The following is a 144,179-nucleotide window of genomic DNA, read 5'->3' as shown; positions in this document are numbered from 1 at the left end:
GCTGAGGTCACTCTTACAGGAAAGGGAATTCAAATGCCAGTCAGGATTGCTCCAAACCATGAGACATCCTAGTCAGCAGCAAAGGCCACCTGGCATGAGGGCCAACATTGACTGCCTACTGAACTAGCCCACTTTCACCAAAAGGTACTCTTTGTCCTTGGCCAACTCTCACACAATTCAAGCCCTCATTCTAATATATTTTCAAGGGATTATAATGTTAATTATATATAAGAGGCTTCACAAATTATTTAAATGTGAGTATGACATAGACTAAGCTGGGACATTTTCTCAGATTGGGTTCAACTTGGTGGAACAGAAACTTCATGAAGAGTGTTTTGCCCAGATAGGTGTTATTTTCCTTAGATTAAAAAGAAGTCTGTAGGTTGGCCTCCCAGAGCTGCTACAATGGCTCTTTGGTGTCATCAGGGTTCCCAGACCCTTCTGTCATTCTGCTATTTCATCTTCAGCATACAGTTTTCACCCATATACCTCTTGCCCCATGTTTGCAGAATAATTGCCCCATGTCCAGCTTCATATCTGCACTCCAGAAGAAATAAAGAAGATAAAAAGGGAATGTCCATCAACCAATGAATGGGTAAAGAAGATGTGGTATATGTATCTGCAATGGAATATTACTCAGCAATCAAAAAGAATGAAATCTTGCCATTTGCAATGAAGTGGGAAGAACTAGAGAGTATTAGGCCAAGCGAAATAAGTCAGCCAGAGAAAGACAAAGGCATATGATTTCACTCATATGGAGAATTTAAGGGAAAAAAAAGATCATAGAGGCAAAAAAGAAAGAGGTAAACCAAGAAACAGACTCTGAACTATAGAAAACAAATCAACGATTACCAGAGGGGAAGAGGTAGAGAGATGGTTTAAATAGATGATGGGGATTAAGGAGGGCATGTGTTATGAGGAGTACCTGGTGTTGTATGCAAGGGTGGAATGATGATATTATAAATCTGAAAATAATATTACATTGTATGTAACTAAACTGGAATTTAAACAAAAACTTTAAAAAAATGAGTAACCCTTTTCAAGAATGCAAGAACTTTCCCAGGATGTCAATCAGATTTTAGCTGAAGTCTTATTGGCCAAACATTTGATATGTGGATACTCTAGCTGCAGTGAACTCCAGGAAGTTATAGTTTATGTGGGTATATTGCCTAACAAATAAAATAGAGTTTCTGTTACTAAGAAACAAGACAACAATACATTTGAGTAAGTAACTAAGACAGTCTATGAGAGATCCATTCATTCATTTACTGAGGGTGGAGATATAATTGCAAATGAAAACAGAAATGACCTGTCTTCAAGATGCTTATATCTCCTGGGGGAAAACTAAGCACATTAATGAATACACTATAATACACTGAAATAAGTGCCTCAGAGAAAGAATATGATCTCATAAGTGTATATAAAAAAGCAACCTCATCTGGAATGGAGCACTAAAGAATATTTCTTGGAAGAACAAATAAGTTGAAATCGAAAAGACTAGTAAATGGGGTATCTGGTGGCTCAGTTGGTTAAGATACTGCCTTCTGCTCAGGTCATGGTTCTGGAGTCCTGGGATTGAGCCCCTGTTCGGTGGGGAGCCTGCTTCTCCCTCTCCCACTCCCCCTGCTTGCACTCTCTCCCTCTCTTTGTGTCAACTAAATGAATAAAATCATAAAAATATAATATAATATGATAATATAATATAATATAAATAATAAAGTTTAAGTATACAACATAGTATATAGGGTGTATGTATATGTATATGGAGAGAACTTTGAAAAAATTCTGTGCAATTTTTTGAAAATTTTCTGTTAACTGTGAAAAAATTCTTACATAGAAGAAAGAGAATGACAAATCTGAGAAACTGAATATAAATTTATATGGCTACAGGTCAGATGAGGAAGAGACGGTGATATGAGAAGGTTCTAGAGAAGCACTGTAAAGTTCTATAGGGAAAACTATCTAGGGACTTAAAACAGGATGATGAAATTACCATATTCACACTGTGAAAGATCACTCTACTTGTGGTAGGAAGGGTCAGTGGAATGAGCCAGTGACTGACAGTTAGCAGTTATAGGGGTCCAGGTGAGAGAAATGACAACGTGGATAGGGTGTTGGCCAGGGAGACAGATAGAAATTACAAAGAGCTTTATAGGATATCAGGAGGCAAGATGAACAGGATGTGTTGATAAATTACAAAGGAAACTTAAAAAAAAAATACCACCAATATCATAGAAGATTAAAATCCATGGAACAAAAGGAGATTTATTTTTGTTTTGTTTTGTTTTTTGGTTTTTGGTTTTTTTTGTTTTTTAAATTTTTTTAAATTTATTTTCGGCGTAACACTATTCATTGTTTTTGCACCACACCCAGTGCTCCATGCAATCCGTGCCCTCTCCAATACCCACCACCTGGTTCCCCCAACCTCCCACCCCCCGCCCCTTCAAAACCCTCAGATTGTTTTTCAGAGTCCATAGTCTCTCAATTTATTTTTAAAAGAAGGAGAAAAAGATTCTGAAAACAAGAAAGAACTCTTGAGATTTAAAAATGCGGAGATGACAGACATTAAAACATTTAAAGAAAGTGTACAAGATAAATTTGAGAAAATCTTTAAGAAATTTTTTTTTGAAAGATTTTATTTATTCATTTTACAGACAGAGATCACAAGTAGGCAGAGAGGCAGGCAGAGAGAGAGGAGGAAGCAGGCTCCCTGGTGAGCAGAGAGCCTGACGTGGGACTCGATCCCAGGACCCTGGGACCATGACCTGAGCCGAAGGCAGCAGCTTTAACCCACTGAGCCACCCAGGCGCCCCAGAAAATCTTTAAGAAATTAAAGCAAAAAGATAGAGATGGAAAGTAGGAGAGAAAAGGAAAAAAAAAAAAAGATTGTGATAGTTAACTAACTTACCTGAGCCACAGGATACCAGGACATTTGGTTAAACATTATTCTGGGTGTGTCTGTGAGCGTCTTTCTGGATGAAATTAACATTTGAATCTGTAGAATGTGTAAAACCTGGTTGCCCTCCCAGCCAATTAAGCACCTGAATGGGATGAGAAGGCTGAGTCAAAGGGAACTCCTCCTGTATTACTACCTTGAGCTGGGACAGTGGTATTTTCTTGCCTTGGGATTCCAAAAGAAACATTGGATCTTCTTGGGTCTGGATCCTTCTGGTTTTCAGACTAGAACTTCCACCATCTGCTTTCCTGGTTCTCAGTCCTTTGGACTCAGACTGGAATTACATCATCAGCTCTTCTGGATCTCCAGTGTGCCAACTGAAGTTCTTGAGACTTCTCAGCCTCCATAGTCACTTAAACCAAATCTTTGAACTAATATATATGTTATATAGTTATAAAACATATGTATATATACATATAGCAAACATATATATGCATATATATGTGTGTATGTATGTATATGCATATACATACACATAGGTATATTTTTTTGTTCTGTTTCTCTGGAGAATGCTGACTAATACAGAGGCCATAATTATATTACCTGAATAACAAGAGTTCCATACAGAGTGAATATAGAAAAAATAGAGAAGAAAATTGTCAAAGAAATAATGTAAGAAAAATTCCCAGTAACTAAACATGAGTTCCTAAATTTAAAGAACCAGAAAGTGCCCAACAAAATGAATGAAAGCAGAACCACACTAAGATCTCTTGGGAAAATGCAAAACACCAAGGAATAAAGGAAGATCTTAAAGCTTCCAGAAAGAAGGGAAAAAAGAAAAAGATAAGAAAAAATGGCCACAGCCAAAGTATCAGGGATCAGAATGATGCCATACTGGTCAGAAGTCACAGCAAAAACTAGAAGGTATCAAATTCTTGCTTTATAAATTCTGAAGGAATGGGTAGTGCTTTGTAGTACAACTTGACATTTAAAGAAGACAGAAGAATTGCTTTAAGAAAATATTTTTAAACAAACAAATTGAAACAATTATATCTTTATCAAAATTAGGAACATGGATGTCATAGATGTCCTCAGTAAGAGTTTTTCACCACTGCTGGGGCTAAAACCCAGTAAGAATAAATTGAGGAGTGAATGGGGTGAAGAAATGTAACCCATTATTATAGACAAGGGAGAGTTAGCTAATTAACTAATTAGTATGGGGAAATTCCAAGCATGTTTCCTGTCAATAGAAACAATCCACTCAAGAAGGACAGTTGTAGAAGTTATTGATAGCATATAGATAGAGTGGCCTTGATGGGGTCAAAGGATAGTCCCATCTAACATAGAAGGGAAGAAACAGAGCTTGGAGCACACCTTGGTGGATTTCAGTTTGGGCAACACATTAAAGAAGTTCTATCAGAGTAAAGAAGGTTTGAAAGTGGGGAATATGACCTGGGTGATGTATGGAATAGCTGAATCACTGTATTATAAACCTGAAACTAATATAACACCTTTATGTTAACTAACTAGAATTAAAATAAAAGCCTAAAAAAAAGAGGGGCACATGAGGATCAAGAAGCCATGATTCACAGAGCAGATGAGCATCTTCCCAAGACCTCTGCTTCACTCTTGAACTTGATCTATTACCAGAAAGCTGTAAGTCTTTCACACTGACTTTTTGTGAGAGGGTTTAAAGCCAGGGCTTCCCCTTAATAGAGGGGAAAGAACAATTTAAAGAAGAGGGTCTTAACTCTGTTTGGGTTCATAAGAGAAAATTTGAGCATATGCAACAAACTTTGATGGGGAGCTTTTTCTGGGCAAGAACCATGTCTTGAATTTTTGTGTATTGAGCACTGTTCCCATGAAAGAAAAGTATATGCAAAAGGACCTCCACAAGTGGAAGGATCTGTAAGACTGAAGAGAAAGGCTGACAAGCCCAACCTGACAAGAAATGGTTTACTAAGGAGGCTTATGACAGAAGCCTGTCTTGGGTCTCCTCAGGATTCCTAGATCTCCCGCAACCCCACCTCCTGAAAGACCTAACTTAGAGGCTGAAGGCACTTTCTTGCTGACAGACCACCCAGGCAGAGAAGTTTGGGAATAGATGGGAGTCCTAGTCCTAGCTCCAGCACAAATCAAGCACATTGTGCCTTGAGGGTATACTTACAGGTGTGGTTAAACAAAAAGAAAAAAGGGGGAAGGGAGCTGTTCTCAAGAAAGCTTCAGGTCACAGAACAGTCATCATGGAAGACTGTCCAAGGTGACATTAGTATGGTTCACACAGGCACCTAACATTCTGAAACATAGTCACTGCTCAATAAATTTATCTTACCTTGAATGATAAGAAAATGAATGATTTTCATTAGATTTCATTTGATGAATAGTTTCTTTTGTCTACCTTTTGACAAAGTCCTAGGACCTTCCTTACTTGGGTAAATGACAATTTGGCCAGATATTGCTAAAAGCAATAGGTAAATGGAGAGTTAGAGATAAATACTTCTACGAATTTAAGACAGACAGTTCCAGGATTCAGGGTCTATAAAGAGAGATTCCTCATCCATACCAAACATGTGCCAGACACATTAACCATGTTGCTGAATGTCCCAAGGTCACAACTGCTTATGTTTAGTCCAGTTCATTTGGTTTCCAGTTAAACAGGGTAAAAATATTTATTATACTGGGTAAAGATTTATGAAGCAAAAATAATTCGGGGTTTTTAGGCAACAGAAAAGACTAACGGTACAAATATTTAAATAGATACTTTGTTTTTTGAAAAATCACCTTTATCTTGATTTAGAATGCACCATTGATTATTCTATTGACTTGCTCCTATGTTGAAATTAATGTGTATTTCCTGACCACTAAGTCTTGGGTCTTGAGGCTACTAGTAGATATACCTTTTGAAATATATATTGTAGTATTCCAAACTAAAGTCCCTTTTAAAATATTTATTTATTTATTTTAGAGAGAGAGAGAGAGAGAGTGCGAGCATGAGTGGGGGGGCAGAGAGAAAGGGTGAGAATCTCCAGCAGACTCTGGCCTGAGTGCAGAGCCTGAGGCAGGGCTCAATCTCAAGACCCTGAGATCAGGCCCTGAGCTGAAACCAAGATTCAGATGCTCAACCAACTGCACCACCCAAGAGCCTCCAAACTGATGTCCTTTTAAAAATTTATTCCAAACATCCAAAGAATTCTATTTACTTTATCACTTGTGATCTAATTTTCTACAATAAATTGTGTCCAACATCTGAGCTGAAATGAGTCAGTGTTTAGATTCCTTGGTCACAAAAGGAAGTGAAGGATATTTCAAAAGTTGTAAGTAAAATTAAGAAGGTGATAAGTGGGACATGGTGGTGTGAGAGGGAGGACTGAGGGATAGGAAAAACAGTACTCAGATCCCTTCAAGGTCTACCATATGATTGGGGAGAAGATGCCCAGGGGTGGTCACAAAAACCCAGTAGACATGTCATATCTGATGTAAAATTCTCATAGGATATTTCACTTGGGAATGATATGGTGGAAGGAGAGGAAAACTGCAATTCCAAGGCAGGATGTTGACATCAGAGTGAGGCTGGTGTTGGAAGAATATGATGTGGGGGGTGAAGCCGAAACGGGAGGGCCAGCATATGGGAACATGACTGTCCAATTACTGACTTTGGGGACTATTCCTCAGAATGTAAGATGGGTGGTCACAATAAACCCAAGCTAAAGAGACTCCAGAGACATGGAAAGGAAGGAGAGAACCTGGTGAGCCTGAACCCCACTCAGTCACATTGGTCCCCTGGTATTAATTACTCTCAAAGGAGCATGTCTGCAAGAGTGGTACTAGTTTCACACTTGTCATGTTTGTGAGGAGTGGGGGTGAGTCTCTGAATAAGATTCTTTCCTAAGCTTCTGAGCTTTCATGTTCTTTGCTTTATTTTTTGCCAGCCTAGGACTGAAGATGTCTTGAAGATGACTGTATTGCTACAGAAAAGTGACTCTGTGAAGAGGAATTCACTGATCTCAGCCAAACCAAGAAGGCAATTAATTTATACCATAAAACGGACAGCCAGAGAATGCAAGAAGTGGCACTGTTCTGCTCAGAAGCTCCTTGCAAGTGTAAACAAAACCCTTGGTTGTTGCTGGTGACTGGCTGTTTTTCAGAATCTGACCAAGTTTTAGAATGGAAACAATCAAGCAGTGATGTCAATGTCCCCATGGGGTCTAAACATCTTTTCTTGCCTTATTTTCACCCATCACATGGCTCTATCTATATAATAGCAATTATACACATGATTCCTGAGAAAATAAGTGAGACAAAGTTCAAAGACTTGGCAACCTGATGGATAAAAAATAGATTAAATATTTAGTGTATGTGTGGCTCTCTACTCTCTACTATGCTGCAAAAGCCCATACTTTGATGGAGATTTCCCATAAATAACCCTCACTTTATGGTTCCTTGGCCTCACAAAGTCCTCCAGAGCCACCAACATACTCATCAAACTCTGTAAGTTCCCAGAGTTCCCTCCCTGGACTTGCTGTCCTGACAGTAGAGTCTATGTTACAGAAGCCAGAGGCTGTAGCTAATTTTCATATGTCATTAGAAAGAAGATTAAAAAAAAAATAGTGTTTGACCTTCGAGTAGAAAGTTACACACACAAACATAAAAAAGATGACAATAATGGAAATACTTTAAAGTGGTGGTATCCTAGCAACTAATAACCAAGAAGGGCAAATTGCAGCTGAATTTAGTTGATGTTCAAAGATGGCTAATTTTTCCTTTTTTGATAGTCGTACTCTTCAGTATGATAGCTTTTTGTAGACACCCACATGCAGCTTCTAGAAGCAGGAAATATGTTTAGACACATCAGCAGACACATAGCGATATATCCTTACAGAGCAAACCCAATTTGTCATAGGGTGCCCAGACATCTCAGTTTGCCTGGGTCAGTCCCATTTCATATCTGTTGTCCCAGCTGAGTTGATAAATAATGTGGTCACTCTCCTTAGTCATCATATCACATTGATTTTCTTCAAGGTCCTCAAACCTCTATGTTCTGGATATGGTTATCACAGGAGGAAGACAATATGAGTTGACCATGATAGCTGTCTCAAACACCTGACCACTAGAGTATCACTTTAGTGGATTATACAAAACAGATTCCAGGTTATTATCAGGGAAAATGTATACATTTATATATCAGGAAAAATAAAAAAAACATTTTATTAAAAATAAAATATATATTTTATTATATGTATATATAGAGAGAGAGATATCAGTAAGACTTGGTCCAAAAGGAAAAGGGCTATTTCAGTAGGTAGTGAGTGTAGGTAGTAAGTGTCTCACTTCTGAAAGCATTCAAGCAGAAGGCCTGAAGATCATCAGTGAGGAATTCCACTGAGGGGCTCTCTGCAGCCGTTGAGGGTTTGGGTTGGATCACTGGCTACCAAACTATTAAAGATACTTAAGAATCCATCAGGGAGCTCAAATAATTAGGCCTCACCTTTAGAGACTCTGCCTCATTGGGCTGGTATGGGGTCCAGGAATATGCATTCTTCCCATGATAATTACAAAAATATTCAAAAATGTGAAAAAAACATAGGGAAGTTAAGATGGCCTGCAATCTCACCTACCATCAACATTCAGTGACCACCCTCACATATAAATAGTTTTACATAAACTAAATCATACCAGGAAAATAGTTTTACTACCTTTGATACTATTTGTAGGGTTTTTTCCCCTCTTACTTTTCCTTATTCCTCTTGAGTGTAATCAGTGTTATAAACCTGATATATATACTTAAAATCTATCCTCATGTCCATGTAACCATTTATAAAAGAACATATGCTGTGCATATGCATATAAATAATAATTTTGTCTTGATTTTTCAAAATGGGATTCTATGATACCCACTTCTTGACTTCTTGCTTTTTCCCACTTAATGAATGAAAAACTACCAAATCAACAGGCACTGATTTCATTCATTCTATTTAATGTCTTGAATACGTCCCATGGTATGAACATCCCGCAAGTTATTTATTTATTCTCCTGTTTTTGAGCATTCACTTTGTAATTCTTTAATCCTGCAATTAATATCTTTGTACTAATATTTTTAATATCTGCTTTAGTTTCTATGAAATAGATTCCCAAGGTTGGTATTACTGGGTGAAAGATTTCATGTGCTTTTACTCTTAGTAGGCATTTCCAGGTTGCTGTCCTATCCACCAGCAAACGTATAAAATGGACCCAATAGAATGGGTTCCCACTCTTTTTCACATTTGCCAGTTTGGTAGGTGAGAAATGGTGTTTTATTGTTACTCTATTTTTCACTTTTCTGACATGCAATGAAGTTGAGCATCTTTTCATGTTTATTGGTCTTCAAATTTGCTATTTGGAAAGACCCTGTTCATATTCTTTGCTCACTTTTGGGTTGTTTGTAAGAGTTCTTTGTATATTATAGACATAAATCCTTTATCTGCCATATGTGTTGAAAATATTTTTCTCAGTTTATAGCTTGTATTTTAGCTTTGTTTATGGTTTCTTTTGCACCATTTAAAATGTATTTATATTTAACTATGTTTATCTTCTTTGCTCTTTTAGTCATGACTCAACAGTGAGTCTTGTCACTGTGATGGAGAACCATTAGTCTAAGAGATCTCCAAGTTTCCTTCATGCTCTTAATTTTATGACTGTAAGTCTGAGACACCACAAAGAGCTTTTCTATCTCCCAAATTCAATGCCATGGAGTGAGATTTGCCATTAGATTTTAAGGCCCATAACAAGAAAGTCTAATGAGAAGAAATGTAACTCAAGAATAAGCAGAATATCTACAAAACTTTAATATAACTTCAAGAAAACTAGTCAAGTGTCATATTATCAGAATCCTATAGGAGAGTTTTCTTAAGAGAAGAAAAAACAGCTACTACTGACCATTAAGTTAGCCCCGCCTTGTTGGGGATATTCTTGACCAGGAGCTCCTTCATTCCAGCACTTTTTTCAGGCTTGCTAGGGTCACGTTGGCAACAAAAAACTTTTCTTTTCTTTTTTTTGGGGGGGGTGGGTGGGGGCTCATAACGCCCAATACCCAGCATGGATGGTGTTTACTATCAAAAGGAAAGTCTGATGTGAATGAAAACCAGCAAATGGAATCTTAGCTCTGGATTTTTTTTTTTTTTTTTTTTCTTGAAGAAGCCTCGAAAGTCTTACTTGCCAGATTTTCATCTTTGGCGGAAAACATGCAAGGCTTAATTGATTCCTGCAGAATCTCTTAAACCGATGAAAGGGATATGTCTCAGAGAAACTTACTTGTTGGCTGTTTTACATGCATGTGCACGCACACACATAGAGACACATCACTGTCCTGAGACATTACAGCCAGGCTCCCGAGCGCGCTGATTTCCTAAACCAAGTATGAGTCATCAGTTTTCCAGACCCCTGTCCCTCAGGATAATTGAGACAACAGTTGGCCACCTCCTTAGCTATCTATTTAACCCATCCTTAAAGTGATCTGTTTACTTTAACAAGTGCAATGAAATATAAAAGTAGGACCCTTCTGCTAAAGTTATTTAGTGATTTGCTTTGGGAACCTGGTCTCTCTCTCTCTGTCTTGGTCTCTGTCTCTGTCTCGGTCCACTTATATAGAATGGCTATGGGAACCTGTATAGGGTAAAGGCATTCTAAGCACTACCTCAATGTCTATGTCTAGTTTATGTAATTTTACCTAGGGCTGACTCCATGTATTTAAACCTATGTGCCCTACAAATGGGCAGCGAATACTCACTGTGTTTGTCCAAGAGACTATGCTAGGTGCCCCAATTTCAGAGTTCCTACATATAAAAGGATTTTCACCCAACTTGAAATAGCCCAAATCTCTGCCTTCCTGGCCCTCACAGGGAAGCAGCTAAGTGTTGCCTTAGAAATTCACAGACCCAGGCAGATGTTAAGACCACGTGCAGGCTCCCAGCCCCAGTTCGGTTTGCAGTACCCAGCAGTCATCTTCCATGATCACTTACCTCTGTCATTCCAAATCACCCTTCCCAAGTGTCCAAGCCCTGTCCTCCAACATCTCAGACATGGGAGCCCTCCATGTTGTGACCCCCCCACAAATAGACACCCTCCAATTTAACTTTTTCTGTGTTGCCTCAAGGAAGGAAACACCCCACCTCTCAACCAAAACTCTGCCCTCTATCTGTTCTGTGGACTTCCCTTCTCCTCTGCTGCTTTAACCTATTAATTATTGTACTATCTTTCTCTGCCTTAGATCTTGTATCTGGCCAGTCCTGTCAGTCCTTTCCCATCAGCTAATAAACAAAGGCTGGTCTCTTCTAAGTGTGAAAAGTGCACTTGGTCTTTCTCTTACAGGCATTCTCTGTTTTTCTTGAAAGAACAGATTGCTATCTCCCTTTTATGTCCCCACTAACAGCCCTCCCCCATTTATTTCTGTCTTTTGCAAAGTAATTTGTGTTTACTAAAGAACTTCTGTCACATCAGAAGGATATTTTCCTGGTTCTTATCTTACTCGACGTCTCCACAACAACAGGTCCACCACTTCATTCATGAGATGTTTTCCTGTTTGGGGTCTGGGACCTCTTTCTCTGTCCTTTGGTTCCCTCGAAAGCTCTCTTAACTTTGTTTTTTAGGGTCATGCATGGCCTCTTCTTTCCTTCAATTCCTTAGCATGTAACATCTCATACAATTTTACCTTTGGTCTTGAATCTTCATAGGTTCTCTCTGGGTAACTTAATTCATTATATAAGCTTTCAACTGTTACCTATGTCCAGTTGGTTTCCAAATGTATACTACTTAACAGACATAGGATACTTCAAAATTTCCCATCCTGAAAGGAAGTTATCATCTCTCTCCTGCCAAATCTACTCCTCCTTATGTTTTTCCCACTTGATAACTGGTGGTGTACATTTCTCAGGTATCTTGGGAGGCATCCTAAACACCTCTGGCTTTCTTAGCCTCCACCCTTCCATGAACTGTATTCTCCGCACTGACCTCTGTTTGGTCACTATCTCCACATTTGCTCTACTGCTGCCGCTCTGGCTAAAATGGAGTTGTCTATTGCTGACTCTTGCAATACCTTCTGTAAATGACCACCAGATATATCCATGATCAATTTCTTCCACACATGCTCTACCTGCTTGATCGGATGATCATCCGAAAATAGAAATTTTATCATGTGACCTAGCTGCTTAAATCCCTTCAGGAGGACCCTGATCCCACAGGATCTTCCTTCAGAGTATTGGCCTTGAGACAATATGCCACACCCTGTCACTCGCTGTCTTGTCCCTTATGCTTCAGCCCATGAAGATCCGCTGGTACTTCCAACCTTTCAAAGTCTTTTTCCCCTTTGTGACATTGTGATATTCTAAATTCTTGAATATCCTTTAAATTTCTCTTTGGTAGAGAGATTGGAAAAATGCATATGCATATGCAAATGAATATTTATTTATGCTAAGTAGATTCATTTTTCCTTAAAGGCATTGTTGTTTGTCTTTCCATAGGTAAAAAGGGGCTTTCTGGACCTCTGGACCCTCTATAGTCTGACGTGACTAGGGATAACTGACAGTATCATCAAAGCAGCTTTTTAAGGAAGGTTGAAGGAGATGTACAAGATGGTGAGTTATAGTGAGTCATTTAGAGTAGTTCTAAATATTGATCATCCAGTAAACTCATACCTCTTCTCCTACTCCCTGTGTCACCCTCTCTCCCCTTTCGGTTTCTCTCTTTCTCCATGCTTCCTCCTATAACCACCCAGTCTTAGTTGGAAGATGTACTAGGTTTGTAAGTAAATTTAGCTGTTTCACATTTTCCAAATAAACTTCAGAGATTTTTTTCCTGTATTGTCATGAAAAGAAGCCCTTTAAAAATAGTTTGTTCACTTGCACAATATCCCCATCTTCAGCCAATGACTATGTACCTTCCCTGCCTCTGCTGAATTTTCTTCTCTTCATTGCCCACTCAGCCACCCCCATTACACACCTCCTCACCCATCCTCCCAACACATGAAAAGAAAGATATTCATCTCTTAACAATAAGATCAATGATTTGCAAGGCTGTGAGGTCCTCCGCGAATGCAGGGTAAATGAAAGATGCCAGTGACAACTTGGGGGCTGATATTCCCATCAGCTCTCCATGAAGATGAGCCAAGGGAAATCTTATAGGATGGAGGGATGGGCTCAAGCATGGCTTAGAGTCAGTACAAACACCAGTAAAAAGGACAAAGTTTTTTGGCTTTTCTAAGAAGGCAAATAAGCTATAAGAAAAGCTAGAAAAGCTCTGCAACTCATGTGCCTTTTTTATAAATAACAAAAGAGCTAGTGAATGTGGTGTGCCTCTAATGTGTCAGGTAATGTTCCACACTACATACACTATAAGATTTAACACTTTAGCTATCAAAAAAAGGTAATATCTGACTAAGAAAGAAGTTGGAAGTGAGTGCTAGAATCCTCCAATGGGTTCCCAACATTTCTGAGATAAAAGCCAAATTCTCGTCTCCTACTCTCCCCACCAGATTCACTTAATTTTGACCCTAGTGAGTCATTGACACATGTACTTGCCACATACCTCTGGGTCCTAACACATACTTTTCCAATGCCTGGAATATTCCACTGATTCACATTTGTCCTACAAGATAAAGCAGTAGTCCTTTATGTTGAACTAGCCCTAACCCTAATCCTAACCTTGATTGATTGTCAAGGTGAACTTCAGTCCTATTTCCCTTTGAATTTATTTTATTCCTAGCTGCATTATAGCAATGGCCACATTGTATGTTACTCATTTGATTGCCTTCAAATCTTCCTTGCCAAGCCAGATACTCATTAAGTCTAGGAATGTGTCTCTTTACCTAGTAGGCAAGTGTCCAATAAATATTTATTGAGAGAATGGACAAACAAGTGAATAAACAGATGTTTCTGGGGGTAGAGGGAAGCCTTCCTCCCTTCTTGCACACTGTTCTTCGCATTCCTGTATCATACAGTGAATGTTCCATTGTGGTCTTGTCCTTGTGAGGGGTTTTCAGCTGGACCTGCCCTGAGCAAACCAGGGGTGTCATGACCACCTTGGCATTAAGCTTGCTGTTGACACATAGGGTTGTGGCAGCGTGCTCCAAAAGCAAGTGGTAGCAGGACTGACTTATGCCTTCTTAATGGGAAGCTGCTGAAGGTCAAAAGCTTCGCTAGTGCAAACACGTCCCTAAATCCCAAACTCAGCTCTATTTCTCTGGCTGGAGAGAGTGAAGTCCAGTGGATCCCAAGTGGAAAATGAAAATATATTTGCCTATTTACAGAATATATTTATTCTGCCTATTTACAGAAAATTCTGAAAGATGGGGGGGTCCCCAATTCTAACTTTCATGGGGAAACTGACTGGAAAATTTAAGAGTAAATTTTACTAAAAAGACATTCTGTGGCTGCCAGAAACACCAGAAAACAGAATAGACTCAAAAACAGGAGAGTAAGAAAGGACGGTTGGATACCGGGACGAGATCAGGCCACTGAGCCAGTCCAGGACTGAATCAGTCCTCTAACACAGGAAGCTCCAGCTTCCATTGTCCTCGGCCCTGACAGTTGACCCCAGGCACTTCTGCTCCTGGAAATTAGAAGTGGCTGCAGCCACCATAAGGATTTCTACCCTGTTACTTCCTCATCCAGTCAGTAGCTCCAGATGCAAAATACCAGAGGTGAGTCCAATTTGCATACCCATATCCTAATTGCAAGGTGGAGTGAGAAAGGGTCATGTTGCCTTTGCAGTTTTTATAGTGGATGGTGAGTTCAGCTTCATCAAACAGAGAATGATGACAAATATCCACAAAACACCCCAAGCCTGTCTTCACATGTTAATGGTTTCATGAAAGAAGTAGGGTTATTTTCTGCTTACAGTTCTTAATGTCTCCTCACATCATAAAAATAAGAAAACCACACCATTAAAGAAAAATCAAGAAGTCTTTCATTGAGCATGTGTTTCTGTGAAGCACAAGGATGGGTTAGGTTCACTCTTATCTATTGCAAACTTATCAAATATGGAAATTAAATGTTTGTACAAAAGATTGAGAAATAAGTTGTAAGTGCCACTTGAGTGGAACAGCTCAGAGCAATGAGCCATCTTCCTGACCTGAGATGGTCAGAAAAGATATCACAAGAGGAAGTAATAATACGGAGCTGGATTTCGAGTCTTGTTCCGCTCTTTTCCTGTATTTATCCTCCTTATTTCGTAACTTTCAGGTCTTCATTAATGTCAACCACCATGCTTGGAGTATCCTTTTCTCTCTTCTCTACTTATCTGAATTCCAATGTATTTTTAAAGCTCAACTCCAGAAAAAAGTGTATGTGTGTACATGTTTTGTGCACGTGTTAGGAAACAGACATGGGAAGAGATCTGTACAAAATAAAGGGATCTCAGTTGCAGGGGAAGAATTCTGTTTCTTTGTCTACACTTGGAAACAGGTAATGGCCGAACCACTTTGAAATCTGAGCCACTTTGAACTGTTACCCAAACCACCATCCTATATCTACAATGACTTACTGTGTCTTTCCAACTGGATTTCTTTAAACTTATGATGCCATAGTCATCATTTTCTCTGCCCTACAACTTTCTGTTAATAGAAGCTCCTGTCCTCAGCTTTGAAGACTTTAAATTAGCCTTGATTTATTCTTCCCCTGGGACCAGTAAGTGATCGTATTCTGCTTTCTTCACAAGACCTTAGGTCCTGCACTTCTCTTTCCCTCTCTGTTGTACCTTCACTGTTCACACTGATTTCAGTGGCTTCCTTGACCCTAGCCTCCCTTTTCTGGTAAGTGCTCCACAGGATTTCACAGGTTAACCTTCCCTAAATATTTATTTCAAAGCTTGTTCTTCTGCTTAAGGAATCTATTGGCTTGCTATTTCCTGCTTAATTAGACTAAATTCCTTTGCCATGTTTCTAGAAATTCTTTGTTGTTGAAGCACGCAAACTCTTCAATGTCATGTCCTAGAACTCTCCAAATGCAGATTCTGATAGCATTCTGATAAACTCACCATGCTCTTGATTAATTTTCATTTTAGGATTAAAAGTACTTAAAGACAAAATATCCAGCTTATGTCTCATTTCCACTCATCTAAGCCACTCTGTTCTCCAAGCCTTTTCACAACACACTTTCTCCATTTGGGATACTTTCCCATCTCTGGGCACTCTGAATTATAACCATCCTGAAATGCTCTGCATCAGGACCTATTCTTTAATCAACCCCTTTTCTGAATGTCTATGATACTGACAATTTATACTGCAATGATTTAACATTTAAATATTGCTCTATTTTATCGATCTGGTCATTGACTCAAAAGTGTTATTCTTTTTTTTTTTTTAAGATTTTATTTATTTGAGAGAGAGAGAGAGAGAGAGCATGAAAGGGGCGAAAGGCAGAGGGAGAAGCTGGGTCCCTTATGAGCAGAGGGCCTGATGTGGGACTCGATCCTGGGACTCCAGGATCATGACCTGAGCTGAAGGCAGTTGCTTAACCAACTGAGCCACCCAGGTGCCCCTCAAAAGTGTTATTCGTGGCTCCTTACCTAGAGTTTATGCTGCTTGAGTTTAGAAATCATGCCTTCTATCTGAATATTACTTCCAGTGCTCAGTTTAGCCCTGGCTGAGAACATTATGGATGATCAGTAAATATTTACTGATTGATTCCAGATCGTATACAAAGCTCAGTTTTTCTCATGGGTGTCTTAGTTCTAAAATATAAAACAATTCACCCTTTTAGTGATCATAACATGACTGCAGCATTCTTGAATACAATCTTACACATGCCTGGCTTTTGCATTTAACATTTTTAAAAAGCCACCTTTCAGATCAGAGAAAGGAACAGCCTTCTGATCTCAGCAACTTCAAACTCTGGGTCCTGCAATTCAAGGAGTGCTAATTCCTGGCTCTCTGACAATTCCATCAACTTGGCCATTACTCAAAATATCTTCAGTCATGAACTCATTCCTGATACACAGGCAGTCACATCACAGAATGTTTAAAGTACCCAGATGCCCCCAGCATTCCAAATATCTGTTCTGGAATGTCTCTCAGAGACTCCATCTTATAATTGCTCTAACCCTTTAGCTGGAGCAGACCTGTCAACAAATACGGATTTGATTCAGCCAGCCAAATTTCATGCTGCTTATGTCACTCACACACCCAACTGGGTCCCTCTCTCAGAAATTGTCTGTTTCTAAGAAAATGCACATCTTTCCTCAAATACTCTTTTTGTATCCCCTGGAAATTGAGAAGGCTTTCTTTGACTCAGTGTGACTCTGCTGGTCTCTGGGTTCCTCAGAGACCAGGAAGTTGGAAACTACAGAGTGAGTAATTTTGGTCCAAGTTTACCTTCTTCTCTGAATGACTATAGAACAACTGGGATGGTAGCAAATGATGAAATGGATAAGTGATCATGGGTATTTGTAGCGGACTCTTTCCTTGTCAAAGCGAATTTTCATATTTTTCTTTTTCAAAGAATTATATTGTATGAGAAAAATCTGTGTAGAATCTCAGAATCACACTTCATACAGTTATTTATTTCTATAGAATTTTAAAAGTTGGTTCAAGGCTAAAGTTTTTTATTTTCTCTTAGTTTTCTATCAGAGGGATTAGTTGTTTTCACTAGTTATCTCCAAGTTAGGCATCCCTAACTTTTTGGTGATAGCTATTGAAATTATTTGAATTGTGTCTAGGAAAAAAAAAATAGTCAACTGATACCATTTCTTAGCAGTTCCATGACAGTTACCAAGAGAAAACTTACGTGATTTTACACTCCACTGATCAGACTATATTAGGTATATAGAGAGGCCATGGTTCCACTGGACTCAGCACTGTCAGATCTATGATTCTGATCCATTAATCCAAAGAATAGGCACAAAAAAGAGCAAGATGGCAAAATTGTTGGACGATTGAATGAGGCACAAGAAGGGACCTCTTAAGGGAAGAGATGGAAAATGGCCAAAAGTAACTTTCTGTCAAAGATGATTTTAAGTCTTCCATAGGGAAAAGGGAATAGACATTCTCCATGTGGATGTAGAGCTAGCCAATATTGGAATAGACTATGTGAGCCAGAGAGCTTTCCATCACCGAAGAGATTCAAGGGGACAATGAATCAGTCTCCACAAACAACACTGGAAAGGATTCCAGGGCTGGCTCTGTGGTAGGCTAAGTGGCCACCAGGTTACATTCAATCAAATTCCTCTTCAGAGGTAGGATTTTGCAAATCTGTGAGTAGCTGAAAAAAGTTAATTCTTCTCATGGGAAGTAGCCTTTACAAATACTGCCTTTACTTTGAACTCTGGGTAACAGAACTGCTAGTTCTGCAGGCAGTCTTCTCCAAAAGAAAAAACCTGATTTCAGGAAAGCAGCATAGAAAAACAAGGAGAGGAGAGTCATTTTAGCCAAGATCTAGCTGAGCTGGACTGGCCAGAATAGGAAAAACAAACTTTTCAGTAAATCAGTGAAGCATCCTTTTTCCTTATGTATTAGAGTAATGGTGATTTCATTTCCTGGCCCATTATATATTTTCATGATATTTCAAAAAGGCACAACTGGTTCTGCTTCTACATGAAGTTCCTGTTCCATTCGGGTATCAGGTAAATGAGAGCCTCCTAGACCAATGCTTTCCATGGCATGAAGAGTCTTCCAGACACTTTGCATGCATTTTAAAATTTAATCAGGAGCCCTCAGAGGTTGGTTTATTTTGTTTGTTTATAACAGATAGGAAAACGAAGGCAAGACAATTATTGATTACAATAATCCAATGCATCCACATTAAAAGAAGCTATATTTAAAGATTAAAAAATTGTATTTTTTACATTGATATAGTTACATTAACAAGTAATATGGAACAGGCATCTCAAGTCTTTCTCTACGCTTTTTCTACTCTCAAGTTCCTGGGTAATACAAATGAAATAACATTTTAGTGATTTGTTTTCGTAGGCTTGGCTACTATGGCATATGTCTGAGACACTGGAGTCAGAGGGTCAAAGAGTTCAAGTGACATCCCATAATTCTGTGTGGCAGGCTAAGACTCTACCCCCATGTCTACTACTGTCCTGCCCCAATATTTCCAACTGCCGTATTGACTTTCAGGACAACTCTGTCCATAGGCTGTGATGCAGAGTGATGACAAATGGAGGCATCCCTTGGCATAGCTGAACATGCTGCTAAAGTTAGGGTCATTTTCCTCATCATGAGATGGTTTCTGGAGGTGCTGAAACCAGTCAGTATCCAATGTATAAGTGTACCTTTGCATGTGTTAGAAGTTCTGTTACTTCCATCCACCAGGGAGGAGTGCCATGCTGGCTTTTGGTATTTCATTGGTAGAGAGACGATAGAATTTATTGTCCAGATCATCATACGTTTGAAAATGTTAAAATAACAGATGGAGGGCTGCCTGGGTGGCTCAGTGGGTTAAGCCTCTGCCTTCAGCTCAGGTCATGATCTCAGGGTCCTGGGATCGAGTCCCACATCAGGCTCTCTGCTAGGCAGGGAGCCTGCTTCCTCCTCTCTCTCTCTCTCTATTTGTGATCTCTCTCTCTGTCAAATAAATAAAATCTAAAAAAAAAAAAATAACAGATGGAAACACCGAGCCATCTCAGGTATTTGGGAATGTATATTTACCATATCCACTGGCTTTGGAATATCCTCATGCTGTTGGGGTCATTTTTTTATTCAGAGCTTTGCTCAGATATAACCATAGAAGAGCTGCTTGCTAGCCCAACAGCCAATTTTGATTATCCAGATTTATTAAAAAAAAAAAAAAAGATTGCTCTTTTTCCATCTAGGTAATTTCCTTTAAAATATTCTGTTTCTATAGTAATTATTCACATTTCCTTTTGAGTTTAATAGATGCTGTTGATGTATTGACTTATCAGGGTTCCACATCTTTTTCTATTGCAAATGATCTTTCATATTTGGGGGAAATCTGTGTGTTGTTAAAAAAAAAAATTGTATCTGCTTTCAGTGTGCAGGCAGTTTCTCAGATTCTCAACTTGATCCAGCTCCCATGGTTTGATTTTCTTAAAGCGTTGTCATTCTCCTCCCACTCTAACCCCATTATCAGATTCTGGGTTTCACTTTAGACATCATAGCATGGCAATGTAGTGAATATGAAAATAAAGTATGGGGAGAAATAATTGTGAGAACAGTAGCAGTGTGATGGATGCTGGCGTGCAGGTAGGAGGAGAGGAGAGGGCAGTGGGTACCAGGGTAGCAGACACCCTTGGCTACCTCATAGCACCCATCCCCCCTTCATCCTTCTAACCCTGTGCCCACTTCAATTTAAATGAATTAAAAATGAAATGAAATGGAAGACTTAATCCCCCAGTTTACATTTCAACTACTCAATAGCCATATTGGCTATGGCTACCTTTTTTTTTTTTGGTGTGGACATAGAACATTTCCTTTAGGGTCAAAAGTTCCACTGGATGGAACTGTTCTGATTGAACCTTGTTTGCTCAATAGCTCCCTTTTCCCTCACTGACCACGTTATTACCGCTGTATATATCTGATTGTCCCGAGGTGGTTAGGAATCTATGTCAGCCCAATTATACTAAAGACAAAGACTTACTTCTGTTTGAGGTAATGATTTTCCTCCCTCCAGATGGGCGGGGATAGGAAAGAATTTTGTCCCTGTTCCTGCTGGTGATCAGCTTGTGACCAGGAGGAAAGCTAGCCTAAGGACAAAGCTGACACATGGAAGAGGGTGAGCAAGAGAGAGGCAGGAATGAAGTCAGATCACTGATTACACGAGGCCAGGAGCCAGCCGTACCTCTGGACTTCTCCCTCCTTCAGTGAGATGGTAATACTTTTGTTGCTTAAGTCCATTTGAAACCAGGTCTCCCTTACTTGCAACTCAAAGCCCTTTAATCCATCTAGATCCTTGTCCTGTCTCTGTCACAAAATCATCACAGGGCCTTGAGTGACTCCTGCAACGTCTCTGGGCCTTGATGTCTACAGGTTCCCTTAATAAGATCATTAAAACCTTAAAGACCTGCTCAAGATAAGCTTCAGCAACAGGAAGCTGTGACAGCAATATTACTCACCAGAAGTCCTTAATGGCCCTGGTAGAGTGGAGTTCTGGCTACAGAGGCATGACCAAACCATGCTACTAGATGTGGACATTTGGGGCCCACTCACTTGTCCATATGGATGCTGAATACATCTTGCTTTAGGGAGTGTTCATTTAAATGCTGGTAATTCACCATCTCCTGGGGTCTCTCTGAGATGTGTGTTTCATTAACACATTTCAATGTAATGCTTTTGAATATACTCCCTTCCAGTGTGTCCTACTTCCCTTCTTCTGTTACCACATCAAATATATATACACTCTCACTCTTGACTCTCCTCTCCAACAAGCGGAGTAATCTGGCACTTCTAAAACTATGTTTCTACTTTCCCACCTTACTCCCAATGTGTTCATCCTCTGGGGCACATAACCCAATTTATTACCCATTGGTCATCAAAGCCAAGTGCCTGGAAATTATCTTTTATTCCTCTGTCCTACTCATCCCTACACTCAATGGGTGGTTAGTATTGTCCAGTTTACTTCCCAAATCTCTCTTGAGTCCTTTAACTGCCTCTAGCCTCTCTGCTGTTATTTTGGTTCTTCAGGGTTACTACATCACCTCTTAAAAGATCTCCCAACCAAACATGCAGATCCCCCACACTATAACATATCTTCTAAGACCTGCATCTGATCTTATTATTCCTTAGCTCAGACCCTTTAACAACTTCCGCTGCCTACGTGATCCATTCTAAACTTTCAGCCTCCCCCCAGCCCGTCTCAGCTCCCCTTCCTGCACTGACAGCCTTCTTTCCCACCATCCTGGCCACTCGTAGTGCTATAGGCATGTGTGGTCTTTCATCATCCTGCTTCTGTACATGCTATTCAGTCTGCCTGAAATCCCCTTCCTGTCCTGTCCATTAAGAGCCCGCTCTTCAAGGCTTCCTTCACCTTTCCCAGGCAAGTCCATCACACCCTTGCTGTGATCCCAGCTCATTCCATGTGTGACCTTGCCCATCGTCCCCCTATTAGGACAGCACTCCACAAAGCCAAAGCTCATGTTTTATAATCCTACACTGCTCCCCCCAATTTAAAACTACAACCAGTCCCCATCCGTTTTCCCTTGTCTAATGGTACTTAGCACCTTCTCCCATCCTATGTAATTTTCTCCTATTTCATGTTTGGTGTCTATGGTTTGTCCTCTTCACAAGGATAAGGATCTTTGTTTATTTCACTCACTGGTATATCCTAGAGCCTGGAACAGTGCCCGCCTCATAGTAAGTGCTCAATAAACATCTGTTGAATAAATGAACACACTTTTGTGTCTCTGGAACATGGCATAGTTACTGGAAAATACCAAATTCTCAAATAAATATCTGATGCCATCCAGTTATTATAACATTCACAATAATATTAGCTAATACTGAGCTCTTGCCATTTGTTAAGTGATTTATACACATCATCTCGTTACATCCTCACAACAAGTCTACAGGTAGGAAATAAGAATTATAGTTAGCTGATAGGGGAGCCTGGATGGCTCAGTGGGTTAAACCTCTGCCTTCAGCTCAGGTCATGATCTCAGGGTCCTGGGATCAAGCCCCACATCGGGCTCTGTGCTCAGCAGGAAGCCTGCTTCCCGCCCCGCCTCTGCCTGCCTCCCTGCCTACTTGTGATCTCACTCTCTCTGTGTCAAATAAATAAATAAAAATAGTAAAAAAATAAAAAAATAAAAATAAAAATAAAATATGGCCCACATACCTTTAATAGAATATAAAATGAATTAAATATGTTTTCTACTAATACATCGTGAGGTTTCCTTTTTTTTTTTTTATCTTAGTCAATGTTCTTCAAAAATTCCATCTTTGTTGGAGGCTCAGTGGGTCATCTTAAAGATGTACCATTCTTTATTTAACCATCCTCTCTGTGTTGGACTTTGAAGCTGTTTCAAATTTTTCTATTATAAATAATGTTTCAATGACTATCTTTGTGTATAAATTCTGCTGTGTTAATTCTTATTTTTTTATTTTTTTTGTTTTTTATTTATTTGACAGAGAGAGAGATCAGAGGTAGGCAGAGAGGCAGGCAGAGAGAGAGAGGAGGAAGTAGGCTCCCTGCTGAGCAGAGAGCCGGATGCGGGACTTGATCCCAGGACCCCGAGATCATGACCTGAGCCGAAGGCAGAGACTTAACCCACTGAGCCACCCAGGCACCTCTGCTGTGTTAATTCTTAAGAGAGATTTCCAGGAAAAAGAAAAAATGACTGAGTCTAAGGGTAACTGTTTTTAAGATCTGTATTGCATATTGCCAAAATGTTTTCCATAAAGTTTACACTAATCTAAATTCCTGCCAACTGGTATGAGAATGATCATTGTAAGACCCTCTTGCTAGCACTGAATAGTATCATTAAAAAAAAATCTAGATAATTTTATAGGGGAAAACTCATTGGAGCTTTATTTGCATGTTTGTCATGAAGGATGCATTTGAAGTTGTTGCCTGTTCATAAAAACTTTGCATTGTTTGGTATATTGTTTGTTCATGTCCTTTCCTCAATTTTACCAGATTTTGTATAAACACCTTATTTATTAAAGATATCTTTGTGTAAAGTGAAATATCAGCTCTGGCCATGTTTGCTGCCAGTTTTTCCTCAGTTTGCATTTAATGTTTAACTGTGTTTATGGATATTTTTGCCATAAAATGGTTTTAATCTCATGTAGTTAAACATATTGATTTCCTACGTTTTTGTATGTTTTAAAGCATATAAATCCCTGCCCCTTTCCAAGATCAGAATTTGGATTTTTCAAGAATATTGAGTAGTCGTAAGAGCTGGTGAGTTACAGTGAATCATTTTGGAGTACTTTCCAAATTACTGATCATCTAAAAGTCAAACTCATATTTTTCCATAATTGTACTTTGAATGTATTTATCTATTTTGAGGTCATCAAAAGCAGATTTCATGCATCTCTTAGCCCTCCCTGGAACTGGTGAAGAACCCTCCTGCCTCCCCACCACCACTTTCCCTTTCAGTTTTCAAGATGTTGGGTGGGGAGTGGCCTCTGAGGCTCTGGCTTCCATCCCACCAGATCCTTTAAGCCCTTTTTTAAAAACACACGTCACAATGTCACAGACTCTTGAGATCTGGAGCTCTCTGCTGATTGGACTCTCTCATTCCCAGTGTTATCGGAACAAAAAGGTCTAATTAGATGGCAGCGCTCACAGAGAAACCCCTGCTTATCAGCTGTTAAATTCTGCACAGGCTGTGTCAGAGCCGCAAAAACGGAGCTGACATTCCCTGCGGGATCTCTGAATGGCCTGCCAGTCCCTAGATGGGCCAGCCACGCTGCAGCTCAGTGAGAATGGGCTTCTATGGGAAGTTCTCAGATCAGGCCAGTTCGTTCAGTGGGATTGTGAGTGTGCATGGGACTGTGATTATCTAAACGTGCGCGCGCACGCACACACACACACACACACACACACACACACATCCAGACAAATGGGAAGCGTGGGGGGATACATGGAGAAAAATGACATATTAAAAGGCAGATCTTAGGCTCAAAACAACGTGGTTACAGCATGGAAAGCCAGCTGCTCATTTGAAACATCGACCCCTCTCTGCCTCTTTGAAATAGGGATGAATGGGGCTCAAATTTCACAAGAGGGGGTGATGTTAGAGCCCAGGAGTCAACATTTCTGTAAGTTGCCATCCATGGCTTTAAGGTCATAAATGTGCTTGCCTACAGTACCTTGGACGAGACAATGCCTGATGTTGGAGGAGCCCGGGCAGTGCAGAAGCATTCAGATCTCTGCCTATACCTTCCTTTCGTGCTCTCCTTGGTGAGCATTTAGTTTCCAAGTCCAGAAGAGTCCTCATCTATTAAAAGAAGGTAATAGCCACATCTATGAAGATGACTTTAAATCAGTAAAGTGTCTCCCATTTATTAAATATGAGTTGATCGGTCCTTCATAAATATGAGCTTCCCTAATTTCATAGCCCTTTATGAAGTCTGGGTCTTCTGTTTTGTTTTTGGTCTTATCGTGCAGTTGTCTCTAGCAAATGGAGAGGTGACAAAAGCTTTGGAAATCTTGTCTAGTTGGGTTCCTCTAAGAGACGGGAGCTAAACCCCATGGTGGCATGTGGCCAACTTCACCTTCTGATCAAGGGCAGAGCTGCTGTTAGCGGTCAGGGTTTGGGCTTTGTGCAATCTGAGTTTGGAGCCCACTCCCCAACACACTGGTTTACAATCTCTTAAACAGATGGATAAAAGTCCTCCCTTGAGAGCCATAGAAAATGGTGTGTTCCCTTTGAGATTAATAGGAAAAATTTGTTGCTAGACTTCTGGTGAACACTTTTGCACCAGGAAAGCCTTCTTTCCAAAAAGGGTCCTTAAGTTTACAAGGTGAGCATGGCAAAGGAGAAATCCAAGAGCCTTGAAGTCTTAACCTGGCACTTCTTCCTGAAACCCTGAGCTCCCAAGGGCCTTCTAGTGTCTGTAGGCTCAGAGCACACATGATGTGTGCCAAAGGAATGAAGAAAGAATCAAGGTATGGAGGAAGGGAGCGGGGCTAAAGAGGGATGAGTATCCGGAGGAGAAGAGGAAGGAGGCTGGGGAGGGTCTGCTTTCCCAAAGGGGAAGTATAATGTCAAGAACATGACCTAAAGCTAGAGTAGTGACTAAACAGACTATGTTCTGTAGTAAAGCCTCTTGAACATCCCTTAAAAATAATATTTACGGGGCACCTGGATGGCTTAGTGGGTAAAGCATCTCCCTTTGGCTCAGGTCATGATCCCAGGGTCCTAGGATCAGGGTCCGGTGTTGGGCTCCCTGCTCAGTGGAGAGAGTCTGCTTCTCCTTCTCTCTCTGCCTATCTCTCCCACTTGTGCTTTCTCTCTCACTTGCTCTCTAATTAAATAAATAAAATCTTTAAAAACAATGATAATAATATTTACAGTCACCTGAGTGGTCTAGTTGGTTGAGCATCTGCGTTTGCCTCAGGTCATGATCCCAGAGTCCCAGGATCTAGTCCAGTGCTGGCCTCCCTGCTTGGCGGGGAGGCTGATTCTCCCTCTGTCCTCACCCTGCTCCTGTGCGCACGCTCTCTCCCTCTCTCTCTCTCTCTCTCTCACTTTCTTTCTCTCAAATAAATAAATAAAATATTTTTAAAAAAATAATGTTTACCCCAGGGCCTGAGTTTCTCGGTCTCAGAAGAAGAAGGAAAGAAACAAGTATGACAGCTAGACTGAAGGACAGAGACATCTCTTATAATAAGAGCTATTTGAACCCAGCAAGTTCAAGACCAATTCTTCCCCTCTCCCCAACCAAACTTATCATTCTTAGTACATTTCCTTTCTCAGTAAATGATTATTTCAATATATCATCACTCTTCTCTATTGAGGTTCTTCAGTTGGTCTATATTCCTTTAAATCTTCCCCGAGTCCTCGCGCACTTGCATTCCCAGGGCTCCTCGACTACGTAGAAGGGGCTGAAAAGCTTCTCTGAAGACAGTGCTCCCACAGGGGCAGCCCCCACCAAGCACAGTCACAGCAGGACACTCTGGGGGTCACTAGACCTTTCTAGAACTTCTCTATGGGAACTTTCTAGAACTTATCTCCAAAGGTAAGGCCAGTCGGTCACCCCACTGAATGATCTAGCAAAGTGATTGCTTTTGAAAGCCTGCTTCTCCCATCCACCTCCTGGGGAATTCTTCAGCAGGACACTGGGGAGCATGGCAAAGACTGGATTAGCTCTCCATCTCAGATTGGCCTTTGAATTACTGGCTTCACAGTCTCTGACAGTTAAGCCCTCTCACAGGGCTTAACTTTCCTGAAATCTCCTGTGCTGATCTACAAAACAGTGGGAAGGGGGTGTTCATTGGCTTCCCCTCAGGGAGTGGACTCTGGATGTTATCTGAAGCCAGACCAGCAAGACCCATCTCCCAGAGCCTGGCTCACCCAGTCACTGGGGAATGGCTAGCTCCTGCCACCCATCCCTTGGGAGCCATGCAAATCTCTCCCTCCCAGAAACTGCCTGCTGCCCCACAGCCACGCTTCCTGGCATCCCAGTTTGAGGGGATGCTCCCCCTTCCATTTGCTTCTTCCCACCCGACCTCATGCCCCTGAGATGAGTCACAACCTCTCATGCTTCATGGAGAGCCCAGAGATTTTGGAGTGGACTCCAATGCCTGTGACCTAGAAAGGCAGCCTGCCAGTGGCCCTGGCCCTCCTTTCCACCTCTGTGACTCTTCCACCATGTGTATTCTTTCTCACTGATGCCACTTTAACCCAAACCAAGACATTTCCTTGGAGGATTTTTGTGACAATCTTGGCTTCCACCCCCACACTTTTTTCTTTTTTTTCAGTTATTGTCAAAATTGTGCAAGATAGAGTGGGCCACCCTGCTCTCTCCATTGTATTGTTTTTAACTATGGCATGATTTGAGGGTGGACCAATTTAAGAAAATTATTCCTTTTTCTACCCCAAAGCCTCTGAAACAGTAATGTAAACAAGGGGTTTTATTTATATACAAAAATAACAATGTCAAAAGAACAAAGGACAGTATAGAAAAGCTGAGAACACTGCATTTAGAACAATTTGTATACAGGAAACATGACGCAAATATTATTTTTGCTCTAGCAAAAAAATTAACCCTACACCTACTTTTTGGTGGTAATAGATAATTAAGTTTCCGGATAAGGTTGTTTCAACTAATTTTTACTTTTTCTCGTTATGATTTCTAACACTCCATACTTGAGCCTGGGCCTGGGTGTCTGTTCTTAATTACTCTTTACATCCCAGACATTTCAAACGAGCAGGATCAAGAGTGTTTGGCTGGACGACCCAACTTAGTATCTAGAAAAATACTAGGCTAAAATCATGTTATAACAACTTAAGGAAAAACCAACAGGTTCCACCATCACGTCTCATTGTATTGGCTTTGCAATATTTAGAGCAGACCTGAGGTCAAACCCCAAATTTTTCATTCCGCAGCTGTGGACCCTAGGAAGGATGTTCATATCTCTGAGTTTTGGTTTCCTCAACAAAACAGAGTGTAGCAATACCTACCCTGAAGAGTTTTTTGAGAATTAAATAACATAATGTATACAAAGCATTTATCTTAGACCTTAGCACACAACAAGCATAAAATTACTAGTAGCTATTATTTCTAAGTCTGACTAGTGTAATGTTGTCCAGAACTTTCCATGAAGACCTTGCTCAATAAGATAATGGGTATAATTTATCCAATTCTGATGAGCATCTTTTCATGTGGTAATACTCATCGCCAGCTCCAACGGGTTTACTCAGTTTGTCTTTGAATATGGAATGCATATTCTACAAAAGAGAATGAGGCTCTCTTTACCTTTACTTATATGTATGCGCCCACGAAACTCTGGGCTCTGTTAACATGGATGGCTGATGGCCATCCTGATGGCTCCTTCTTATTAGAGCATTCTGCCATCTTCCTCACTCACTCCTGGGTCACCTGCCACAGGGAAAGCCAGTTTTCTCATGCCTACCTGCACCTCTAATTTGCATCTAAAGCATTGTGAATGTCACCCTTTTGCAGTTTTACAGCGATGTTCCGTTCTAGGTGATTCTATCACACACCCTGTCTCAGAGGTTGGCCTGGTTAACTAGATTAGTCTGAGCAGACCACAGTGGGAGCCTGCATTAGGCAGATCCTGAAGGTACATCATGGATGCTGGAAGGAAGTCCCTTCTAGAGACAGAAGAGAGTATCTAATGGGGATGGCTAGAGGAGGTGGGCAGTGAATAGTCCCATCAGGTCTAATGGAGATAAGAGTGTCCTCACAAGTGGGGTGGCCTTGCAGGTGGGGGCAAACGTAGGATCAAGAGTCCAGGAAGAGGTGATACTCAGAAAATAGGCTGCCTTGGGATGTTCCATGATGGGCGATGGGGACATGGGCAGGTCTCTACTCTTAAGAAAAGCTCTGACCAGGACTGCTGTACTTTCCACTCAGGAAGGATGAAGATCATCACCAGGACACTAGTCAGAGATGGCCCCAGCAGAGAGCATAAGGAAGATATTTACTGCCAAGACTCGGAAAGCAGGTGGTAACCGGGGCTCAAGATCAAGGCAAAAGGCCAGATATCAATACAGAAACTACACGTGAGAAGTAGGCTTCGTTTCCTGAAATCTATTTTGCTGAGGTTAGTGTTTTGTCTTAAAGATATGAATGATGTCTAGCTTCCGGGTTGAAGATTCTGTCTAAGAAGAGGAAGATGGCAGAGTGGGAGGAAAGCAGGACCTGAAAAGTAGAAATGGAAACTCTGGGCACCCAGCCGGGCTATATTGGTATATAACTAACTCAACTAACACAGTAAAATCAATATCAATATAATTATTAAAGAATGAATGCCTCTGTGTGTTCTGTCTCTCCAAATATATGAAGGTATTGATTAGGTCAACTGTAGTCTACATTCCCTTTCTTCCCATCTGCTTCATGCAGGGCAATTAAGCCAAAAAGCCTGTTTCAGCTGGGAATTGTGTTCTGCCTACTCTACATCCCAAAAGTTATTTTATCATGCTAAAGGTCAGTGGTAAGGTCAAAAGCAGAACACCTGTCCACGCTGCAAGGGAACATCTTGTTTAGCGACTGCTAGGAATCGCACCTTGAGAAACCTCCACCCCTAGGAGTTGACACAGCTCCCTGGTGTGCCCCAGCTACCCGGAAGGATAGCAAAGTTCCCTGGCATCAGACGGCCCACCAACACAGAGCCTTTAAGATGTGCAGAAACCCTCAGGCCTCCTACAAGGAATAGGCTCTTTCTACTAAGGGCATTTCTGCCTGGCATTGTTTCATGGCCTTTTTTTTTTTCTGGCCACATTATGAAATTTAACCCATTTTGCTTGTGGAATCTTTCACAGAGGATGAAAAGACCATGAATGCAACCACCAACTGTGATAATTAAATCCTTCCCTATGAAGGATTTGTTGTCTCACACATTTTGCTGACCACAAGACCTTTTTGACAAATGGGTAGAGAAAACCTCTTCTGGGTGAGTGGCGGGTGGAACAATGCCTCCTACCATAGATGGCACATCTGTGTGCTCCTTTTTGGGGTGTTTTGATGGTCTCCTCTGAGATCGGGGAGAGAAGAAAACAGAATGAGGTCTTTTAGAGCTAACTGCTGGTGCATCAGGGTGAATTCCATTTCAAAACATATACAGATGACAGAGCTGAGGGCTCGCTGGCCTCCAATTTTGCACTTTTTCAGAAGAACTGAATGTCATACAGAAAAAGAAAGAGGAGAAAAGAAGCAACAGCAGAAGAAACCAAGAACTGATGGGAAATGAGATAAGTCTTGCATTTATGACAAGTCAATTGAATAAGACAGGCACAATTACTAAGTTGTGATCAGCAAAAAGGTCTTTGGAAAGTTCCAGCAAAACTGTTATGTGAAAGAAAGCAACTAACACGATTCAGCTAAACATGCCCACGTGAACTATAATTGGGCAATAAACGGAGTCACACAACATGCTATTATGCTCAGTTTATAAGACACAGTCTCCACAAAAAGTAGCACAAATTACCATGATTTCTATTCTACCAGGCCCTTGGGTGGGTAAGTTATGAGCAGAGCTTAATATATAGCACTACTAAGCAAAGCATTGAAAAAGACTGATTGAATTGTACTCAGTGCTCCCAGGTTTGGGAGAATTCTTTCCTTTAAGAGAAAATGAATGGGTATGGCTAGTTCTTTTGCCTGGAGCTGGAAAATAGGACATTATTTGGAGATTTTACCAACCCTTTGGTCCCCAGTCCTCATGCATCTGCCTTCTGCCGTCAGTCCCAGACCACAAGCTTTTAATTTTCCCTGAAGATTAAACCAATATTTACTAGTAAGCCTGCATTTATCCTAAAGACTCTTTACTGGAAACTATTGGTTTCAAGTAAATGTTAGATCTTGTTTAAGAACAGTTGTCCCTCCTTGGAGAGGCAGGCAGGAGGAAAAGCACACTGGCTCTCTGATAGGAGAACAGAGAAGAAAACTTTCTTCCACTCTATGCCATGGAGCAGACCTTTCCAGTGTGTTCTTTGATCATTCGTTTCTGGGGATTTCTCTCTCATTCACTATCCAATCCAGTAATTTCGAAACTTTGGCAAAGGATCAATTCTGGTGAAGGTCTTCAGGAGGGTTAGACAAAGATGGAGGGAGTTCAATAAGAGATTAAAAAGAAACCTAGCTCCAATATAGATTTGCTAATAAATAAGGGATTTCATAGAAAGCATTCTCAGTACCAAAAGGTATATTGTCCCTGTGCTTGCCTTCCTATTGCTTATCACTGGAGAAAACAGACATTCTTTATGTGTTTACAACCAGCATGCTTCAATTCCAATAACAGAAATAGTGCAGAATATTCTCATAAATTCATAATGAGTTTTTAGCTCTTATTCAGTCTGAAATTTTGATAATTAGTGGAGTCTTTCACTGAGAGAATCCAAATAATTTCAAAAGGGTCAAGACATAGTTCACCCAACAATAGCTCTACGGCTGTCCAAACGAGCCCATGTGAACTCATTAAGGTCCTCCTAGCATTTCTCAGAAGAGCTGGAGCATGTTAGCTAAAATCCAAGCAAGCGGGCATGCAAGTGGCTTACCTAAATTTTTCTCAGAACTGAGGGAGACAAACTGTAGTCTTCTTTCAGTTGCCGTGTTCAACGCCAAATTTATCTTTCCTCCAAGGTAGCTGCAAATCAATCCCTTGGAACAAGGAAGCGTGGGGAAGAGTCTACTCTCTTTCCCCTGATGTCTTGGTGGAGGTCTAAAACGAGCTGGCTTTAGAGATAAACCAGGGGGCAGAAAGAAGCCCAGGTTGAAGTATTCTTGATTGGAAGGTGGCTTTACTAAGGAAATAGGGTCCACTCCATACTTCAAAAGAAAGGCCTGACTTAGGGCAATGGGAGAGCCCTGAACATCCTTCTATATGCCTCACTACCTATTTTTTGGGGGAAGACACAACTGAACATGAAATTGCAGAGTTCACTGTCCACTGTGACATGGTCCTTCCCAGGCAGGTTTAATGCTTCTAGACTATGGGGTGGGATTAGCAAGAAGCAATTGCCATTTGACCATGGGACCCCATTCCTTTCAGGCATAAGGGGGAGAAGAGGCCTGGTAGACCATGTAGCCAGGTCTGGGAGAGTTCACACCACTGAGGTCTAGACCTCACTCTGAACCAGAGTGGTGTATCTTTACCTTTGAAATAAGGGATTGGATATGTGATATTCAGATCATGTCATTGTGTGTTGTTTTGTTTTGTGTATTTTAGGGGCTAGATCTTTTCTCAAAATAAGATTTTAGGAGGATCCATGGGAAGCAAAACAGATAAAAACAACGTAGGTCAGGATGAAATTAGGAGAAAGACCAAGAGTCCAATCTATTGTAATGGTTTCAGCGTTGCTTAGACTTTCACAGAAACATAAACCCAGGACCAAGTTGATCTTCAAAGACCATTTACACTCTGTACTTTGTTTTCCTAACTTTATTGCCCTCTAAATTGCCGTGCCATGAATTGCCTCTCTGGGTTTATATCCTCATGAGCAAAATAGAGTTGCATGGGCCAGTAGGAATAAATGATAAAACTAAGTATGGAGATTGGAAGAATCCTTCCAATCCTGAGACTGCCACTTAACGAGTGTGTGACCTGGAGAAAGTCACTTACTGTTCTCAGTCTGAATTTATTCATTCTACAGTTTGAACTGTCAAGGTAGCAAAAATGGTTGTCTCTCACTATCAACACTCCCACTCCCACTCCCACTCCCACTCACTAAACTCAGCAACCAAATAAATTTGGAGATATATGTGTAATGTAAAATTTCCTTGGAATTTTTGATCCATTCATTTTAATTTTTTATCTCAAATAATTATCACTATTGTCTCAAGTAATTTGTGAAATGGCTTACTAAAGAAAAAGATGTGCAAGTGCTTCATAAGTCAAATTCTACCCAAACACTAATGATGTTGTATGCCATTCATTGAAGGAAGATTATATTTAGTTGTAACCTCCACTATAGGGCAAACTCTAGGTTATTCTGTGGGCATCTCTGTTGGCACAGAGGTCAATTTCTGTTACAAATCCATGCGGGCTTATCAAATAGCCTGTCTCCCAAGTATCAGTAATTTTTTTTTAAATGACCTATCCCAATACCTATGACTCTTCACAGAAATTGACTTTAACTTCAGAAAACAGTTCATGAAAGTCAATTGTCTGCTATCAAACATTAATTAATTACCAAGCAAAAACAGAAGCCTTGTAGCTAACCCAGAGAAGAATAAAACCAGGCTCTTTATAGTAAAGGAGCTTAAATTACAGTTGAGAAGTGATATCAATGTAGCATGAATGGTGAGGTACCATGATGAGAGGCCAGCACCAGCTGCTATGCCTGGAATGTCTGGAGAACCATCTCTCCACTTAACAAACCTTACCCTTGACCTCAGGTGTGTCCACACATAGCCGAGAATTAGCCATCGAGTTGGCTCGCCGTTCACAAGTGGACTGTTATGCGGCAGGCTCAACAAGAAGCAGGCTTAGTTCTTGGGTCTTGGTGCTTACAGCCTAGCAGGGAAGAATGATCTTCCCTGAGGCACCAGGGCCACTGTAAAGAATTACCACATTTAGTGGCTTAAAACAACAGAAAGGTCTTCTCTCACTGTTTTGGAGCCAGAAGTCCAAAAATCAAGAGGTTCACAAGCCTGTAGTCTCCCTGAAAACTCCAGAGAAGAATCTTTCCCTGCTTCTTCCAGCTTCTGGTGGTCCTGGGGATCCTTGGGTTGGGGAGGCATTAACTCCAATCTCTGCCTCTGTCTTAACATGACCTTCATCTCTATGGCTGTGGCTCAAATCTTCCTCTGCCTTTCTCTTATAAGGACACCTGTTATTGGATTTAGGGGAACCCCAATTTCATGTTAAAAATCTCATTTTTAACATAAGCACATCTGCCAAGACTCTTGTTACAAATAAGCTCACCTTGGCAGGATTAGGACACGGTCATAATTTTCTGGAGACAACCATCAACCCATAACATCTGTCTTGAAAGAAATAACTACAGATGTGATAGGATGGGACGTGGAAGCATCTCAGAAGGTGGCTGGCCTTGACGGTGATCAAAGGAGGCTCTCCTAAGGTCGTGTCAGTTAAGGGCTCCGGGATGGCAGGGGAGGAGGTGTGGTGAAGAGCACTCCAGGTTTAGGGAGGAGATGGGCTCAGGCTGGAGGAGGGAGAAAGGAACTGAGAAGAAACCAGAATGAATGGAGCAGAAAGAGCAGAGCAGTAGATACTGAGATTTTCCTAAAAGCAATGTGAGTTCAAGGAAACATTTTAATAAGGGAAGTGAAAATTATCATTTGTGCTTTAAAGCATCCTTCCGGCTGCAGTGTGGGGAGAATGGTCTGGCAGGAGGAAAGAGAAGGTTTGGGGAGATGCATTGCAGATGACTGTAGTATTCCAGGGAAGCCATCTCAGGGGCTAAGATTACTGTGGAATCAAGGGAAAGAGATTTTATGTAGCTTTTTTGATAGCTACAGAGGAAATAAAATGGTCAAGATTCTATCCTATGGAATTTGGGGGGTTGAGGGAAAGAAAAAGCTCAAGAATGGCAACCAAGTTTCTAATTTATAAGGTATTAACACTTGCCCATGCAGGAAACATGAGGGGAGTGGTCATTTATTTCTCTTTGGGGCCAGGGAGGAGAACATCTAGTTTTTTCTTTTACAATGAAGAAATGGCGGCGCTCTGAGGTCATATGATTTAACCAGTGTAAACAGAACGGAGGAGCAGGGCCCAGACAAGAACTGAGAGCTTCTAACCCCTAACTCATTTCTTTCCCTGTGCATGGACCTGCCTTCCCTCCCTTTTCTTACCCAAATCCACTCCCTTCTTTGCTTTTGTTTTGAGTTTCAAGGATTTCTCTACATACATAAAGCAGTGTTCATTCTGTATGATGTATTTGTTATACTCAGGATTTCAATCTTCTCTTAGAATGTCAAATTTTCTTTTCCTGCCACCTGTGCTCAGAAAGATTTCTACCTCAGCACAAGACTGAACATGGGGATCTATAGGAGCAATTTCATATTATTATGACAAAACGGAACTGAGCTGAGCATGCGCTACAGATATCTTTTCTTCCAGAATATTCTTCCACTCAGTTGTTTCTATGTCTCATGTCCTCTCTCATATCTGCTTTTCCAGCTCTACCTCTTTCTCACCCATCTCTTCAACTCATTTTAAGGATTGCTGTGTGGTCATTTACGAAACCTCACTTGGTATTTTATGGATTCTTCTCATGAAATAAAAACATTAGAAGAGAGAGAATTGTCCTTACTTATAACAAGGGCAATAATAACATATGCTTGATCCTTAAAACATGTGGGGCTTTGGGTCCATTAAGCCTCATGTTTGGCTTTGATTCTTATCCAATGGAAACTGATCTGTTTCTATTTATTCTCTCCTGATAGCGCCCATCATTATCTCATCCTGAAGTGACAAAATTTCTGAAAAGTATTGTCAGTCTACATTCTTTTTTCAGGGGTCTGCAGTAGTCCTCACACTCCAAGGAGATTTAGGACAAAATGTGTGTCTATCCTCCAAGATTGAATCGTAAATAATATTCTACTTGCAAATCCTAATGGATTAGGAAACACGGTAAATTGAGGAAGTATTACTTTACCTTCGGAAAAAGGTTTTATTACTTAGATAATGATTGTCAGCATGCTTTAAAATCATCCACCTTGTTATTTAGTTGCATTTGGTGTGATGCTTTATTTTAAGAGGGCTCTGCTAAGAATAAGGTAGTAATTCTGTCCAGAACACCAAGACTTATAATTTTGTAAATTCCAGAAACCACTGGTATATAAAAATAGATGCCTTGTATTTGCATTCATATCTTGATGGCCTTTATAACATTAGTAATTCAGTTTCTTGGTTGCCATTATATAATACAGACAGGGGTAAGATGACCTCGGACAGTTTTTAAACCAAATTGTTTGGATTGCCAGATCATCACCAAAAACACAGGAAGATTTGAAAATTATGTAGGACCTTGCAAAGCTGTGGCGTATGATCTCTGCCTTTGCTTGCCTATACAGTCAGAGAGCATTACTGATACATAAACCAGACGTAGGACTGATGTAGGCTGTAAATTTCTCCAGCTCCATTCAGCTGGAGCAGTGGGAGAGAACATCAGGATGAAGGAAAGCAAATTACTGTTCAACTCGCACGTTTGAAATAAGCCCACTTATGCCAACATTATTCCCTCCTACATGAAACAAAACAAACAAACAAAAAGTCTTGAAAGAATAAAGTAGAATCTTCTGTTTTGGTTTATTATAGAAATAGCAGAATTCCTGCAAGCTACATATGGCAAAGGATAAAGGTGATCTTTGGAGTCATTATACAGAGTAGTATCAAAGATTATAACTAGAAGTATTTTTTTTTTTTTTAACCTAATGCCAATTATAGCTGTGTCTTCATGGATTACCTAATCACTGAACTAGAGTTAAAAGTTGCTACAGCTAGCTACCTCAAATAGGACCACCTCTCCTCAATGGCACCAGTTGTCTCCTGACCCTGCAGTTTCTTTGATTCTTTACATTTTTATGATACTTTGTCAAATTTCCTTTTGTACTATTATTTGGATTCATTGATTTATGTAGTGTCCACTGTGCCCAAGGTGTCTTAGTTGCTGCAAGAGAAACCGAAATCATTAAGACACCATGCTGGTCCTTGAGAAATTTACGATCCAAAAGAGAAACTGCCATGCGAACACAAGTGTACTAAGGGCAGAAAGCTGAAAAATACAAATGTCGTGTGGTTCACAGAAAGTTCCTGTGTTGCAGACAGCTGGGAAATCTTTATGGACAAATTAAGACTTGAAGTGGATTTAAAAGGGTTTGTGTAAGTGGACATTGTGGGAGAGAAATGGGAATTCCATGCTCAGGAAACGTCCTGAGGCAAAGGCATGGCTGCGTGGAGATCTGGGACATGAATGCAGCAGAGGTAGTGGTCAAACTTCGGTGCAGCAGAGGAAAAGGGCAGGAGACTCATGGCCTCTGAAAATGTTGCCCTGGGATCATACATTGTAGGTGTGTTCTGGAGCAGAGCAGGGCTGTGATGAGCAGCAGTGTCAATCAAGGGAGAAGCACTAAGGATGAATTAGAGCGTTGTCTAGACAGAACCATGGAGGATAAAGCTAGCAAAGAGGACTCATGAGCCTGAAGGAAAGGTAGCCAAGCAATTTTCATCTATGGCCTCAGAGCAAAGAAGAGGGAAGTTACTTTGGATAGGGCTCTGAGATTCTGAGCCTCTGTAGCTAAGTGGGTCTTGTTTCCATCAGCAAAAGAAGGGAAATCTGAGGTGGAGACATGTTTGGATGTTAGCAGTGATGTGCCCTGTTGTAAGCATGAATTTTGAAGCACTGGTGATATTCTCAGGCGGGAATGTTCAAGAAGCAGTTGGAAATATGGGAAAGAAGAGCTGGATGGACATCAGGATGAAGAGAGACATTTGGGGTAAGTGTTTAGGCATTGGGATTAATGTATTTTGGCTGCAGCCAAGAGAATATGGAATGAAAGAAGACCAGTAAAAGAACCATGGGGAATACCTACATTAGTTATGAGTCAAAGAAAGGGAGCTGGCAAAAGAGGTCAAAGGGGAGGGAGAGCAGAAGAGACAGGAGAAGCAGAGGCTGAGACATCCCAGGGACCAAGGGCCATAGGAGGAGTGAGCAGTCAGAGAGTGACGTGCTGCAGACAGAGGAGGCTTCTCTCCTGCTGCTCCCTCCCCGCACCCCCCTACCCTGTCCCCCCAGTCTTGAGATCCTTCTTATTCCCATGGTGTGGAGAGGACTGCAGAAACCCTCTGCTTCTCTGACTCCAGTCTGTACATCTTCAGCCCACCCTGACTACCACTTCCTAATTAATTTTCTAAAACCCTGTTTTCATCTTGTCATCCCATGGCTGAAAACACAGCAGTAGCTCCCTCTTGCCTATGGAAATTCCGTAAGTTAAGCCTAATATTCAGCCTCAATTACTCAGGCCCCATTAATTAACACCATCTTATCTGCCTGGCTTTCTCTTTTATTCCTCTCCAATACATTTCGTTAGAGCCAAGCCAGGGCTCATGCTGTCACCACACAAGACTACCATGCCTCCATTTTTTTCCCGACTTCTCTGCTTTCAATTCCCATTTCTCTCCTCTGTGCCAAGAGAGTAGGCCAACATGGAAATTGAAATAAAACCTCTCTGTTTCACTCTCTTCTGTTATAGTTTAGAACTTATTTTAGCCTTATACTGGGAATAGTTTGACATTTCGGTCTCCCATGAAGAGCTGGTCTAACACGTTGATAATCACCTAAGATATGATCGCAGGTACTGTCATCGCAAAACACCAACCTCACCATCAGCCATGCCACTTGTTTAGATTCATTCTTTTAGGTCACGAAGGCTTGTCTGCTATGCCACCCAGTATGGTAGTTATTACCTATCACAGAAAGTTTTCCTCCAATGCTCTATGGGACAGTGCTGTTTTTCTGTGTTCCAAAGTTCCCTGTAGAATGCAAAAGCCCTTGTAAGAAGTTAAGCTTCATTAACTACCCCTTGAAGGGAATCAGGAAGAACCTGTGAAAAAGAGACCCAAAATAAGAGTGAAAAATGGAGAGGTAGAGAGTGGAGAGGGGCAGCTAGAAAGAAGTGGCAGAAGGGACCTGAAGACCAACATTACATCTTTGCAATTGCACCTTCCACTGTCCTGGAGCCCTTTTGCTACAAGAGAAGGTATCTATTTTGCAAACTTGAAGTGTTCATTTTTGTCTTTCACCTTCCACCACCACCACCACCATCATTGCTCTTGGGGAGCAATGTATATCCTGACTTTCTTAGAAAAAATGACTTTCATATCTCCACTGGGATCTGCATAAGCCCACAGGCCCATCCACAGGGGAAATTCAGGACTAAGATGGGATAGAAGGAAGGATGGTTCCTGGACACATAGATTGCAAGCTGTGACCAGCACTTGGCTCCCACACATGGTGCACGTAGATAGCAGTGAAGCCTCCGTGAGGGACATTTGTCAAAAGATACAGCTCCCATTACAGGTTCCCTAATGTCTGGAACTCAAAGTGGTTACTGTCTTATTAGCACCAGAAATTAACTGGCCAGTAAGCCTTGACTTAGTCCTCTGCAGGGGTCAGGCTTAGGTGTGCTGAGATAAGGAAAAGCTATGACGGAGATTTAAACATACACTCTCTGAATGGCTCCATTTCATTCATCCTCCCCTCTATTTCATTCATTCTACAACATCCTGCATGGAAGTCATGGGGGGATAAAACAGCACTGAAAATAGTTTTGTAAGTATTTGGTCCCCTGCTCAGTCCTGACATTAAGACAGGTCAACAAATGGCTCTGAATCATGCCAGTGGGCCCAGATCTCAGTTCAAAATGTGCAAAAAGATCTGAAAAGCCTGGAAAGGCAAAAAAAAAAAAAAAAAAAAGAAAGAAAGAAAAAAAAAAAAAGAAACAGTAGCTTCTGGAAGGGCACCTGCCCAGAGCTTTTCCCCACAGCCTATGTAGTCTAGTTTAAGAGGACCAACTCAAGCAGGTTCCTAGACCAGTGGCTCTCAAAGTGTGGGTCCCACACCAGCAGCATCAGCATCACCTGGGTACTTAGAAGTGCAAATTCTCAGCGCACCTCCCTCCTCCCACCACCCGCCAGGCTTCCTGAAGGAGCAACTTGGGAGGTCAACCATCTACGTTGTAAGCAGCCCTCCGGGTCATCCTGATGTGCACTCAGCTTTGGGACCTCTGAATAGACAGTGAAATTTGGCCTCCTGCCTTTTCCTCTCTCTCTCCCTTTCTACCTTCAGCCACCACCTTCCAAGTCCCGGAGACTAAAGCTGCCACACCACGAATGGGAGTAGCAAGGGCAAAATAGAAAAGGTTCTTAGATTTGTCAGAGAATCAAGAAATATTACTAACTGAAAAAGGAGAAAACAACTGAAAAAGCAGCCCTCCCCAGCAGTCAGTGGCTTCTAGTTTTATGCTTGTTCACACTACAGGGCAAATGGGTCCTGCTCTGGGGGCAGGACCTTGGACTCAAACTCAGCTCTGCCTCCTACTAGTTGTGTGACACCAAGCAAGGCGTTTAACTTCTCTCTGTGTATTTCCTCATCTGTGACACAAGGAAAAAAAAATACATCACCTCATGGGTCACCATAAGGATTAAACGTCTAAATAGATGTAAAGATTTTTGAACAGTGCCTGACACAAAAGCACACTGAATAGTTAATACTAAGATCTAAAGACCACCGCCATTTGTAATCAGGCGACGTCCTTAACTTCAACTTTATCCACTCAACAAACCTTTGTTTAGAAATGTAAGATTGTGAAATGGCTGGGTTAAATTGGTAAAGAAAGAAAGAAAGGAAGAAAGAGAGGAAGAAAGAAAGAAAGAAAGAAAGAAAGAAAGAAAGAAAGAAAGAACGAACAAATCTGGGAGGCTCAGGTGGTTAAGCATCTGCCTTCAGCTTGGGTCATGATCCCAGAGTCCTAGGATCAAGCCCCGAGTCAGGCTCCCTGCTTGGCCGGAAGTCTGCTTCTCCCTCTCCCTCTGTTGCTCCCCCTACTTGTGCTTGAACTCTGTCAAGTAAGTAAAATCTTAAAAGAATTTTAAAAAATAAAAATAAAGAACCTGAGCATTCCTGGTATGTAAGACCCTTCTTAGAAACGAAGGCCCCTCCCTCTGTCCTGTCTCCCAGGATTCTCTCCAGAGAGCAGAGTCACACCCTCCCCAGAAGACACACAAAGCGAAACAGAAATCTCAGGGGTGGGGAGATCCAAGTGGTCCCTGCCTGCAAAGGACCCCACAGGGCTCCCTGGTTTCCAACAGTTTGACTCAAGAAACCCCACAGGGGCGGGCTGAAGGCAGAAACAGGAGGAGGCCTTCAGAAGGGAGCCACTGCCCCTTTATCTGGACAATGCAGGCTACAGAGGCTGTAATCTGAGTGGGGTGGGGGCAGGAGCTGGGCCACAGAATCAAAGGGCTCAGACCCAGCAAGGCCAGTTCCCTTCAGCGTCATCTTACTGCGTGGCTCCCTGGGGTCCAACCAGAGGAATCAGATGGAAGGAAAAGAGCAAACGGAGACAGATTTTTGGAGACTTTGATTTCTAATCAATGGTTCCAAAGACTACTTGACTGCTACTCCGATATGTTCCTAACAGCCGGAATTCTCTTAAAAATGCAACGTCCTCGGGCGCCTGGGTGGCTCAGTGGGTTAAAGCCTCTGCCTTCGGCTCAGATCATGATCCCAGGGTCCTGGAATCGAGTCCTGCATCGGGCTTTCTGCTCAGCGGGGAGCCTGCTTCTCCATCTCTCTCTGCCTGCCTCTCTGCCTACTCGTGATCTCTGTCTGTCAAATAAATAAATAAAATCTTTAAAAAAAAAAAAAAAATGCAACGCCCTAATCTCTCTGGAGCTTTCTTCTTGGGCCTCCTGTTCTTCTCGATAGCATCGAGGGGTCTTCGGCCTGGCACAGGGGCTTCAGGACACAATCCCATTTTAGACCAACTTACCAGCAAATGCTGTTGGTTTCTTCTCTCTAAAGATATTCATGGGAGAAATATCTCATTTTGTTCTTTCTTGGATCTCCTACCTCTCGGGATAGAGTCTCTTTCAAACCTTTTTGGAAGACATCCTAGTTACATGAGAACAAATCGTTTAACCTGGAAGACAGAGTTTGTGAATTGGCTACAAATGTTAATTCTGCCTTCACAGAAGTTGGGAGCAAACTGTGTGCGTACCCTCTGGCTGGCAAACGCGCCATTAATATTTCATTTGGGATTTTTCTCTATCAGGTTTTCTTTGTGTGGATACCAAACTACACTTTTTCAGCTAAACCACTTCAATACATAGAAAGGAAGTGAGCTCCCCTTTTTCCAATCCCCTACTAAATATACATTTTTATAGCCTGTCTAATTTCATTCATTGTGTTATGGTTCTGGCAGAGATATTAGTGTCTGGAAAAATAAATTATTGAAAAACCAGTCTGAGAGTGAGTGAATGCAACATCAAAACCACCCATAAAATATGTCACTGTATTGCACAGTTTAAACTGTTTGCTCAGAATTTTATATGCCGAATAACTTAATTTCCCCCTCACTTCTATACATTGATGGGTGGCGATCGGCTAAACTCAATACCTCAGTTCTGAAAATTAATGTCATGAGGACTCTCGGCCTGTTAGAAGTCTCTAGAGCACCACTGAGATGGTCTAGTTGTTCCCACAAACATGGGAACACCTCAGAAGTGTGTGGTCATACTATCCCTACTATCCCCACATTGAAACTATCCTCTCATTATTAAGTCTTTTTTCTTTCTTTTTTTTCTTTTTTTTTTTTTAAGATTTTACTTATTTATTTGAGAGACAGAGAGCACAAACAAGGGCAGAGGCAGAGGGAGAAGTCAGCTCCCCACTGAGCAGGTAGCCCCATGTGGGGCTTGATTGCAAAACCCCCAGATCATGACCTGAGCCAAAGGCAGACCCTTAACTGACTGAGCCACTCAGGCTCCCCTCATTATTACCTTATATGTGCCTCTTCCTCAGGTCATTTACAAGGCAGGTGAGTTTTACTGCCTCAGTTTCTCCACAAGGCACCGATTTCTGATCTTACCCAATAGACCCTTATCTTCTCTCTCTGGAATTGTTCTCCCCACAGCTAGTTTTGAGCCTCTCTTGACCATTCATTCCATCAACCACAAACCAACCTTGATCCTGTGAAAGGAAATCTGACCATGTCCTTCCCCTCCTCAGAACCACGCCTTAGCCTTCAAGACAGTCTGAGCCTGTAAGCCTGCAGAATGAGGGGCTTCTCCTGGGTGCCCCTTGCCTTTGCTGTCTCATCTCTCACCACTTCCTGCCTTATATTCTAAAAATCAGCCATATTGCCACCAGCCCGTAACTGGGCCATTCTCTCCTTTGAGTCATTCAGCATGTTCTACTTCCTACCTGGAAGAATCCTCTCCGCACCTGCCTTCTCCTTCCATTGACTAACTCTTTTCTGGTCTCTTATTTTATTTTATTTAAATTCAATTAATTAATACAGTGTATTACTAGTTCCAGAGGTAGAATTCAGTGATTCCTCAGTGTGCCTTCCTTGGGGGGATGGAGTAACTGGGTGATGAGCATTGAGCAGTTGACTAACTCTAGCGTTGTGACTCCAGTAGGACATCCTTCGATTCAAGCAGAGGTGCGAGCCCCCGCCACGGACAGCACCCGGCCTCACGCACCCTACCGCTCTTCCCACTAGACTGTGTCTTCCAGCTGACCTCCTGCTCTCTCCAGCTGGACCATGAGTTCTGTGTAAGCTGGGGCACATTCTTGGTGTTGTATCCCTACCCCAACTCCCCCCAAGGGCCTTTTAGAACTGGTTACACATCAGAACAAGTGCTTGGTATGGATGGCATTGTTCGAGATTTTTCCATCTACTATCCTCACGTTGCTGCCTTTGCCTTGTGGCTCCAGAACAGTCTGATTGCACCTGGCCTCCAGGGTGCTCAAGCAGAGGGAAGCACCGAACTAGAGTGAACTTTATCTCCATTTGCCACCCCCGCAACAACAACAGCTAGTATTCTGTAGAACCCTTCCTACAGCCCCCTTGCATTTTCAAATGGGCCCCAGCTAGGAGGATATATTTTGAGGTGGTGGGAGGCAGAGTTCAGATGTATTCCTCAAACTTTCAAACAAGTTTCAACCTTCCCACAAAACAGTGATGGGGGGAAATGGGTTAAATAATATTTTTTGAATTAATTCATTTTCTAAGGCACCACGGTAGCCTTCTGAGGGGTGGTTTATGCTTGTCTTTGGGTAACATGTGCCATATCTCAATTCTAATGATAAATGTGTATTTCAAACTCTTTCAAATGCCTTGGATCTTTCTAAGAACATAGAATAAAACAGAAAAAGGCAGGGTGCCTGGGTGGCTCAGTGGGTTAAAGCCTCTGCCTTCAGCTCAGGTCATGATCTCAGGGTCCTGGGATCTAGCCCTGCCTCAAGCTCTCTGCTCAGTGGGGAGCCTGCTTCCTCCTCTCTCTCTCTGCCTGCCTCTCTGCCTGCTTGTGATCTCTTTCTGTGTCAAATAAATTAAAAAACAAAAACAAAAACAAAACAAACAAACAAAAAAAAACCAGAAAAAGGGGTATAGTGTCAGAGGATATTGACCAAATCCTCAGAACTGTCTGAACACACGGGTCCTCTCATTTACCTTTGAGGCAGAGCCTATGAGACTTTTGGTTTTATGTTTTGTGTATGTGAGTTTTGTTGTTAGTATCAATGTAGAGGATTTTCCCTTTGTTTTAGCTTCCCTGACGCCACCACCTTTGTCCTAGGAAAGTCACCCCACCCCCATAGGCTGCAATTGAGGAAAAATCTTTTAAAACAATTATCAAGATTGGCTGCCCACTGTGATCAAATTCATTAGATAGTAGCTAAACTCTACATTTCACTTGGCACACAATGTTTTACTCTTTTTTTCTCTCTCTCTCTTTCTTTCTCCAGTATTCACATGGAAATAATGCCATAGTTGTCTAGGGGTAAATTTGAGGTGCTCTCTGAGGACCTGGCATATTTCGGTAAGCACAGGCCGAGAGATGGGAAAACAGAGGACAGTAACTCCTTTTAAAAAAAAAAAAATCTTTTTTTTTTTTTTTAAACCAATAAGACCATTAGTGATTATCCAAAGGAATGCTCTTAAGGAAAACTTGGAAATACTGAAAAAGTGTGTAAAGACTATTCCTTTTAAAAAATAAATACACACATAATACTATACTCTGTGTACTCTAAAATTAGGGTCATAGCGAGGAAACACCTTTGTATTTTAAATAACATATGATAGAGAGTAATTTCTGATAGTATTGAATATTATTTTAGCACAGTGTATAGTGATTAAGGTGTTGGATCAGAATTCATTGGATATTCATGCAAAACCCCCAGTGCTGAGTCTTGCACCTGAATCAGAAACTCAGAAAGAGGGGGGGGTCTGCCAAAGAGGTGAGTATTTTCAAAGACCATCTTGGGTAATTTTGAGGTATTACCCATTTTCTCAGTTTAAGAACTGTTAGAAGTCATGGCTAGCATGGTGTAGTAGTCCACAAATTATCAGTGTGGAGAATTTAACCAGTTGCCTATTGCCAGACAGTTGGAGTGTGGATTTATATGGTCCCAAGACTTAAGCACTTTTAAAGATATAGATATACCGTATCCCAGAAGGTGGTAATAAGTTAAACATGATCTGAGAATGCTCACCTCATTAACTCCTTTAGACTTTTAAAATATGAATATCTTTGTCAATCCAATAGATAAATAGATAAATACTGTTTTTTTTTTCTATACTTTTCAGTTTATCTTGCCATGTCCTCATGAAGGTTGTATGACTTCCATGTGCTTACTGGCCACTGATAGTGCGTAGCCTCCCATTCTATTGAATTTGTCCCCGTTCTTATCAATTTATGAGACCTCTTCATTTGTTAAAGGTATTAACAGTCCTTTTCCTCATATTTATGTGACATGTATTGTTCTTTTTTTACCTTTATTTTTGTCAGCTTGTTTTGATGTGAACAAACATAGGTTCTGTGCAATCGAAATGACATGACTCTCTTACTAGTTCTTCCTTATAAACACCTTCTCTTCCAAGAGTCAGTTAAATACTCCTTTTATTTAGTTTTTTTCTTGTTTCTTCTATAGATTAATTCTATAATCCATCTGGGATCTATTTTCATGTATTGCTTGAAGAGAATTTGTTTCTTTCTTTCCCAAAAGGTTTATCAACTTTTTCCGGAAGCACTTTAATAAATAATTCATTTTACCCCCTCTAATTTAAAATGCCACAATGACCATAACAGGCTGTTTGGCTACGGAAGAGTCCTTTTTAATCGTTTTCCTCCTCTGTTCATTGTAACTTCATGCTACATATTAGTACTAAAAAAATGTACCTCTTCCCTCATTAGTTTTGTTACTCAAAATTTTGAGTAATTCAAAATTAGAGTTATTACTCAGCTCTAATCACGTTTTCAAGTTTCAGATATATTTTGATTCCAATTTCAGTTGGAACGGCATCCAGTTTTTTAGAAATTGAAAGAGAAATTATATTTTTCTATAACCAGTATTGCTATGAAGGAAAATATTGTATGTTTTCATTTATTCCAATCATGTTGTTGCTTCTAAGTAGAGTTTTTAGTTTTCCTCTCATAGGTACTAACTCACTTTCTTAATTTTGTTGACATATGGTTTATATTTTACCTGATATCTTTGATTTTATTTTATTCCATAAAATTTTGAACTGGGGAATAGAAAACAATTTGGTTTGTACGTTTATTTGCAGCTCACCACCTTTCTAAATCATCACTCATACTTTCCAGTTAACTTACTTATGTTTTATAGGTTTCAAACTACATCCCCTATAAATAACATCAATATATTTACTCCTTCCCAAACTTTGTACTTCTTATGACTTGTTTTTACTTTTTGTTTTTGACTGAGTATCCCTTTTATTTTTTTTTATTTTTATTTTTTTAAGATTTTTTATTTATTTATTTGACAGAGAGAGAGATCACAAGTAGACGGAGAGGCAGGCAGAGAGAGAGAGAGAGGGAAGCAGGCTTCTTGCTGAGCAGAGAGCCCGATGTGGGACTCGATCCCAGGACCCTGAGATCATGACCTGAGCCGAAGGCAGCGGCTCAACCCACTGAGCCACCCAGGTGCCCCTGAGTATCCCTTTTATAAAAGTCATAAGTAATAATGGTGATCCTGGCACTGCACTGATTTTGCACCTTTATTTTGAGCTGTTTTTAGACTTACAGAAAAGTCGAAAAACAGGTAAAGAATTTCCATATATCCCTCTCCCAGCCTCTGTCAATGTTCGCATATTCTGTAACCACAGTACCAGGAAGCTAACATTGGCACAACAACATTAACTGAAGACCCTATTCAAATTTCACCAGGTGTTTTTTGTTGTTGTTGTTCATTTTTTTTTTTTTTAATTGATGCCTTTGTTGTTGCTGTTCCTCGCTGTTATTCAGGATCCTACATTGCATGAGTCTCGGGCAGTCCACAGGAGTTTCTCAATCTTTCTTTGTCTTTCTTGACAGTGACACCACTGGAGAGCATGGATCAGTTATTTTGCTGAGCGTGTTCACATGACCGGGATTATGCACGTTGGGTAGGAGTACCAGAGCCGTGATGCAGTGACCTTCTCCATGCGTCACACCGTGTCGCATCGCATTGCAGGGCTCGCGGGGATTAAGGTGGTTTCTACCAGGTTTTCTCCACTGTTTCTCTGGCTCACAAACAACTCAGGGGAGGTACAGGAGCCTGCACACTCTGTTTTCCTCAAACTTCCACCCATTGGTTTTAGCCCCCATTGGTAAATCTGGGCTAGGAATATTTTTATTAGAAATGGATTTTGAACTTTTCCAAATGCCTTTTCAAGACTGATCTGGATAATCATAAGCTGTGTCAAGTTTAAACTATGTTGCTATTGAAATTTGTGTTAGAACTGCATTACATGTATAAGAAGCTATCCTATTAATCTGTGGTTTTGATTTGACTGATAGGTTTCTTCATTTTAGCTTATTCTTTGAATAAACTCTGCTGGTTATTTTTCCTTTCATATACTGCTGGCTCGAATTTGCTAGCATTCAATTTAGCACTTTGACTGTAATTATTAGATTGATCTATGGAGTTCTGGTTTTGTGTTTGCTTTCTTTCTCTCTCTTTCTTCCTCCCTTCCTCTCTCCTTCCTTTCTTCCTTCCTTCTTTCCTTTCATACTAAATGCTTCATTGTCAATGAGCCCAAAGCTAGAAAACTGGGAAGACTTTAATACTGTGGAGGTGTGTGAGGATTTTCCAAGGGCTGCCCAGCTATGAATACTTTTCAGTGGAATCAATGACTACCACATTCTTTACTTCTCTATGCTGTACCTTGAATGGCCCTGGGGTGAAGGCCAGACTTCAGCTTAACTCCTTGTCTGTCCCCCTTCCACAAAGCCCTTCTCTCACTTTGCATAAGAAAGGTAGAACCCTGGCCAGTCTGGAATTTTACCAGTGGCATTGCCTTAAGCAATAGAAATCTCTATAAAGATATTCAAATCTCTGATCTCTAAGGAAGATTCAAAATTTTGCTGTAGGTGTTGAGAAAAATTAATAATGCTGGTGACTGAGTAACGAAGTCCTGTGTGGCTTCCAAATCTCTTTTTTCAACAAAATTGAAGGAGAACATAATGTAATCCTTGATATCAGATCATTAAAAATATGACTTGGGAGGAGTTCAAAGAATTAAGTGACATTTCCACAACAAACTCTTTTCTTTCCCAATCACTATTTATATGAACCCAGTCTCTCAGAGATTACAACCATCATAAAAGAAAATCAGGAATAGAAATGAGAGTGAACCCTTGTCATATTCCAGGGATAAGTATTACTCATCCACACATACGTGAACCCCTAATGCCATCCATCTGCTTAAGAGAGGCAGTCTGCATAAGATTTTGCTTTTTATATTTTGTAACTAGCAAGATGTGTAATCTTTATCTCTGTGATCATTTGTCTACAATTATAATTATAGAATTTTTTTGCAGTTAAAATAATAGTTTTTCAATAGAAAACAAGGGGCATTTTTTGTAATGATATATGCTAGGTGGCAAATACATGCTTTCAAACATTAAAAAGTAATATAATATAATAAAATATGTGACGGAAGTGAAACACAAATACACAATTAAAGAGCAAGAGGAATGATGTGGAATTTCAAAATTATTTTATTTTATTTTTATTTCAGAGGGAGAGAGAGAGAGCACTCTTTATGCAGGGAGAGGGGCAAAGGGCAGGGGCAGAAGTAGACTCTTCACTAAGCATGGAGCTGGATGCAGGTGTCTGTCTCAGGACCCTGAGATCCTGATCTGAGCCAAGACCGAGTCAGATGCTCAACAAACTGAGCCACCCAGGTGCCCCAGTGTAATTTGAAATCTTAAAATGAAAGCTATTTTCCTTTATTTTAAGTGATTGCTAATGGTTATCAGATTGCGATGATATTTTATTGTATAACTTTATTAGCATTTTCTTTTAAAATTACAATATTAATGATACTCCAGAAATTACACTCTTTAGTTGATTTAAAACTTGATGAAAATCATCTAATTTGAAATTGGGTTCAACTTTGAAATGTATTATAGCATCACATATACATGTATATACGTGTGTGTGAGTGTGTGTGTGTGTTCTCTTTAGTACACAACCAAATTTGATAACCATTGAAAACCATCTCCACTGAGAAGTTTCAAATTTATTCGAATGTTCACTAAAAATACCAATCAAAGAGGGTTTTTGCAAGAAGATTATCTATTTGAATGATGTAATCTATCTATTCAGAGAAAGTGACTTATCTCCAGCCCACACAACAACCTAATTCTAATTTGTGTACACTATTGCAAAGGCTGCCTATGAATAAACCGTGGCTCCAACAGGGTAAATTAGATTAATGCGTGTTATTACAGGGTCTATCAACTCTGATTTCTGTAAAAAGCAATATATGTTTCGGAGCACCTGGGTGACTCGATGAGTCAAGCATCTCACTCTTGATTTCAGCTCAGGTCATGATCTCAGTGTTGTGAGATGAAGCCCTATGACAAACTTCACACTCCGTGTGGAGTCTACCTGTCCCTCTCTCCCTGCTCCTCACTGCCTCCCTCCCCCTGCCAGAAGAGATAAAGTCTTAAGAAAAAAAAAAAAAAAAAGCAATATATATTTTATATTTCTCAATTATAAGACATTGTGTAACCTATGCTAATCAACAGGAGCTTGAGATAGCTAGTTAGCATTTTAGAGTGGAAGCTAGTGTTTATGACTTAAAATACTGATTGTATTATGAATTTTATTTTATTTTTTTTAAGATTTTATTTATTTCTTTGACACACAGAGAGAGAGAGAGCACAAGCAGGGGGAACCGCAGGCAGAGGGAGAAGCAGACTCCCCACGAGCAGGAGAAGCCAGATATGGGACTCCATCCCACGACTCTGGGGTCATGACTCAAGCTGAAGGCAGTAGCCTAACCAACTGAGCCACCCAGGTGCCCTGTATTATGAATTTTAAACCACTAATAAGAAATCTTGGATCTAGCTTTGCCTCAATAGATAGAAAGGTATTGGCTTGTATAAAAATGTTTTTACAAAAACAAAATAATAGTAAAAATACACAGGAGACTTCTGCTCGGGTTTCAGCATGGAAGGAGCTCGGATGCCATCATTCCATCCTCACAAGACAAAGACTGAACTAAATGGAAACTAGCAGGTCTACTTAGATCCAAAGACAGATTGAGTCATGGGACAAACTGCTGCTTGAAATTTGGAGGGCGTCCAAGTGGGCACAGAAGAGGCCTAACAGCCACTGTATACATCATAGGAGGAGGAAAACTTAAACTGACAAATTGCTAGGGTTTGGTGTGGACCACCTTTCAGAACGGGGGCTGGTGTTAAGGGGATCCCTACATTACCATGACTCTTACTCTATCATGAGCTCTACCAGGTCCCAACAGTGAAACTCAGGGAAAAATCTCCTCTAGGACATCACTATTTTATAAGACCCTAAATCAACTGAGGTTTGACCAGAGACTAACTGACCTGGCAGAAGGGAAATTCCCAACTCTATCCCCTTCTAGATCCTGTCTCACCTAGGGGAGATGAAAAACTGAGAAGGTCACAGTCCAGAGGTTCAGGCTCAATCAAATTCTGAGTCTAAATCACAGGACTATAGAATTCTTTCCTTCCCCACACACCTCACTGATACATCAATAGAGCTCCTGTCCAATAACAGGGGATTATAAGTGAAAGAACAGTACTTCCCACACCTTACCTCAGAAGTCTCTATGGGAACCCAAAAACGATAGGGGAGAGAAAACAGTGGACAACAATGGAGCTTTTTGTCTCTAGTATCTGCCGCTACAGCAAATAATAAACACAGCCCAACTTACGTCCAGGTAAACATAAAACCTCACATTAAAGGCATATTTACCTCAGTTCCTGTTACGCAGCACGTCCTGTCCAGCTTTCAACTAAAAGAATGACAAAGCCCACTAAAGCATGCAAAATACCATTTGAAGAGACAGAACAGGTGTCAGACCCAGACTCTGAGAGGGAGACATGTTGGAAATGTCAGACTGGTAATTTAAATCACCTATATATAATCAATATGCTAAGGACTTAAATGGAAGAAGTGAACGGCATGCAAAAACACGTGAGCAGGGAGATTTAAACTCTAAGAAGGAAATGAATGAAATAATAAATACTGTAATAGAAAGGAAGAACACCTTTGATGGGCACATTATAGCCTGACAGGGCCAAGGAAGAATCAGTGAGATTAAGGAGACGTCAACAGAAAGTTCCAAATATGAAATACAAACAGGAAAAAAAAAAATGGAAAAGACAGAAGAGACGACCTGGGACCATTATGATAGTGTAATAGACACATACCAGGAATACCAAAAGGAGAAGAAAGATCAGAGAACTCGAGCAAGATAAATGCCAAAAAATCTACCCCGACATATATCATATTCAAACTGCCAATAATCAAAGATAACACGAAAATCTTGAGAGGAGCCTGAGGAAAAAAATACCTTACCTCTAGAGGAGCAAAGGTAAGAATTACAGTGGACTTCTCTTCAGACACCATGCAAGCGAGATGAGAGTGGAGGGAAATATTTAGTGTCCAAAGAGGAAAAAACCACCAAGCTGGAATTCTGTATCAGGTTAAATTATACTTCAGAAGGGAAGGAGAGAAGTCCAGACAGATTACGGAGTCACATGTGTTAGGAATGTAGGTCTTTCTGCTAAGGACAAGGAGTAGGGAGGTGAGGCAACAGAGGCAATCTGAGGCTATTCCAGCATTTCTGTAGGTCTGGGGTGGAAGATAAGAATGACAAGTCTGTTCCTGAAGGCCGAGGCCAGGGCCTGGCAGTGGAAACTGAAGCCCCTGGGCAGGTGACCAGAGCCCTTTCCCCAAGGGGAACGAAAGCCCATCTCCATGGACACACTCAGTGGCAATTCCTTAGGGGTCTGAAGCCCCAACTATTGCTACAGCTCTAAGAAATCACCTCTCAGCCCACACACACTGCTCTAAAGGGCAGGACACAACCCTGGAGGTCCAGGAGGACCCACTCCTGCATCCTCAGAGGCCCAGAAGCTCTGTCTCACCTCTCAGCAACTTTTAATTTTTTTGTTTTCAAATGGGGTAAAGCACCTTTCTTATTAATCTCTCCAAATCTCTGAGGAGCCTGTTGACGCTGCATTTACATAACTCAAGGTGGCTACTTACCTAACTTCCAGCTAAAGATTTTCTGTCAGAGCCTACGCTGAGGAGAAGCCAGGACTCTCTTTGGGTTCAAAAAGGGCAGGGAAGTTGCAAGCTTCCTTTGTAATAAAGAATCAAACTCCATTTTTGATGTGTGACTAGTTCCAGCTTTATTGAAGTACAATTGATATAAAAACCTGCATATAATTAATGAATACAACCTGGTGAGTTTGTATATATGTACACACACATGTGAGCATCGCCACGATCCAGGTAATAAATATATCAGCTCCAAAAGAAAGAGAAGGATAAATAAAGACTTTCCCAGATAAACAAAAATGAAGGCAATTTGTTGTCAGTGGACCCGCCTAGCAAGAAATGTTGGAAGTTCTTCAGAGAGAAGGCAAATGGTAGAGAGCAGAGACTTAGATCTACAGAAAAGAAGAGCAAATGAATACAAGATGAAATTTTAATTTTCTTTTTCTTTTCATTTTTTACTTATACATTTAAAAGAGAGTGACAGAGAGAGAGAACACGTCCCCGCTAAGCAAAAAGCCCTATGTGGGACTCAATCTCAGGACCCTGAAATCATGACCTGAGCGAAAGGCAGATGTTTAACTGACTGAACCATCCAGGTGCCCCAAATCTTTAATTGTCTTATTCTTAATCGATCTAACAGATAACAGTTTGTTTCAAATAATAATAGCAACAATGTATTCAGTTATTATAGCTTTGAAATAAGTAAAATGAAAGACAGTAATATTATAAGGCATGGATGGGAGGAAATTGAAATACTCCATTAGAAGGTACTTGTAGTACATGGGAAGCCATTATTTGAAAGTGGTCATGGAATAGTTGTAAATGTATATTGTAAATTCTAGGATGATCACTGAAAGAAAGTTAAAAAAAAAAAAAAAAACTCTATGCAAAAAGAGAAGAGGGGCATCAGGGAGGTGTAGTCCATTGGGTATCTGACTCTTGATTTCAGCTCCGATCATGATCTCATGGTTGTGAGATTGAGCCCCACATCAGGCTCCATGCTCAGTGCAGAGTCTGTTTGAGATTCTCTCTCCTCCCTCTGCCCCTCCAGCTCATGCCCTCTCAAGTAAATAAATAAATATCTCCCCTCTCTCTCTCAAGTAAATAAATATCTCCTTTAAAAAAGAGAGAAGAGGGGCACCTGGGTGGCTCAGTGGGTTAAGCCTCTGCCTTCAGCTCAGGTCATGATCTCAGGATCCTGGGATCGAGCCCCATATCGGGCTCTCTGCTCAGCAGGGAGCCTGCTTCCTCCTCTCTGCCTGCCTCTCTGCCTACTTGTGATCTCTCTCTGTCAAATAAATAAATAAAATCTTTAAAAAAATTAAATAAATAAATAAATAAAAAAGAGAGAAGAGGAGCGCCTGGGTGTCTCAGTGGGTTAAAGCCTCTGCCTTCGGCTCAGGTCATGATCCCAGGGTCCTGGGATCGAGCCCCGCATCGTGCTCTCTGCTCAGCAGGAAGCCTGCTTCCCTGTCTCTCTCTGCCTGCCTCTCTCCCTACTTGTGATCTCTGTCAAATAAATAAATAAAATATTTTTTAAAAATAAGTAAATAAATAATAAAAAAATAAAAAAGAGAGAAGAGAAAATGAGTCATATAAAACAGTCACAAGCAGAGAAGATAAAATGAGTGGAAGACAAAAAAAGAAAAGAGAAAGAAAAACAGAGCAACAAAAAAAACAATAACAAATACAGTAGATAGGAACCCAAATATATCAATAATCACTTCAAGCATCAATGGTCCAAATAGATCAATCAAAAGACAAAGATTGTCAGAGTGGACCAAAAACCAAAATGCAATTGTATGTGGTCTATATGAAACTCACTTTAAATATAAAGACACATACAGATTAAAAGTAAGGGTATAAAGAAAGATATATCATGGTAGCACTAATCAAAAGAAAGGTAGAGTAGACATTTTTTTTTTTTTTTGAAAGAGAGAAAGAGAGAGATCCCTTGCACATGCGCTCGCATCCCCTTGGGTGTGGGGCAGAGTGAGAAGGAGAGAGAGAATCTTAAGCAGGCTCCATGCCCCACTTGGGGCTTGATCTCATGACTGTGAGATCATGACCTGAGCCAAAATCTAGAGTTGGATTCTTAACCCACTGAGCTACCCAGAGGCCCCTGGAGTAGGCATTTTTATTTCAGACAAAGCACACTTCAGAGCAAGGGAAATTATCTGGGATAAAGAGGTATTATATAATGATAAAGGGGTCAATTCTCCAAGAAGACACAACAATTCTTCCTACGTATGGCCCTAAGGACAGAGCATCAACATATATTAGACCAAAAGTGACAGAGGTGCAAAAGAGAAGTAGATGAATGCAAAATTATAGGAAGTCTTCAACATCCCTCTGTCTGAAGTGGACAGGTCCAGCAGGCAGGAAATCAGTAAGGATCTGGTCAAGTTCAACAACACCCTCAGTCAACTAGATATAATTGAGGTCTGTAGACAACTTCATCCAACAACAGAAGACTATACAGTTGGTTTCTCAAGCTTGTATAAGATGCTCACCAAGATAGACCACATGCTGCACCATAAAACACAGCTCAACAAATCTAAAAAATAAGCGTTAGACTAACTATGCCTTCAGACCATGACAGAAATAAACTAAAAATCCATCACAGAATGAGAGCTAGAAAATCCCAAAATATTTGGAGATTAAATGATCACAAATTATTGTTGTCTTTCCACAGTAGGTCTTTTCTGGTTATTTCTCTCAACAAAGCCAACACTTTTGTGCCCCTTTAAGATTTTATTTTTGTCTTATCCATCAATATTTGCGCTACAGTGCTTAGAACATTCTAGAATGATATAACTCCATGGTATATGTTAGGAAAGTATCTGATAGCAGGACGACCAAGATCAGGAGGGCTGAGGGGCCGATAAATTAAGTGAAATCTGGTCAGAGAATATGCTACACTTTTCTGCCTTAGGCCTGGTCAACACATTAACTAAAAGGTTTTTGTTTTTTGTTTTTATGTTTTTTAAATAAGTTTTTACCAATTCCATGTCAAAAATTATAGCTTGTAGCTTTGAGGAATATTTTTTATTTACTGAGGTTTTGGGTTTGTTGAGAAAACAGTATTTGCTCTTCAGCCTACTTTAACTAGCTTACGAGAGGCCAGAGTTTCTGCCAACTGGAGGGAATTAAAGGTCCTGGTAAGTCCTCCAGGGCTTCTGGGTGTCCTCCTCAGTTATGTGTATGTTTTCCCTCTGAATGATGCACAAGAGGGTCTAGAAGATCCTCAGAGTTGGGAAACTAGCCCCAAGACTCAAGCCCCACTCACCATTTGGACCATTTAGAATGGATGCCCATGACTTTTGGTTTTGGGAACATGTCTCTCAAAGTCATACTAAATACTTGGGGCTTGGTGAAGTCAAATACCAAACTAATTTTCCTTTGATTTTGAATACATGAGAATTTGGGTAGATATGAAATAATTAGAATCGATGTGTTTGTGATTCATTTGAAAACAATTCAGTCAAATGCTGTGAGCAAGACAGACTTTAGGTCCAAGAAGACTTTTTAGCCTTTGGTCTCTTATTAAGCTTCAAATTATTTTTTTTTTTCTTTTTCTTAAATTTGGGTTGTTAGACCAAAAAGTTGGCCAAGGCTAAAAGGCTAAATGTAACTCAGACTTTAAGGGTTGGAATTGTATAAAACCCAGACACTTAGAAACATTTTCTCTCTGGTCTGAGTTGCTGTGCTCACCCCATTTTGTATTACAATGTCAGATTCTGGTCAGAGTGGCAGCCAGGGAGTCTGATCAGTTCACAGGGTTTGGAGGCCGGGTGCAGCTTCTCCACAGAATTTCATTCATGTGTGGTTTCTGAGCAAAGAGCTAAGCTGAAGAACATCATCAAGAGGCCAAAGGTAGAGACAATTGTTTTTTTTCTCCCTAAAAATTGGTGATAGCAATTCTTTCTTTTGCATCCTAAACCTCAGTTCGCAGTGGTTGACTTTTAATAAAAATGCTGAACTATTTGCATCAGGGAAGTGATGGACAGGGTCCCTGTCAACATTTGTCTAGGGGCTGTCTTTACAGTCCTTTACTGTTAGGCTCCCTCAAGCTTACACATTTGCCATGCCCCCTCCCCATCTGTAGTCTGTCAAACCTGGTTCAGCAGGTAGATCTCAGTGCCAATGGCATTGCCTTTTGTGCCTGCTCCCTTCCAGCGGTACTGGCTCTATGTGTTTTCTCGTTGTAGACGTTCCTTCACCTCTCTCTCCTCTGAAGTGTAAGGTCCTTGAGGAAGCCACTTACTTTTTCCCTCTTATGTCCTCAAGGGTCTTTTAACATGTTTGGCATAAATACATAAATGATCTTTTATAGACAGTAACATATGAAGAAAAAAGGAAATGAAGCTTCACGCCTTACACAGTTCATTGTTTTCTCCGCAAATGATCTCAGGCTTGACCACCAAAATCTCTCCGTATAATTCTCCTTAAGCTATACTGAGGAACAAGTTACTTACCTCCTGCACAGTGTTTACGCACATCCTTGGTGCCCAGCCTCCTGCCAGGTTCTGAGGAGGCTGTGCTATCCGACGCAGGAGTGAGCAAGGTAAAGTGGCACACGGTCCTGGCCATATCTCCCCATGAAACCCTATGGCGTCTGGAATTCCTAAGACAAAAACATCTCTTGTAACTTCCTCTCATTCTATGACAGTGCAAGTGTCATGTCAGTTTTATTGTTGTTCCTGACATAACATTAGCACTCTCTCGATTTCCCTGGCAACCACCTAGCACTGATATTTTAATGGCAAGAATGCGTTTCACCATCGGAGGAAGAGTGGAGGGCTTTTGAGCTGGCCATCAGCTAAGGAATCTCTGCCAATGGCTTTTTTACTTGGCTGGCTCCAAATCATCTCTTCCTACCCCGAAACCACCGACTATCCTCTTGCAGGGCTGCTCTGAGCCGTTTGGAGGAGGAAAGAAGAAATAGTCTGTGAAAGCAGATACAACTGTTCGAATGATGCTTAATCCCATTTCAGTCAGCTAGTGAGGCTGGTGGATCACAGAACAGTGGTGCCGAGAGGGCCAAGTAGGAGGCGTCTGGCTCTTGAACATTGCAACAGGTTATGGATGGACCGTTTCCTCTTGTCTGGGAATTTTAACTAAAGCCTCAAGCTTAGTCTAATGGCTTTTTAAGTACCTCTGCATTCCAAGGGGAGGCACTAGATTAGCTACCCCCACAGGACCTGCTAAACAACATCTAAACCATCCTAAATCACCCCATCGTCTATAAAAGAGAACAGTGGAGTTTCAGTAGAGAGGAGGAGAAACCATTTCTTTGGAAAGAATCCAGAAGGATGCAGAGCATTGAGACATTTGTTTCTCTGCCTGCATCCCCCATGCTTTCATCCAAATGGTCTCTGGGGGTTGGATGCTTGCTGGACACTGACGTATGTGGGTCTCCTGCCAGGGTAGAGGGAGAGGTTAGAGAGAGGGGTACGTGCCCTTCAGGATTGGGAGTATGTGTGAGATAGAGGCTGGACTGATCCCAGCTTTACAGAAACTGAGTTAGAGATAGGCTCCGCTGGTCCCAAGAGCAGAGTCTGGTGTGGTGAAGATATATGAGATTGCCTCTGGACAGAGCATGTAGGGGTTCAAACCTGCTCAAGAGGGCTTTCTGTGCAATAAGGAGCATAAAAACAGGGACATCCTGAAGTGGACATGACTTCAGAAGTCACCAGCCAGTGAGTACGTGTGGGGCAGGTAAAGGGGCAGCTCAGAGGAGCCTATAAAAGGTGCTACCACCAATAGCACCATGGCATGCCAAAGCCAAAGGAGGGATACAGAGGCCCCAGCTAAGAATAAAGTCTTTGCCGCAGTTGCTTTAACCACCCACCTTTCTCTCCCTTCCTCTACCTCACCAGTGCCAGAGGGTAGTGATGAAAGTTAAGAAAGAGAAAGAACAGACTGTGTCTCCCCTCCCTACTGCAGGTAGAGCAGCTCAAATCCAGCCTGACTTATGGAGACAGATGAAGGTTTGAATCAAATCCAAGATTAATTTATAAAAATGTAGCTTGTACTGGATTTCATAAGGAGAGTCTCAGTATGTTCTTTCAGTGCTGCCAAATCAATATGGAAGGGAGGTTGACAAGATAGGTTCAAAGGCAATGCTGGGAAAAAAGCCATTTCCAGATTTCATACTACTGTGTTCAGCCTCTTTGAAAAGCCAGTGACAGCCATGTCAAGAGCTCAAAGCTGGACCTTGAGTTGAGTTCGACTGTGGGTCACCCTCAGAGAGGGGAGGGTTAAGGGAAGGCCATGCAGTGTCCGGCTTACTGGGTTAATATGTGTGGCATAGCAGACACTGTGGGTGACTTGCCCATATCTCCTTGTCACTTACCACTACCCAACCAAACCTACTTACCTCCATGTCCAAAAGCTGTTTCTTTTCCTACAAAACATCAATCCCAGTGATATCAGTAGAAGTTCCAGGGTAAACAAAACTAGTGTAGAAGATTCCTGGTCAAAAATGTAGGGTTAGATGGGTGACAGGTACTCAAGAGGGCAATTGTGATGAGCATGGGGTGTTATATGTAAGTGATGAGTCGCTAAATTCTACACCTGAAACCAATTTTACCATGTATGTCAGTTAACTAGAATTTAAATAAAAACTTGAAATAATAATAAAAAAGAAAACCCTCAGGTTTTATTGGAGTCAGGTTTCTTAGAACTTTTCCATAGCTCACTTAGTATTGAGAATCTGTAAAAGAAGGATAAGTATGCAGAGTTTCCCAGACTTATTTGGCCCAAAACCCTTTTTTCCCAGAGAGAACCCAACGTGACCAGAATACCGTATTGCATTCTTTGGGAAATTCTGCACTGGGGAATGTGAGTAGGAAAGAGAGATTCCTGCCCAGAAGGCTGTTGGGTTCTCCCTCCCTCCTTTCTGGGGCCTGCCTTTATTCAATTAACATTGTTTTTACCTAGCAGTATTTAGAATCATTTTAAAGAGGATTAAGCCGTAGACTCTAAGTCCCCCAAATCATATAGCTGGTTAGTTGCAGAATAAGGAGTGGAACCCCAGCCATGGATTTTTCCCCCCTCCTATCTGGCCACCTGGTTCATGCTTCACAGTTTTCAACACATAGTCTATGCCTTCGATTCTGCAAGGGAGTAGAACAAAAGTAAAGATGTATAGCTGGTGATAGTTTGTAGGTGCCATAGGAGGCCCCCAATTAAATTCCAATAGGATGTACTGCCTTGATATCTAGTGAAACCAGGAGGGTTCATCTAGCCCAAGTGCAAATTCCCTCCCCGCTTCTGCTCCTGCAGATAAGGTCCTCTAGCCAAACCATGTCCCTTATCAAGGGGACCAGGCGTAGTTTCTACTTCACCCTAAGGAGTGGGTTTCAGTTCCCTGCCAGCTCAACCTCCTGATACCAGAAAGCCTGCCTCCCACAGCCTCTGGTCGTTCGCTGTGTTTCTGATACAATCCCCACTTGGCGCTGTGTGACACGCAGTGTCCTCCTCCCGTGGACTGTGGGCATACGTGACTAGGAAGCTGCAGTCAAGCTCATCTGCCCGATGTCAGATGTCGTGTGTTTGGCTATCCCTGCAGCTGTAGAGGGAGAATCCCTCCCTCACTGAGGGGGTACGGTAGGTGATTAAAACAGTGGGTTTGTGCCATGTGTAGCCAACGTTTGAAATTGTGAATGAGAAATCATTTCTGCTATTGGTAGAATGTGAAAAAGAAAATGTGCTTTGAGAAGGTAGAATAAGTCCATGCCTGTTTGCCTTCCCAGACTAGCTTTAGGATATAAACTAGAGAGTACTGGGTCACTCTCTCCCAAGAGGCTGATGTTAATGGCAAAAGTGATTTAAAACCCCGGTTCTGGAGTCAGATGGAATGGGACCGAAATCTCAGGTCTGTCGCCCAGTCGGTGTGTGGGCTCTGAAGAGTTAGACCCCGCATCTCACTTTTGCCAGCTTCCCCAGGGGAAATTAGTAACCGCCCCGTCACAGAGTCATTAGGACAAATAAGTAATGCCACTAACGCACTAACGATAAAGGCTCACTAAGTTGTTAGCTGGCTGTTGTTAGCAGTTCTAAATGGGGGAAAAAAGTGTCTTATAGAAAAGTAAATAACTGCAAGAAGTAAGCATGAAATCATTTCTTTAAAAACCAACATGTGAATGAATTCACTGAAGCATGCCCTTGTAGTTGTAATACCCAATAAACATGAATTATTTGACAGGGAAGGAAAGGATAAAGAAGGAGGAACATCGTGTTTATACACAAAAACATAGCACTACTGGAGATGGAAATAGATACAGATATAGACATTCTGTATAGATTCTGAGGGGAGGAGGTTGTTCCAAGCAGAACCTTAATAAATTCTTGTTTTTGGAGCTGTTGGAAGATAATGATTTCACTGGAGTCTTCAGGGCAAAGAGGCCAGAAGGGTAGGTATTATTTCATTGTGTGAAAGACAGTAAAGATTGTCCTCAGGTTCTTCAGATACCATGGTAATAAAGAATGGGGGTGCGAATAGGGCCCTGGGTGGTTCAGTCAGTTGAGGGTCCAAGTCTTGATTTCAGCTCAGGTCATGATCTCAGTGTCAGGAGTTCAAGCCCCACTTTGGGCTCTGTTCTCAGAAGGGAGTCTGCTTGAGAATTTCTCTCCCTCTCCCTCTACCCCTCACCCTCCCTCTGTTTCCTGCTCTCAAATAAATAAATCTTTTAAAAGGGGGGGGGGATTGGAATAAGACAAACTGGACAGAAATCCAGCTCAAGCTACCTCTTAGGAAGTTTTTAGAACCGTAGTACAGGCTCTGGAAGCAGAACATTGTTGGATAATTTGGAATAGAAACCACTGGGATATTGGAACATGTCAGAAGTGGAGGTGAAGACTTCAAAAAAGTGAGACATTAAATATAAAGCTGAGAAATTATATAAACATAAAGAGTAGCCAAAGTAGGGAAAAGAGTTTTCCTTTCTACCAAGAATCACCATTTGATGAAAGTGAACAGAATCTATTTTTTCAAGCAAGACAACAATATTGTCACTTCTGAGAGAGACAGCAGAAAAGTGAAATTGGAATGACGCGAGAGAATACTATTAACAAAAACTACTGTGATATAATGAAAAGAATGAATGAAATTGTTTCCAATATCCAAACATCCTTTCCATCAGACAGAACTGAAACTCCTTCATCTCAAAGTTCTTTTCTCTAATATATGGGACACTGGGACTGGGCACACTGCTCTCCATTAAATGGCTAATATTATTAGATAAACAGAACTGAAGTGAAGATGGTCATTGGGACGTTCTCTCTGTAATACAAAGAGCCATGCAGAAATACCATTCAAATCACAAACAGTCACCTATAGGAAGACCAAACCTTGAACTATTGATCTGCTGGGTTCTGATGTTAACATCCTTCTTGACAAAGCCACAGCAATTTCATCGCCGAACCAACTCACCAGCTATGTTTCCTACAGCGTGTTCAGAATAAGATAATGAGCTCTAGAATGTTTTTAGATCACTGGTATACTGACTATAATAAATTTAAAAGGTTTTGCAATTCCTTCAGTTTCATTATTATATCAGCTTTTAGGTATTCATTTGTGTCTTTTTTAATTATGACACCCATAAAAAGAAATTATTTCTCTTAGCAAATGGAAATAAATCTAAAGAAGTGAAAAAATAGCTTTGCAATGTTTTTCCAAAAATTTTTGTCATTCCTTTTACAGAGATTAATTCATACCAGCTTTCATCTTATTACTTACTACATATCTTTTACAACACCACAGAGCCCAAACACATCACAAATTGTAAGAATTTGGGAATCCCCAAAGACTTCAAAATCTGGTATGTTAAATACAATTTGATCATTGAATTATACTACTTCTTGAAAATTATATGCTATGAATTTCAAATCATGACATGAGGCTTTCAACTCCAGGCCTGGGTCATGATGTATTTTGTTAATAATTCACAAAATGGTGACATAGAGTCTTGGAGAAATTTATTTATCTTTCAGAACACAAAGCACAATCTGGACAGTAACTTGGCTATGATTGTTGCTAATCTGGAAAGAAATTTACATTTATAATCTATTATCTCTTTCCTCACCTCCTTTATCATGTCAAGGATCCAGAGGGCCCAAGAGGTCATGTATTTGATCATTCTTTCACTCAACAGACATCTATCAAACACCTACTGAGTCCCAGGCACTAGGATAGGTGTTACTAATACTCCACTTGCCCCGAAGAATGAGTATGCTCATTGACCTGAGGTGGTCACCATTTAGTTAGGGAAGATGATTCAGTGTGCTGGGTTCATCATTAGGAACCCAGGAGAAGGTGTGGTTAACTCTTTGTAGAAAAATCTAGGAAGATGACACAGAGGGGACAGCATATAAGCTGCTGGAGGAGAAATTCACCAGTCAGAAAACAAGGGGAAAAGCACTCATTCCAAGCAGAGAAATCTGCCTGTGTGATGCCTGGAAGTTTGAAGAGCCAAGCATTTCAGAGCAGATAAAGTACAGGGTGCTTGTCGGTGGGGAGCAAGGTCATTGATAGTACTAGAAAAGAAGGCAGTGGATAGGTTGTAAATAATTTGCTACAAATTTCCACCTGAGGATTTTCAGCAAGGAAGTGATAGGCTTAGATCTTTTGGAAAGATATTTGAAGGTGGTTGAAGTGCAAACTAATACAGTAGCAAGGGAAAGAGGCCGCTGCAAAATTGTAGACAAAAGAAAGTATTGCTGAACTAAAGCACAGGCAGGGGGATGGAGAGGACGGAATGTATTTATTAGTTTCCAGAAGATGGACTTACAGGTTTTAATGAACTATTGGATGTGAGGTCTGATGGAGGGACTACAATCCTGACAGCTGTGAATATGAATGTCCTTAACTACCCAAATACCACAAGTAGAGCAGAGTAGGGGAGAGCCAAAAGGGCAAAGTGAGGAGGTGTTTATTGAATTTGTTGGGATTCCAGGGATACATTGAGCTTCAGATGATAAACACTTGTGTCCCATAGATACTCACAATGAAGAAGAAAATCCAGGAACAGAAGGAATTATGAGTGCAGAATCAGGGCTGATGGTGTATACAGACCAGTCAAAGCTGAAATAGTAAATGAGGTCACTCATAAGGAATATATGATGTTTGAAGAAGACAGCCAAGGATGGAACTCTAGTAAATTCCAAAATTTAGACCATGTGGTTTACAATCATGAATGAGACTTTCTGAACAAATGAAGTTCAGTGGTCTAAACCATTGGTGAGGCACCATGATTTAGGTAACCAGTGATCTATGACACATTATTAATAAAACTGTTATCACTGATACTAGTGAAATATGATCTTAACAGGTTCATTAAGGATAACCTAATTATCTTCTTCCTACATAACAGCTGTGTTCTTAACATCTATCAGATTTCCACGTCATTTATTAATGGGCCTAGATATCCAGATATACAGACATATGTATACGGAGTTAACTCAGATATAGGCGTACACGTAGATTCAGGTAGATACAGACTCAATTAAACTGTTAAATATCTCACACGTCCTCTGTTTCATGAGGAGTTGTCCCTTCTCAGGCTTTGCCCCCACCTCTCCACCTTCATGTTTTCAACCCACAGAGAAACAGTTTGGGCCCATGAGGTCACTTCCAGTTCGTGTTTGCCTCAATAACTCTGGCTTCGCTTACCCAGTGAGAGTGACTCGTGCTATGGACAGGAACCGTCGATTGCCAATGTGTGATGTCATTCCACCATGGGGTGCTGACAAGGACCCCCAGAATTCCTCAATGTGTCTGCAAATGGAGCACGGGAAGCCTTGGTTAGAGTCACGCGATGTTAGGGTTAACACAGGTCTCTGTAACTGGCTGCCCTGAAATTTCCATTAAATGTGCCATTTTGGATGATTTTATAGCCATCACCCTGAACTGAAAATGGAAGAGATTTTATTTCACTCCTCTTCCCTCTTCTTCCCGCAGTGTTCCCCTTGCACATGGCCTAGGCCGATGTATATATGAGCCGTCACATAAAATCCCTGCACATTTACACAGTGTATTTGGATGACATACACACATAATAAAGCTTTCCATAGATACTTTTTCATTCCGTGTTCTCACTTGTAAGTGAGATGAAAATCAATGGGAGAGATCACTAGAATGTTTCACCCAGATGACATTATTGTCATATGTACCATACCATAATTCATACGTTAATATGTAAAAATGACATTTTTTAATAAAATGTGTCACTTTAATTTAGAGCTGAAGGAGAAGACATAGGAAAATATTTTCCAATTCATTAGGCCACAGGCCCAAAGAAATAAATCCTTCTGATGAATCCTGTCATCACATTGCAATTCCAACACTTCAATATTCTGAAATTAACCAGACCCGTGCCACCCTCTACTTCACTATTTCAACCTAAAATGCTTCCAGAAAGTTCCCCAAGCACTAGCTGTGAAATTACATTGTGCGCTAATGGGAGTCGCTAGGCAGGGGGTAAAAGAGGGTGTTTCGTGGCATGTAACTGATTTCAGATAAGCGCTGAGCTCATGTATCAGGAAGATGACTTGTTTCCTTTTCACATTTTACATAGCAAAGCAGCCAAGGTAATTTTACAAGCCAGGATCTGGCTGTCACCGTCGCACTTGAGGACACACACAAGGAAGACCCCGCCCCTGCGGTACACAAGTGTCCTCTCATGGCATTTATTTATTCTCTTCGAAGGGGTTCTCCTCCTTCGTGGTGCCATCTGGTAGAGGGTTTTAGAGAAGTTGTTGATCCAGTCTCCATCTCGAGAAAAAAAAAAAAATGAACTGGTCAATTGGCTGCCATTATTCTATTTTTTTTTTTTTAAATGTAGGAGGGTTGAAAGAAGACATTTGATTGAAAGCATATTGATAACTTTTTTTTTAAAGATTTTATTTATTTATTTGACAGAGAGAAATCACAAGTAAGCAGAGAGGCAGGCAGAGAGAGAGGAGGAAGCAGGCTCCCTGCTGAGCAGAAAGCCCGATGTGGGGCTCGAACCCAGGACCTGGGATCATGACCTGAGCCGAAGGCAGCGGCTTAACCCACTGAGCCACCCAGGCGCCCCGCCATTATTCTATTTTGATTCCTCAGCACTTCAAATGACACCCATTTCTGGCCAATAAAATGCCCTCAGAGACGCTGGGGGTTTTTCTTACAGACACTCGTCTCTTAGAACCTGTCTGCTAACTATCTTCAAAAGACAGAGTCAGTGCCTTGAAACCAACGGGCCCCCAGTCCTGCCATGTGGCAAGAGTATGTTGCCTGGATTGTGAATACGTTCTTCCAAACATCTTATGAATGCGGGATCTGGTGGAAACTTAAGTCATCTGTAAAGCTCTGGTTTCCAAAGAAAATCCAAGTCAGCCCATACACACTTATATTTCCCAAGCACTCCCCTCGCATATTCTTCCTGAGTGCAGCCAACAGTGTTCACAGTATTCACGAAGAACCTACTAAGTCTAATGACAGAGGGACATCTGTGAACAAAGCCAGTACGCTTGTCCTCAGATTCTATGATGAAGTAATTGGAGGAACCCTCTGTTAAAAACACCCAGAAATACGTCTTCCTCATGGAGACTTATCAGGTCCGTTAATATGCTAATGAGTACTATGTATCTAAGAGGGGATGAAAAATCTATAGCTTTTCCCACATTTATTTTATCAAGAGCATTTTCTTTCTTCTTTTTCTAATGGGGACCGTCCATTGGTTCTAGTTTTTTTTGGAACATATTGCTCCTTGTGGATCATGGATTTTACTCCTGTATATTGCTAGGTCTTTACCATGTTTGCTTATTGATTATTCGACATTTAAGTCCATCAACCAGGACGTTAGGATGTGGTCTAGCACTGTTATTCAGGAGACCTCATTTGCTATGGATACTGCCTGAATTTTGAGCAGCATTGTTAACCAAATTTATCATGTACATTTTCAATATTTCAGTACTTAAATTTAAAAATAGCAAGTCAGATGATACTGAGTGCCATCTTCATACATGTGTTAGGCGCTGTGCTGAGTCTTTTTTGTGAATGACCCGATTCAAATCTTAAAACACTCACAGGAGGCAGTAACTATTCCTACCTTCATTTTTTAGATAAGAATATCCAACACAGATAAGTAGCTTACCCAAGGCAACAAAGCCATCGTAAAGTAAACCTGAAATTTGCCCACAGCTGGACTGCCTCCAGGCCTAGGCTCCAGCTTGCCCCACGTGCAAAAGTCACCTTTCAAATCATTGTATTTGCTGCTGACTTGGTATCATTGTGGATTACTAACCACCTGTTCAGTCAATTAAACTGTTCCCATTTGCTCAATAAACAACAGTTGTCTTTTAGGAAAGGCCTGTGTTAATGTTTGTTTTTCTAGTACTATTGAGTATGTAAAGTGAAATTCTTGTGATTTTTCTAACCACTGATTTGCTTACTTCTGTGTTTATCAAATACGTATTTCACATTGATCATACTGTCCTGGACTTTCTCTATTTCTCTATTTTATCAAAGAGAATAGGGAGCAAGGCATAGAAGTTGCTAGTAGCCCTGGCAGAGAAAGGAGAGAACAGAGCTAGAGGGTAAAATTGTGTTCTTGTTTAACAAAAGAAGAAAAAAGGCAACAGATAAATACATGAATGACTGGGACAAAGTTGGAGAAGGAGGACATAAGCGGGGGGGCAAGAAGGGTAGAAAAAGAAATGCTCCCTGATGGGTCCCCAAATTCACAGATTAAAAACTGTGCTGACGTTGAGAAAAAAACCTCTGTGGTGATTTCATACTTAATGCATGAAATTTGGCTGATAGAATGGATCTGCGCATATATAAAATCATCAGGAATTTCACATGGATTGAAAAATAAACAGGGACAATTAAAAATTCACAGGGAATAGTAACTACCTTAAATTATTAGAGCAAGTGATAAATTTCAGTAAGTTTTTATCATGTAATTTTTTAGTCAGCGTTATTCATATATGAAACGATGTCAGAATATTCTAGTCTCAGGACATCAGTCCTATCAGCACTTACTCTTTGCTTCTCTTCCCTCCTGCATCAAACAGCTACTGAACATCCACTCACTGTTGACTCTGTAGATGTTTACTGAAGCCTCACTCTGTGCCAGGCGTAACACTAAGTACTATGACTTGCTTATACAGAGCTGAATATGTAAAGGAGAGCAACAGAGGAGGTATGCAGGGTACCGGCGAGGAAATAGTAGGAACTATTTCACTATTTAGCATAGAGAAAAATAATCAAAGGGGTTTGAAGTTCTATTGAAAGGTGGAAGAAAATGGGTTTTTTACCATAAGGGCAACCGTAGGAATGCAGTTTGGGATGAAGGTCGATGTGGCAATGAGTGCTGGACAGACTGGACGTGAGCTCGGTAAGGCTTCGGGAATCATCTATAACTAAGAGGATAAGGGTCAGGGCTCAGATGACAAAAGAGAGAATAAAGAAAAGGGAGAAGTTCAGGACTTGTTCTTTTTTTGAAAACCCAACAACCAAATCCACTGACCAAAAAAAAAGTAGTGTTGAGAGGGAAGAGGAGAGAATTTGTCAAAGAGCTGTCTGAGCCCGGGGCCTAAGAGGACCTGATGGTCCCAAGAACTGAGACACCTGGGAAAGTCACTTCGAAACTGGGTCCAGAGTTTTGTCATAATCATGTTAGTTTCAGGAAACAAAGACACTAAAAGGAAAAAAGAACATCAGGCAAGAGCAGATGCACTTGAAAAATCTTCAACCTTACACCAGCAGACAGGTTTGGGCTGCAAGAGAGGTGAAGCAAACCGAAGGGTTTTTCACCTTAAACTAAAAACAGTGTCCTTGAAGCCAAACTCCCTTACTTCTTGTCCCCTTTGCTTTTTTGGCTGACATGAACAGGTAGTTCTCTGTTTATTTTGCTTTAAGATTCTGCCTCCGTCCCAACCTCCTCCCCACCTCCTTACGTTTCCTTCAGCTGCCATCATGATGGACCTTGGCCAGTGACTGGGTACTCATTGCTGTTTGCTCTGGCACCTTCTACAATGTCAGGGAATTAGGCCATAGACAGGGGGCTCGTGATATCCTCCCCTTCCCAGCCTCCCCTGTGGTTACACTGGGGCCATGAGACTAGTTCGGGCAGGTGGGCCATGAGAAGCAAGAAGTATCTAAGCAAGAAGTGCCTGGGGGGCTCAGTTGGTTAAGCGTCTGCCTTCAGCTCAGGTCATGATCCCAAGATCCTGGGATTGAGCCCTGCATCGGGGTCTCTGCTCAGCAAGGAGTCTTCTTCTCCTTTTCCTTCCATTTCCTTACCCCTCTCATTGATGCTTGTTCTCTAACATGCTCTCCTTCTCTCCCTAATAAATAAATAAAATCTTAAAAAAAAAAAAAGAAGAAGAAGAAGAAGAAGAAACAAGAAGTGTCCCTTTCAGCCTAAGGCAGTGGGTCTACTCCAAGCTTCTGTTTCCCTCTTATGACAACCTCAGGGGCCAGGTGTTCCAGATGGTGTCTCTGCAAGATGGAGGCAAACCCACATGGCCCACATGGTGCTCTGTGTAAGCAAGGAATAAACCACAGTTAGGCTAAGCCATCGAAATTTAGGGAGTGATCTGTGGTTGCCACTAGCATTTTTTTGTGGCAAGTCACATCCCAACCGAGATGCACGGACCCTTTCTGAGACAGAAGGTAAAAGGGGTCTCAAAAGCAGAGCCAAGTTTCCATTTGAGGGGACCACTTGTCCTTCCTCTGTTTAAATTTGCCCTCAAAATTGTATCTTGTTTGTCCCCCAACCCTCAAGTCTTAAAGATGTGAGATACTTTATCAATAAGGTATTTTCTCGAGTAATGTTCTGTTTGCAACACAGTGTGGGGCAACTTACATAGGAAGTGCTGACCCCCCTCCCGGCTCAAGCACTCACCGCTCACTGGGCAGTAAGGAGCCATCTGCTATTTATTATTATGTATTCTGCTGTGCTCAGATGCTGTGCAAAGAACGTGACAATCCTGAAGACATTTTACCTGTGAACAGTATTTTGAGGACCTCACCTCAAACCGAAATGGATGTACACACTCCCATTTAACCCTAATTGTGTTTTTCCATTCCAATGCGAGCCCTGGACCCTGTTCAGATAAAAGTTAATACTTAATTATATGGTGGACTTCTTTTGTTTTAAAGGCTACTTTTATTTTTTTTTTTTTTTGCTGGGGGGTTACTGGTGGAGACTTCTCTGTGTGTATGTGTGTTCTCCATAGAAACAGTTCTTTTTCAAGGGGAGTAAATATTGAGGATAGAGGAATCATTTGGAGGCTTGAAGCCAGAAATGTCTGCTTAGAGTTAATCATATTTTCCTTCCCAACCCCCATAAATAGCTGAGGTTGCATAAGTGATGTGCAGTGTGATTAGGGTTTACAGAGCCCAAGGCATAAGATATTTACAAAGTTTTGGCATGAAGTGTGCTCTATGCTAACACTCTATACTTTTTCCCACACGAATCTGGGGAAAAGGGCATCTGGTTCCTTGTCTTGTTTGTGGTTGGGCTCTTCACTACTCTGTGGGATTCCTACTCTGTTACAAGCCAAAGTCCAAAGAGAATACGAAAAAAGCTCCCTTCTTTCCATATTTAAAATCGATCCTTAACACCATGTCTATATGATCACACCTTTAGAGTGGTTGAGCTGGCTTTTCAATTCTCAGCATAATCCAGTAAAATCATGCTTGTGGTCTAGGTGGTTGAAGAACATCCTTGGAGAAGGCAACTGGAAACAAGGATCACTCCAAAGACCATTGGTTTAGCCTCCAAAGGGAAATATGTAAGAAGCTCCTGATTTGGGCAACTGCTGAACTGAGCAAGGTACAGTAGTTACAGGGGGCAGGGCCCACTGCTGGAGACGTCGTGGTCTTCCAACAGCAAGCAAGTGTTCCGAAACACAAATTTTATCCTAAAGCAAAGGGTTTTGTTGTCAAAAATGTCAAGAATGATTCAAGTGGGCAAGGTTAAAATCTAACCCAGTGGCAACATCATTTTGTTTAGAAAAAACATGAGTAAGAGCATCTTGAAAAAGTTGACGCAAGGAGTAAAAAGGGTTTTGCTTCTAGTTTCCAACAGTAAAATAATTGATCTCAAATTCACATACTACTTGCCCTCCAGAGGTTTGCTTTTCTGTAGAGCAGCAATCTGGTCTACTCTGCTTCACCATCTTTTCAGCTGTCTTACATAGCTCTCCAAAGCCGTATGTCTACTAAGCCCTCCGCCCCCCCCCCCCCCTCCTTAGCTCCTTAGCTAATGTTCGTGGGGACTAAAGGGATTTGGCTCGGGATAAAATCACACAGATAATGGCGGGTCGGTGTTGGGGGAGGGATGGAAAGAGAGAAACCAATATTGTGGAGAGCCAGTGTGTGCCAAGCAAAATACAGAGTACTGTATAAATCTTAGCTGCTTACTCCTCAAAAGAAAAGTCTCTTAAGAAGTAATGATTATGGCTGTTCCCCCTTTACTGATGACGATCTAAGACTTACCAGTGTTAATTAATTACCTTTGCCTTTAAGTAGAGGGGATAGGATGAGAACCAGACCCATCAGCCTTTGGGTGTTTTCTCTTCCCATGGCTTTGCTTCCCTGGGCACACATATCTAACCACAGCTTCTACACGCTTGCATGCCAGCTCCCCACACCTTCCTTTTCTCCAGCACACACATGCATGCCCACACACACAGACACATGCTTGCACAATTTCTGAAAGATATAGACACTTGAATCCAGGAAAAGGGAAATCTCTGAAGCCTGGGTTTTTTCTGAAGAACTATGTGTTTCCCCTGTTTCTTATTCATTTGAGATGTGGCCTAGCTCCAGTATCTTTCAAGTCTTTGGATTCTGTCAGAAACCTAAGCAGCTATGAGGGCCCTGCTCCCCAGCTATGGCTCCTGCCACCTCTCCTTAACCGGAAATCATCCTTGCACCTCAACCACTAGCAAGACCCATGCCTGATGGAAGGACTTTCCAACATCTGCTGCCCTCACCTTCATTTGAAACAGTATCTTCACCTGAGATTTCCCCCTTCCCTACCTTCCCATGTCCTGTCAAACTGGGCTCCCAGATATTAATAATGACCAGAGTCTTTCATGAGATTAAAGGTGAGCCCCAAAAGATCCCAAAGTTGAGCTCATCAGAAACCACCTCAGCAGCTAGGAGAATTCTCCTCATATCCACCCACAGCCTGAGCAGGAGGTCCCCACTTAGGCCTGGCTTCCTCCCACCCTCTGATTTTCTCAGCTTGCCTCAGCATTGAGCTTGCTGCCGTGTCTCAACCCAAGCACACACCAAAAAGCACTAAAAAATATATTTTTTTTTCCTGAGAAAAATCTAACATTTCTTCCATTTAGGCCATTGGAGAGTACAGGGAAACAGAATGACTTTCATTTACTGCACCAGTATGCAGTGGTCTGTAGATTGTTTCCAAAGATGGCCACCAATGGTTCTTCCCATGCCTCTCCTCCCAGGAAGAGGGGGAATATATTTCCCCTCCCTTTGAATCTGGACTGGCCTTTTGACATGCTTAGGCCAATAGATACTATACCAGTTGGGGCCCAGTCCTGAAAAGGACTGGCGGATTCCTCTTTGCCATACTGTAAGGGGTGGCAACTACCTTCATGGAGAGATAGAGACCCAACCAGCCACCCCAGATGAGGAACCAGAGGGATAACTGATGCCATCTTGGACCTTCTGACCTCAGCTGAGCCCCTGAGTTCGATGTGACTCCAAGCTGATGCCATGTGGAGCAGAAGGACACAGCAGAATCCTATCGACCCTGGTAATAATGCTTAGTGCTAAATCATTGTTGTTTTCAGCTGCTAAATGTTGGGGTTGTTTGTACACCGAAATATATAACTGGGACAAGTGCATGTCACATACCTTCCTCCTGCTAGAACTCAATGTATATTTATTTCAATAAATACTGGCAAAGATCTTGACTCCCATTGCTGAGTATAAGGGTTCAAGAATAAACACTGCTGGGGAAGATCTTTCCAATTGTCTAATTAACATTCCCCACCCCCATCCTTGGAGCGGTTTCAGGGTAGCAGCTGAGATAGATTACAGAAGGTCAGGGCTGGCCATGTGCTTCTTTTTTGGAAGCGTCTTCTGGGGATGGGGAGAGGTAACTTGCAATCCAGCTCCTGACAGAACACTTCCCATTCTGGAGTGGGTTCAAGAGAAAAGCTGCCTCTGTGCTGTTTTCCTAATGACCTAACACTCTGTTCTGTCTGAAGTGACATCATGCATGAGCCAGGTACTTCCCATAACCAGTTGTTTCCCCTCAAATATTTATAAAAACTCCCCAATAGCCTGACAGGGGCTGGGGCTTGGTGGTGACTCTAGTTGGTGGTTAATATTCCTCATTCCAAACCCCATGGTTTAAGCTATAGTTTTCAGCAAAAAGGACAAATAATTTCCCTGGGAGACTGTCAAAGAGGCAAACCTTCAGATGACACAAACGCCATTTATTCTCAGAAAGAATGACCAAGAGTTGCGTGTTAGAGTGAGCGTCTTTTTGTTCATGAAAGGTCTTCATTAAAGGGTATATTTAGTCTCTTTTGAACCAGCAAAGCCCTTCCATGGGTGCATCAGGGAGGCCTTTGGGCAGTTCTCTCACACCCCCAGGAAGCATTGAGATAGATTGCTAAGTCACTCTTCAGGATATGATGGCTTGATGGCGAAGTGATCATTTGAGTCCCTACAGGTAGACAGCTGTTAACTACCCCTGAGCTCCTCCGGCTCCTGGAAATAAACTGAAGATGAAGCTGTTTGCAGCTGCAGTTGACACAGCTACCATCTGCTTAGCTCCCTGGAAACTCTGAGCCAAGGACTTTGTGTCTAACTGCTTCACAGCAGAGCGGGCAGTTTTCTGTAGGGAGCTGGCTTGAAGGTCACCTCTCCCCCACTCCAGAAGGCATTTCCAGAAAAAAGCATGCAGCAGCACTGACTTTTTGTCATCTATAGAAGCCGCTGTTCTGAAACTGCTCCAAGGTTAGAAGAAGAACTAGGGAAATCAAGAGAACTTCTCTTTGGCACCGTGGCAATGAGACCCCTCACTCCTACAGGAAACCTCTCTCTTATTTTGTACCTGTTTGTGTCTTTCCCTTTGGCCAACCACCTCTCTCAGTTACACTTCCTTCTCCAATCCTCAAACATAGGACACATGATAATAATGAGACACAGAGGACACAGGACAGTCTTAAACTCTGCTTTTTCCCCCAAATCCTCATTGTTTGGGGTATGTCCTCCTTGGGAGTATGTCTTTCTTCGAATACCCTCCATCTGCAGCCCAAGCAAACACACCTGTACTTCATCCCCATCTTCCAACTTTCAACTGGATGCCTCCTGCAAGACCACCTGCCTTTCCCAAATCAGCATTTCTAAAGCCAAATCACTCATATTTCTACCCAAATGATGGCTGATTCTGAATTTCCCTGCCTGCTGACCTGAGTTTTTGAGAGTTGCCCTTGGACGGCCTCTAGGCTGTTGACTCACTCACTTTTCAAGCCCATTACAACCAGAGACTAAAAACTCCATCATCTTAAATCTGAATATTTGCAATTGTTTTCTAGTTCTTCTTGCTGTCTTTATTCTTTTTGACCTTCTAAGGCACCCTATAAACTCCTGGAGGTATATTTCTAATGCAATTAGTCCCACTTTAGACCTCTGTTCAAAAATCTCAAGTTGATCCTCACATTCAATGTAAATGATTCCACGTTGGCATTTAAGGTCTTTTACAACATGGCCCCTACCTACCTACCTGGCTTCACCTCCAGTCCGTGTCTAGTATTTGTGTAGATAGCAGACTGAGCCACTGCGTTGAGCAACCCAAGGGCACTACCGATATGAACCTCAGTGTGAATAGTACTCTGTGCTGTGATGTAATCCAGAGGAACTGGTAGGAAAATGTCACATACACTTCTACCTCCAGGCCTTTGTTTACTCTGGACCTCTCCTTCCTTTTGCTTCCTCTCTGTCTTCGTTTTCCCTTTATTTTGTCAAACTCCAGCCCAGTGTTCTTTCTCTGGGAGAGCTTCTCCCATGGGTCCCAGGCTTTAGCCCAGCAAAGGTAGTAATTGATTGCTGAAATCATTCTTTGGCACCTACCCCCCACCAGGCACTTGTTTCAATGTGGTCATTCTCCATGTGTGTGATCTACTGCTGGGACTAGAAGAAAGGTTCCTAGATATCAGGAACTGCTCTGAAGTGATGTGTAAGTAACTTCATTGTTCATTGAGGATGATGCTTATGATGACAGTTTCTCATGTTTTTCTCATACAAAGATCAGAGCTCTAAATACAAAATTTTTTTTTAATATTTTATTTATTTATTTAACAGACAGAGATCACAAGTAGACAGAGAGGCAGGCAGAGAGAGAGGAGGGAAGCAGGCTCCCCGCTGAGCAGAGAGCTTGATGTGGGGCTCGATCCCAGGACCCTGGGATCATGACCTGAGCCGAAGGCAGAGGCTTAACCCACTGAGACACCCAGGCGCCCCCAAAATTTTTTTTATAATGTCTGAGTAGAAAGAAGTGAAGAAAGAAAATGCATCACTTGTTCCTCACAACCAATGAAAATGCACATGGTAATATCAGCAAGCAGTTTAGGGATGTGGGAAATGTCCCTATATCATACTGTGCTGTGGTCCAGCTCTTTGTTGAAGTTTCCTCCTCCCCTGACACTGCCTCTACACTCTTTTGCCCTCTCTCTCCATTCCTCTCCCTTCATCAACTTGTTTGGATAATCTTTCTTGTCTTGCATCTCACCCCCAGACCTTTCTTTTGGCCCCTTTTCTCTTTCCACTTGCCCAAGGGGGGCACTTTGCAAGAGAGACACATTTCCTAAGGGCCAGACACACATCTTCTACTGTCAGCTAGAAATGTCTTCCTGGATGTTCTCTAGACACTTCCAACTCAGCACCTTCCACTCTGTCCCCTCCCTCTGCCTCTGTCTTTGTTAATGGCAGGGCAGCCCTCTTTAGCTAAAAGCTCAGGTCATCATTCTCTTCTCCCTAAGTCTCACTCCCAACACCAGCCTTGGTCCCCTGTAGGTTTTATCTCTTAAATAATTTCTCTCCTTCCAAATACTGCTGTCATGTCTTCGTTCCAGTCCTTTGCATTCACCAGGATAATTAACGTTAGTGGCTATTGCTGTCAACTGTGGAAATCTTAGCAGCTTAAAATAAGAAAGTCTTATTGTTATGGACTCATAACAGATCTGATACAGGTTGCGTGGTCTCCAGAGTGGCTCTCATCCATGTGGTGGTTCAAAGTCCATTCTGCTTCCATCTTGTGACTCTGCCATTTCAACACATGCCTCTGTGATCTCTGATAAAGAGAAGAGAAAGAAGGACAGACAGGCTTGTTATTGCCTTAAGCAGGAAGTGACACAAATTTGAAGTGGAAGTAGAAGTGCCAGACCATTGGCCAGAACTAGTCATGTAATCTAACCAAACTGTGAGAAAGGCAGGAAAATATAGAGACACATGGAATATATGGTGAGTGCCAAGTATCTGCCACACTCTCTTCCTCTCTACCCGTAGACTTTTACTAGAGAGGTGTATATATGTATATATATATGTATGTATATATAATATATATATGTATATAATATATATATTATATATGTATATATATAATATATAATATATATATATATAAAATTGGTACAATGTAAAATTCATCATGTCACTTCCATTCAAAATCTATCAATGACTCCCCACTATTCATGGAATAAAACTTATAGTCCTACAAAATCTGGCTTCAATCTACTTTTTCAATGATACCTCCACATCTACAAACCCTTAGCTAGAACCACACCAGACAAAATATTCCCTGAACATTCTGTTCATCTCTCACTTTTATGTCTTAGGGCATATGGTACCTTCTTTCTGGAATATATGGAAAATGTAATTTAAATGTGTTTTGACTTTACTCCGAATTGTTATGTTAATGCAAACATTGGATGTGGATCTATATGGAAAAAAATACATGTATGTGTGTAAACAAACCCAATTCTTATAGTTTCCCTTATCTTAGGAAAACAGACCTAGGGCTTAGTTTACTTCTTTACTCCTTAAATTAAGAATGTAACCACACTTGGCTACAATTCCTACTCTATGTATACTCAAATCCCTCAAAAAGCCAGTGGTGAATGATGCTGTTTCTTTGAAGACAGGTTCCAGATCCCTAATGAGACTATTAGAGGAAAATTTGGAGACACTTAACAGCTGATGAATTTCGTATAAGAATTGGAGTATTTCCCTTCTGATCCAATCCATGACCACACCAGTCAGCTTTCTCTGCCAGGAATTACCCCTGGGGCCAGGTTTATATCTGGATGTAGAGGAAGATGAGATCTTTGCTGCTGACAGCCTAAGCCAGTAGGAGCTATGATTATTCAAACACAGAATAAGGAAAGTTCCCTTGGGAAGCCAAGCTGCTTTAGCAATAGACCAAGGCATTAGTGAGAAGGCAGTGTAGCCTAGTGGAAGCAGCCAGGGGTCTGAAGGCAGACACACCCAAGGTCACGTCTGCTAAGAAGCCCTGTGACTTCCAGAGTCTACTCAACCCCTCTAAACTAAAGGTTGCTCATCTACCTCTTTTTCAGGAATAGGGTGGTGATTACATAAAATAATGTGTGGTAGATTAATTTCTGAGATTTTCACTGTATTTTCCCTGTGCCTCTCCTCCCACACCCATACACACTGACACACAATCCAATGTTAGGGTTTCCTTAAGTCAAGGACTTTTCATTGCCAAGAGAAGAACACTTCATCTCAGTAGAAACACTCCTGCTCTTCATTGCTTAAGTTCCATGTCCTGGAGAGTCAGGAAGATGTTAGGCAGTGCTCCAAGGAAGGCTGTTCAAACCATAGTAGGGTTCTCAGCTTATCCAACCATTCCTGTGCCCCAGACATATTACCAAAACCCAGAATGGAAGAAACTGGAGCTCTCAGGAGCAACCAGTGTAGCCTGAAGACTGAGGGCTCAAGGTGTCTTTTACTACACAGGATAACCATAGTAATGGCTGAAAATAAATTTCCCTACCAAGCAGACAGACCGGGAACCTAATTTTAAGTGAGTTGAAGAAAATTCTGAAACAACTGAAATAAATCATACTGTGAAGCCTTTGGTAGATGTTCACACCACTCCTCTCCATTGCCTCTCTCCTGCTGCTCTGGACATGATGGCAGGGGCTCAGGTGAGTCTGCCAACACCCGGCATCAGCCCAGACCTATTCTACGGGAATGAATGTACTTACCACAGAAAAAATCCTTCTATCGGTATCACAGTGAAAGCTTATCATATCGTGCAAAATTCCTAAGATAACACACCACCCCCAAATCTCAGAAAGATAAGAGAATAAAAATGCACAGTCATAAAAATGCACAGTTTAGTATTTCAGAGGACTTAGCTTGCTTCTTTGGAGGGAAGACTTAAATCTCTGTTCACTTACTTGGGCGTTTTGCCCAAGGCTTGTCTTTACGGTAGCTCTCATGAAGGCAAGACTTGGAGGAGGTGGGCAGAAGGACCACCAGGCTGTCCTTACTGGCATTGCCCCTTTTAGTTCCATATCAGAAGTCAGTAAACCATGGCCTATGAGTCAGCTCCAGGTAGGTGACATGTTTTGTGAATGAAACTCATTGGAACACAACGATGCGGGTGTGTTTGCCTATTGTCTGTACTTTCTCAACATGATATAGACATCAGGGTTGGATTGTGACAGAGACAATGTGACCTACAAAATGAAAAATATTCACTGCCTGGTGCTTTACTGAAAAAGCTTGCTGACTCCTGTTCTAGAATTGTGAATGTGGTGGGACTGGTCTTAGAGATGGTGCAAGGTGGCCTCAACAGCTGGGCAGGTGTTGTCACTGCTTACCATTTTTGGAGTAGGACAGGTTTCAGTGCAGTAAGACCCCAGATATGTCCCTCCCTGTACCTCTCTATTACACCCACCTCTAGGCCCTGTGCCCTCCTGAACTCATCCCCATGGAGTCATCGCAATTCCTTCTTCAATTCAACCAATGTTGTCTATGTGCACACTATGTGCCAAGTCCTATTACATATAGATGATACTGAAGTAAGTTAAGTATCATCAGACTGGCCTTGTCTGTAATGGACTTTCAGGAGATAAACATCAGAGAGATAATAACCACTGTGATGCTTCAGGGCATCAGGCCACCTGACTGCAAGGCCTTACCCTGGAAGGTCTGCACTTGTATGCTTCTAAGCTTAGTATGGAGAGCAACTTTAGAAAGTTCCACAGCAGGATCTGACAGTTCTCCCCTGCAAATGATGGCCAGAGAAGAAACTAGATCTCCTGTCTCTGTCCAGTGTTCTCTCTCTCAACCATCTCAAGATGGATGGATCCTTTTTTATACCTGTTATCTCACATCATTATTTCTAATTATGCCCGCATTCCTTCCTCAAAAGAGCTCTGACTTGAATATATGAAGCTGTTTGGTCACTTTACTATAACCCCCAGCCGAGCCACCTGTAAGGTCTTAGTAAGACAAAGTTTGCTCCTTCATCAGTTCAAAATTTCATTTGGTTCATCCTACAGCACCCCTGCCAAATTAAATACCTACCTATCTTTCTTCCCCCAAAGAAAGTCATCCTCTAGGTGCTTCACTGATTGCACCGTTTAGTTTTCAAATAAATCCCAAAATGCCTAGAATGATCAATGGCATAGTTAAACTCACAATATAGGAGAATATTAACTAGTGTTAGTTGATGAAATGAAGACTCAAGAAAAAAGTCTTTACATGAAGGTCGGAAGCTAATAAATTGAACCTCCTTTGGGAAGCCTTGTCTGACCCTCTTGGTACTGTCTCCCCTGCGGTCCCTAGCATCCTTGCACATGAGTCTTTTAGGGCTTTTCACGTTTTACTAACTTACTTGTTTCTTGTCTCTCTCCACTGGGGAACCTTGAACTTCTAGTTAGCTCTAAGAACCCCAGGAGTTAGTGTCTCACTCTAAGTCGGTTCATAGGAACTTCTGCATAAAATAGCAATAATGTTTCAAAAAAAAAACTGCAGGAAAAAAAGCCCCTGATATCATGATTATTGTTTTAACTTTTTTCTCCAATGGACAGTCTTTGTCCCTGATAAAGCCACCTTTATGTAAGTCCTGCACTAGAGACTCACTGTTTGAAGGAACAGCTAGACCATGGTCTGAATCAACCAGGAACCATACACTTGACAAATAGGAAAAGAATCAGACCTAATTTCCCCTTAGAAAGGAAAATGGTATCAATCAACTGAACCCTGGTTATTAAGTAGTCAGGATGACGTAAAGAACTAAGTGTTGAAAGTTGAATTGCAGTGACTCGGCCCACTGCTAACACCTCCCACCTCCACCCAACCCAGCCGTGTTACTCTGTAGTTCCCAAATAAGAGCCATTTAGGCAACAGGGCTTATCTGGGCATCAATGAGGCATCCTTAGTAGCAGTGAGTGTGAGACATTTGGCTGTCTCCTATGAACAGGCATTATGGAATACAAACTGGGAGCCAGCAGCCTTTCCACTCCTGAAGCAAAGAGAAGAAACACTGTCAGAACGGAGAATTTGTTGGAGGAATCCAAGACAGGGTTGGCAAAAGGCATATAGCTCAGAGGATGGATCCACTTCCAGGATGAGTCTTTTTAACCAGAAACAGCTGTTGATAGAAGAAATACGATCCATCCAGCTTCAACTAAGAGGAAGGTGGTCAAAATTGGAACAAATTTTGCTAGAAACTCAGAATGGGTAGAGGTACACATTACGAAAACATTATATGGACAGAGGCGATTTCCAGAAACCAAATTAGGGCAGAGAGGGAAAGAGCCCCCTTTCCCTAAGAAGACTAATGGAAAACTATGAAATAAAATGGTGAATTTAATGGAGGTATTAAATCAGAAGAGATCCAAGAGTGGGCATTCTCCTGTCCACCGACTGGTGTAGCAAAACAAAAGCGTGGGGTGAATATCCCTCCCACATACATGAAATGTTTGCTACGCACATGACCATCAGCCCACCAGAAAGCCCAAAAGCACTCATTGAATTAGTGGTTCAAGGTTAAGATGCCCACTTTTCAAACTACAGTATTTATTAGACTAGGTTCAACAATTAGAGAAGAAATGTGGCTTAAGCCACATTTTGTAGGTTTTTGTCATATCAAAGGAGTGACCTGGAGCTGCAGTTCAGGGTCAGCATGGTAACTTGGCCCCACAAAATTCCTTAGGGATTCAGGAGGCTTCTGGCTCACCTTTCTGCCATCTTTAGTATGGAGTTTCTGTCCTCATCACCTGAGGTGGCAGCTAGAGCCACATTCCTCACAGCAGGATGAGGGACAAGAAGAAAAATGAACGATTGTCATAGTCCAGCTCTGGGCTAGGATTCTGTGTGTTATCTTTCAGACCCTACCGCAGGCCATACCCGGGCAGTGCCTGGCAGGACTCAACGTGAAAAAGCTGCCCTCTCTACGCCAGACTCCATCTCTGGAGGGAGTTATAAGCAAGGACTCGGCTTCTCTGCCTCCACCTCATTCTCTGGACCAGATGGGCAGTGCTCAAACTCATCCCAGCTTCCTAGGCCTGGGAGCCTCAATGGTGAGGCCTCCTTTTCTGGGCCTCCCTTGAGGCCCTGCCTATATGTCTCTCAGAAACCTCATTCACAGCCAGCTGCCTTGGCTAAGGTGCTTTTCCCCAGAAGGACTCAGTACCTGCCAATCCTGTCATTCCCCTTATCTTTCCTCCAGGGCCTCTGGCTCCATAAAAAGGCAGGAAGTCTGTGTTTGGGGCTCCAGGTCAGTGTGGCAATTGCCTTGTCTGCGCTGCATGCCATCTGGCCCTCACTGCTGGGGTCCGTGGAGAAAATGAAGCTGTGGGAACCTGGTGTCTTTCCCTTTTCCCTCTTGCCTGCATGGTTGTGATTTTCCATGTGGCTCATGGTCCTAACTGAGCACTGTGACACCAGGCAACACAGTTATGTGCCTGATGTCCCTCAAGGAACAGTCCCAAGACTGCCTTCAACTATTTTTCTTAATCCCAACGTAGAGAACTTAGTCACATGACCATAGTCAGCTTCCAGGAAGGCTGCAAAACATAGCCTATTTCTCTTACTACGATCGAATATATTGAGAGGAAGGCTAGTAGTCTTTGCCACATCTTTATATTTTGTTTGTTGACTTATAGGAGTATATGCAGAGAACTACCACATGATCTCACTTACATGTGGGCTCGAAAAGGAAAAAGCAAAGTCATCGGTACAGGGAAACAGATTTGGAATGTTGTCAGAGGTGGGGGTTTGGGATGAGCAAAATGGAATGATGGCACTCAGAAGGTCCAAACTTCCAGTCACGTGATAAATAAGTCCTGGGGATGTCATGTACAGGCTGGCAGTCGTAACCAACAGTCCTCCGGTCTGTATTTGCAAGTTGCTAAGAGAGTAGATCTTGAAGGTTCTCATTAGAAGGAAATAAAAAGTTGTCACTGTGTGGTGATGGGTGTTAATTAAACTTATCGTAGTAATCATGTCACAGCAGATAAATATATTGAATCATTACATGTACACCCAAAACTAATACAGTGCTACATGTCAATTACAGGTGAAAGAAAAAAAGAGAGAGAGAAAGAAGATGAATGGGTAGAGTGGTGGGTGCAACGCTGTAAGGAGACCAGGCTTTGAGTCTTTGCTACAAACTGACTGAATGACCTTGACATTGGCTAGCTCTCTGCACCAGTCCCCGAGAGCCAAATGGCCTGCTTTGCCTTTATGCTGTCTCTAAGGCAGTCTAGGGTCTGATATTTTTGCTTATGGGCCTTACTCATATTATTTTAAAGACACAAATGAAAATCTAAAGGTTTGCAGCTCAAGTCTCATTTATGGGGATGAGGGACAGGAATAGGATTCACCCCTGGGGAAGACCCCCTATTAGAGTTGTATTTTGTTTTTCCAGTTTTGAGCTTCTGTCAAGGTTATTCAGCTGTTTGTCTGATCTCTCAGCTCAAAGGAATGACATTCACCTTCAGATTGCAACTGAATGCCTTTCAGTTCAAGGGGGAGCAAAACAGATCGCCAATGCTGAGTTATCTGAGACAGTGAAACACTGAACCCTAAAATGACTATATGAGATATGGAATTTGGACTTCAAAAGACACAGATGGCAAGCCAAATCCAGAAAACATAACCCTTAAAGAGAATAATTCATTAAGTAAGCCAAGACGGGAAGATGACGTGAAGACCTTTTTACCCACAGAATACTATGAAATCATTTCCGGAAGGCGTTCTCAGATATAAAATTGATTTGTAAACTTTAGCAAGACAAAATGTTAATTCAAATGACATGAAAGGCCAGTCCACCACTCAAACATGTGCCTTGAATTATCCTCTGATATTCTGTCATCTTTCAGTTGAAAAGTTTTGGTAGGACTTACTGCACATGTTTGTCTATAATTTCCTATTCTTCTGTAATGAGAAGGAAGACTGCGATTCTTAGAAATGTCAGGGAACGCATTTGCAGACAAACTTCAAATACATCCTACTGATCTTTGATGATTTAAAGTTTATGTCTGCTAAAAGTCCAATTTAAAATTTATAATCCATTGATTTTCATGGTGCTAGTTTTATAGTATATTTTGTTTTCCATTCTTTTTCAGTTATTTTATAATATTCTAGACTCACTAGGCTTCCACCATCTTGTGATATGGGGCAAGTCATAGCTCAGTTTCCTTATCTGAAACACAGAGGAGATTTTACCAGCTTGGTGAGTCTAGGCAGGGCAGGTGTATCGACACACCCAGGGGCAATGGATACACTGATAGCTCTTCTTCCCCAAGATTCTTATATGCACCCTTCACCCTAGGCACACCTCAACTCAGGTTCAGAATCATAATGTGGGATGAGGAGTGCCTGGATGGCTCAGTTGGTTAAGTGTCCAATGCTTGGTTTCAGCTCAAGTCACGATCTTATGGTTGTGAGATCGAGCCCCGTGTGGGCCTCCACACTCCACGCAAAGTCTGCTTCAAATTCTCTCTCTCTCTCTCTCCTCCTCTGCCCCATTCCCCGCTCATGTGTACACTCTCCCTCTCTCTCTCTCAAATAATAAAATAAATAAAATCTTTTTAAAAATCTGGAAAAAAAAAGAATCATATATGGGATGACTAAAGTCTCTTGCAATCTGACCCACTATGTGAACAACCCCATGTTATATGTGGATGCTTTATTACAATTCTGTCACAACCATTTCTCTTGTTGTTTTTAATTATTATTTACTGAGTGCCTGTTATACGATAAGTTCTCTGCTAAACGATGGGAATACAGCGACCTTCTTCCTTCTTCGGTTCTCTTCCTTACACCCGGAAGGTAGACATCACACACCCAGCAGGAAAAGGCCGGGAAGAGGGCAGGATCTTCTGACCGGGTATTCTTGAGCTACTGAACCAATGCCAACATTCCCCTGGATTTTTCATTACTTGAGAAAAGTGAACTTCTCTTCTGTTTCAGCCACTGTTGTTTAAATTTTCTGCTACATGAAGCCAAACTCAACCCATAATAGATAAGACTCTTTTAAGGGCCCTGTCTACTGGGAGGTAAGTATATACACAATACTTAATACTTAATACACAATACACAATCAGCACGTGACAAGTGGGATAAACAGAAAAAACAGGGTGCTGTGGAAACACATATGGAGGCACCTAACTGAGAGCTGGGGATTTGGCACCATTTACCCATGTAGGAGGAGAAGTTAGCCATGTGAAGAAAGGGAAGTCATGCTGCAGGCTTAAGTAACGGCATGAGCAAAGCATGGGGGTGAAAGGGAATATAGCTTCTTCAAGAAGTGAAGGGCAGTTTCTAATGGCCAAAACATAGAGTTTAAGATGAATGAGACCGGAGATAGACCAGGGGTACGAGTACAGAGGTTTTTAAAATACATTAAGAAATAAGACAGAAGATTGACTTCTAGCAAGACAGTGTGCCTATAACAATTGTATTAAAAACAACCATTTAAAGCCTCCAGAAATTATCCTAAGGCAGTGAATGAAGAAACATCCATCCAAGAAAATCTGTGGAAATTTGATAAAGGCAAGATTCTGTTGTATGTGAACCAAAACTGCTCCCTTTCTCTACCGTCTGCCCCCAGCTCAGGAAGGGGGAGATCTACTGCAAACCTCTGCAAGTAAGATCGCAGGGCTCCCGGGATGCCCAGCTCCCGGTCAGAGGTCTTTCCTTTAACAAGAAGCAAGACTTCAGCAGTTGTCTCCTGAGCCTAGCTGCTTGCTGGCAAGAGCACTGAGGCCAAGTCATTTTTGCCATTTGTGGGATGGTGGCTGCAGGATAGGAGAGGAAAGCTGAGAGGACCTCGGGCTCCGGCCAGCCCCTGCTGAGCGTTTAGTCCCTAGAGTAGGGATGTGGCTCAGAAAGAAGCTTGTCATTGTCCCCGCCCACAGCTCTAGATCCCAGGCTCAGGGATTTGGCTGACAGCAAGAGCAGGCAACAAGACAGATAGCTCTTCATCTCTTCCGAAAGAACGGCAAAAAAGTGAAATTACAAAAGACCACAGAGAAGTTCAAACCCAAGTGTACCCTCAAGAACAACAGAGGTTGTGGCGAAAAACAATCAGGAAATTTGTGGCAGCCCAGCTGGTCGGCCAGCTAGTTTGTAGGAAAAAACTGTGGAGAGTAAGGCAACTGGGAGGATGCCTGGAGTCAGAACAAATATCTAACAGGAACCTCCTAAACTATTCCTTCAAAGGAGCTAGAATTTGATTGAATTAGTTTGCAGAGCAATTTATGCCCCACCCAAGGTATTGTTGAAAACAATAGAGCAATCTCAGGGCAATTAGTGCAATTTAAAAGCTGGCTGTGGTGAGGGAAAGAGAAAGAGAGAGCTCTACCCCAACTGTGAATATACCCAAAGCTGAGCCTATCTGAGGAAGAACATCAGAGGCTGAATGCTGTATGTGAAGGAAATAGTCTTCACCAACACAGTCTAGTCATGTACTAAAAATAAATAAGCAAATAACAATAACAGGATTTGCAGAGGGGGACTTATGCCAAAAGAGCTACAATATATCATTTAAAATATCCAGTTTCCAACAGAAAATTACAAGGCACGGAAAGAAACAGGAAAGTAGGACCCATACACTGGAATAAAAAGGAGGCATTGAAACTGTCTGCGAGAGCAAGATGTCAGGATTCACAGAAAAATATCTTAAGATAGGCATTATAAATATACTCATAGAATGAAGGAAAGCATGAGGAAAGAAGTAGAGGAAGGTATGATGCCAGTGTCACATCGAATACAGAATATCAATAAAGATAGAGAAATTATTAAAAAGAACTGAGTAGAAATTCCGTAGTTAAAAAGTACTGAAATAAAAACAAATTCCCTGGACATATTCAACATTAGATTTGAACTGGCAGAATAAAGAATTATAGAACTGGAAGAGAGATCAATAGAGAGAATGCAAGCCAAAGAACAAAGAGAAAAAAGAAAAAGATACAAGTGGAGGGAACACTTCCCAACTTGTTTTATGAGGATGGTATTATCCTGATACCAAAACCAGATGAAGACATCACAAGAAAACTACAGACAAGTAGTTTTTTTAAGATTATAGTTGCATAAATCCTCAAAAAAAATTCTACCAAACTAAATCTTACAACATTTAAAAATACCATGACCAAATGGGATTTATCCAAGAAATGGAAGGTTTGTTCAACACCCAAACATCAATTAACATAATACATTGTATCTATAACAAAAAAAAACCCAAAATCACATGATTATCTCAATAGACAAAGAAAAAACATTTGACAAAACCCAGCATATTTCTTGATGAAAAGTCCAATAAACAAAATACTTTCTCAACCTGATAAAAGGCATCTATAAAAAACTCACAGCTAATATTATACTCAGTGGTGAAGGACTGGAATGGTCTCCTAAGATGAAAAACAAATCAAAGTGTTTGCTCTTGATGATGCTACTCAAAAACCTATTGGCAGTCCTTGGCCAGGACAATCAGGCAAGAAAAAGAAAGAAAAGATATCCATGTTGGAAAGAAGAAACAAATTATCTCCATTCACAGATGACATAATCTTACAATAGAAAAATCTAAGAGGATCCACCAGAAAACTACTAGAACTGAAAAACAAGTTTAACAAGGTTGTAGGATTCACAACCAACATGCAAAAATTAGTTGTAGTTCCATATACTTGGAATGAACTATTTGAAAGTGAAATTAACAAATCCATGAACCCGGTTGGCTCAGCTTGTAGAGCATTTGACTCTTGATCTTGGGGTCATGAATTTGAGTCCTATGTCAGGGGTAGAGTTTATTTAAAAACAAACAAAAAACCCCAAGTCCATTCACATTAACATCAGGAATCACAAAAAGAGTGAAAAAATTGTACTCTTGAAAAAATTAAAGATCTAAATAGGAAGAAAAGATCTCATGTTCATAGATTGAAGACATAATATTGTTAAAATGTCAGTAATCCCTAAAAAGATTCATAGACTTAACACAATCTCTATCAGAATCCCAATTGACTTCTTTGTAGGAATTGAGAAGTTAATTATAAAATTCATATGAAATTGCAAGGGACCCAGAATAGCCAAAACAATCCTGAAAAAGAAGACAAAAGTAGGAGTATTCACACTTCTGGATTCAAAACTTACTACAAAGCAATAGTAATCAAGACAGTAAAGTACTGGCGCGAGAATAGACATATAGATCTGTGGAATGGGACGGAGCATCCAGAAATAAATTCGTACATTTACAGTCAACTGATTTCTGACAAGGTTGCAAGACCATTCAATGGAGAAAGAATAGTCTTTTCAACAAATGGTGCTAGGACAACTGGACAGTTATTTATAAAAAAGTGAAGTTGGGGGGAGCCTGGCTGTCTCAGTTAATAGAGCATGTGATGCTATCTGAGGATCATGAGTTCAAGTCCCACATGGGGGGTAGAGATTACTTTAAAAACATAAAAAGATATGAAGGAAGTTGGACTTTTACCTTATACCATATAAAAAATTAACATAAATTGGATCAAAGATCTAGATGTAAGAGCTGCAACTATCAAACACTTAGAAGAAAACACGGTGACAAAACTTTATGACTTTGGATTTGGCAAAGGATTCTTATCTATAACACAAAAAGCATGAACAGCCAAAGGGAAAAAAAACAGGGAAATTTAACTATATCATATTAAAAACTTTTGCTTATCAAAAGACTATCAGGAAAGTGAAAAGACAATCCAAAGAATAGGAAAATATATCTGTAAATAATATATCTGATACAGGGTTTGTATCTGCAATACATAAAGAGCTCTTAGAACTCAATAATAAAAGGACAATCCAGTTGAAAATGAGGAAAAGATCTTCATAGACCTTTCCTCAAGGAATATACACAAATGGCCAATAAACACATGAAAAGATGCTCAACATAATAAATTTTCAGGAAAACAGCAGAATAAAGCACAATTATATCCAACTTTACATCCTCTAAGACCACTAGAACCAAAAAAATCATAATAACTACCATTGACCAGGATATAGTGAAAATGGAACCCTCATATATTGTTAGTGGGCATATAAACTGGTGTAATCACTTTGGAAAAGAGTCTGGCAACTCTTTAGTTAAATTAGAGTTACCATATGACCTAGCAATTCCACCCCTAGGTATGGAACCAAGAAAGTGAAAACATATATCCACACAAAAACTTGTATATGAATGTTTATAATGATATTTTTATAATACACAAAAGAGGAAAATAGTATGATATCTATCAATAGAAAATAGTTTGAAAAAAAAATACAACATCCATACCATGGAATGGTATTTATCTGGTCATGTAAAGGGATGCTATATCTTGGATGAACTTTGAAATCATTATGTCAAGTAAAAGAAGTCGCTCATGGAAATCCATAAATTACATGATTCCATTTATATGAAATGTCCAAAATAAAGAAATACATATGACAGAAAGTCAATTAGTGGTTGCTTAAGGCTCAAGGGGGATGTGGGAGGTGAGGCTAAATAAAAGATACCAAAAGATTTCTTTTCAAGGCAATGAAACTATGCTAAACCTGATTGTGATTATGGTTGCACATATCTAAAAATATGCTAAAAACATGAAATTGTACCATTTATATACATGGATAAGTTTTATGATATGTGTTATTATATCTCAACAAAGTCATAGAAGAAGGAGAAGAAGGATAAAGAAAAGAAGAAGAGGAAGAAGAAGAAGAAGAAGGAGAAGAGGAGGAAATCTGAACTTTCCCCTCAGTCCAACTGGGTATGGTGGTGTTTAATGCAGTCATGTTATTATCAGGGCTTATTTCTAAAAGTTTATCCTAATTTTATACTTGGTTGGTTATCCTATGTAGAATGGTGATCTCTACACTTATTTTTTTAATTGTCAACTTATATGAGTAAAATATTTTGGAGCATGCTTCCCTATCATAAATTATTTATTTATAAAGTGCATTCTTACTGATGCACTAGTATGTTGTAGAAAATATAAAAAACACCATTCTAAATTTTTAAAGCATGAAATTCACATAAGTTCCAGTTCTAATGATTTTGCCCCCAGCTCAAGGATCATGTGGCCTCTCCTGGAGAGGAAGTCTCTCACCTTGGTAACTATGGGAAAAGAAGGCTGGAAGGAAGAGCTGCCATGGTGCTGAGAGATTCTGGTGGGTATGGGCAGACCTGAGATATGTCATGGCAATGAGGATGGAGAGAAGTGGACAGACTCAGGAGACACTCTGGGGAAAGAATCTGTGAGACATGATGAATGGTGGGGTTTGAGGGTGAAGGAGGGGTCAAGGTTTCTGTTCAAGTTTTTGATATGAGCAAATTCATTCAAACGGGGGATTCATGTTGTACATGTATATGTGTATATGTGCGTGAGCACACATGTGCCAGGGCAAAGGTGGGGGGGTGAAGACAAATACCTCCCCACTTTTGGCTTCCTTGGCTAAAACAGGATAGAAGAAATGGAGGCAGAAGGCCAAAACTCAAAACATTCTACTATAGTGCAGCTCAAGCTGAGTGACAAGCTAAGGTCCCCATTGAGGGGACAGTCAACACAGGAGACAGAGATCCAGCAGGAGCCATAGGTCATGTAAGCAGTTTGAAAAAATTGTGCTTTTCAGAGTCCCCAAACCAGAAACTAGGTTTCCTCCCCTTGAGGGTCTTGCCCAGAGGAAGACAAATAACCAAACTAAACAAAAACTGCAATGGTCACCAGTTAAGAACATGAGTAATCACTGTCCATCAACAGAGGAACGGATAAAGAAGATGTGGTCCATATACACAATGGACTATTACTCAGTCATCAGAATGAAATCTTGCCATTTGCAATGACATGGATGGAACTAGAGGGTATTACGCTGAGTGAAATAAGTCAGTCAGAGAAAGACAAATGCTATATGATTTCACTCGTATGTGAATTTAAGAAACAAAACAGATGAACATAGGAGAAGGGAAGGAAAAATAAAATAAGAGGGAAACCAAGGGAGACAAAACATAAGAGACTCTTAAGTATGGGGGAAAAAAAAAACTGGGGTTGCTGGAGGGGAGGTGGCTGGGGGGATGGAGTAACTGGGTGATGGGCATTGAGGAGGGCACGTGATGTAATGAGCACTGGCTGTTATATGCAACTGATGAATCACTAAATTCTACCCCTGAAACTAATTTAAAAAAAAAAATGTACAAAGCACAGGGAGTGGGCTGTTGTTAGTAGTAAGCAGATACTGGGCTATCCAGGTGGAAATGGTAAAACCGTAAGTCCCTCTTGCCGTCAGTCCTCTTTGGTCTCAGAGCCTGGGTTGGGTCTGCCTTTGTGGGAGATGGGAAAGAAGAACCTGGCAGTATTTATCACTGAAACGCACTAAGAGTTTTCCTAAACATGTTTCACTTAAAGAAATTTCCTGAGGGGAAAAAAATGAGACTTCTTCAAGGTCACCTAAAAACCATTTAGCATTCTGATGATAAAATGCCCTCAGTAATGTTGCTGATAGCATCCATTTCCTAGAAAAGTTAACACAAATCTCAATGAAAACCAAGAGCACAGTGGGCGTTACCACTGCCGGCACAAATGTCATGACACAAATGCCTTTCTCAGGTGTGGCAGATGATGACCCAGAGTGGGCAACTCTTTTCATCAAGGCCTATGGCAACGACTCCAGGAAAAATCTCCCTGAATGTTTAGTGTGATGCGTCACTTCCAAGAAGGACATTGTATGATGGAATCCCCCAAATTCTGGCTATGAGGTTTCAAAGGAAGGGAATGAGAGAGAATCTTAGGCAGATGCCACACTGAGCATGAGGCCCAAGCTAGGGGTTGGATCCCACAATCCTGAGATCATCACCTGAGCCAAAATCAAGAGTCAGACACAACCAGCTGAGCCCCCCAGGCACCCCGAGGAAACTGTAAAATGGAGGAAGTTATCTGAGGAAATCTAGAACTATCGATCAAATGTTGCTAAAGTTTTCCAGGGTTTTGAGGTGTCCATTGTGAATAACATGATTCACTCATTTAAAAAATAAAACCAGCATGCACGCAAAACATATCAGCATTGCATCTGTAAAAATGCAATGGACGAGGCAAGGGACGAGCACTTACTTCTTAATAATAATGAAACGTAATGGAAATAAAGGAAAGTAACAATTATCCACTCAACGATTGCTGTGTTCAAATGGTCTAAGATAGCCGAAGTACAGAGTAGCTTAAAATAGGTCAGTTCTACTTACCAGTGTTTACTGACTACCTACTACATGCAGTCACTAAGTAGGTACAAAGCACTCAAGCTAGTACCTCCCATTTTCTACAAACATCGCATTCAGTGCAGAACTAAGGAGCTAAAACACATGACAACCTCAGAGACACTGTTGTTAGCTCACTACCTGCCCCAAAATGGAAGGGAGAACCTTCCAGACACCCTGTGACTGAGATGGGGATGAGGTGGCCTAGGGGCTCCATTCCCTCTGTGCTAACCTCCACCATAGAAATCTACTCTGGAAGCTTCCAAAGTCATAGGAAGGAGTGTACAGTTTCCGAGTTACCCTCACAGAAATCCCTGCCAGGTCCTCCAGGGCATGGACTGACTGGTTTTCTAGTTCAGAAAAACAAAGCGACAGAAAATGGTTTATACCACCTATGGGAAAAAGAGGCTGTGTCTTTAGAAACAAAATACTAGTTTCTTCCCTCTGAGGGAGACCACTAGTTACTTATTTTCATTACATAAATAAAAAGAAATAAAGCCATGTTATTTATGAATAATACAATTAATAAAGTAGAACTAACATATTTCTAACTTTTATTTTATTTATTTTTTTAAGATTTTATTTATTTATTTATTTGAGAGAGAGACAGTGAGAGAGAGCATGAGTGAGGAGAAGGTCAGAGGGAGAAGCAGACTCCCCATGGAGCTGGGAGCCGGATGTGGGACTCGATCCCGGGACCCCGAGATCATGACCTGAGCCGAAGGCAGTCGTCCAACCAACTGAGCCACCCAGGCGTCCCTATAATTAATTTTAAATCATAAAACAGGGAGTATGCCTCACTCCCAAGTCAATGTCTGATTTATAAAAACCTATACCATATTAGGCCACAAAAAAGTCTGAGTACATTTTTAAAAGCATATATTTTGTCTAACAATGGATCATGTAATACACATAGTACACACAAATACAAATGCATAATAATGAAAAAAAAATTTATCCTAATAACTTTGAAACAAATGTGCCTAAAGATCAATAGGGTCAAGTGAGAATATAAAAAAAATGCAATAATTAAGCATTTGGAAAAAATTCTAATTTAAAGCTTACAGATCAGAATTTATGGGGAATTACCACAGTATGACTCTATGTGTATGTTTATTTTCAAGAAGAAGAAGAAAAAGACAAAGACGGAGAGGGAAAAGAACAAGAACGAGAAAAACAAGGCAAACAAGAGGAAGGAGGAGGAAGAGGAGGGAAGAGGGGCGATTAAGAAAAAATTAAGGAAGTAAATATCTACTTAAAATTTTAGGGAGAAAAAAATCCCAAAGCTAAATGGAAGGAAAGATTTTGTGTGAAGGCCAAAACAAATAAATAGAAATCATAAAAGCAATAAAATTAAGAACTGTATCTAAGAATTTGTTCTTTCTAAACTCTAATTTAAAAAACTCCACAACCTTCTGGTGAATAAATTATTTATCAGTAAATTAGAAAGGAGAAAGTACACAGATCAACCATATTAAAGAAAAAAATGTAACTCTATTCACAATTGTCTAATATATTTGAAAACTTCCAAGATCTTTCTTCTAGAATTCCAAAGTAAGAATTTACAAATAAGTAGTTCAAAACTGAGGAGACCTACTGGTGAGGTCATTGGAGAAAGGTACTAAAGAATTTAAATGTGTTCCTTTCCTTGTCACACCAGAAACAGAAACACTTGGAAAGAAAAGACCAAGTTGACGAATAAGTCTAGAAAACCTAAGCTAAAAATCTATAAACTATCAAGCAGATAGGCATTGCCCACTGCACCCCCCAACCGCCCCGCAGCAATGCCAGTGAGCACTGAACTGACTGTAGCTCATGGACACTCTTGTTCCTCTCAGCTTTTGGCATATCAGATTAGCCAAAATAAAGCAAGATGTAAAGAATGACAAAGATACGATTGATCAGGTGGAATTAGGCAAAATAGAACTGTCTTATTTTGACACCTTTCCTATCTATTCACTAACAATATCTTTTCAGATGATAGTAGAGTAAGCAGTCATATTTTATCTTTAAATACTATTGTGATTTTTTTTTCTTTTTTTGGGAATTGTATTAAACTTATAGATTATTTTTGGGAAGTTAAGTATTTTTTTTTTAAGATTGTATTTATTTTTTTAAAGATTTTATTTATTTGACAGAGAGATTACAAGTAGGCTGAGAGGCAGGCAGAGAGAGAGGGGGAAGCAGACTCCCCACTGAGCAGAGAGCCGGATGCGGGGCTCGATCCCAGGACCCTGAGATCATGACCTGAGCTGAAGGCAGAGGCTTAACCCACTGAGCCACCCAGGCACCCCTTAGATTGTATTTATTTATTTGACAGAGAGAGGCACAAAGAGAGAGGGAACAGAAGCACGGGGAGTGGGAGAGGGAGAACCAGGCCTCCTGTTGAGCAGGGAGCCCCATGCAGGGTGTGATCCCAGGACCCCAGGATCCTGACCCGAGCCCAAGGCAGATGCCCAATGACTGAGCCACTCAGGTGCCTGGGAAGTTAAATATCTCTATGTTCAAAAGCACTCAGAACCATGGACTAAATTTCCCATTATTTAAATTGTTCTTTATGATCTTAAAAGTTTTTGTAAGTCTTGAACATTTTACATATATTCCTAATATTTTATTGTTTTTAGTGTTTTTATAAAAGTGTTCTTTTTATGATACTTTCCTATTGGCTTTTGCTATTAATACATTTCTTGTACAGATGAATAAGTAAATAACCAAACAAATTTATTCTAAAAGAGGAACCAAGATATTCACATATTCCAATATACTTAAAGTGTTCAGAAAAAGGGGGTTAAAGATGCTCTTCTTCAGGAAAAAGAAAAGAAAATCAAGAGGTTTTCGATATTTTTTTCTTTAGTGATGTATAAGACTTTATTATTCTAAGTATTAACTTAATTTTTTAAAATGAACTACAAAATCAGTTGTCTAAATTTTGTGAATGTAATTTCTAGGTATTTTGGTAAACTCTATACCTTCAGGTCAAACACAGGTGCTTCAATGAGTTATTTTCTCATAGTTTTATAGTATTTCTGCATCTATAATAACTGTGCTTTGTCTATATTTATATAAAAAGTATCAGTTGAATGTGCTGCACAAATGTCTCTGTGGCATGTCTTTTCACTCTTAAGTCTGTAGATAAATATCAGTTATTTATTGTGTTAAAATTGATCAATCTTTATCTTTTATGGTTAAAAAGTTTTCTCTTTAAGAAACATTTCCCTATTTGATGAAGGTCTTAAGGAAGTTCTCATATTTTTTCTTTTTTTTTTTTTGAAGATTTTATTTATTTATTAGACAGAGAGTGCCCATGCATGAGAAAGAGTGAGAGAGAGAGCAGAAACAGGGGCAGGGGGACAGGGAGAAGCAGACAGGGAGCCCGACTTGGTGCTCGATCCCAGGACCCTGGAATCATGACCTGAGACGAAGGCAGATGCTTAACCCACTGAGCCACCCTGGGCACCCAGGCGCCCCTTTCTAAATATTTCTCAATGTTGCCTTTTACATGCAAGTATCTAAAGAACCTGGAATCGTCTTTGTGTGCGGTGCCAGCCTCACATCCAGCTCACTGCACGTACAACACTGCTTATTCCTTTGCAATGCAGCATGGGCATAGCCTGCGGAGGTTTGGGCTTAAATAGCTTACTCTTGCCGTGTCCTATATGTGTGAGAGTCTGCTTTTCAGCCTCTAGTCTTTGTATTTGTCCATTTGTCCATCTTTGTGCCAATTCCGCACTTTAAGTTACTACACCCGCTGTCTGCTTTCCCGCATAAATTGTAGAATCAGAATGACAAGTTAAAAACACACACACACACAAAAACTAAAAACGACCACCCTGTAGGTATTGTGAATTGTCATTGCATTGAACCCGAGGAGCAATTTGCAGGAGAAGGAACACCCTTATGATACTGAGTCTTCCTGTATAAACATAGTATCCCTCTTTCACTTACGCCTTAGATGTAATTGTTTATGTTCCAGGAATGATTAGATTATACAAGAACTTCACTCCAAGACACCTGATATTACTATTGCTATTTTAAATGTTAGCTTGGGAAATTATATCTTCTTGTTATTACTAAAATACAGAAAACTCAGAGCGCCTGGGTGACTCAGTCGGTTAAGGGTCTGCCTTCTGCTCAGGTCATGATCCCAGGGTCCTGGGATCAAGCCAGACATGGGGCTCCCTGCTTAGCAGGGAACCTGCTTCTCCCTTTCCCTCTGCTTGCTCTGCCTACTTGTGCTTTCTCTCTCTCTCTCTTTCTGTCAAATAAATAAATAAAATCTTTAAAATACAGACAACTCACTTGTGTCGATCTTTATAACTTGGACTTTTTGCTTGTCTTTTTAAACAAGTAGGCTTTTCATTACGATGTTGAATATAACACATGATACAGGACATTGGTGATTCAAAAAAATTTCATTGAAAAAAGTTAACTTTTAAAATTCTTTTGATATATCCCCCATGGAATGTGATGTTTATTATAGATAACTTTGTACATGCTTCTCATCATAAGGATATTTATTTCTAGTCCCTAGTTGGTTAATAGATTTTCTCATGGATTGATGTTGAAATTATCAAAGTTTTAAAATTGTCTAATGAGATAATTGTATAGTTTATAGGTTATTGGGATAAATTACAATTAATAATTTTGAAATATTTACCCAGCCTTGCATTTCTAAAATTCATTTAATTATGATAGCATATCCATACATCATTCAATTCAGCTTATCCATGACTATGTACATTAGTGACATTGATCCCTAATATTCCTTCCTCATATGTTCTTCTCAGCTTTGGTAACAAGTTTATAGTAAATGTACAGAATAACTTAGGAGGTATCCTCCTTTGTATTATCTCTGAAAGACTTTTAATAAAATTGGAATTTCTTATTTCCTGATTATTTGAGATAATTCACCTGTAACTCTGGGCCTGATGTTTTCTTTGTAGGATTATTTTAAACTACTGATTCACTTATTTTAGATTTTTTTGTCTCAAAAAGTTTAGTCGGTTTTGGTTGTATATCTTTTTCTAAAACAATGTCCATTTCACTGAAGTTGTCAAATACATTGGTAAAGAGATGTTCATAATATTATCTTAGGGTTTAAATTCTCTTCAACCTCTACTTTTCTTTTTTTTTTTTTAAAGATTTTTATTTATTTATTTGACAGACAGAGATCACAAGTAGGCAGAGAGGCAGGCAGAGAGAGAGGAAGGGAAACAGGCTTCCCGCTGAGCAGAGAGCCCAATGCGGGGCCTGATCCCAGGACCCTGGGATCATGACCCGAGCCGAAGGCAGAGGCTTTAACCCACTGAGCCACCCAGGTGCCCCGAACCTCTACTTTTCATCACTAATTTTGTTGATTTTCTGTACTTACTTTATCACTTGACCCAAGAATGGGAATGCTAGATCATGTGGTATACATATTTTTGACTTTATAAGAATGTCTAGAGTGTCTATACTATTTTGCATTCCCACTAGCTGTCAAGAGTTCAGGTTGCTCCATATACTCACTTGGTATGCCACTAGTATTTATTGTGGCCATTGTAATAGGTGTATAGTGGTATCCCATAGTGATTTTAATTTGTATTCATTTCCCTAATAGCTGATGTGCTTATTACCGTTCGTATATCCTCTTTGGTGAACTGTCTTTTCAAGTACTTTGTCTGCTCTTAAATTGGGTTGTTTTCTTACTCTTGAATTTTGAGTGTTCTCTATATATTCTGAACACAAGCCTTTGTTGGACATGTGATTTATGAACATTTTCTCCAAGTCTGCAGCTTGTCATAGTCTTTTAATAACATCTTTCACAGAGTAAACTTTTTTTTTATATTGTATTTGTCCTTTTGTCCTTCCTTACTTATTTTTTCTTTTATGGATCATACTTTTGGTGTCAGAGCTAATAACTAACTTTAACTTACTTTTTTTTTCTTTTATGGATCATACTTTTGGTGTCATAGCTAAGAACTCTTCACCCAGCCCCAGACAATGAAATTTTTCTTACATTTTCTTCTAAAAGTTATGTAGTTTTGTTTTATACTCAGACCTATGATTCATTTTGAGTTGATTTTGTATAAGGTTGGAGATATAAGTCAAGGTCCACATTTTTTAAAAGGGATATCCAATTATTCCAGTATCAATTTTAAAAAGACTATTTTTTTTCTCCCTTGAATGAACTCTACACCTTTGTTTAAATCTATTGCCTTATTTGTGTGGATATATTTCTGGAATCTTTACTGTGTTCCACTGACCTATGTGTCTGTCCCTTTAATGCCGTATGGTCTTGATCACTGTAGCTTAAATGACAAGTATTAAAATTGAGTGGCATACTTCTTCCAAGTTAATTCTTCATTTTTCAAAATTGGTTTTGGCTATTCAACTTCGTTTGCCCACATATATTTTAGAATTAGCTGTATACATCTATTAAAAACTTCTGATGGTATATTGGCTAAATTATGACATAAATTATTAATTTATGTCAAAATTTCCAACCAATGAACAAATATCTCTCCTTCTACTTTGGTCATCTTTGATCTCTTTCTTTAACCTTTTTTATGATCTATTCTGTAGTAGCTTTGCACTCTATCTCATTAATTTCTACTCATCTTTACTAATCCCTTCGTATTACTTACTTTGTGTTTATCCTATTGCATTTTTCTAACTTCTTCTGTTGGACATATAATATGGCACTTGTAAAATGTGTCTACAAATTTCTTGATACTTTTCTCTTCAAAAGGCAGAGTCCTCCCTTTGATTGTGGACTGGACATATTAAATCACTTCTAATGAAAGGATTATGGCAGAGTGATGATGTGTGCCTTCTGAGGCAAGGTCATAAAACCTCTCTTTTGGATTACTCACTCTGGAGTAAGACAAGCAGCCTTGTAGAGACTTTAGGGTGAGCAAGTGCTCTGGTTTGTTTGGGAGTTTCCCAGTTTCAGTATTAAAAATCCATGTTCCACTACTGGGTATTTACCCTAAAGATACAAACGTAGGGATCTGAAGGGGCACGTGCACCCCAATGTTTATAATAGCAATGTCCACAATAGCCAAACTATGGAAAGAACCTAGATGTCCATCAACAGACAAATGGATAAAGAAGATGTGGTACATATATACAAGGGAATACTATGGAGCCATCAAAAGAAATGAAATCTTGCCATTTGCGACAATGTGGAGGGTATTATGCTTAGTGAAATAAGTCAATCAGAGAAAGACAACTATCATATGATCTCCCTGATATGAGGAAGTGGAGATGCAATGTGGGGGGTTTGGGGGTAGGAAAAGAATAAATGAAACAAGATGGGATCAGGAGGGAGACAAATCATAAGAGACTCTTAATCTCACAAAACAAACTGAGGGTTGCTGGGGGGAGGGCTGTCAGGAGAGGGTGGTGGGGTTATGGACATTGGGGAGGGTATGTGCTATGGTGAGTGCTGTGAAGTGTATAAACCTGGCGATTCACAGACCTGTACCCCTGGGGCTAATAATACATTATAGGTTTGTTAAAAAAAATTAAAAAAATTAATTTAAAAAAACTGAACAAAGTAAAATAGCTCAAGCAGTTAAAAAAATAAAAATCTGTGTTCCTGCTATTTCAGCCCTGAAGGAACTGGAATGATTGGTCACTAAAGAGCAGGCTCGCATGGAAAAATTTTGAGGCTTCCAGTTAATGGCCACATGAATGAGCCATGTTGGAATGTAAATCCTTCAGCCCCAGTCAAGCCTTCAGATGACTGGAGCCCTGGCCACTAGCTTGACTGAGGTCTCATGAGGGAGCTGAGCAAGGACTACCAAGCCAAGCCACTCCATACTCCTGTCTCACAGGAATGATAAAATCCTAAAAAATTTGCTATTTTTAAGCCATTAAGTTTTGGGGAAATTTGTTATTTATCAATAGTGATTTCTTTCTTTTAATATAGAAATTTAAGAGTATGTATTTCCAAATTTTATTTGAGCTGAATCCCATAAGTTGATATTGTATTTTCATTATTATTCAGAATTAAGTAGTTTCCTACTTCTTTTTTTGATTCTTTCTTTGCTGCATAGATGTTTGGGAAATAGTTTTACATTTCTAAATATGTGGGATTTTCTAAGTTATCTTTGAACCATAAATTTCTAAAATAATTTCATTCTTTGATGTTTATTAAACCTTTCTTTATAGCCCAAGCACTTAGTAATTTTGGTAAATATTAGCATCTGTATTTGAAAACAATAAAAATTGGGAGAGCTACAGTATTCTGTATATGTCAATTAGGCCAAGTTTCTTAATTATGCTATTCCAATCTTCTACACTCCTAATATATTTATGTGCTTGTTCTACTAATTCCTAAAAAAGCTGTATTAAATTTCCTTCTGTAATGTTAGATTTGTCGTGTTCTTCCTATTTCTGTTAATATTTTTATTTATGTCTGAAGTTATGCTGTTATGTACAAATAGTTTTAAAATTGTTAAATCTTAAGAACGTAATATTTTATCAATATGCAATGATTCTCATTATCCTTACTAGTCCTTTCTTGTCACAGGGACTACTTTTTCAGGATAATAAATCCATACTACTTTGATTTTGCTTAGTACTTGCCTGGCCTATAATTTTTTCATCCCTTTGCTTTCAATTTTTGGTGTCCTTATATTTTAGTTATTTTTTTTAAAGAATAAATACCTGGATTTTTTTTAAAATCAAGGTTAAATTTTAGTCTTGTCTAACAATCTTTAGTTTAACGAAAATTTAGTTCATTTACACTGATCATGATAACCAATATATTTGGAGGCATGACTTTCAACTCATATATACTTGTTATCTTCCCTCTTTTTTATTGTGATAAAAAATTACATAATGTAAAATTTACCATCCTTCAAGTATAGTCTTTAAGTAAACAGTTCAGTAGTTTTAAAAATATTCATATTGTTATGAATCAGATCTCCAGAACTTTTTCAACTTGCAAAACCAAAACTCTACATCCATTAATCTACAACTCTCTATTTCCTCTTGCTCAAGCCTCTGGTAACTGTCACTCTACTTTTTGTGTCTACGAATTTGACTATTTTAGATATTTCATATCAGTAGAATCATACAATATTTATCTTTTTTGACTCACTTATTTCACTTAGCATTATGTCCTGAAAGCTATCTGTACTGCAGAATGTGATAGGATTTACTTCTATTTTAAGGCTGAATAGTACTTGATTGTATGCATACACCATATTTTGTTTATCCATTCATCAGTCAACAGACATTTGAATAGCTTCTACCTTTTGACCATTGAGAAAAGTGCTGCTATAAATATGGGTGCATAAATATCTCTCTGAGACTCTGTTTTCAATTCTTTAGATATATACCCCAGAGTGGGATTGCTGAATCATATGGTAGTTCTATTTTTTATCTGAGGAGGTCATATTAAATTTATATGGACTTAATAACATAGCTTCAATACAAGAAAAATTGACAGAATTAAAAGGAAACTAACATTTGCTTCAAAAAAAAAAAAAAACAGCAACAGTAATGTCTAGTTAGTGGGGTTAAAAAAAAAATCAAGGTATAATTAAAATCCCCCCCAAATCTGCCATATTGTTTTTCACAGAAGTTGCACCATTTTACATTTCCATTAACAGTGTACTAAGGGCCCAGTTCTTCCACATCCTTGCCAATAGCTTTTATTTTCTATTTTTTATGGTAGCCATCATAATGGATGTGAGGATTTCCCCCCTTTTAGCATTATATTTTCCTTTTCCTTTTAACTTCCAAAATAATTGAGGTCACTTCCTTTCTATTTCTTTCTGTTCTATCCCTCTCTTGGTTTGGAAGTTCTACTTAATTTATTAGGAATTACTCTAGAAATTTTGACTTATATATTAACTCATAAAAGTGTTAACTTTATCAATATACTTATTTCCCCTTTTATGCCATTCAGTAAGAATTCAGAAACTGTAACTCCGGTCATTAGACTTTTTTTTTTTTTTTTTTTTGAGAGAGAGTGTACCTGATGGGGAGTTGGAGGGAAAAGGGAAAGGAAGAGAATGAATCCTAACCGCTCTCAGTGTGGCCTGATGTGGGACTTGATCCCCAGCACCCTGAGATGATGACATGAATCAAATTCAAGAGTCAGATGCTTAACCAACTGAGCCACTCAGGCACCCCTCCACTCATTGGATCTTAAGTATACCTTGATTTTTTTTAATTCCACCAACTAGATATTACTGTTGCTGTTTTTATGAAATTAATGTTAGTTTCCATTTAGTTCTGTCAATTTTTCTTACATATATTGAAGCTATGTTATTGTCTGTATAAATTTATATTTATTTTATCTTCCTCATAGATTGATCCCTACATAAGTAGAGGTATTTATTTCTACTTATTCTTCTTGCTACCGATTCCATCCTTGAACATTTCTTCTTATTGCCTTATTTTGTATTAATCAAGTATTTGTTAAAATAACCCTATTCCACCACTTGTTATTAGTTGTACATTCTTTTACTTTTCATTTGATAGTTAACCTAGAAATTACAACATGTGTCTTTGACTTATTAGAGTTTAATTCAAATAATTACTTTTACCAATTTCAGGGCAAAGCAAAGGCATTAAAATATATCTTTCCACTTTTTGCACTATTGTTACCATATGTGTTCATTCTACATGTACTTAAATTCCTTCATGATATTATTGATATTATTGTGTACCTCTAGTTGGTGGGGTTAAAAAAAAATCAAGGTATAATTAAAACCCACTGACTGGAGCTACAGTATTCTGAAGTTCTTGTATGGTCTAAAAGGGAAATAAATATATTGATAAATCAAAATTCATTTAGATTTGTACATACATTTCATTCTTTTTTTTCTCTTCATTTCTTCTTAGATTATATATTTGTTTTTCTTTTGTTAGTATGTATCTGCTGATGACAACTTTTTTTTTTTTCTTGCCAGAAATGTCTTTATTTGCCTTTATTTTAAGAAAACATTTTTGGTGGTATTAAATTCCAGGTCATCTCTGAAAAATGTTTTGCTTGGTATAAAATTCTAAGTTTACAGTTATTTTTTTGTTAACACTTTCAACTGTGTTTTGGCTTCCATAATTTCCATTAAGGAACCAGTTCCATTTTTGTGGTCTTAAACATACTGAAAATATTTTATTATTGAAATATATCCGTGGGGCACCTGAGTGGTTTAGTCTGTTAAGCGGCTGCCTTCAACTGAGATCACAATCCCAGGATCCTGGGATTGAACCCCACATCAGGCTCTTGGCTCAGCAGGGAGCCTGCTTCTTCTTCTCCCTCTGCCACACCTTCTGCTTCTGCTCTCTCACTCATGCTCTTCCTCAAATAAATAAATATTTTTTAAAAGAAAGAAAGTAATATGTCCTTAATATTATCCAACCATAGAAAAGAATGAAACCTTGCCGTTTGCAATGACATGGATGGAACTAGAAGGTATTATTTGAAGTGAAATAAGTCAGTCAGAGAGACAAATACTATATGATTTCAGGCATATGTGGAATTTAAGAAGCAAAATAAACAGAAGGAAAAAAGAGAAAGAGACAAATCAAGAAACAGGCTCTTAACTATAGAGAACAAACTCATGGTGACCAGAGGGGAGGAGAGTGGGGGAATGCATTAACTAGGTGATAGGGACTAAGGAGGACACTTGTCCTGAGGATCACAAAGTGTTGTAAGGTTGTGCTGAATCACTATATTGTATACCTGAAACTAATATAACACTCTCCATTAACTATACTGGAATTATGATTTTTAAAAAATAATAATTTTTTTTTTTAGAAAGAAAGTAACATGTCTTTTTTCCCTGTCTGGCTGCTTTTAAGGTTTTCTCATTGGCTTTGATTTCCATGAGATTTACAATGATATATCTTGGTTTAGTTTGCTTTGTTTCTTTTTCTGTTGCTTTGTTTTATTATACTTGGCTTTGCAATACTATTTGGACATACAATTTAATTTATCAATATTAAAAAATCCTTCATCAGTATCACTTCAAAAACAGTCACATTCTCCTACTCTGCTTCTGAGATTTCTATCCACCTACCAGACATTCCCACAATGTCTCACATGTCTTTGGGGATGAGTTTTAGATTTCTTTTAGTTTGCTTGTATTTGTTTATCTTGCTTTTCATATACATCTGCCTTTTCCTTCTTCAGTTTAGATATTTTCTAGTGTCCTATCTCCCCATTCATTAATCCTCAGTTTACTGGAGTCTGTTCTGCTCTTAATTTGTCTACTGAGTTCTTACTTGCATATTTATATTTTTCCTATTTTTCTCTTCTAGAATTCTCTTCTAGAATTTCCATTTTAATCATTCTCTAGAGTTTAATTATCTACTAAATTCCCCACCTATGTCCTTGAACATACAATAATAACTATAGTAAAGTCTGTATCTATTTATTCCAATATGTCAGTTGATTTTGGATTCGATTCTGTTTTGTCTATTTTTGCTTAGTTTTTATTTGATCATTTTGTCCATGGAATGCATGGTAATTTTTAAATGGAAAGTCAAACATTGTGATAAAAATCAAGAAGAGAAATCGAAGTTCTTGATAATGTAATTTTCATCAGAAAAAGGATGTGTTTTGGTTACTGCATATGTCAGGATAAAAACAGATCACCTCATGCAGCCTGGTACTGAGTTAATTTGGAATGAGTTTTGTTAGTCGTGAAGGCTAGTCTGCTTCCATCTAGAGGATAGCCCTTCAGGCTCCTTACTTCAAAATCTGAGATATTTGCTGGGTTTCCCATCTTGTTGAGGAGCCCCTTGGACTGCTAAAAGCTCTGCTCAGCATCTTGGCCTCCAAGCCACTGTTTTCTCCACTACCTCTAAGGGTTTCCTAGTCCTCACATATGCTTGAATACTAGCTTCTCACTTCTATCCTCCTGTATACTCATATACGTGAGTATATACTTGTGACCAGGAATTCTCAGGAAAGAATTTTCTGGTTTTATCTCCCGAAGTCTAAGAATAGCACATATTCCTATTATTAACTTTTCAATGAGTTTTCTTGCTATTGTTCAATCATTAGGAATATTAGTTTTCAGGTTTGTCTTCTATCTTCCACCTTGCTTTAGCCTCAGGCTCTGTGTCCTGTCCCCAACTTGTACAGACCAATAAAACACAAGTTCTAGACTATCAGCCCTTGGCAGATATCCCAAGGGTCAATACCAAGCAGCTCTGGACTTCACTTACCTCTCTCGATTAATGATTTCTATTCTCTGAGGGGACTCCTTAATTACTTTTAATCATTTTGATCACTTATTTGGACACATTTTAATGCTAATCCAGTATTTTAGGTACATTGTGCCAGCAGGTGTATTTCTGAACATCTGGTTTGCCATATTGCCTTAAGTAGAAATCTAATCTTGCTATATCCAAGTCACACTAATAACGTATCTCACATTTTCCCCACTTTCAGACCCTGATTTTACTAATTCTTCTTTATTTAAGAGACATTGCTATGTGGCCGTGAAGAACCTCGTCTTCAGAGTTGCACATTCTGTGTTCAAGTATTTGCTCTGCTGCTCTCCACACATGTGATCTTGGGCCATTTACTTACTTCTCAAGACCTCCATTTCTGCATCTATAAAATGGGGTCATTCATAATATGCCTTTTACAGAGTTGTTGCAAAATTGAATGAGAAAATGCATGTGAAGCATTGACACGATATCTGGCATAGTGTATATACCTTCCAAAGTCAAACACAATAACAGATAAATGAATGTTAATTACTATTATAATTTTCTAGAATGTCCTTTCCTTGGATATTTATTTATTGAATTCCTATTCTCCCTCAGGACCAATACATATTCTACCTCTTTCAAAAATCCATTCAGATTTCTCTAGAAATCAGTATTTTATCTTATATTCCCTTAGCACATCTATTGCTTATAAATCTCTTTTCCCCAGATCCACCTGTCCTGGAGTTACACAGTATTCACATAGCTGTCCCCTATATCAGTTTCTGAGTTTCTCTTGTATGCAGACACCCACAGAGAATATGTGTTAGATTTCACTGAATTGATTTGTACCCTGTACTCTAAACAGTTCAATGAGGTGCATGCATGTGAGTTTGAAAATAAAAAAAGGCAGGAAAAAAAAAAAGTACACAAAATATGGTAAGGTTTTGTTTGAAAGCTGTTTCATATATATTATTCAAATAATCCTTACAACTAACCCTGGGTGAGGCTTTCATGGAATCTCATAAGTCTGGTAGGTTTCTTGGGAACTTAGAGTTTTTATTTTCCTGATAGCAAGATATACATATCCATGAGTTAATGGTTTTTCAATATGATCTAGAATGCCTATTTTCTGGTATCATTATACAAAGTATAATTATAAAGTAAGAAGAGGGGTAGAAATGGCTTCATACACGAAGTTTGGGGGAAGGTTGCTAGGTCTTACCCCAGAGGAAGGTTAACTTCAAGGATAGAAATCAGAAAAGTGAGTGAGTAGGACAAGGGATGGAAGAAATTCCTGGTTGCATTAATCAAGGTTCCCAGCGAAACAAGATAGATAGATAGATAGATAGATAGATAGATAGATAGATAGGGAAGTAGAGATAGAGACAAATTTATTTATATTTCTTTATTTTTATATCTCTCTTATTGAGAAAAATATTTGAAAAACTGGCTCATATGATTTTGGAGGCTAGAATCTACAGAGCAAGCCTGCAAGTAGGAGACCCAGGAGAAAGTTGACTGTCTCAGCCTGAAGCCAATGGAAGAAGAATTCCTTCTTGCTGAGGGGCAGGGAGGAGGGACAGTTTTAAGGCTTTCAACTGATTAGATTAGGCTCACCCACATTATGGAGGGAAGTCTACTTTATTCAGAGTCTACTAATTTAAATGGTGATCATATCCTTAAAAATACCATCACAGCAACATCTAGAATGGTGTTGACTGAAAACCAGATATCAAAGCTAAGTTGACATGTAAAATTAACCAATACAATGGCTAGGAGAAAACTTACCTACTTACAAATTCAATCTCTTAAATCATGTTTCTTCTTTCATTTTAATTATGTTTCTTCTCAAATCTTGGTTTTCCTTAATACAGTTCTGTAAACTGACTCTGATATTCTCAGCAGCACTCTCAGAGATAGCTTGGTGTAGCCTTTTCCAGGAAGACCCTGAATCAAAATTCAAAGCATCCCTTTCCCCTTTCTCTAACCTCTTTCTTTCTACTTTTTCTTTTGATTTTTTGGGGGGAAAAAGGTTTTATATATTATCTCAAGTATAAGAGATCTTTCACAATCGAAGTGAAGAGCAATAGAATGAAACAAGTAAAGTAGAAAGAGAGAGATGAAAGTGGTAACCCAGAGAAGAATGAACAGGGTATTTGAAAGGTGAGGGGGATTTATACATCTAAGAATGTCAACAAAGTCTTTGCTGGGCTGCACTCGTTAGGGAATGCTTTAGGGCGCATTGGCCACAGGGAAGTTCACAGCTGGGAAATTGTGATAGTTTGATAGAAGGGGTAGGGCTAGGGATTCTGAAATGAGCACTTGGCATGTCTGAGAGAAGCATTTACCATTACAATATGAGTAGAGAGTATTTGTCATTTAGTTCCCTTCTTTTCCTCTATAATGAAACAGTGCGACTGTAGTCCGCTCTTCTGAACACCTAGCTCCTCATGAATTTTGCGTCTTCATCTTTACAACAAGTACCAATAGCAATGAGAGCTACAATGAGACTAAGTAAATCTTTGGCAATTCCCTAAAACATAATGTTTCCAATCCTTTTCTAGGAAAGTTTGTCGTGTTGTATCAATCAGGAGCTTCATAAAATATACTTTGCTATTACTAAGATACAGACTTACTACCCAACACATGAACCTTGCCCTTGTAAAGAATAAATTAAGCCTTTTGGAGTAATTATTTCTCACAATAATCCTTAGACATAACATCAGAAACTGTAAGGTGATTTGACCTGTAATTTCTTTCACGGTTTGAATGACTTTTACAACAGTCTCTACCCAGTTGTGGTTTAATTTGTATTCAGATGTACTCATTGATGAGAAACACACTCTTCAAGCAACCCGCCTGAATTGTAGACAACTTTGACCATAACTTCTCTATCTTAAGCTGAAATCTATCTTCTTGTGACTTCTACTCACTGATCCTCGGTAGGACTTTGAACCCCAGTAGAACAGACCCAATGCCTTTGACTCATAGGTTATTAAAACATTTAATGAGAACTATTATTATTCCCTTCTCACCTTGAATTTGGATTTGTCTCATTTTCAAGGTAAATATCCCCAATATCTTCAAATATGTTCTATTACTAAGTAATCAAGCATGTTTGCTTTACTGATTCCTATCATGGATCCAAAATTAGACAATTCCTAATGTGATCTGACCGGCAGGTAATTGGAAAAAACTTTTTTTGAAATGTTTAGCTCTTCTATTATTTCATTATAATATCTCTTTAACTTTTTGGGTTATTAAAACTCGACAGTCATTTCATCACATGCTGCTAGGCTACATCACTTCCAACTGCATTTGGGCAGTTGGGATTTTGGACCCAAGTGTAGGATCTTATGTTAATCCCTGTTAACTTCTATCTTTTTAGAGATTCATCCCATTGCTACAGACTGACAAGATTTTTTTTGTTGTTTCAATTCTGGTTCTGACATACAATGTGTTCGTTCTCTTGCCAGGCTTCATGTCATCTACATATTTGATAAGCACGCCTTCTGTGGCTTCATACAATTCAATCTATAGGATTATACAGTCATAATTACATCGTTTGAGAACTTTCCAACCTTCTAAAGTTATATTTCCTTTCAAAACTTTATGTTATGGAGTAATGCAAACTTTTCACTAAACTTTTAGAAGTTCTGCTTCCCAAACCTTAGAGTATATTCTTTCCTTCTTTGGATATCACACATTCTCAGATGACAGGTTCTCAAAAATCATTCATTCCATTAATCCCTCATTGGAATGGTTGAATTTATGTGTTGAGCTGACTGGGTTAAGGGATGCCCTGATAGCGGGTAAAGGTTGTTTTGGGGCGGGGTGGGGGGGCTGTCTGTGAGGGTGACTTCAGAAGAGATTAACATTTGAATCGGTACACCCAGAAAAAATGACCACCCTCCCCTATGTGGGTGGTCATCATCCAATCTGTTCAGGGACTGAACAGAGCCAAACACAGAGGAAGGGTTAATCTGCTCCCTCTGCTTGAGCCGAGATGTCCATCTTCTCTTGCCCTCAGGCATAGGCACTCCTGGTTTTCAGGCTTTCGGATTCAGACCAAGACTTAGATCACCTGCTTCAATTCACAGGTAGATTCTCAGGTCTTAGGACATGGACTGAGTTATACCACTGGCTTACCTTGTTCTCCCACTTGTGGAAAACAGGCCATGTAACTTCTCTACCTCCGTAACTCTCTGAACAAATTCCTATAATAAATCTCCTTTTATCTAGGGGTGCCTGAGTGGCTCAGTGGGTTAAAGCCTCTGCCTTTGGCTCAGGTCATGATCCCAGGGTCCTGGGATTGAGGCCCACGTCGGGCTCTCTGCTCAGTGGGGAGTCTGCTTCGCTTCCTCTCTCTCTGCCTGCCTCTCTGCCTACTTGTGATCTCTGTCTGTCAAATAAATACGTAAAATCATTGTAAATAAATAAATAAATAAATCTCCTCTTATCTAGATCTAGATTTACATGTATTTGTATTTCCTATTGGTTCTGTTTCTCTGGAGAACCGTGACTAATATACCAGTATCTATTCACAATCATTGTCGATGCATAGCTTTATTTCCATTGTGGGTAAGACTTTGTTTGAAATTTTATTTGTTTCCTATTGCTGCTATAACAAATTCAATGGCTTCAGACGGTGTACATTTGTTGTCTTATATCCCTAAAGGTCAAAGTCTGAAATGTGTTGCTGGGGTAAACCCAAGGTGTTGGCAGGGTTCCATTTCTTCTGAAGACTCTGGGAGATAATGTGTTTCCATGCCCTTTCCAGCTTCTGGAGACTGCCTACATTCCATGTCCACAGCTTCTTCCTCTTGTCTTTAATCCAGCAGAATTACATCTTCTAACTTCTCTCTGATTCTGACCGCCTCTTCTTCCTCCATTCTGAAGGACCCCTATGATTACATTGGGCCTGCCTAGATAATCCAGGAAGGTTTCCCTACAGTAAGGTCAGCTGATTGTCAACCTTAATTCCACCTGCTACCTTAATTCCCCTTGGCCACGTGACATGACATATTCACAGTTACTGGGGATTAGTATGAGGACATCTTTGAAGGTCATTAATGTTGCCTACCACAAAAATGCAAGCCAAGAACTTATTAGATGCTCCATTTTGCACTAAATAAAGAATTAAACATATGCACAAATAGTCAAAGTCACTAGTCATGACTTTATTATTGTTTCAGCATTAGATTTTCCTTATTTGGCTAACAAATAGTACCATAAGCTTCTCTTCTTTTAGTCAAATAAACATAAGACTCTAACTGATGGTCTGCGAATGTTCCTGAAGACATACATTTTCTAAAATTGTGTATCATTTACCCTAGAGAAATACTCTTTACCATTTCCCAGCCTTTGGTAGTCCCCATCACACTTTCACCAACTCATAACAGATTGTTACAGTTTACTATCTGAATGAAATTAACATGAAATTTAAAATAAAATTCAATAACCATAATGAAAGCTTCATTAGAACACAATAGAAGACACTGGTCCAACAGTAAACTCTGTGAAAAAGACAGGTTAAATTAAAAAAAAAAAAAAACACAACAGGAACTCTGGTTCTTGTTTGCCTTTGAGATGAAACCTCTAATCTGAATTTGTCATGGTCACCTGAACGATGACATTACGAAGTGAACCTGAGTTCATCAACCTCAGAAGGATGATGGAAAAAATATTGCATGGTATTTATCCGTGTCTGTGTACATATATGTCTAATTATATCATTCAGGTAGGAAAGCTTGCTTTGAGGATGAAGAAGAATTTGAGTTTTTTCATTTTGTTTTTCCCATAGGGAACTTAATGATCGTCAATCACATTAAAAACCAGCAGGACAAATGAGCCTATCTTTGGGGAATGTATGATTGTCATTCACCAGCTACAACAGGATGGAGTTGCAATGCTTCCACCATCCAAGGGGTTGAGCCTAGGGCAAATATCTACTTTTAAATTTTATCTGCAAAGCAGTTCATTTTACCATTAACAGAGTTCTCTTTGTTTATTGTCTAATTTGGATTCTGTCCATTTTAGAACCTGAATTCTAGATTTAGAACTAGAATTCTGCCTCCTTCAGTATCACACTGAAGCTCGAGAAAGCTCCTGGGGACTCCAAACACAGCTTTCAGTCTCTCATTTAGCCACCACTCAGTGTATCACGTTGGAAAACTCATCTAATCTCAGCCCCACTTTGGTTATGTGTGAAATGTACACGTAAAAGGAAGGCATTGGACTCCTCTAGGGTCAACGGTTTACCGATAGTGTTCCGTCAACCCGTAGGTCTGTAGAAATGCCTCAGACAGGGATGAGGTGAAGCAGAGTGATTGAGGGAAAGAGATGGAGAAGATGGGGTTCCTTGCTGCTCATCCTGTGGTATAGACAGTAGAAATCTTACTATTCATGGAAAGTGGCAGCTTAGATCATTGGTTTTTACAAGTCATCTCTAAGCATCATGTTAGATTTTCACCTAAATTAACAATTAAAGAAGCCAAATTAAAAAACAGACATGTGAAGACATTATAAAAATTGGCATTCTTTCTGGTTCCTGAACAATTAGTCTTTGTCATAGTAGGTTAATCAGCATATTCCAATAGCTTAGGTATGGTAGCAAATATGGAGAAAAAATAAACCCACAATTTGTAGAGTGTTTAGCAAATGTTGAACAATTAAGATTAGTCGCATCTTTCTTTGGATAAATGGTCAATCCCAGGGCTAGTTCGTGAAAGAGACAAGAAGAACATGGAAGGCCTTGTGGTATCAGAAGCCAAGGAGGTGCTCCAGAGGATGGCAGCATTTCAAAAGGCAAAAGAGTCAACTGAGAAGAGCTCCTAATGGCCAAAGCTGGAACAATCTAGAAACAAAATAAATAACAGTAGCATTGGGTTATAATCCACACACTAAAAATAAATATCCATGAATTCTTACCATGACAAATAAATAACTGAATGAGTAAATGGATGAGAAGGAATCACTTCTTCTCACAGAAGAAATCCAATCAATAAGTGTCCAGTCAATAAATGTAGAAGGAATGAAAGAAATCACCATTAGGACACCACGTTATTAATTGTTGCAAGAGAAATCCATGAGTGAATGCTAAAGTTATTCAATGAAAGTTTGAGGAAAAACAGGATGTTTTCATAGTATCTATGTTTCATTCCCCAAATACTTACTAATGACAAAGGGGGAAAAAAACAGTAACCTTACAGCCAAGAAACATGACAGACAATACCTTCACCAAGTGATCGTGTCATATTAGAACACTGAATATTGTAATGAGCCGTACTATTCCTCTACTTAATAATGATAGCCAGTATATTTTAAGGCAAAATCTTAACACTACCATTTTAGAACTAGCCTTAAAATTTAAGAGGAAACAAAATTTAAGTAAAGAAACACAAGAGCAATATTGAAACACCACCATAAATTTGTAATAATTTAGAAAGTATCTTTTTTTTTAAGGTTTTATTTATTTATTTGACAGAGAGATCACAAGTAGGCAGAGAGGCAGGCAGAGAGAGAGAGAGAAGCTGGCTCTGTGCTGAGCAGAGAGCCTGATGCAGGGCTCAATCCCAGGACCCTAAGATCATGACCTGAGCCAAAGGCAGAGGCTTAACCCACTGAGCCACCCAGGCACCCCTAAAAAGTATCTTAAGAGGACATGTACTCGAGTAAATAACCTAGAATCATCTAGGAATAGAAAGGTAATGATAGACCAAAATCAGTATTGTATGACTTGGTCAATAATTCCAATCAATATGTTATGCACAGAAAATTTTTCTTTAGAAGGCAATCTATTTAGATCAGGTCATACAAACAATGAATTCCAGGTATATTAAAAGGTTAAAAGCCAAAAATAAAACCCTAAAATACTTGCAGAAAACATAGGTGTGTCTTTAACAGATGTTCGGGTCAGGGAGGGATTTTTCAGATAAGTGCCCTTACAAAGGATAAGAAAGAATTAACTACATAAGGAGTAATTGCTGCTCCACATTAAAATACCATAAAAAAGTATAAGATGTGAAACTGGGGAAAAGGTTTTTAATCAATGTAGCAGGAAAGAGGAGTAGCTAAAAAAACCCATGTAAAACCATTTATTTGTGCACCCATCCAACCAATATTTATTGAGCAACTCCTCCGTGCCAGGCTAGAATACAGTAGCAACCAACCAAAATGTTCCTTACACGAGGCTTACACACTAGTGAGTGGAGTAGGGGTGGGGAGACAGAAGCAGTAAACCAATACATAGACAATATGTAAGATCATGGGGAAAAAAAAAACGAACATGCGGGCTAGCGGGGACGGGAATTGCAAGGTGAGAACAGTGTTATTTTGTGTCATGTGGTCAGGGAAGGCTCCAATGCACTGGTTTTTGAGCAGAGACCTGAGGAACGTGAGAGAGAGAACGCTGGGCCCAGGTCTGCAAAAGTGAAGCAGGAGCAAGAAGGAGAGGGTCAAAGCCTGAGGCAGGAGCTCCCCGGCCTGCCCAAGGCTCTGAAGGGGTGGGTGTCAGAGCTGAGTGAGCCAGGGAGAAGGAAGGGAGAGCAGCATCTTGGGATGGAGGGCTGTATCACCCAGGGCTTTCAAGGTCATTGTGAGGACTTTTGTTTACATTTGGAATGAAGTTGGAAGGTTTTGGAGGGTTCTGAATAGGAGATAAAAAAAAATTTCCATTTGTTCAACCAATATTTATTTAATAGTGTGTGCTGGGCCCTGGTCTGAGAGGTGCTGATACAGAAGTAAATAAATCCCTAATCTCACAGGCTTCCATCCTAGCGAGGGGAGGCGTGTAAGAATGTTGGTGCGTTCATTTTGAAGTGCGTATTTAGACAGCTGCAAGATGGGAAAGAAAAGCAGGCTCCGGAATCTAAGCTTTTAATGGGGGTGAGACATCAGGTATCAGCAACCAGCTTTCACTGCTGGGGAAACTCAGACTCTCTGGGTTGGCTGGGTGCGGAGTCTTGTGGCTTCTCCTGCCTCTCCCAATCATTAGACCATTTTCTCCTCAGAACAGATGTCAATGAGAGTGATGGGAACATTACAGAGAGGGTGAGAATGAACAAGCATCTCTGCACATGTGAAAAGCATAAAGTCGAGGTAGAGGCTCTGCTGTTTAGTTAGCTCTGGGACCTTTGCTAAGTCCGCTCAGGGTCTGTCTCTCCTTCATTTTTTTCCCCCTCCTTTTTCTCTCTCTTTCCTTCCTTCCTTCCTTCCTTCCTTCCTCCCTCCCTCCCTCTCACTCCCTCCTTTTCCTTCTTTTCTTCCTTTCTCCTTCCTTCCTCCTCCCTCCCTCCCTTCCCCCTTTCCTTCCTTCTTCCCTCCCACTCTCCTTTCCTTCCTTCCTTCAACAAGACAAGTAAGACACTTCCCTATAGGACTTCCAGCGTCCATGGAGAGCCAACCTAGGTGGCCAGGAATGAGAATCCAAGGGCTCCTCTTCTGTGTTTGTTTTACTTCTCATTATTTCAGAATAATAAGAAGGATGGCAGATTTTGATCAAAAGCTTGCCCTCATGAAAAATGGCGCGGAATTTTCAGGACAATGTGATTTTCCATTTCTTAACCTTATAGGGTAACCAACCCTCTTTTCTGCCCTGGACCATCCAGTTTTAACACAGAACGTTCGCATCCAAAAAACTGCCTAGTCTCAAGAGTATGAGGAGAGCTGGTCGTCTCCTGCTACTTGTCACTAGCTAACACCATGAGAGAGGAAAAAAAGGTTGGGAGGGCAGAAGGAAAAAAAAGGAAGGAAGAAATATAAAAACTTTTTTTTTAATTAGAAAATATATCAGCTTGGATGAGCTTGGCTTCATATAATAGACCTTCCAACAATAGTATGTTTGTGTGTGTATGAAATTTACTATTCACCTAACAGGAGTAGAGAGATAAGGGTACGTTTCCAGGTGAGGTGAACTAGTGCCTAGACAATGATGCATTTCTTTCTGGTTCCTTCCTCCGCTCACTGGGCATGAACTTTGCTTCTACTGGTCCCAGTATGGTCCTAAGTGGATTCCAGCAGCAATGGAGGGTGAGATTTCTTGCTCTCATGTTGGGGTTGCGGGCAGTGGAGAGTGGAATCCCTTTCCTAAAGGTCCCAGGTAAAAGTCTCTCTTTACACCTCTGTCCCCAAAAATGGGGGTAGGGAGGGATGCAATGTCCTGAAGGATGGCCACCCACTGCAGGAGGGACAGGAAGTGGGCTGTGGGACCCGAGGTGAACACAGGAGGACCGTAAACTAGTGTAGGTCTGTGGGTCAATGTTTCTCCTTAGGCAGAAAGACACCTTAGGCATTTAGGTGAAAAAATTAAAAATGGAGTTTTTATCATTCAAAGGGGGAGTGGAGGCAGCATGGTAAATTCTGTGTGGTCCGTTGTTGTCCTAACTGAGCAAAGTGTGGAATGGGTGAGTGAGGGGAGCCAAGCTCTCTGTATTCAAGAGGGCACCTGCCTCCAAGGGCATGTCCCATCGAAGCGGAATCAGACCCTGCGGTGTGTGATTTTGGACATGCTATTTTATTTCATGTGGAAGAAATTTTGGAGAGGATTTGACCCATGTCCCTGCAAGAGCAAATAGCTCTCAGTTTGGTTTTTTTTTTTTTTACATTTTCATATAAAATAGCCTCATTGCTCTTTATTCTGCATGATGGGGGGGTGTTCTGTGCAGTGTAACAGGCACAGGAGACAGGAAAGGATAGAAGAAGCCAAGCAAAGGGACAAAAGAGAGAAGGGATGGAGGAGGAAGGGAGAAAGGCAAGTCACGCTAGAAGAAAATGCTCCAGAGTTCTGAAAACTAGTGAAAAGTCCAGGAGGAAGGGGTGACCCAGGTCTTCTTATTCCTCTGGTTCTCTTGCAGCCTTCCGGACAGAGGAACAGCTAGAAATGCGCTGTGTCAGCTCCAGAGTGGAAACGGACTGTTGTCTCATCCAGGTTAAACGGAAAATTCCTTGCTATTTTTTTAAAAAAACATCACCTCCTTGAGGCACCTGGGTGTCTCAGTCATTAGGAGTCTGCCTTCGGCTCAAGTCATGATCCAAGGGTCCTGAGATGCAGACCCCATCAGGCTCCCTGCTCCACAGGAAGCCTGTTTCTCCTGCTCCCACTTTCCCTGCTTGTGTTCCCTCTCTTGCTGTGTTTCTCTCCGTCAAATAAATAAATAAAATCTTTAAAAAAATAATAAAATAAAAAATAGAAGCATAACTCCTAAAACTCCAAGAGAGAATTTCAGGGGCTGCTCGGGGTCTCTGTGATAGGAGATGGAGTGTTACTAGGCTCCCCCAGCCCCCTTGGAGATGCCTCCTTGTTAGAAGAAAAGCCCTAAACACTCATCAGCAAGAAGGAGCTGAGTTGATGGGGGTTGTTGGAAATGTTAAATAGGGAAGTGCTGTGTGCCAACTCCTCTGTAGACAAAATACTTTCATGTCTGTTATAAATTGGTTTCAAATGGTTAAAATATATAATGACATTAAAAGGGGCTAACTTTTTCAGCGCTCTGAGGAATTTCAGACACACAACTCCCACTTCTTTGCAGGAGTAGGGTGACTTGCTTCCCTCGGACTCCTTTGAAAATGAGCCCGTGTGTGTTAACATAAGGTTGAGATGGAGGGAATTCGTAACAGATTGTATCCCACAACCCACTTGGCGTAAACTTCCTTCCCCAAAGGACAGAGAGTGCGCTCATGCTCCCCACTCTTTGGGGCTCCTTCTTTAATGACCAAAATCAGGTCCCCCCTTCATAATGTAAATTCCTATCCTATAAGTCACTTTTGAATAATTTTTAGTTTTTTAAAGTTTCACTTTTGAGGCTCGTCTCCCTTTTTATCTTTTCCTTCTGTGACCCTTTTGTACCATCTCTCCCTCCCACCCGCCCCCCCCATTCCGGCACCTGTCACCTGTAGGTCTCCGTGGCCCGAGCAGTGCAGACTTGATCTCCCTCCTACGTCACAAGTGGCCCTGGCTTTAGCCCCAGGTCCCTCGCACTTCTTTTATTCTAGAAGTATATAAGGGAAATGTGAAAACAAACGTTTGCTCAAAAAGACAGTCAAAACAAAACAAAACAAAACAAACAAACAAAAACCCATGTGCACTGTTCACTGTTGACCATGTGGGAGGCCGCACTCTGAAATCTGTTTCCACTATTAGGAAGGAGCCCTGACCATTTGGATTTAGTAGCAGCTCTAATTTCAAATCTCCACGCTGCCCCAACCTAGCGTTAGCAAGAAAGGCTATTTCTCTCTCCTCTATTTGAGCCTCCGCCTTTAGGAATTTCTTTCTAGGTAGCACCTAGAACTCGTGGTTAAATCTACTATCTTAGATACACATAGGATGGAAATTCCCTGGGAGGCTGTCGTTTTGTGGTTATTGTTGTTGCTATAATTTATTTTCTTAGTCCTTAGACGCAGCCATCTATAGGCACACAGTAGGTATCTAGCAAATAATCCCTAAATCAATGAGTGACTTCATCAGGCAAGTCAAAAGTCATAGGGGTCAAGGGTAATACTGGGGGACCCCCTCCTGAGAAGCTTTATCATGGTCTTCACTCATGTCTTTGGGTTTTTACCGTGAAGCCTCCAAACATTGATCCATTGATTCTACAACTGGTACAAATTTGTTTTTCATGTGTTTCTCCTGGTGTTTCTGCTTTGGACGGGAACTATTTATCTTTGGTGCTTTATAGGGTCTAAGCTTAAGTGTTTCTAATATGCACAGTATACAAAGTAATTAGACACGTGGGAATTATATTATGCGCATCCTGAGATACAAATACAATTTTCAAAAGGAAAGAGTAATGTTAACACTTAGGTCCTCCTAGCTGGTAGTTCAAGCTCCTCGATGTTTAATGTGTCCCTTTCTCCAGTGAGATTGCATTTCTTTTTAAGGAGACAGAAGTGCTTTGAAGCTACCATTGGCCAAAGGACCTCTTGCATATGATATATTATATATTATAAATATATATAATATTATATATACACGTATACATACATGGTATTATTATATATATTTATGTGATTATATACATATATACATACATATACATATATAAATATATATTAATTATATACATATATAATTAATACATACTTAAATAATCAATCTTGGTGGTTGATTCTGTCATGGGGCTTTTTAATTTCAGGGTGAAATTAGCATTTTGCTTCATGGGAAAGAGCAAAGAGAGCAAAAACGCACATGGCGGTCAACCCATCTGGGAGAAGCTTTTTCCTGTTGCTGTTCTGTAAGGAGGCATAAAGGGACTCCCTCACTTCAATGAGAAGAAAATTACAAATCGTTCGCTCAGTGTCTTGTGTTTGTTTTGGTTTGTCGAACATGAGCAAGTCATATTTGGTGACTGTCTACTTGTCTGCCACCAGTGACAAGGGACGAGAATGAGAGACAAAACGTGGCCCCAGCTGAGTCATGACAAGGGACTCGTCAGTTTAATCAAACCCCACAGACCGAGCAAAAGCTGAATGAGAGGACGGTTTTGTGACTTTAGAAATGGCCGCCTCGATGACACAAATTTAAAGGATAAAATAATGAGTTAATAGTTCCCCGGGGAGTCACTTGGCTAAGGATTAAGGACCTCACCAAACAACCATTAGAAAAGTAAAAGTCTGACTGAATTAACCAATTGCTTTAGTGTGCCCAGAACTCATTTTCTCATCCTCTTTTTTTTTTCTTTCTCCCTCCCTCTCTCTCTCATCACACTCACACCAGTTCAGTCCTCAAGTGACCGAAAGTGACATGATCGCGGGTCCCTTCCTGCAGGCGCCAACATGACAACATCTCCACCCAGTTTCAGCAAGCCACCAAAGCATGCCCCCCACCCCGACCCCGGCCTGTAACCAGAAACAGTGACAGGATTATCTTGAAAATGAAGTAGCTGCCAGATACTGTTAAAATTTCCAGACCTTGAAGAAAAAAAAAAAAAAAGAAAAAAGAAAAAAAAAGCCATCTTCTCTCCAGATTGTGCATTCGGTTAACAGAAGCCTCCGTGTGACCATTTCCATGTGCTCACTCCAGTTTGGAGACATCTGGATGACGCCTGCAAGTTTTTGGTGCAAAGTGCCCATTTATTCATCATAAAAACAAATTTACCATGTTATAAACCAAAGGCAGAGCTCTTCGTTAAGGTCAGACCAGACAACGAATTAAAGAAACGAACTTTCACCTCCCCAGGTACAGGTTTGGGGGTGGGTCTCAGAATCCTGTGTAAGACGTCAAAGTCAGTTAAAACCAACCAGCGGACTAAAAATCGTTCTTCCTGAAGAAAAGCCACCAAAATGAACCTCTAGGCTGAGATATAAAGCACTTGAGGCTTTGAAACAAAGGGGTAAAACTGGTTCCATTTGCTTCCTGTAATGTGTTCATTTTCCCTTGTGGAAGACAATGATTTCCAAATACAACAGTCTTCTAATCCAAGAACCTGGCTGAATATTTGTTCAACTGTTGTCTGAAAAGAGTTTGGCTTTCACACATCACTTACCACCCCTGGATTGAGGAGAGACTAAACAGGCTATTCAAACAGAGTTCCACCTACAAAGGAAGAGATTTCAACTGGTTGACTTTCAATCCATTTTCCATCTAACAGTTGATATTCTGTAAGAATCTTTGCTAAAGACATATTCCCTTTCTACCACTTCAAAAGAAGTTCACATCTAAATGCTCCAAAATCTGTATTAGTATATATGGTATTTTCGAGGTTTACTCTAAAGAAAAATCTTCTAGCTTTTTCTTTCCTTTTTCTGATTGTGAACGCCCTTGCTATTTCCAACAATTTGGGGCCATAGCCTGTGATACCTAAAAATCAATATTAGAAATAACCAGCCAACAACTTTTTCTGAAATCTACTCTGAAAACTGAAAGTTAAAGAAAAGAACTAAACACTTGTCCTTTTTACAGGGAATTGTAGTCGATGTCCGATTGATAAAAGAAGGCATTTTTCTCATCGAAAAATTCCAGCTACCAAGCGGAAACTATTAAATTTAAAACATCATTTTCCTCATGGTAAATGGAATAGACTTCGAGTCGGTGCCTTTCAATCCATCTTAGCATGTAACAGTTCATAGTCCACTAGGATCTGTGTTAATGCATTAACATCAATAAATGAAGAAATAGAAATGTTTGAAACTTCCAGTTTTCTAGATTTAGGCAAGGAAACTCAATGGACGCCCAAACTACTAGGTGAAATTTGTTGGGGGTTAGGATATTCTCAGATGCCAAACAATTATCCCAGAGAGTATTTGCTAATCACAAAGAGGTATTAAGATGAGTGAGGTCAGCACCTAAACCAAGTGATTGAACATAGCAACATTGCTCGACAGGAAACCAGGAATTCTGTAGCTCTCGCTATGAGGCAATGAAAGGTACATGTACCTTCTTTCCAAAAAGTAACAAGTCAAGTAATTTAAAAAAAAAAAAAAACCTAATCCAACCAAACCCATAATATGAAAAAACTAGATTGATCTGAAAAAGCTGAAAAACAAAAACAAAAACAAAAAAAAGTTCAGAAGACTGATCTAGATTTTTAAAGACTGAAAAAAAGTAAGACAAATGCAACACACAAATCTTACCTGGATTTGGTTCAAGAAAACCCATAAAAATTTTTGAAAAACTGTTTATGGTACAAAATAGCAAAATTTAAATATAGACTCACTATTAGAAAATATTAAGGAATCATTGATTGTCCTTTTATTTTTATTTATTTTTTTTTTATTTTTACCTAAGAAATGCTCAGTGTGGAGCCCAACACAGGGGTTGAACTCAGGACCCCGAGATGGGATCAGGAGTCAGACACTTAACTGACTGAGCAACCCAGGTGCCCCCCGTTGATCATCCTTTTAAGTGTGTTATTGACATTATTGGTTACCCGAGAGAACATCGTTTTTTGAGATGCTGAAATGTTTAAGAGTGAAAAGTGAAGATATCTTCAAGATACTTACAGATGGTTCAGTATTAATTGTATTTGAATCAGGGATTCTCAACCTTGCCATTATTGACCTTGGGGTTGGACAGTTCTTTGCTGTGGAGAATTGTCCAGGGCATGACAGGTTTAGCAGGATCCTCGGCTACGACCTTCCAGATATTGGGCTTACGTCGGGTTCCCCTGCCAAGTTGTGACAACCAATATATCTGCAGACTTTGTTGGATGTTCCTTAGCAGCCTAAACTGCCCCTGGTTTAGAACCACTGACCTAGCTAAAGCAAAACTGTACAGCTGAACAATTGAAAGGCAGCAAAATGTCAACAAGTGTTGGATGTACATATATGGTAATCATTAAGCTAATCTTTCAACTTTTCTATAAATTTGAAAGTTTCTTAATAAAAAGAGGGGGAGAAAAATTACATCTTGGCTCATTCCAGAAATTCTTAGTTGGGTTTGAACAGGGGTGGGCATTTTTACTCTTTGAAAGGTCTCCAGTGATTGTAATATGCAGCCAGGGTTGGGGACCACCAGATTCAAATGATTTTATAATATGTCATCTGAGTTCTGATATGTCTCTAGGAAATATAAAAGGTCCTTGGAACAATGAAAAATAATGAAACATAACCACTTAATGCTTACCTCGCATATATTAAACAGGAAAATATCTTTTACGCTTGTATCCACAGAAAAAAAATGGGTTTAAGAGCAGGCAGTGATGTAATATTTTACCACTGAAAATGTGGCCCAGGGCACATCAGCATCTCCTGGGAGCTTTTCAGAAATGCAGAATCTCAGACCCCATCCCCACACTTACTGAATCAAAAGCTGCAATTTGGCAAAATCCCTATGGGTGATCCACATTCAAATTTGAAAAGTGCTTTGTAATCCACCCAGAGAGAGCTGAGCTAATTGTGTCTTTAAGTAGTGAACGTCACTGAGACTTAAAGAACAAGCCCAGTAACCAGTTAAATGCAGAAAACATTCAGTCAAATAAATATGGTGTGTAAAACCTCATGGAACTCACTAAAAGTTCTGGTGTCTGTGCAGGTCTGGGTCACAAAGCTGGGGCTTTATTTCTGCCTCTGGAATGGTACCTCCCTTTAGAGGTACCCGTCTTTAGGGGCGCCTGGGTGGCTCAGTGGGTTAGAGGTACCCCTCTTTAGAGGTACCCCAATCACTTTCCTTTCTCGAAACTTCGGGTGTACTGTCCCTTTATGCTCCATAAATTATCTGCACTCGAGATCAATAAGCTAAAAACGTACAGCTTATTTTTCTAGAACTAGAAATACCTTTAGCATTTGCAGTAGAATGATCCAGTAACGGAAAGTAAGTAGCAGAAAAAGTCAAGAACACTTGTTTTTTTTTTTCACTACAGAAGGAAGATTTCTCTCCACCTCTTCACATCCGAAGATTTGATCTCTACGGATGATGGGGTTTCTGGTGTCCAGGCAGCCATTCCGCCCACCCTATTGGGTGAGCAGAAATAAAGGCCAGGAAGATGGACGCTCTCCACGCTTACCCCACAGAAAATAGCTCTAAGATATACTTTCTATTCCTGCATCCCTTTCTCTGTTAAATGTTTCAAGAGATGAAATATTCATTGCATCCCTTTGACTACTTCAGAGCACAACAGGCTTCTCGTTAGGAAATATTTTTGGTAACTCTAACAAATTTTTTCCGTGTACAATTCCATCTAATTATCCTGTACTACAACCATTTAGAGTACCCAAGCCAGCCCTTCTTCTTCTCTGTCTCTGTAGCCTCCAAATATAGCTCATGGAGTCAGGCTCCGCTACAGGGCCCCTCTTAGTCATAACTCAGGTGGCCCCAGCCGAGGAGAAGGCTTACTGAGTAGGAGAAATACTCATCGTGTCCCCGTACCTCCTACATTGCATCTGAGAGATGAGGGGGAGAAGAACTCGTGCGATTTCTCAAGCAGAGAAGGAATTTACCTTTCACATTGCTTGACATGCCTCAATCTCTCATCTGCTCTTCCTTCTTAGGAATATAATTTTTTTTTTTTTTTGTAAAAGCAGCATTATTCGGATCTAGATTTTGCCCTCTACCTCCCAGTTTTCCAAAGAACACTGTCAACTGCATATAAATTGCTCTGCTGTTGTTGTCATTCCAAATACTGGCCTTCCTATTGAGCCTGATCCGAGTATGTGCAGGGAGTAGAGAGCTACCCTGCGTAATTTGGGGTTTTTTTTCCCCCTAATTTTGTCTGTTTCTTCAAAGAGATGGCCTCTTAGGCCGAAGGGGTTAATTTGCTTTTAGAATCGGAAGAAATGCAAATGACGCAAAGCAAACAGAAGTAAACATTTAAATCTTCTGGTTGGAAAGGCTGTGTAGTTAATTAAAAAAAGAGGAAGCCACCACTGGTTTGCATGAGAATTTGTGGGAAGGCTGCCCATTGTTAAATTAGGATCATCCATTCATTGCTGAATTTGATTTCACCACACTCCTCGCTTTGGTTCTCCAGTGGGAGCTACGCCAGCCCCAAGATTTGCAGTCTTCCCCATCTGCCGGTGCCAACACATGGGTCTCGAGAAGGTGTTCAATGGTGTGTGAGATGTTTTCAATAAGAAAAACCTGTTTGTAGAGTAAGTTCACTTTTTGTCCCCTCCTTTTAACTTTCGTTTGGCTATGAACTTGGCTTCTTTGTTCTTTCATGACTAATATTACCATCTGTGACATTACATATCAACATAGCAATGTAACATATTAAGCACAGGGAAACCCAGAATGCTTGAGTTCATCCAAGCATTTGTTATACTTCATGTTCCAGGCCTGCTCTCTGGCCACCTGAAGCATTTCCCGAGTTCCCACCAACATAATATCATGTAATTAAGCGAAGTCATTTTGTCTCATTAGGAATTGGAAGCTTAAAGCCATTGCTCCGTTTTAAGTCTTTAACAACAACGCCTAACGGCCTAACTGACAATAGCTTTTCCTACCATTGGTCGTCTCCGTGAGAAGCACTTTCTGGAGGTCTACCCACTTCCGATGAGAAGCGGCTACTGACAGAATCATCTCGATTCCCTTTTACAGCTGAATCTGAAGTGTTGCCCAATGATCGCTCATCACGAGTCCAAACTGGTCACATCCTTCTCCATGGATCATGGGTCTATCCAAAGCAGATCTTGAGACAGAGGCCAGGAATTCGATAGGAGGCATTGTACTACCTGGGGACCAAAGACACTTGGGGAGTTAAAGATAGCTTGAAAAATGATGTTTACAATGGATTGGTCTTCAAGTATGTGATCAAAATGAATAACCCACCTTGTGCTTAGTTTATATCTACCCCTCAAAATAATGTCATTCATTTGTACTTATGTGACATAAGCCAATGAAGAAATCAATGTTCTTTTTCATATCATACATTTCAATAACTGTTTTTATACATTTAACTTCTTCTATGAATTGTTTATTTACCGATATGTTTAAATAGAAGCCATAAATGACATTTTCTCCTTCTTCCAGAAGAACATTTTCTGGTCTGTGAGTTTTGACTCAAAGGTGGGTCATGAAATCAGTTTAAAGACCCTTGAACAGAGGCACCTGGGTGGCTCAGTGGGTTAAGCCTCTGCCTTCGGCTCAGGTCATGATCTCAGGGTCCTGGGATCGAGCCCCGCATCGGGTTCTCTGCTCAGTGGGAGCCTGCTTCCCCCTCCCCCTCTGCCTGCCTCTCTGTCTACTTGTGATCTCTCTCTCTGTGTCAAATAAATAAATAAAAATAAATTAAAAAAATAAAAAGACCCTTGAACAGCACTTTATAGTGAAGTAGAATAGGGTAAAAAACTACCCGTGTGCATTGCACACAATAAAGATGAGTAATATGCAAGTGTTCATTTTTATCTGCATACACACTTTTTAAATATACATACATATGCTGAGTCATGCTAAAAAGGTATTTCTTATGTTAAATCCTAGTCCAAAGTTCAAAAACCACTGCTTTGAATTATAACTCCTCATTTTTCTTATTATGAGAAAATTTCTGTTAATGTATTTGTGGGCACACTTTACTACTACCTCTACTTTTGTAGAAAAGTAATCATATGTCCAAACTGAGAGATGGGCTAGGAGGTCCTGGAAATGTAGCCCAGCTTGTTCTACTGCCTTTAAAGAAAACCGCTAGACTTTTAGCGGTTTTCTTGGTTAGTCCCAAACTAAGGAGAGACTGTAGAGAGTGGAAAATAGCATAGTTGAACCACTTTCATCAACCAGGTCATTCCCAAGTGCCCCACCATGCACTCGGCGGTGGCCCTTGTGACACCCAGACTAATAACCCAGTCCCTCCAGCCCTGCTCATGGAGGTCAGCCCTCAGTTTCTCACTGGAGTAAGAAGCCCCAACATCCTAACCAGTGTCCCTGTATCTAGGCTGTCTCAGACTCCCAAACTCCAGGCAGACAATGGAAGGGTCTTCTTAAGGGGCAAATCTGGTCATTTCACTGCTGTCTCTAAATCCTATAAATGTCCATTCTAGAGGGAAAGTGGCTTGTCCAGAGTCACATGACAAACCACAGTGAGGTGACGTCTCCACTCTCTCAGCTTTCTACTCTTGCCTCAACGGTCTCCCCAACCCAAACGCTGCCTCTTCTGGTGGAGTCCACTTGTAGGGCATTTTCCCTCCCATCAGAGGAAGAGTTGTTCTCTCCAAGTAGTCTGAGAAACTTCCAGGAGCGCTGCCATCCTCTGCCTAGTGTGTGTGTGTGTGTGTTTGTGTGTGGTGTGTCTTGAAAGCTGAGTCCTCAGCCTCTGCAACCATCATCCATGAACTCAACGTGGTTTGCTTGTCCACCTTGTTTGACATTATGATATGGAAAAGGCTTCCCAGGAACTCTTGCTCATGTTACTGGCATTGTTCTATCATTGACATGCTTAGCTGTCGGTGAAGAGAAAAATGAATAGGGTCAGGCAGACCCAATCCATAGTGTTTGCCAATTTCCAGGCTGTAAATACCCCAGCGTGGCTGATTTGAAGCTGCCAACACGACATCACCAAACGTGGACTTCGGAAGACACGCACCATTGGGCCACATATCCACCCTACAGATAAAATACTTAACAGTAAAAGGTCATAAAATAGTCAGCGATGCACTTTGAGCATTTATACCTTTGTTCCTAATATAATGTATTTAATTCTAGGTGTATATCATTGAGTTTTCATTAACAGCTTTGTTTAACCGCTAGCTTACAAAATTGCCTACAGTTTTAACAAGTCGAACTCAGTTCACCACTGCACAATCATCGCAATTAATGTCACTCAGCCTCACGTTGGACTCTTCCCACAGAGATAGAAGAGTCCTTAAAGATGGCCATTTAGAACATGGGTCCTGCCAATTTATTTTTTTTATATGAATGTAAGAGTCAGAAGATTTTGATATCATCTGGGGTGGGGGAGGACAAATCAACTAGCTTTGTACCATTTTTGCTCTGTCTCCTCCCATCTCACAACTTCTTTTTTTGTTTTAGTGTAAGGGCACTTCAGGAAAATACTTTTCTTTTTTTAATATTTAAAAAACCAGGAACCTTTATGCAAAGAGTAGAAATCAAGTTCATTTGCATATTTAAAACTAAATATGCACATCACCCTCGCATTTGTAATTTCCCACCCCAGATCTTTTAGCTCCTTTTCTAATGTATAATGAAATTTTAAAGGCAATTATCATTCCCTAGAGTGGTTCATTTCAGCTGCTGCCTGAGAAGAGGGAGAGGGTTAATGAGAGGAGCCTGCATACTCTGGGTTTGAGGTGTGGGATTAATGAATGAACAGGGCTGTTTGTTCACTCTGGCACCGATAAACACAAGTCCAAATGTGAGCCGCTGAAAAACCTGGGTAGCCGAAAATCGGAAATGAAACATTCAAAGTACTTGCAGCAATCTGGAAATGTTCTAGAAGCTTCGTCTCCCCTAACCTCGGTTCCTGTCTATCACTGCCTATAAGCCCCAGAGCAAGCGGCATCCAGACAGCACTCATCAGTGAACAAGTAATCAAGTAATTCAAAGAATGAATTGAACTGCAATGCTAACTTCACACTTTATTCTGAAATGTTTTACAAAAACGTGTACAGCAGATTCAGTGGCTCTACTAACGCGTACTGTACTCAAATTCTGAATAAATTCCTAGAGAACAGAAAAAAATCCTTCCGTCTCTCTCTCCTTCTCTTACCCTTAGTTTGACATCATATTTTTCTAGTCTTGGTGGAAAAAGAAGGATGTGTGGGAGGGAGGGAATCAGTCCTTCCTTGATGTTTCTCCAAAATATTTTGTTTTCTCCTGAGTTTCCTAAATTCTCCTGAGGCAAGGTTTCTCAGCCTCGGCACTATTGACCACTCTGGCTGGATACCTCTTTTTTATGGGGCGTCCTGTTCCAGGGATGAGGTCTGCAGCAGCCCTGGCCTCTACCCATGAGATGCCAGGAGCCCTGCCCCCTCCCCTAGTCATGCAAACCAGTGCTCCCTTTCCGCCCCCGCTGAAAACCACCGCCCCAACATGTGGGCTTTGGGGATGCCAAGGCTGGAGAGAACTCTGTCCTGTCACATCCACCCTGCAAAGCAGTGGGCTTGGGACCAGCCACCCCCATCAAGTAAGGGGAGCCAAAGAGACAGCACAGAAGTGGAAAACACTACAGAGTGATCCTTGGAATGTTTTTATCGTGCCATTTGTTTCATAATTCCATTTAGGTCCAATCAGAAGCACTAACAGCTGGCCATTTCGACTCAAGAAAGAGCAGTGTCACCTGGTTGAAACTGCTATTTTATAAGCTCACACAGCTATGGACAAGTGACTATCCTGCTTCCTTCCCAGGTTAGCCCGAGAGGGCTGAATACAAGCGGAAAAAACATACACGAGAGCGAAGATTATCAGGCCAATGGGAGTCCTCAGAGATGAGAAGTGACAAAAATGGAATAGTCATTAATATCAGAATAAAGTCAACAAGGGCCTGTTTGAAAATACCAGTATGCCTCTCCCCACTCTTTTTTTTTTTTAAGATTTTATTTATTTGACAGAGAGAGATCACAAGTGGGCAGAGAGGCAAGCAGAGAGAGAGAGAGGAGGAAGCAGGCTCCCTGCAGAGCAGAGAGCTCGATGTGGGACTCGATCCCAGGACCCTGAGATCATGACCTGAGCTGAAGGCAGAGGCTTAACCACTGAGCCACCCAGGTGCCCCTCTCCCCACTCTTAAAGCTGCACCCTGTCTGAACAGTGAGGGCAGCAGAAACACTGGGGGGACCAGAAGGCAGAGACTCCATGGCCACTTCCTGGTCTCAGCCTTGGAGTAGGTGCCTGGAAGGACAGCAGAGCCCTCTTTCACCAGTGGGTGCACTCAACAGTGCAAAGCTTGTTTTACACACAAGGAAGCTGGACATCAGGAGACAAAAACTAACTTCCCCAACCCAAGATAGCAACAACATCAGGGAGACTGAGGCATGAGCCAAAGTGCAGTCTTCCTGTTTCATTTCAGATCCTAGCATGTGTAAGTGTGGTATGATGATTCAGAAAACTTTTTCATCTCACACAATCTGGTCATGATGCAAATATCCCAGAGAGGAGTTCAGCCTGAAGGTGTCTTACAGACCCTTTGCACTAGGTTTAGAGGTAATGACGCGGCAGTGAGGTGTTGGGAGAGAGGTGTCTGTGGTGGTGATATCTGGAGATGGGAGCTGCTTGTAGCAGGACTGGAATGGAGATTCTACAAGGGAGCCTTGTTCTAACCACAGGAGCCAGGAAACAAGCAGCTCCTCTAGAGCCCCGATGCTGTCACCTGGTCATCTGGTTGACCTGGGAATGGCATCTTCAGGGCAAGGAGTGGCCAAGGCACTTAGGGAACAGTTGGAGGCAGCAACATTTCCCAGAGGAGATCTGAATAACTGAAGACTTGTATTGTGCCTCCAAAAATCAAATCTGTCCACTTTTTCTGTAGGTTTGATTTAATTACAGTCAAATCCAACTGGGATTTTACCTCATGGAATATGCAAAATTATTCTAAATTCTAAATTACCCTAAAAGGCATCTGGAAGATTTCACAAGTGAGATTCATTAAGAACATTTGATAAAGAAAAATAATAATTAATGGGGGAGATCTTGTTCTTAAAGCCACAAAACCTATTTTAAAGATAAAATACTACACACTCATGCAGAAAATGAAAAATTGAAAAAGAATGGTCGGCCCACTCAGCCCCAAACAGACTACAGAAACACAAAATCATGTTCACGCACATATTTTGTGCAGATTGTAAAAGGCACTTGCAGTGAACTTTGCAAAATCCAATACTCTCATTTCCTCCAGAAAGCAAAATGACCAATGCCCAGAACACATAGCACTCAGGGATTGAAATAAATAAATAAACCATATATTTACTGCTTAAATAAATGCATAAATCCATATCTAATGTTAATAAATTGAAGTAAATATAGCTATATATATATATAGCTGAAATAAATATACAATTTATTGAAATGATATATAAATCGTACATACCTGATGCCACTGATGGAGTTATTTGTTTCCCAAACAGTGATGTCTCTCCACAACTTATTCATATGGTTGTTTTCCTATTAGAATGACTTTATTTCAGTATTGTGTGAGACCAGTGCAATGCGGGTAAGAAATTAACATTCTTGCTGTCCTGAACACTGTGCTGAGTGCCCTAGGGGGACTAGAGAAGAAATGAAAGCATAAAGAAAATACATGGCTTCTGACCTTGGTTTTTTTGTAAGTTCTTTCTCCACCTTAAAGAAGCTAAATCCAGAAAATATAAATGATGCAGTATTAGTGTAGCTTACACTAGAAAGAAGGTTGAGAACTCCCATCAAATGGACACATATCACAAAGTCCATGAAACCACATTAGAAGATTGACAAATACATTTTATTAGTATATATAATATTCAAGGAAGGTAAGAACCACTTTTTATCATACCATCCTTTACTTGGCTTTCCTGATTTACCAGTTAACTGGGGGTATTAATATATTCATGAAATAATTTATCTCTCTCAAAACATATATATTTCTTATACAATAGGTTAAACATTACCAAATAATGAGGAACAAAAGAATTATTTACTAAATTATTGAAGAGAATATAGCTCTCTGCAAAAAAAAAAATCACATAAAATCTCATTTTAGACTTTATACAAAACTCAATTCCCAATCAATTTAATAAAATAAATGTAAATGTACTTAGGGGGCAATGAAAGGATACTAGACAAAGTTTTTCATTATAGAAGAGAAAATTTTTAGAATTTCAAATGTCTAAGCAAGGCTTAATAAAAAAATTAAGCAATGAAATGATAAGCCAGATGGAAAATTATAATAAGTGAAAAGGCAAAGGGGTAATATCCTTAATAATAAAAAACTCTTACAGGTCAATAACGTCTAAGTGTCAACTTCTCGATATAAAAATGAACCATGGACATGAAGTCATCAAATGGAAAGCATTTGGGTGAGAAGAAAAACAAGAGACAAAAACCTATAGAAAAACATTCAATGAATAGTAATTGTACACACTCAAATAAAACCAATATAATAATAATTTTTCCCATAAATCTGAGAAGGAAGAAAAATAATACAGGCTATCAGGGAACAGTAAGATAGCTACTTTCATAGTCCGTTAGTAATGGTAAATGGTGTTACCAGTCCGAAAATTTATTTGTTAATATTTTTCCAGAACTTTCAAAAATGTCACCTCCTCTGATTCCGTAATCCACATCAAAAATTATCTTAGAAAATAATCTGTTATATGGATAATCTCTTTATGGAGATATTTATTACATATTATTTATGAAAAAGAAACCATACATAGTATAAATGTCCAATCAAAAGGGAGATCATTTAATGATCTAATACATCATTAAATGGATTAATCATCACTAATGTATATCCATCTGATGGATTATGCAGTCATTTAAAAAGTCACAATTTTAAAATAAAAAATGCTCTCTACTCTTGTTATTTTTTAAAGGGCACAAAATACATAGACAAATGACCCCAACTGCGTTAAAGAAGTATATGCATATGTGTGAACAGAAAAAAAAAACCAAAACACAAAACCTAGAAGGAAATACATCAAAATTATATTAACTATGATCTCAGCAGAATTATAAGGTTTTTTAAAATTATTTACATATAACATATATGTAAATAATTTATTAACATATAATGTATTAACATATAATGTATTATTTGCCCCAGGGATACACATCTGTGAATCATCAGGGTGTTTTTTTCTTATATATATATGTATATGTATATATTTAAGAGTTTATTGTTTTAGAGCAGTTTTAGGTTCACATCAAAATTGAAAGCAAGGTACAGAAATTTCCCATATTCCCATTCTCACACATGAATAACCTCCCAATTATCAACATTCCCTACCAGAGTGATACATTGTTACCACTGATGAACCTATACAGACACATCATTATCATCCAAAAAATCCATCCTTTACGTTAGAGTTCACTCTTGGTGTTATACATTCTACGGGTTCGGACAAATGTACAATGACATGTATCTATCATAATAGTATCACATAAAGTATATTCATTGTTCTTCCCCCTCCTCCAGGGAAGGGGGGCCGAAGGGAGGAAGAGAGAGAATCTTACGCAGGCACCACGCCCAGTGTAGAACCGGAAGTGGGGCTCCATCTCACGACCTGAGATCATGAACTGAGCAGAAATCAAGAGTCAAACACTTAAACTGCTGAGCCACCCAGGCACCCTCAGTATATTCACTGTTCTAAAAGCCCTCTATGCTGTGTGTATTCATCCCTTTCCCCACCCTGCTTCAGCAACCACTGATCTTTTTTATTGTATCCATAGTGTTGCCTTTTCTAGAATGTCCTCTCCTTGGAATCATATAGCATGTAACTTTTTCAGGTTTTCTTCTTTCCCTTAGTAATATGCATTTAACTTTCCCCCATGTCTCCCCATAGCCTAATAGCTCACTTATTTCATTTTCTTTCAAGATTTTATTTACATTCAAGTTAGTTCACTTATAATATAACAATTAATTTCAAGAGTAGAATTTAGTGATTCACCTGTTGCATATAACACTCAGTGCTCATTACATCAAGTGACCTCTTTAATGCCCATCACCCCATTACCCCAACCCCGCACCCATCCCCCGTCCAGCAATTCTCAGTTTGTTCCTTATGGTCAAGAGTTTGCCTCTCTGTTTTTATCTTATTTTATTTTTCCTTCCCTTCCCCTATGTTTATTGTTCTGTTTCTTAAATTCCACATGTGAGTGAAATCATATGGTGTTTTTCTTTGACGGACTTATTTTGCTTAGCATAATACCCTCTAGTTCCATCCACATGTTGCGAATTGCAAATGGCAAGATTTCATTGTTTTTGATGGTTGAGTAATATTCCCTTGTATCTCTCTCTCTCTCTCTTTCTCTCGCTCTAGATATGTCTGTATCTGTATATCTTCTCTATCCATTCATCAACTGATGGACATCTGGACTTTCTCCATGTTTTGGGTATTGTGGATAACGTTGCTATAAATATTGGAGTGCATGTTCCCCTTCGAGTAAGTATTTTTGTATCCTTTGGATAAATACCTAGTAGTACAAATGCTGGGTGATAGGGTAGTTCTATTTTTCATGTTTTGAGGAACCGCCATACTGTTTTCCAGAGTGGCTGCACCAGTTTGTATTCCCACCAACAGTGTAAGAGGGTTCTCCTTTCTCTGCATCTTCATCAACGTCTGTTGTTTTCTGAGTTGTTAATTTTAGGTATTCTGACTGGTGTGAGGTGGTATCTCATTATGGTTCTGCTTTGTATTTCCCTGATGCTGAGTGATGTTGAGCATTTTTTCATATCTGTTCATATCTTGTGCCCATTTCTTAACTGGATTTTTTTATTTTTGGGTTTTGAGTATGATAAGTTCTTAGGGATTTTTGGATGCTAGCCCTTTTTCTAATATGTCATTTCCAAATATCTTCTCCCATTCTGTGGGCTGCATTTTAGTTTTTGTTGATTGTTTCCTTTGCTGTGCAGAGGCTTTTTATCTTGATGAAGTCCCAAGAGTTCAGCTTTGCCTTTGTTTCCCTTGTCTAGTTGACTTATTTTTCGTGATCAGTAACATTCCACTGACTGGATGTACCAACTTACCCATTCACCTACTGAAGGACATCTTGATTGCTTCCAAGTTTTGGCAATCATGGATAAAGCTGCTATAAATATCTGTGTGCCGATTTTTGTGTGGCCAACTCCATCGGATAAACACCAAGGACCGTGATTGCTGATCATACTGTGAGAATATGTTTTGTTTTCTAAGAAATTGTCTTCCATGTTCACTGTACCATTTTTCATTCTCACCTGCAATGACTGAGAATCCCTGCTGCTCCACATCCCCTCCAGTATTTGTTGTTGTCAGTGATCTGGATTTTGGTCATTCTAATAGGTATGTAGTGGCATCTCATTGTTTTAATTTGCATTTCCCTGGTGACCTATGATATAGAGAATTTTTCATATGCTTATTTGCCATGTGTATATATTCTTCAGTGAGATCCTTTGTCAGATTTATCTTTTATCAGATGTGCCTTTTACAAATATTTCCTCCCAGTATGTGACTTATCTTCTTATTCTACTGACATTGTCTTTCATGGACAGAGGTCTTTAATTTTAATGAAGTCCAGCTTATCAATTACTTTAATGGATCCTGCCTTTGCAGTCATTGCCAGGGCACCTGGGAAGCTCAGTTGGTAATGCATCCAACTCTTGGTTTCAGCTCAGGTCATGATCTCAGGGTCGTGGGATCAAGCCTTGTGTCAGGCTCTACACTCAGCATTGGGCTCTGCACTTAGCATGGAATCTGTTTCAGGTTCTCTCTCCCTCTCCCTCCTGCTCTTTCTCTCAAATAAAAATGAAAATAAAGAAAGAAAAAGTCATTGCCATACAGAAAGTCATATAGTTTTTCTCCTGTGTTATCTTCTAAGAGTTTTATAGTTTTACATTTTACAGGTAAGTTTGTGATCCATTTTGAGTTAATTTTTTGGAAGGGTATAAGCTCTTCTTGGCATGCGGGTACCTAGTTGTTCCAACACCATTTTTTGAAGCAACTATCCTTTCTCCATTGTTGCCTTTCTCCTTTGCTCCTACAAAGAAGCACTTCGTCAAAGTCCGTTGTCTATACTTATGGGGACTTATTTCTGGACTCTCTGTTCTAATCCATTGTTTTACTTGTTTGTTCTTTTGTCAATGAAACACTGTCCTGATTATTGTAGCCACTGTAGTATATTTTGAAGTCAGGTAGTGCCCGTCCTTTGACTTTGTTCTCCTTCACTACTGCATTGTCTATTCTGGGTACTTTGCCTTTGCATATACATTTTAGAATTGATTTGCCAATATCTACAATAACTTTCTGGGATTTGGGCTGAGATTTACATTGAGTCTGTACATTAAGTTGATAAGAACTGACGTCTTGACAAATTGAACCTTTCTATCCATGAACATGAAATATCTCTCCATTTATTTACTTATTCTTTGGTTTCACTCATCAGAGTTTTGTAGTTTTCCTCTATAGACCTTGTACATATTTTGTTAGATTTATATCTCCGTATTTCATTTTGGAGGGTACTAATGTGAGTGGTATTGTGTTTTAAATTTTAAATTCTGCTTGTTCATTATTGGTGTATAGGAAAAGCGAATGAATTTGCATATTTACCTTGTAGCCTACCATCTTGCTCTAATCATTGATCAGTTTCAGGACTTGTGTGTGTGTGTGTGTGTGTATGTGTGTTTTGTCTTACTGCATTAGCTAATACTTCTAGTATGATGTTGGAAAGGAGTAGTAGGAGACATCCTTACTTTGTTCTTGATCTTAGTGGAAAAGCTTTAAGTTTCTTACCATTAAGTATGATGTTGGCTGTAGGATTTTTGTAGATACACTTTATCAAGTTGAGGAAGTTTTATTCCCAGTTTACTGAGAGTTTTTAACATAACTGATGTATTTTCTCAAATGCTTTTTCTGCATCTATTACTTCCATATGTGATTGCTCTTTGTAACCTGATGATATACATTAATTTATTTTCAATCATTGAACCAGCTTCCCATACCTGAGATAAATCCCACTTGATCATATATATAATTCTTTTTATACAGTATTGAATTTGAGTTGCTAATATTTTGCTGAGGATTTTTGCATCTATGTTCATGCTCTCATATTGGAATAATATTCTTTTCTTGTAATGTGTTTGTATGGTTTTAAAATTAAGGTAACGCTGGTCTCATAGAATGAATTGGGAAGTATTCCTTCTTCTATCTTCTGAAAGAGATTGTAAAGAATAGGTATAATTTCTTCGTTAAATGTTTGGTAAAAGTCACCAATGAACCCATATGGGCCTGATGCTTTCTGTTTTGAAAGGTGATTATTTATTGATTCAATTCCTCTAATAGATATAGGCCTAGTCATACCATCTATTTCTTCTTGTGTGAGTTTTGGCAAAGTGTGTCTTTCATGGAGCTGATCCACTTCATCTAGATTATCAGACGTGTGAGCATAGAGTTGTTCATGGTATTCCTTTACATCCTTTTAATGTCCGTAGAACTGTAGGTATGTCCCCTCTTTAATTTCTAGTAGGAGTAAGGTATGTCCTCTCTCTTTTTTTAATTAGTTAGCCTGGATAAAAACTTATTGTTTTCAATGTTCTTTTCAAAGAACCAGCTATTGGTTTTGTTTATTTTCTTTATTGACTTCCTGTGTTCAGTTCCATTGATTTCTGTTCTAATTATTATTTTTTCTTCTGCTTATTTGATTTGTCATTTTTTTCTAGTTTCCTAAGGTGGATTTTTATTTATTTTAAAAATTCTTTTATTTTATTTTATTTTTTAATTTTTTTTAAGATTTTATTTATTTATTTGACAGACAGAGATCACAAGTAGGCAGAGAGGCAGGCAGAGAGAGAGGAAGGGAAGCAAGTTCCCTGCTGAGCAGAGACCCCGATGCGGGGTTCGATCCCAGGACCCTGAGACCATGACCTGAGCTGAAGGCAGAGGCTTTAACCAACTGAGCCACCCAGGCGTCCCAAAATTCTTTTATTTTAAAAGCATTGCTTCTAATATAAGAAAAATACAATTAATATTGTATATCAGATAATGGTTTTATTAAATGAAAGCACCTTTATGGAGAAAGCACAATCATGAAAGTAGTTACGAGAGACCTTGAGAAATCATCAACTTCAGCAATGTCAACAGATATCATTTTATATAGTTACAACCTAATAACACCTTTGAGTGATTATGTATGATACAGTGTGCTCATTTGATTTTGGAGTTTTGCTCATGGGGTTCACTCATTTCCAGTATAGAAGAAGGTTAAGTGAATAGTCCATTCACATGGTTAGTTTTGAAGCAGAAGAACCAGGCCAGGTGTCTCTAGAGTCTATTCCTTTAATACTGTGATGCTTTTTCTGCCCTTCTCCCAAAGTTTCATAACCAAGCCAGGACAACTGGGAACCAGAAGACCACAGAGTGAGAAGAGCCATAGAGGGGACCCAAATGCAGGTCTTTCACGATTTCTGTCAGTCGTCTAATACCTTCTTGATTATACCATGGGCTACCTTTTTAGTCAGTGTTCCAGGGTGAAGAAGCTCACTCTTTGGTCACATAAGTGAAGTTTTGAAGTTAAAATAGCAAGGTTCCTGCCAGAGTTTCCTGTATCCCAGGGTAAGTTGATTTTCTTGAATAGATCTTGTGTCTGAAAGCAAGTCTATCTCTTTTCTACATGCTCTGAGATAAACTTTTCCATACATGCTTTGTCATGAATGCCCACCCAACTAAAATTCCAGCCCTCCACCTGTACAGTGTGGACTTCCTCCAGCCATTTCCAGTATTGTCCGCCCAGCAGCTGCTATAACACCGCCAATGTGTCTCCCTACATCAAGGTCAAGTTTGAAAATGAAGCAAAATCTCAACTTATGAATCTCTGATAAGAAAAACAAATAGAACTCCACACAGCTCTCAGCATTTTCTTCCTGCGTATGTATATAAAAGTGGGGTTGAGGGGTCAAGTGATGGTAAAGGATTTATTTTAAAGTGTCTTGTAATTGCCCAAGAATTAAACAATAATGGAGATACATTATCTCTTTTGTTAAGAAAATCAAATATTCCAACTGACTACACATTGCCAGGGGTTCTTACATTGACATTTTCCTGAAGCAATGTTGGTTTGCAATAGCATGAAATATTAAGCTCCTAGTGTTGCAAGATGAATAGGTTCAGTGGCCTGGCAGTCCAGCCATGTAATAAATCTGTTAGAAAGTGTGTGGGAGTCATACTCCTTCCTTTGGGATGCATAATATAACATTAACATGGTATGGTAGCTGTTAGCAGAAATATGGTGAAAAAGCCATAAAAAGTGATTTATACCTTATTACCAAAGCAGCTAGTAATTATAGGGTTGAATGGGGAGACTGGGAAGACAACGGTGAGGGCAGGAAAAAAAAAAAAAAAAAAAAAAACAAGAAAAATGTGCAGTACAACGTATACATTCATGAAACATGGGTACTACGGAATGTTGAACCTGACCGTGGGTATCCATTAATAAAGGAGGTAATGGGTGATGATAGCTGTGGACAATCAGAATTTCCTAAATGGCACATCGACTTCAGGAAAGTATAAGAGGGCATGCAAAAAGGTCTTAAGGAGTGTGCACATGTCTCCTTTCCTTGCTCCCTAACAGAGTCCTTGCTTTAAATGACAGAAGAAGAATGGTCTGCCAGTGGGGAAGGACTGGATGCCAATGGCAGAGCAGACTTTTGGTGGGGGGATTGGCAGAGCAGCCTTAAGCAGAAAAACTGATTGCGATGGGGACTAATGCTCACGACACATAAATTCAGCAGGATTTATGGGATGGGCTATATTGACTTCCTTTGCCAAAACTCCCATGTTCGTGATTTTCAGGCTCAGTTTTTTATGTGGGTGGGTGATACAGGCAGCCTAAACCCATTCTCTTACACACATTTTTCTTCTTATTATTCATCTCTCACCTGTCTGCTTTTGACAATTTGTTTCTCCCGTTTTCCTTTTACATTACCATGATGGGTACAGATTGGATGTCAAAGATGAAAGACACCACTTGGGACATGAGAAGGAAATCATTTGCATAGTGGTCAAGGTCATGTCCAGGTGTCCATGAGGTCACAACTATTTTAAAAATAACACCAAAATATGGGTAAGAATAAGCAGTGGGTAAGACCAATGGGACCTTTGCATGAAATAAACATGAACTCTACTCTTCACCACATACACAAAGAAATACCAATTTAGAATGTCCTTACGATGCAATAAAAATTATTAATTTTATGTATCTTAACCTTTGAATGAATTTTTTTTATATTCTGCACGATGAAGCGGGAAACATGCATGACGTGCTTTGGCATGTATTAAAGTACAGTGGTTGTCTCAGGGAAAAGAACTTGTATGAATGGGTTCCCAGCTGAAGCAGCTACTTTTTTTCACAAAACACCATTTTTAATCTGAAAACACACCTGAAACAGAAATAGCAGTTATTCAGACTTGTGTGTGCGGCATACATGTTCTTGAGAATAAACTTGTCACTTCGAGGAAAATAGTTGACAATTTGTTCGTGAAAGAATTTGAGTTTTATGCACAAATGAGAATTTTGGAAAATGTGTACCTGCCAAAATGAACTAGACAGTTTCTGATTACATAAAGGTTTTTCAAGTGAGATTTGATAGTAATATTAACAGATATTAATAGTAATAGTAATAGTAGTAATAGTAATAATAGTAATAATAGTCTAAAAAATAGACTTTTTGATACTTTTAATGAAATGTGTCAACATTAAGTTTATAAATCAGTATTTTCCAAGTGACCAGTGTATGGTAGCATAAAATCTGAAATAGCTAAAAATCTACTGAAGATATCAGTTAGATTATGGATTTTAATCTAACAGAAAATAAAACTTCATTGCTATAATTTCAAATACTATGTAAGTTGCAGATTCTACAGCTAACCTTTAAGAAATGACGACTTACCAAGTTTTCGTAAAACAACAAAGAATAGCCACCATTATCTGTGAAGGCCATTAAAACATTCTTCTTGTCCAGCTATATGTCTGAGTGAAGCTGGAATTTCTTTATATACTTCAACCAAACAACATATCACAGAGGATTAAATACAGAAGCAGATACCAGCTTCCAGCTGTTTTCTATTAAGCCAGACATGAGCTTTGCAAAAAATGTAAAATAGTGTCTTTCTTCTCACTATTCTCTTTGTTTCATAAAACACAGTTACTTTTTAAAATACATATATATTATTGAAATACAATTGACTTATAGCATTATATTAGTTTCAGATGGATGATATCATAATTCAATATTTGTATATATTGTGAAATGACCACCATAATAAAAGGTTATCTTTGCTAACATTGTTATATTAGCTGAACTAATAAATATTTTCAATGTCTCATTTTTTTTAAGATTTTTATTTATTTATTTGACAGACAGAGATCACAAGTAGTCAGAGAGGCAGGCAGAGAGAGAGGGAAGCAGCTCCCTGCAGAGCAGAGAGCCCGATGCGGGACTTGATCCCAGGACCCTGAGATCACGACCTGAGCCAAAGGCAGTGACTTAACCCACTGAGCCACCCAGGCGCCCTCAGTGTCTCATTTTTATGAATTTCTAACTTGGTACTTTTTGATAGATGTTGCCCATACAAATAAAAATTCTTTGGGGCTCTCTAAAGTTTTTAGAAGTATAAAGGGATGGAGCCAAAAGTTTAAGAACCACTACAAGGTGAAAATTAAAACGTGATTTGCTACTATTTTTACTTTAGCTATCGCCTGGATAATATGCTTAGATGAACCTAATTTTTGATTTTCAAAAATTTTAATAAAATTAATAAAAATAAAAGTAATGAAAATAACAAAGTTTCATTGAACACTCAGTTTTTGTGCCAGTTCTTAGCTAATAATTTTGTTTATACTTCCGGTGTATGATTGCTATAGACGGAGAGTCTGTGACTTATCCCCCTCCCCCCAAACTTGTTATGTTACATCCTAACCCCCAATGTAAGAGCATGATGAGGTAGGTCCTCTGGGAGCTAATTAGGTCATGAAAGTGGAGCCCTCCTCAATGGGATTAGTACCTTTATAAAAGAGACCCCAGAGACCTCCCTCAACTCTCTTTCCACCCTATGAGGACAAAGGGAAGAAACAGCCATCCATGAACCAGGAAGCAGGCTCTCAGCAGACAAGGAATCTGCCAGTACCTTGAGGCTGGACTTCCCAGCCTCTAGGACCATGAGAAATCAGTTTCTACTGTTTATAAGCCTCGTCTGTGGTATCTTTGTTATAGCAGCCCAAACGCACTAAGAGTGATCCTCACACCATAACTGAAAACTTGTTATTCTATGCCCGTCGTCTAGAGAACAGACCTGAAACTCAAAGCGGATCAAAAACCAGCACAAGCTCACATCTGGCAGAGCCAGTTCTGAAAGCCACAGGCCTGTCGGGTGCCAAAGACTCTGACCTAAACCCACAAGTCACCTGGGCAACCTCCCGGGGGCTGACACACACTGGTGCTGACCATGTTCCAGAGCAGGGCTAAGAGCTCACCGCACTTTATTTCATTTAATCCTAAAGTAAAATAATAAGGCAGTGATTTCATCACCTCTTTCAGATCAGTTAATGAAAGCTGCCTAAGGTGAAGAGATTCAGCCGTGAGGAGCACAGCTATGGGGCTCCGAGTACCGCGATGGGAGGTCGGTGGACCACTCAAGTCGGTTGGATGCGGACGTCGGTTGACAAGACCTCTCTTGAGCTTTACTTATTTTACCAACATTTCCCCCTCCCCGATGATATTAATCTCTCCCATGAAGCCACCATTTTATTTTTTTATGTTTATTTTTAAAATATTTTATTTATTTATTTATTTGACTGAGAGAAACACAGCGAGAGAGGAGGGAACACAAGCAGGGAGAGTGGGAGAAGGAGAACCAGACTCCCTGCTGAGCCGGGAGCCCCATGCGGGACTCGATCCCAAAATCCTGGGATCATGACCTGAGCCCAAGGCAGATGGTTAAGGACCGAGCCACCCAGCCCCCCAAAGCCACCATTTTAGAAGGCTCCAGATAGCTTCTTGAATATTTACTTTTCCTCAAAAACATCATTCCCTAACGTATGTTTTGAATTAGTCTATGTGCAATTATACCATAGATGAAATTCTGGATTTTTTTTTTTAACCCACTCTGGTTTCATGGTTATCCATGAGGCTGTAAATTGTTAACAGCTTTTGATTGTTGCATAGAATTATTCCATCACATGTGTCAACCACTCTTTACCAGACATTCCTAGTGTTCTCCAAATCACTGCTATCACCATAACACAACAAACAACCCCATGCATAGCATATTATAGGCCAGAGTTTTCCTTAAAGATCTATTTTCAGGAGGAGATTTCTGAATCACAAGATACAACATTATCAGTTTTTAAGTACCATTAAGCTCCAAAATGGACATGAAAGGATGGACTTTCTCCAATAGAGCATGAAGATTAATAATTTCCCATTTGTCAGTGACACTTGGTATTGTATAACTTTCTAATTTTGCAACTGTGGTAGATCTAAGGTTTTAGTTATTGTTTTAACTTGTGTTTTGTCAATTATTACAAATTTTGCACATACCTTCATCCACCATTTGGATTCCTCCTTCTCTGAATTGTTTGTATTTGAATTGTACCCATTTCTCTATGGAGCTTTCTTTTTCTTGTTGATTTGCAATTGTCACTTTTATATTGTAGTATTAATCTTTCACTTATATATATTTTTTTAATCTTTTATTTATATATATATTTTTAATCTTTTATTTATATTAAACTTTTTTTTTTACTCTGTTATCCATTTGTTACTTTTATCTAAGATACCTTCTTTAAAGAATAATCCTTATTTTAAATGTAGTGAAATTTATCAATATTTCAAAGTCATGATTTTTGGATCTGGATTACAAATTTTCATCCAGAAAGACATGAAGATATTCTTCTGCCTTTTCTTCTATTAAGTTTTGTATTTTTCCTTTCACATTAAATTCACCTCAATTTCACTTCTATATGTGATGAATTCTATTTTTCTCCACACAGTGAGCTAGTTTCCCCATGAGACTTTTCACTAAGCAATCCATTTTTTGAGCACTGATTTCTGGTGTCACTTTTATACCAGTACTGGTATATATCAGTCCTCTATTTTAGTTCTATTTACTCTTGTGACAAAAGCACATTATATTTTTAATCCTTTTGATTTTAGTAGTAGATCTTAATAACTTGTAGAACAAGTATGTTGTCCACACCATCTCTAAATCCTAGACAATTTGTTTTGTTTTTTCAAAATTTGGTTACTAAACTGGTATATTTATTTTTATTTCTCAATTTTGGAGTCACTTTCACAAGTTCCATAAGAGAAAAAAAGAGTCTGCTTCAATTTTTGCCTAGAATTGCATGGATGTTTAGATTAATTAGGGGAAGAACTGATAACGAAAACTCTGAAGTTGTCCAATTCATAGGCATGGTAATAATCATTCAAGTCTTCTTTTAGGTCTTTTAATAAGGCATTACATTTTTCTCTATGTTTTAAAATTTCTCTTGTGCTTTTTTAATAAGTTAATTCTTAGGTATTTTAGAGTTTGCTGTTGTTATTGTGAAACAAGTCTTGTGTTCTGGTAAGTTTTCTAATCAATTATTGGTAGTATAAAAATGGCTACTGATTTTTATAAGTTGATCTAATATTTGACAACTTGATTTATACTCATAAAACCCAATAAATTTACTAATTCTGTTAGGGCTTAGGGGTGCCTGGGTGGCTCAGTCAGTTAGGTGTCAGATTCTTGATTTCAGCTCAGGTCATGGTCTCAAGTTTGTGGGATCAAGTCCCACCTTGGGCTCTGCACGGGCATGGAACCTGCTTAAGAGTCTCTCTCCCTCTTTCTCTACCAACCCATCCACTCATACTCTCTCTCTTAAAAAAAAAAAAAAAGTACATTTAATTCTGCCAAGGTTTCTATGTAAATAATTATGTTATCTGGAAATAATAAAATACTTCTGTCTTTCCTCCCGATCCTTAAATTTCTTACTACTTTTTCATGTCTTTTGTTTCGGCAGAACCTTCAGGATCAAGAATGACAGCAGGCATCATTGTATTGTTCCCAACCCAAAAAAGAATGCATCTACTGTTCATGAATTAAAGTTGGTATTTATCATAGCTTTTTTGAATAAGTGGATTTTGTTAGGTTTGGAAATATCTACCTGGTTCTTAACTGAGAATTCTCATCATAAACAGGCATTGAACTTCAACAATTTTTTTCTGTAATTACTGAGACAATAATGTTTTTTTCCCCCCCTTTGGCCCATTTTCCTACCTTTGATAAGGTAGATGAAATTGAAACTATTTCAAAGTATTGTGATAACCTTTTCTCTTTTCTAATTAATAAACCTTATTTTTATAGCAGATTTAGGTTCTCAGCAAAATTGAGTGAAAAGTACAGTATTCCCGTAACCCCCATCCCTACCCACACACAACCTCCCCTACCAAGGACATCCTGCCCCACAAGTGGTCCATTTGTTACAGTCAATGACACTGACACATTATTACCCCCCAAAGCCCATAGTTTACATCAGGGCTCACTCTTGGTGCTGTACATTCTATGGGATTTCACAAAGACCTAAAGACTTTTATGCACCATTGTAGGATCACACAAAGTAGTTTCATTGTGAGGGTGTAGGTCCGTGGGAAACTCATCCTCTCCCCATTTTCCTGACCCCTAAGGCGCCTCCAATTTACATTGATTGGCCAGGGAAAGATCGACCTTCCTCTGTTACAAGAACCTTCTCCAGAGGGCGAGGTGCTGCTCCTTGGACTGACCTCAGCCAGGGCTGTCGGTTTGTAACCCCCAGAAGTAAAACTCTTGTTAATTTTCCTCCGCTCAGACACTTGATCCACTTCTGCTCCTGCCTGCTGTTTCTCTTCCTTTTCATATTTGTCTCCACATGAGTTTTTCACACTTTTTAAGATCTGAGAGCAATCAACTCCTGTCTTGTTTTTGTTTCATCTCTAGGGTTGGTTTTGGCATCAAAGCCCGCATCTTATACTAGTTCTCTTCTTGTCAGCCAAAGCAGAGATTTAAACCTTAGTTTGTTTGACTCTGAAACCCATGCTCTATGAGGTAATAAATAGAGAGGACTCAGGGCATTAGAACAATTAGAATTCCAGATGCTATCTTGAAATGAGAAGCAAATAAACAATTGACTTTCTTAGAGAAATTCAAGGACACGTATTTTTGTTCTCTGACCCAGATGTCATAAAACTTCCATTGTTGAAATTTTGGAAACATGTTATTATACGCTATAGATAACTGCTATTTTAGTATATTGTGGTATATTTCCTTCCAACATATTTGTATAAATTTCTTAAGGCATAAGGAAAATCCATTTACATTTTTCCTTTTGAGAAAAAGTCAGCATAAAGGCAAAAATAAAAAAATCTGAGGACAGTTCAAAGGGAGTCTCACTTCAACCTCACATACCGAGCCATATCCCACTGAGATCCTGGCGAGCATAACATCTAGCTCCTTGGAAAAGTCCCATCTCCTGCCAGTGATTGAAAAAGTCATGCAAGATCCATGTCCTAGGATAGTTCAAAACAAATTTAAAAGAACCCAAAGAGTGTGTCCACTGTTACAAGGACCTTCACATTTGTTCCAGCATTATTAAACTATACCGACTTTATAGCCATGATCCATTGTTTTGTGTTTGGGAGGTGATTTCCCCCATCAGGACCTGATTTCTTAGTACATTTGCACCACCTAGCATTGTACTCAGATGTTTAATAAACAATCCGTCTCTTAAAAGACTTCGTCGTGGCCTGAGGATCTTTTTCGACTTTAGAAGAAACCTAAAGACCTATTAAACTTTCTTTATTAATATTTAATAATTATTATAAACAATATTATATTATTTTAATATTAAATAATATATGTATTTAATATTATATTTAAATAAATGATAAAATAATGTCAATAAATATACA

This window comes from Lutra lutra, chromosome 11 (genome assembly GCF_902655055.1).
Source record: "Lutra lutra chromosome 11, mLutLut1.2, whole genome shotgun sequence".
NCBI lineage: Eukaryota > Metazoa > Chordata > Mammalia > Carnivora > Mustelidae > Lutra > Lutra lutra.
Note: the sequence above shows the minus strand (reverse complement) of the source record.